The following is a 144,179-nucleotide window of genomic DNA, read 5'->3' on the forward strand; positions in this document are numbered from 1 at the left end:
TAATGACAGTTCTGGGACTGTCCTTCAATGCAGCGGTTGAAACATTGTATGTATTTGTTTCCATAAATGGATCCATTTATGGAAACAAATACATACAATGTTTCAACCGCTGCATGGAAGGACAGTCCCAGAACTGTCATTAATAGTCTATTTCTGACAGTTCCATGACATTCCCTCCATACAGCGGTTAAAACAGCTGTATGGAGTGAATGTCCCAGATCTATCAGAAATAGACTATTTATGACAGTTCTGGGACATTCACTGCATACAGCTGTTTTAACCGCTGTATGGAGGGAATGTCATGGAACTGTCAGAAATAGACTATTAATGACAGTTCTGGGACTGTCCTTCAATGCAGCGGTTGAAACATTGTATGTATTTGTTTCCATAAATGGATCCATTTATGGAAACAAATACATACAATGTTTCAACCGCTGCATGGAAGGACAGTCCCAGAACTGTCATTAATAGTCTATTTCTGACAGTTCCATGACATTCCCTCCATACAGCGGTTAAAACAGCTGTATGGAGTGAATGTCCCAGATCTATCAGAAATAGACTATTTATGACAGTTCTGGGACATTCACTGCATACAGCTGTTTTAACCGCTGTATGGAGGGAATGTCATGGAACTGTCAGAAATAGACTATTAATGACAGTTCTGGGACTGTCCTTCAATGCAGCGGTTGAAACATTGTATGTATTTGTTTCCATAAATGGATCCATTTATGGAAACAAATACATACAATGTTTCAACCGCTGCATGGAAGGACAGTCCCAGAACTGTCATTAATAGTCTATTTCTGACAGTTCCATGACATTCCCTCCATACAGCGGTTAAAACAGCTGTATGGAGTGAATGTCCCAGATCTATCAGAAATAGACTATTTATGACAGTTCTGGGACATTCACTGCATACAGCTGTTTTAACCGCTGTATGGAGGGAATGTCATGGAACTGTCAGAAATAGACTATTAATGACAGTTCTGGGACTGTCCTTCCATGCAGCGGTTGAAACATTGTATGTATTTGTTTCCATAAATGGATCCATTTATGGAAACAAATACATACAATGTTTCAACCGCTGCATGGAAGGACAGTCCCAGAACTGTCATTAATAGTCTATTTCTGACAGTTCTATGACATTCCCTCCATACAGCGGTTGAAACCGCTGTATGGAGTGAATGTCCCAGAACTGTCAGAAATAGACAGAAACTGTCACAGAACTGTCCTTCTTCTCATCCTTCTCCTTCTTCTCATCCTTCTTCTCATCCTTCTTCTCATCCTTCTCCTTCTTCTCATCCTTCTCCTTCTTCTCATCCTTCTCCTTCTGCTCATCCTTCTTCTCATCCTTCTCCTTCTTCTCATCCTTCTCCTTCTCCTTCTTCTCATCCTTCTCCTTCTCCTTCTTCTCATCCTTCTCCTTCTCATCCTTCTCCTTCTCCTTCTCATCCTTCTCCTTCTTCTCATCCTTCTCCTTCTTCTCATCCTTCTCCTTCTCCTTCTTCTCATCCTTCTCCTTCTCCTTCTCATCCTTCTCCTTCTTCTCATCCTTCTCCTTCTCCTCATCCTTTTTCTTCTCATCCTTCTCCTTCTCCTTCTTCTCATCCTTCTCCTTCTTCTCATCCTTCTCCTTCTTCTCATCCTTCTCCTTCTTCTCATCCTTCTCCTTCTTCTCCTTCTTCTCATCATTCTCCTTCTTCTCATCCTTCTCCTTCTTCTCATCCTTCTCATCCTTCTTCTCATCCTTCTTCTTCTCATCCTTCTCCTTCTTCTCATCCTTCTCCTTCTCCTTCTTCTCATCCTTCTCCTTCTTCTCATCCTTCTCCTTCTTCTCATCCTTCTCCTTCTCATCCTTCTCCTTCTCCTTCTTCTCTTCCTTCTCCTTCTTCTCATCCTTCTCCTTCTTCTCATCCTTCTTCTTCTCATCCTTCTCCTCCTTCTTCTCATCCTTCTTCTCATCCTTCTTCTTCTCATCCTTCTCCTTCTTCTCATCCTTCTCCTTCTTCTCATCCTTCTCCTTCTTCTCATCCTTCTCCTTCTTCTCATCCTTCTCCTTCTTCTCATCCTTCTCCTTCTTCTCATCCTTCTCCTTCTCCTTCTTCTCTTCCTTCTCCTTCTTATCATCCTTCTCCTTCTTCTCATCATTCTCCTTCTTCTCATCCTTCTCCTTCTTCTCATCCTTCTTCTTCTCATCCTTTTCCTTCTTCTCATCCTTCTTCTTCTCATCCTTCTTCTTCTCATCCTTCTCCTTCTCATCCTTCTCTTTCTTCTCATCCTTCTCCTTCTCCTTCTTCTCATCCTTCTCCTTCTTCTCATCCTTCTCCTTCTCCTTCTTCTCATCCTTCTCCTTATTCTCAGCCTTCTTCTTCTCATCCTTCTCCTTCTCATCCTTCTCCTTCTCATCCTTCTCCTTCTTCTCATCCTTCTCCTTCTTCTCATCCTTCTCCTTCTCCTTCTTCTCATCCTTCTCCTTCTCCTTCTTCTCATCCTTCTCCTTCTCCTTCTTCTCATCCTTCTCCTTCTTCTCATCCTTCTCCTTCTTCTCATCCTTCTCCTTCTCCTTCTTCTCATCCTTCTCCTTCTCCTTCTTCTCATCCTTCTCCTTCTCCTTCTCCTTCCTCATCTCCAAGGGCATTTAAATTAAAGGTACAGTGTTCTGCACTAATTTAAAGGCTCTCTGAAGCCTAGAAACCCTTTAAATAAGTCATCTTCGTAGCGGAGAAATTCGCATCGAATCGAATTTCACACTGGAATTCGCCGAATCAGCCGAATCGAATTTTTCATTTCTTCGCTCATCTCTAGCCGAGATCAAAGTGAGATGCTGGAAGGGGTGGCGGCTCTCCTTGAGGGAAAGGGTTGATTTGATCAAGACTTTCCTGCTCCCTGTCTTTTTGTATGTCAGCTTTGTTTGCCTCACTCTATACGAGGATCTACAGTTGTTTCTTCCAGATGTTATGGGGGAATCGGCTGAACCTCATTAACAGGGACGTGACCTACTCATCCAGGAGGGAGGGTGGCTTAGGTATGGTCAACCCGGTTGTCTTTTTCTCTCTTATGTTCTTGAAGCATAACTTTGGTAGTATGTTGGCAGAGAGACCGCCTGCATGGGTAGGACTGTTCCGGATCTGGTTTGGACCCTTTCTGCGCAGTTGGGAGAGTGGCGGGCCAGTGAGAAGCCTGCGGGTCAAGCATGGTAAGCTTATGTGGCCCCGTGCCTGAAGTTACTCCGGCGGTGGCATGTGACTGCGGAGGAGGTCCAGTCCCTCCCTAGGAGGCTCCTGGGTGAGAGAATTGTGGTGTCCGCTTTCCATGCACCGCTGGCCTTGAGAGATTGCCCAGGCCATGTTTTGGGGGAGGGATTGCATTTGATAAATCTGAAGTGGATCCCCCTGAAGTTGCGGGACCAGGCCTGGTTCGCCTTCCACGGCAGGCTCTACGTGAGGGGTAACTTGAAGTACCGTCCTCCGGATGACCGTGGTTGTCTGAGGTCGGAGTGTGGGGGTGAAGTAGAGACTATGGACCACTTCTTGCTTCAGTGCCCCTTTAACGTGGAAGTGTACAAAGAGGTGGGTGGGGCTCTAGGTGTTCCTTTCCTCCATCGCATGTCTTATGCGGAGTGGGTGTATGGAGCATTCGAGCGTCGCATGGGCTTCGATTTGGACACCTTATTCTTAGTCAGTTTAGTGACCCGCTATTACACTTGGATGGCACGGTGTCAGGTCTCCATTTGGCAGAAGGTCCTCCCTGTTCAGGTGGTGGTGAGTGACATCCTTGGTGAGGTTGGGAAAATTCGGGGTCTTGAGAAAGACAGGCTGCGGTGCAGGACTTGGATGGAGGCTTGGAGGAACATCAAGCCTGTTGCTGCGGTCTGTTGATCTCGGGTGGTGGGATCTGTCCCTGGTTTCAGTCTCTGTTCACTCCCTAGATTTTGCATTTCAGTTTTATTTTGGTAGCCATTTCTGGTAGGTTGTAGGGGTCAGACGTGGAAGGTTTGCGGGTTCCTTAGTCCTTCTCCTGCAGTGTATATATTCTGCTATGTTAGTCAGTTGATAGTCTGTATGGTTTAGGCCATAAAGGCTGCAAGCAGCAGTTAGTATGGAAAATGTTTATGTGTCTGTGCTGGGCCATAAAGGCTCCTTTGGGAGATTTCTCCTGTGCCTTCCTTTGCAGGGGTCTTGGCCATAAAGGCCCTTGTGTACATATCGTATATAGTGTATATAAGTTTAAGTGTTCCCTTTCAAGATTGGAACTTTTTATTTGCTTTATGAGCCGTAAAGGCTACATTTATCATTTATTGTTTTTTTTTTTCCCCCAGAGACTTGGGACTTTATTGGTTTCTGGCCATAAAGGCCTATGGATATGTATATAAGTGTATAGTTATGTGTTTCCTTTTCAGGAGATGGACTTTAAGTTATAGCTATAAATGCTAAGTTTATTATTGGTTTGTTTTTCTTCCCCCAGGGACTTTTTGGGACTTTTCGGTTCTTTGGTTGAGTTATGTATTTATTTATTTATTTATGTTTTTGTACTTTTATATTTAAAATTGATGATGTTGGTTTATGTATGCCACTAATACATAAATAAAAATCTCCATTCCTGACATCAAGTCTGTGGTGCTGCTCCTCAAATGCCTGGCAGATGTTTGCGGTGTGGTTGCGAGGCATTTTCGGAGCGTCAATACCATTTAACTTCATTACAGGCATTTGTGGTGCAGTTTTAATGCTTGGTAAATGCTTATCACATGCCTCAAAACCGCACATAGGGCGTTTGGGGAGCATTTGAGGAGCGTAAAAAACGCTTCCCAAACACCTGTCAAATGCTATAGGGGCGTTTGGCAAGAGTTAGAAATAAAGTCAAGTGTGAACGAGCCCTTAAACCTGTCTCCTTATACAACGTGACCCCCTCCCCCACCCTCCCTGTCATCACCTGTTCCATCTGCAAATCTATGCATCACACCCCACTCTTTTTATTTAACTATTTATTGATCTTGTTAATGTGTCTCATTTCCTATCACCCACAGCTCAAATCTCACATTATTATACGATTCCTGATTGTATCTCACCACTAGTCTGATTGAATTCACAATTCCTGGTCAGTCCCGTTCCCTGACCTATAATAACCTTTAGGGCCAGTTCACACTACATGTGTTTCAGTTGCTTTTTTTTCATCCAAAACGCACAGAAAGAAGGTTATATGGTTGTCAATGTCATAGTTCACATCAGCGCTTGCAGTTCCAGTGTGTTGCAGGTGCTGCCAAAAAAGTCAAACAGGCTGCATTGTTTATGCATAGAACTGTACTGGAACGCGGTAAAACGCCCTGGAACGCACTAAAACGCACATGTCCCTAATTAAATTTTAGAAAAAGAGAGGGGAAAAAAAATTAACAGGAATGCACAAAAAAATGCACTGGAACACGTCAAAAACGCATCCAAACTGCACTGGAACACACCAAAAATACATCCAAAATGCACTGGAACACACAAAAAACGCATCCAAAATGCAGTGTAACACATCAAAAACGCATCCAAAATGCTCTGGAACACCCTAAACATGCATCAAAAAAGTACATGCAAAAACGCATCTGGAACACATCTAGACTGTTTCTATAGTGTGAACTGGCCCTTAGGACTTGTTCACACCATTTGTGGTGCAGAAACGCATGCAAGAGCACGCATTGTCCAGCACAGCAAAGAAATGCAATGCCCTCTGTAGATGTGCGCAGGTACCATGATGAAAACTTAATTGCACCTTCACATGTCTAGTAAACACAAATGCATTCACAGCCACCAAAACGCATGGCACCACATTACTACTGTGCGGTTAGGTGCAACACACTTTTACAATAACATGCCTGCAGTATTTTTGCATGTTCCCACACGTTAGGCAGCCCATTAAAATTAATGAGCTGAGGAAAAAAAAGTAAAAAATGCCCATTCACACAGGTCCTCTGGCCTGTACAGCATGAATGAGGGGGTTTTTCATGTGACTGGAGCCACCTGTTACACTATGGGGACACAGCAGCTGTATGAACACAGATTGTCATCTGACAGGTGTGAAGGCATGGGGAAGTGGCCCTGAATGCTCACTGTCTGTGTTCAGGGCTGTACACCTGCACCCATATGCTTGTCAAGTTATAACCTGCAGCATTTCCATTGTGTAACATAGGTTGCCTGCAAACGGCAATAGCCACAAAAACAAACCACTGATTCCCACTCTACAGGCCACAGCATGGGTGTGAATGAGCCCCAAGACCTCCATTACACCTCAATTACACACACAGCTTTATTTATGAACCCAGTACAGTTTTATCATTTAGATTTCACAGGAATATGGTTGGGATTATGTCAATTAATAATGTTTTTAGTATATTTTTACCATAAATATAATTTGGATATTTTCTCTGGCGGTGGGGGGCTGTCAGGTATGTTGTACGGGGCCCCGTGATATCTAACAGTGGCCCTGGGTGTATGCTTGTGTCTGTGCCACCTGTATAGTTAGGAAGAACCTTGAACCTCTGCTATGTACCTCAATGGATCTAGGAATTGGACATGTTTTCAACTGAAAATACAATTATGAGTAACGTTTCCCCGGCAAATGAGGATCAGCTCCTTGGTGGAGAACAGCAAACTCGCCATGTCCAGATGTGGTCTGGAATTCCACAAAAGAACAATTCACAAAACTAAAAAATAGACTTGCAAATTACCACTAAACTCTTCTAACTACACTCCCATCCACTAACACTCCCCACTACCACTTCCGGGTGTGTGCAAACGTCCTTCCCCAAACGTCATTATTATTATTATTATTATTATACAGTATTTATAAAGCGCCAATAGTTCACTCAGCGCTGTACATTACAAAGGGGGACAGAACGTGACAGAACAATACCAATACAATGCAAAACATGAGGGGTTTGAGTGCCCTGCTCTTTCGAGCTTACAATCTAGGAGGGAGGGGATAGTGGTACAGGAGGAGATAGCTGTGGGGGATGGAGTGGTAGGAGGAGTGGAGGAGGTTGGCAAGGTAGCAGGGGGTGGGGTAGGCTTCCCTGAAGAGATGGGTTTTCTGGGTGCGCCTAAAGGAGAGGAGAGTAGGTGATAATCTGATGGGTTGGGGCAGGGAGTTCCAGAGGATGGGTGACACCCTGGAGAAGTCCTGGAGGCGGGCATGGGAGGAGGAGACCAGGGAACTAGAGAGAAGGAGGTCTTATGAGGAGCGGAATGTGCGTGCTGGGCGGTACTTGGATATTAGGTCAGTGATGTAGTTTGGGGCAGTATGGTGGACAGCTTTGTACGTCAGTGTTAGGATTTTGAATTTGATCCGTTGCGCAATCAGAAGCCAGTGGAGGGATTGGCAGAGGGGGGTGGCGGAAATGGAGTGGTTGGAAAGGTGAATGAGTCTGGCAGCCATATTCAGGATCGACTGAAGTGGGGATAGCCAGCGGCGAGGCAGGCCAGTGAGGAGGGAGTTGCAGTAGTCGAGTCGTGATATGCTGAGGGAGTGAATGAGCTGTTTAGTGGTTTCTGGGGTTAGGAACGTGCGTATTTTGGCGATGTTGTGGAGGTGGAGTCTGCATGAGTTAGTTAAAGATTGGACTTTCCGGTATGACAGCTGCTCTAGTGCCTCCAACAGCTGTCCTGGCGTTTATTTGTGCACCATAGCAATTTTACATGCGGCTCCATTGTGTTTATAACATTCACAAATATATGTTTGCAGTTCTATTGTGGATTTGGCATTGGTGAATGTATGCTTGCAGCTCTACTGTGTATATGACATTGGCAAATATATATTTGCCAGTAAAGACCCAAAGTCAACATAAATTGGGGGCCCAATTTATTACTGTTAAGAGGATTGTAGAAAAAGAATAGCTAGCTGGACATTGAACACGACCTATTCATTGGTACATAACTTGGTCTTGGTGCAATAGTGGGCTTTTGGTTTGTTAGTTTGGACATACTTCCATATGTGCACTCTAACAAGGCAGATTTGGGCATATTATATAGCTAGCAAAAATAAGTGTTAGGGGTGCTAGTACATTTATTTCAGATACTTATATAGCGCTGTCAATCTACACAGCGCTTTACAAATATATGTGTTAAATTCACATCAGTCCCTAACCCTCAAGGGGCGTACTAAGGGCCCTAACTTACTTTCATACATATACTAGGGCCAATTTGGACAGGATCCAATTAACCTACCAGCATGTCTTTAGAGTGTGGGAGGAAACCAGAATAGCTGGAGGAAACACAGGCACAGGGAGAACACGCAAACTCCAGGCAGGAGGTGCTATGGTTGGGATTTGAACCAACGACCCTAATACTGCCAGGTGGAAGTGCTAACCATTTAGCCACTGTGCTACATTCAACTAGAACATGAAATAATCCCCCCAAAATACATAGTCTAAATGTTTATTGATCAAATACACATTCCACATTTGGACAGCAACAACAAGTAGGTACATTCAATATCTTGGTAAAAAAAAAAAAATAAAGAAACAGGAGTTGCTAAAATAGAACGGTCCTGCTCATAAGAGCTTACAATCTAAAAGACTATACTTCTAATGAACTGTGCTTTCACAGGTTACAGCAGGAAACAAACAGTTAATATGAATCACTTAGGCTTATCCACAAAACAAGCTGCAGATCAAAATATCAATATAAAAATGCATACGTGCCAAAATAACACCTCCCTCCTGCCCAAATCCCCCACACATACATTTCTCATCATGTTTGTCTGAAAACTGCATTTCATTCTAAATAAAGCAAACTTGGAAGAGCAGAGCAACGGACATGTGTTAGGATTACAATGCAAAGATAATAAACACACAATCATTGTACAATAACACACAAACACACCTTAGAAGGAAGAACATGCAAAACATTTACAGCCCACATCAAAACACAGCGTGAGTGTGGCCTGGGGCAATTCACCACAATATCTCTTCCTCCCCAAACCACCACACACAAGGACTTGCAGAAATAATGTGGCCTGTACAAGTCAAAAATCAGCCACTACTGCATCTCTTTATATAAAGGTAGGCCACACCCACCACTGTCATTCATTTGGTCAGAGAAAGTGTTTGCACCTGATTAATTCTCTTCCCACCTGCATTCAATTCACTCCAGATTATCGCATGAGTTAAGGCAGTCACATGACCACATCTCGCATGCAATACTGAAAATGTCAATTCACTTTTGCTAGTATGCGGCATTTCCCATAAGTCGGAAAAACACTCAGGAAATCAAACATAAAAAGGCCTTACACCTCGGTCACATCAAAGCCGATTTAGAAATTGTGCGACGTACAGTGAAGATGCCAATTTCCTTGCGATTTGCAAGACATCTGACACAGATATCTATGCAAATCACCACAAAAGTAGTACATGTACTACTTTAGAAATCAGTGTAGGAAACGTACCCATGTGACTGCTCTAATAGCAGACAATAGGGTGCGACTTGGCATACGATTTGCAAGTCGCATGTCATGCAAATCGCATGCCAAGTCGCATCCAGGGTGCACGATTTCAGGTGCGATTTGGGAATTGAAATTGTACCTGATATCTGATCTAATGAATGTGAATGTGAGTGTCTTAACATAAGCGATTTGCTGAAGCACAATTTCAAACTTCGTTCTGGTCTACCTTTTGCAGCATTATGTAGCGATTTCATATATAGACTACAATAGAAACCGCAGTGCAAAACACAATTGAAAATTCAATAACTCATTGGTAAGTCTACAGAAAATATGGTGAAATTGCCAACAAAAAGCACAATTTTAAATTTCATCTAGTGTGAACCAAGCAGGCAATTCAACAAAGGAAATAAATCTTTGAAGGCATGCGGTATCTGCATGCTCAGATAAGGGTCTGTTATGGATTTGGGGGGGGGGACTCCATGCCATTATGTTATTCATTTTTTTTTAAATCCTTTTCTCTCTCTCGCTCACTCTTCTCATGGTTTGACAAACTTTCCAAAAAGGAGGTGGAGTGCAAACCAGCATTATCAAATCAATCGTTAGTCCAGGCCCTTATCTCATCCCATTCACATAAGGTACAACTTTAAATGTGTTTGAACAGACAAGGCCTCATTCTAATTTACATTCTAGGGATCATTTAGACAGAAAGCAAAGATGCTGCCACCAGCACATGTATGTTAGAGCAGTCACACGGAGATCATCCAAATTCATTGCCGTGGTTGGGATTCAAACCAACAACCCTAGCATTGTGAGGCAGCAGTGCTAACCACTAATCCACAGAGCTGTTAAACACTAATCCTGCCTGTATTTCTGTGGTGTGAATCAATCCTAGGTCCCTGGGCAAGGTCAGTGTAACTAGCCAGATATCTCCAATGTGACACAAATGTTGTGCTATGTTGGCAATTCTGATGTATGTTGGTTTCATGTATCCCAATACAAAGGATTGCAATACTAATACAGATGTACCTCGGTTTACCAATGCCTCGGTTAACAGAATTTTTGGTTTACGAATGAAAATCCATTGAAAATAATGCCTCGGTTTACACAATTGTTAATAATTTTTTTTCGCAATACAAAGTGTATGTCGGTGCTGATTTTCAAATGCAAATGCCAGCCTTTTTTTTTCTTCACTATAGTTCACAAGCTTAGAAGTCACTTTCCCCGAAGTTACAGAAAACTTTGTATCTTTTAATAAACTCAAAGTAAGCATTGTTTCCTTTAGGGATATAAATTCCAAGAAAACTTTCTCTTTTAACTGGGGGAAGTGACAGGTGAATTTCTGAGCTATAGTGAAAAAAAAAAAGGGAGAATTACATTTAAAAACCAGCACCATAATAAATAAAAAACAGCATGGGGTCCCCCCTCCCATCCACACCAAGCCCTTCGGGTTTGGTATGGATATTAAGGGGTAACTCCACACCAAAATGTAAACAAAAAATGGCATGGGGTCCCCCCTCCCATCCACACCAAGCCCTTCGGGTCTGGTATGGATATTAAGGGGTAACTCCACACCAAAATGTAAAGAAAAAACGGCGTGGGGTCTCCCCTCCCATCCACACCAAGCCCTTCAGGTCTGGTATGGATATTAAGGGGTAACTCCACACCAAAATATAAACAAAAAACGGAGTGGGGTCCCCCCTCCCATCCACACCAAGCCCTTCGGGTCTGGTATGGATATTAAGGGGGAATTCCACGCCGAAATTAAAGAAAAAAACAGCGTGGGGTTCCCCCCAAAATCCGTACCAGACCCTTATTCGAGCATGCAGCCCGGCAGGTTAGGAAAGGGGGGGGGACGAGCGAGCGCCCCCCCCCCCTGAACCATACCAGGCCACATGCCCTCAACATGGGGGGGTGCTTTGGGGCAGGGGGGCTCCCCCCCAAACACTTTGTCCCCATGTTGATGGGGACAAGGGCCTCTTCCCCACAACCCTGGCCGGTGGTTGTGGGGGTCTGCAGGCGGGGGGCTTATCAAAATCTGGAAGACCCCTTTAACAAGGGGGCCCCCAGATCCAGGCCCCCCCCCCACGTGAATGAGTCTGCGGTACATGGTCCCGCTACTCATTCACAAAAAAAGCAAAAGTGTAGTGTAAAAAAACACAGTACAGGGTCTTTGACAAGTCCTTTAATAAAACAATGTCTCCCGAAGTAGATCTAACGTCAATCATGGCGACCCGAAAAAAGAAAAAAGAAAAGCTCCGCTCTAGACAGAGGCTAGCTGCCTTATGCAGTTAGTCTCTCTCTGACAGTTCTTAAATAGGTAAGGGGTGGGGCCAGCCTGGGACATCAAGCATGTGATCCCACCCCATGTGACATCAGGATGTCACATGGGGCGGGGTCACTCGGATGATGTCCCTGGCTGGCCCCGCCCCTTACCTATTTAAGAACTGTCACGCTGTATCTCCACTGGGGCTAACCAGCTTTATGCAGGAGACAGGCTGACAGTTCTTAAATAGGTAAGGGGCGGGGCCAGGCGGGGACATCAAGCATGTGACATGGGGTGGGGTCACTCGGATGATGTCCCCGGCTGGCCCAGCCCCTCACCTATTTAAGAACTGTCAGAGAGAGACTCACTGCATAAGGCTGGTAGCCTCTGTCTAGAGCGGAGCTTTTTTTTTTCTTCTTTTTTTGGGTCGCCGTGATTGACGTTGGATCTACTTCCGGGGACATTGTTTTATTAAAGGATTTGTCAAAGACCCTGTACTGTTTTTTTTTATACTACACTTTTGCTTTTTTTGTGAATTAGTAGCAGTACCATGCCCTACCCTGCCCCAAAGCACCCCCCCCATGTTGAAGGCATGTGGCCTGGTATGGCTCAGGAGGGGGGGGCGCTCGCTCGTCCCCCCCCTTTTCAGACATGCTGGGCTGCATGCTCGGATAAGGGTCTGGTATGGATTTTAGGGGGAACCCCACGCTGTTTTTTCTTTAATTTCGGCATGGAGTTCCCCCTTAATATCCATACCAGACCCGAAGGGCTTGGTATGGATGGGAGGGGGGACCCCACGCATTATTTTTTTATTGCAGACCTTTATTTTTACATTCAGCTGTCAAAATAAGTATTATCTAGACCTTCGAAATAAGTAAAATCATTACAGAAATAATTATAAGGATAAGAAACAAAAATAGAATCAATAAAACTAAGGAAATCAAATTAGAATACATAAAGATATGTCTAGTGCTGTTTGTTAAACACGGTAGACGCGACCGAGTGTCGGCTGTCAGAGGAATCCAGCCAGAGATTTACTATTGAGCAGTGTCTAAAAAGCAAGCGCCCACAGAGGACTTCTAAAATGTGTTCTGCACATGAGCATTTATATCAGCCAAAGACGCTGCACAAGCGCCTAGTTTTTCAATGTGTCGACTTTCTTAAAAAAAAATATTTTTAACACATTTAAAAATTTTTTTGAAATGGCAGATATTGTTTAAAGTGAAGTCCTGATATTTTGCAAAGCAAATTTCAATGTGAACATGTCTCTGCAGTGATTTTTCATGGTGTTAGACGTGCCTCTTAGCAAGTCTGCTTTTTGAGTCTGATTCCTGGTCTGTGTCTCATTAGTAAATTCGATTTGGCGTCTACTTGTTGACGCTTCTCTTTAGTAAATCTCTTAGCAGGGTAAAAGTAGACGGTCACCACTAAAAAATAGACGTTCGCCCACGGAAATGCGCCTTGGCACAATAGTAAATCAGGGCCAAAGTGTCAGAAAAGGCTTGGTCTTCAGGTGGTTAGAAGAGTGAATGATGTGTGGCATAAACTTCTAATGCTGGGCATAAAATGCCCCCACCCCCCAAAAGGACCCCTTTTTGGAAAGTAGACACCCTAAACTATTTGCTGAGAGGCATGTTGAATCAATAGAAGATTTTTTTTTTTTATCACAAGCTTTTGAAAAAATAAACAAAATTTTTTTTTTAACACACAATTGTCACTTAAATGATTTTTTGCTTACACATGCCATGGGTATATGTGGAATTACTCCCCAAAATACATTCTGCTACTTCTCCCGAGTATGGGGGTACCATATGTGAGAGACGTTTTGGCAGTCTAGCCAAGTACAGGACCCCAAAATCCAATAGGCACCTTCAGGCTTTTCAAGGGCTTTATTTTCTCATTACACTTCCTGACTACCTATCATAGTTTTGGAGGCCCTGAAATGCCAGGATAGCACCAAACCCCCCCCAAATGACCACTTTTTGGAAAGTAGGCATCCCAAGGAATTTGATAAGAACCATGGTGAGTATTTTGCAGATCTTGTTTGTTGCCACAAGTTTTTGGAAAATCAAGAAAAAAAACAAAAACATATATTTTTTCTTTTCTTTTTTTATATTTCAAAACCTTGTGAGAAAAGATTAGATCTGCAAAATACTCATCATGACTCTTTTTAAATTCCTTGGGGTGTCTATTTTCCAAAAAGGGGTCATTTGGGGGAGTTTGGTGCTATCCTGGCATTTCAGGGCCTTCAAAACTGTGATAGGTAGTGAGGAAGTGAAATGGGGAAGTTACGCACCTTCAGGTTTTCAAAGTGGTCATTGGATTTCAGGCTCCTGTATGTGGCTAGGCTCTCAAAAAGTCTCACACATGTGGTATCCCCATACTCAGTAGAAGTAGAGGAATGTATTTTAGGGTTTAATTCCACATATGCCCATGGCTTGTGTGGGAAATATATAATTTAAATGACAACTTTGTGTAAAAAAAAAAAGTTTGTCATTTTCCAGAAACTTGTAGAAAAGTAAAAGCTGTGTAAATTCCATTATCTATAGCATAGTTTGTAGATGCTATAACTTTCACACAAAGCAATAAATATACACTCATTGGGATTTTGTTAACCAAAAACATGTAGCAGAATACATTTTGGCCTAAATGTATGATGAAATTTTAGTTTTTTTGGATATTTTTTATAACAGAAATGAGAAAATATTAAAAAAAAAAAAATCTCAAAATGTTTTTGTTTATAGCGCGAAAAATAAAAAGCACACAGGTGATCAAATACCACCAAAATAAAGCTCTATTTGTGTAAAAAAAAGAACATACATTTCATTTATGTACCATATTGCATGACTGCGCAATTGTCTATTAAACTAGTGCAATGCTGTATAGCAAAAAAATGGCATAAATTGCAGTATCTATACCATGTAGATGCTATAAATTTCACAAAAAGCAATCAATATACACTTATTGGGATTTGTATTACCAAAAACATGTAGCAAAATACATTCTGGTCTAAATTTATAACTAACTTTGAGTTTACTATATATTTTTTATAGCCGAAAGTAAAAAATAGTTTTTCTTCAAAATCTTCGGTCTTTTTTTCTTTATAGCGCAAAAAATAAAAAGCACACAGGTGATCAAATATCACCAAAAGAAAGCTCTATTTGTGTGAAAAAAAGGACGTAAATTTCGTTTGGGTACAGTATTGCATGACCGCGCAATTATCAGTTGAATTAGTGCAGCGCTGAGTAGCAAAAAGAGGCCTGGTCATTAAGTGGGGTAAATCCTCCAGAGGGCAAGTGGTTAAAGCAGTATTACCAAACGTAAACATTTTAATATACTGCAGTTTACCAATTGGGTAAATTAAATTGGATGGCTAAATTAGTTTTCTTTTTAAGGCTTTTCCCTGTTTCACCTGGTGATCTGGCAAGGAACACTACTCCTGTGTTAGAGTGCCCCTACTCTAGATAGAGGGGCAACATGCTGGGAATGTAACTGTTTGTTTGTTTTTTTAAACCGATTAATCAATGGGTTTAGTTCTACTTTCATTACATACTGAGAGTTACAATAGATTAGCACAGGCATGTCCAAAGTCCGGCCCGCGGGCCAATTGCTGAAAATTACTGAAACGGCCCCACAGGTGAGCTACCCAAATATATAACTTACGGCCCCCGGTAGTGATTCCCTGAAAGCTACTGAGGACTCCAGCGATTTCTTGACATCATCAGCTGGCGCAGGAAGGAGAGCCCAAATCTCGCGACGTCCGAGATCTCGTGAGATTTGGGCTTTCCTTCTCTTCGGCTGATGACGTCAATTCCCGCTCGACAGATCCCTGGAATCCCCAGTGGCGTTCGCAGAATCACTAGTGTCCGCAGTCTCTGACTATCTCCTGTACTGTGTCCGCAGTCTCTGACTATCTCCTGTACTGTGTCCGCAGTCTCTGACTATCTCCTGTACTGTGTCCACAGTCTCTGACCGTCTCCTGTACTGTGTCCGCAGTCTCTGGTCATCTCCTGTACTGTGTCAGTAGTCTCTGATCATCTCCTGTACTGTGTCCGCAGTCTCTGGTCATCTCCTGTACTGTGTCTGCAGTCTCTGGTCATCTCCTGTACTGTGTCCGCAGTCTCTGGTCATCCCCTGAACTGTGTCCGCAGTCTCTGGTCATCTCCTCTACTGTGTCTGCAGTCTCTGATCATCTCCTGTACTGTCCGCAGTCTCTGGTCATCTCCTGTACTGTGTCCACAGTCTCTGGTCATCTCCTGTACTGTGTCCGCAGTCTCTGGTCATCCCCTGTACTGTGTCCGCAGTCTCTGGTCATCTCCTGTACTATGTCTGCAGTCCATTGGTTCAGAATTTTTTTTTCCTGTTTTTCGCCTCTAAAACCTAGGTGCGTCTTATGGTCAGGTGCGTCTTATGGAGCGAAAAATACGGTATCAATTTGGGCTATAATGGATTGGTGCTCAGGATCGCTTGACGTCATCAGACAGTGCAAGGAGAAACAAAGCCCAAATCTCGCGACCTCCGGGCTTTCCTTCTCCCTGTGCTGGCAGAGTGATTTAACACCTGTTTAGATTTGTCATCCAAGTCACAAAATGAAAAGTATGCCGTTTTCAATAAACTTTTGCATAAAATAGTTCATTTGCATTTAATGTTAATGATTCATCAGAATGTCGGGCAAAATGGTCGGCCCTCGCACATGTGCACTTCATCAAATCTGGCACTCTTCCAAAAAAGTTTGGACACCCCTGGATTAGCAGATTAAGTCCAACTGAATTTTCAGTTTAAATTGATTAAATACATTCCAGTTCCGGAATACATTAAAGCAGAACTAAACCCATTGATTTAACGGTTTTCATTCCAGGCATGCACTGTCAAACCATCTGATGGCTGATGTCATAACTGATCACATGTGCAGTATCATGGCAGTTGCAAATCCAGGTTAGGATGGCAGCTTCCTTGCCCGAAAAGGATAGGAGATTTAGTTGTGCTTTGGATAGAGAAGAGAGGAGGAGGCACCAGCCTAGCGCATCAGAGTGTTTTTTGACACAGCACAAAAAAACTCACAAGATGTGTAGATTAAAATGCTTATCAAAGTTTAGGTTGTCCGCTCACTCCTATGATGCAGAGTCTGCCATCACAGTACAGGCTTGAGATGGAACAGATGGGGCTGGGACGCCCTGCGTACATCAGGGAGTGCACTGGAACCAGCATGGAATGCATGGGTGAAGTGACATCACTGAAAGGGGGAGAAGACTGGAACCAGTGACACAAATAAAGCTTTCTTTTGGTGGTATTTGATCGCCTGTGCGTTTTTTTATTTTTTGCACTATAAAAAAAAACCCGACAATTTTGAGAAAAAAAAATATTTTTTACTTTTTGCTATTAAACATATCCAGTAAAAAAAATTTTAAATCAAATTTTGTCATTAATGTAGGCCAAAATGTATTCTGCTACATTTCCTTGTAAATTAATTGGTTTGCAAGAAAGTTATAGCGTTTACAAATGGCGGTATATATATACTGGGATTTTTGTGGGACTGCGGCGGGCATTCTGACACGGGGGGAACTGACTTGGTGTCACTGACATCCCCAGTGATACCAATACAGTGATCAGTGCTAATAAAAAGCACTGACACTGTACTAATGACACTGGACAGGAAGGGGTTAACATGTGGGGCGATCAAAGGGTTAACTTTTTGCTGTGTGCTGTTTTACTGTGTGCTGTGTGTGTGCTTTCCACTGTATGTACTTGCCTGCATGCAGACCCATACAAAGCAGTGTGCTGGAGCAGACGGGAGAGATCTGTATTGTTTACATACAGTTCTCTCCCTCCATTGGTAATGCTCAGTGCTCACTGGATGCTAGCGAGTAATCACCGGCCGGGACCCAGTGACTGACAGCGGAGGCCACTAACAGAATTTGTATACCTCTTTAGTTCTGCTTTCAAGTTCATTTAAAAAGCAGAATTAAACCCAAAGAACAAAACCATGGTCCCTATGTTACCAAACCCGTGGAGCTGAAGAATTCTTACTAAATAAACATCCAAAGAACATTTATGGAAACAATGGAGTATGTCAGTATTGTTCTGACCTACAGTGAAATACATGGTTGCGTAAAAGAGATATGTGTATGTATATATATATATATATATATATATATATATATATACACACACATACAGTACATACACACACAGTATTTCCCAGAAGTAAATACACCCCTAACATTTTTGTAAATATTTTATTATATCTTTTCAGGTGGTAACACTGAACAAATGACACTTTTGTAAAGTGAGTGTACAGCTTGTATAATAGTGTAAAGTTGCTGTCCTCTCAAAATAACTCAACACACAGCCATTAATGTCTAAACCACCAGTAACAGAAGTGAGTACACTCCTAAGTGAAAGTGTCCAAATTGGGCCCAAAGTGTCAATATTTTGTGTGGCCACAATCATTTTCCAACTCTGCCTTAACCCTCTTGGGCATGGAGTTCACCAGAGCTTCACAGGTTGCCTCTTCCACTCCTCCATGATGACATCAAAGAGCCGATGGATGTTAGAGACCTTGTGCTCCTCCAGCTTCTGTTTGAGGATGCCCCACAGATGTTCAATAGGGTTTAGGTCTGGAGACATGCTTAGCCAGACCATCACCTTTACCCTCAGCTTCTTTAGCAAGGCAGCGGTCGTCTTGGAGATGTGTTTGGGATCGTTATCATGTTGGAATACTGCCTTGCAGCCTAGTCTCCGAAGGGAGGGGATCATGCTCTGCTTCAGTATGTCACAGTACATGTTGGCATTCATTGTTTTCTAAATGAAATGTAGCTTCCCAGTGCTGGCAGAACTCATGCAGCTCCAGACCATGACACTCCCACCACCATGCTTGACTGTAGGCAAGACACATTTGTCTTTGTATTCCTCACCTGGTTGCTTCCATACACGCTTGACACCATCTAAACCAAATAAGTTTATCTTGGTCTCATCATACCGCAGGATATGGTTCCAGTAATCCATGTTCTTAGTCTGCTTGTCTTCAGCAAACTGCGGGCTTTCTTGTGCATTATCCTTAGAAGAGGCTTCCTTCTGGGACGACAGCCATGCAGACCAATTTGATGCAGTGTGTGGCATATGGTCTGAGCACTGACAGGCTGACCCGCCACCCCTTCAACCTCTGCAGCAATGCTAGCAGCACTCATACGTCTATTTCCCAAAGACAACCTCTGGATATGACGCTGAGCACGTGCACTCAACTTCTTTGGTCAACCATTGTGAGGCATGTTCTGAGTGGAACCTGCCCTGTTAAACCGCTGTATGGTCTTGGCCACCGTGCTGCAGCTCAGTTTCAGGGTTTTGCCAATCTTCTTATACCCTAGGCCATCTTTATGTAGAGCAACAATTATTTTTTTCAGATCCTCAGAGAGTTCTTTGCCATGAGGTGCCATGTGACCAGTGACTTACAGTGACCAGTATAAGAGAGTGAGAGTGATAACACCATGTTTAACACACCTGCTCCCCATTTACACCTAAGACCTTGTAACTTTAACGAGTTGCATGACACCGGGGAGGGAAAATGGCTAATTGGACCCATTTTGTACATATTCACTTAGAGGTGTACTCACATTTGTTGCCAACGGTTATACAAGCTGTACACTCACTACTTTACATTGTAGGAAAGTGTCATTTCTTCAGTGTTGTCACATGACAAGATATAACAAAATATTTACAAAAATGTGAGGGATGTACTCACTTCTGGGAGATACTGTGTGTGTGTATATATATATATATATATATATATATATATATATATATATTTATTTTGTTTTTTAAATCATACTTACCTAGGTGGATGCAGCATTGATCCGATGCTGTATCTGTTCCCCGCCAGCTCTAAGGGTGAGAACTAAGTGATCAAACATTACTGAACACTGAGTTCTCCTTGCCACTCTGTCAGTCACGCTGTCTGCTCCCCCCCCCCTCCCCAGCGCTCCATCTGTGGAGGGGCGGGAGAGACTGGCTCAGGCTCTTAGCGGCTTGCTGAGAGACTAAACCAGGTACCAGTCCAGACATCTGGGTGGACCCCGACTTTAAAGTCAGGATCTTTCCCCAGCCTGGACCGGCTGAGTGATGTCAGTTGACAGTGGACTTTAGTTTTCTGTTGGCTGAAAACGGGCCACAGAAGTGGAGAACGAACTGCACTCCTGTGATTCACAGAAGACGTACAGCCAAAGAAGCAGCTAACATTTTTTGGACCCTAAACCACCCAGACAAGAGTTTATAATTAATTAGTCTCTTGTGTTTTAATACAGATAGAAGAGGTATGTACCAACCTCAACATCTTATGTTTCAGTGAGTCTGACAAAGAGCTCTACAGCTCTGTCTCCCATTCCCTAAAATATCTGACCTGTAAAAGCATCATGTTGATTAAACAATGTGTAAGAGATAGATAGCAATTAGAGATGAGCGAAGTATTCAAAAATTCGATTCGGCTGATTCGGCGAATTCGAGGAATAAATTCGATTCGAGGCGAATATATTCGCTGCGAATTTAACTTATAAAAAGGGTGTTTCTAGGCTTCAGAGAGCCTTTATATTAGTGCAGAACACTGTACCTTTAATTTAAATGCCCTTGGAGTCTGCTGGGGAAGAGAAATAATACTGTCAGTCAGTATGACATGCAGATGAGTGCCGTCGATCTTAGAATCACCGCACACTTCACTCATTTGGGCAGTCACAGGGCCAAAACCAGAGTGTGGAGCCACAGTGTGGCGGTAGAGGCAGCAGCAATGGGAGGCCATACAGCACCCTATGACAAAATGGAACCCACCAGCAGTGTGAGGAGACCTGAAAGTGGCACATGGCAGAGTGTGGCGATGGAGACAGCAGCAATGGGAGACCGTACAGGGACCCATGAGACACTCTGGACCTGGCAGCAGCATGAGGAGGCGGTACAGGGGCCCATGACAGATTCCGGGCCTGGCAGCAGCATGAGGAGTCGGTACGGGGGCCCATGGCAGATTACGGGCCTGGCAGCAGCAATGGGAGGCCCGTAATCTGCCAGCACCCTATGACAAAATGGAACCCACCAGCAGTGTCAGGAGACCTGAAAGTGGCACATGGCAGAGTGTGGCGATGGAGACAGCAGCAATGGGAGGCCGTACAGGGACCCATGAGACACTCTGGACCTGGCAGCAGCATGAGGAGGCGGTACAGGGGCCCATGACAGATTACGGGCCTGGCAGCAGCATGAGGAGTCGGTACGGGGGCCCATGGCAGATTACGGGCCTGGCAGCAGCAATGGGAGGCCCGTAATCTGCCAGCACCCTATGACAAAATGGAACCCACCAGCAGTGTGAGGAGACCTGAAAGTGGCACATGGCAGAGTGTGGCGATGGAGACAGCAGCAATGGGAGGCCGTACAGGGACCCATGAGACACTCTGGACCTGGCAGCAGCATGAGGAGGTGGTACAGGGGCCCATGACAGATTACGGGCCTGGCAGCAGCATGAGGAATCGGTACGGGGGCCCATGGCAGATTACGGGCCTGGCAGCAGCAATGGGAGGCCCGTAATCTGCCAGCACCCTATGACAAAATGGAACCTACCAGCAGTGTGAGGAGACCTGAAAGTGGCACATGGCAGAGTGTGGCGATGGAGACAGCAGCAATGGGAGGCCGTACAGGGACCCATGAGACGCTCTGGACCTGGCAGCAGCATGAGGAGGCGGTACGGGGGCCCATGGCAGATTACGGGCCTGGCAGCAGCAATGGGAGGCCCGTAATCTGCCAGCACCCTATGACAAAATGGAACCCACCAGCAGTGTGAGGAGACCTGAAAGTGGCACATGGCAGAGTGTGGCGATGGAGACAGCAGCAATGGGAGGCCGTACAGGGACCCATGAGACACTCTGGACCTGGCAGCAGCATGAGGAGGCGGTACGGGGGCCCATGGCAGATTATGGGCCTGGCAGCAGCAATGGGAGGCCCGTAATCTGCCAGCACCCTATGACAAAATGGAACCCACCAGCAGTGTGAGGAGACCTGAAAGTGGCACATGGCAGAGTGTGGCGATGGAGACAGCAGCAATGGGAGGCCGTACAGGGACCCATGAGACACTCTGGACCTGGCAGCAGCATGAGGAGTCGGTACGGGGGCCCATGGCAGATTACGGGCCTGGCAGCAGCAATGGGAGGCCCGTAATCTGCCAGCACCCTATGACAAAATGGAACCCACCAGCAGTGTGAGGAGACCTGAAAGTGGCACATGGCAGAGTGTGGCGATGGAGACAGCAGCAATGGGAGACCGTACAGGGACCCATGAGACACTCTGGACCTGGCAGCAGCATGAGGAGGCGGTACGGGGGCCCATGGCAGATTACGGGCCTGGCAGCAGCAATGGCAGGCCCGTAATCTGCCAGCACCCTATGACAAAATGGAACCCACCAGCAGTGTGAGGAGACCTGAAAGTGGCACATGGCAGAGTGTGGCGATGGAGACAGCAGCAATGGGAGGCCGTACAGGGACCCATGAGACACTCTGGACCTGGCAGCAGCATGAGGAGGCAGTACGGGGGCCCATGGCAGATTACGGGCCTGGCAGCAGCAATGGGAGGCCCGTAATCTGCCAGCACCCTATGACAAAATGGAACCCACCAGCAGTGTGAGGAGACCTGAAAGTGGCACATGGCAGAGTGTGGCGATGGAGACAGCAGCAATGGGAGGCCGTACAGGGACCCATGACACACTCTGGACCTGGCAGCAGCATGAGGAGGCGGTACAGGGGCCCATGGCAGAGTGGCGAAGCGTAAGCAGCTTAAATTGAAGGCCATACAGAGGCCTATGTTAAAAATAATAACATGTTTGGGGCATGATTCATGGCGGATTTAGTCAGTTGTGTCAGGAACTGGTGGTTTGAAATCCAGACTAATCCACGCCTGATTCATTTTCACAAACGTGAGTCTCTCCACACTTTGGGTGGACAGTCGTGTCCTCCGCGGAGTTACAATACCTCCTGCCGCACTAAACACGCGCTCCGATGCCACGCTACTGGCCGGGCATGACAGCCTTTCAAGGGCAAATTCAGCTAGTTGGGGCCAAAGGTCAAGTTTCGTTGCCCAGTAGTCAAGGGAATTGTCTACCATGGTTGGCAGGGTGCTGTCCAAGTATGCCCAAGCCTGTTGTTTGAGGTCCTGCTCCAGGTCCACCTGATGCTGCTGCTGCTGGTTAGTAGTTTCCTCACTGCGCTGGTGAAGAAAGCTACTCATCATCGACTGCAGACTGAGGCAGCCGCTGCTGGTGGAGCTGCCACTGCTCCTACCACCCCACCCCTCCCCTGCTGCCATGGCAGCGGAACGCGAGCGCACAGGGCCCACAGTGTCTGAGGATGGACGTTGGCGCAGAAAGGCAGAGACCAACTGACTACATAGGTGGTTTTTATAGTACGTTATTTTGGCCTCCCTCTCAGCAGGTGTGAAAAAGGCCACCATTTTTGAACGGTAGCAAGGGTCCAACAAGGTGGACAGCCAAAAGTCATCCCTCTGTCTGATGGTTATTATTCGGCTGTCGCTACGCAAGCAACCGAGCATGCTATGGGCCATTTGTGCCAAGGAATGCGAGGGACTCCCTGCCTCCATCTCCACAGCATACTGCCACGGTGCGTCTGGGTCCTCTGTCTCCTCCTCCTCCTCTACCAGATGCTCCTGCTCCTCCACTCCTGTCCGCTGAGTGGAAAAACCACCCATTTCACTCAATAATTCCTGAGCACCAATGTCCTCCTCTACCTCCTCCTCTTCTTCCTGTCCTGCCCCCACAGGGGTCATGTGGCGTTGAGATCTGTGCGCCACGTCTACCGCACCCTGACCAGCCATTGTTAACAGCATTTGTTCCAGGACGTGCAACAGAGGAATGACGTCGTTCATCCCATAGTCCTGCCGACTCACGAATAGCGTGGCCTCCTCAAAGGGCCTGAGCAAGCGGCAGGTGTCACGCATGAGCTGCCAATGGCTGACATCTAAGTTACACAGGGGAGTACCTTTATCCGCTTGTAACATCAGGAAATCGGTGATGGCCTTTCGCTGTTCGTAAAGGCGGTCTAACATACGTAGGGTTGAATTCCACCTTGTTGCAACGTCACAGCATGAGGAGTCAGTACGGGGGCCCATGGCAGATTACGGGCCTGGCAGCAGCAATGGGAGGCCCGTAATCTGCCAGCACCCTATGACAAAATGGAACCCACCAGCAGTGTGAGGAGACCTGAAAGTGGCACATGGCAGAGTGTGGCGATGGAGACAGCAGCAATGGGAGGCCGTACAGGGACCCATGACACACTCTGGACCTGGCAGCAGCATGAGGAGGCGGTACAGGGGCCCATGACAGATTACGGGCCTGGCAGCAGCAATGGGAGGCCCGTAATCTGCCAGCACCCTATGACAAAATGGAACCCACCAGCAGTGTGAGGAGACCTGAAAGTGGCACATGGCAGAGTGTGGCGATGGAGACAGCAGCAATGGGAGGCCGTACAGGGACCCATGACAGATTACGGGCCTGGCAGCAGCATGAGGAGGCGGTACAGGGGCCCATGACAGATTACGGGCCTGGCAGCAGCAATGGGAGGCCCGTAATCAGCCAGCACCCTATGACAAAATGGAACCCACCAGCAGTGTGAGGAGACCTGAAAGTGGCACATGGCAGTGTGGCGATGGAGACAGCAGCAATGGGAGGCCGTACAGGGACCCATGACAGATTACGGGCCTGGCAGCAGCATGAGGAGGCGGTACAGGGGCCCATGACAGATTACGGGCCTGGCAGCAGCAATGGGAGGCCCGTAATCTGCCAGCACCCTATGACAAAATGGAACCCACCAGCTGTGTGAGGAGACCTGAAAGTGGCACATGGCAGAGTGTGGCGATGGAGACAGCAGCAATGGGAGGCCGTACAGGGACCCATGACACACTCTGGACCTGGCAGCAGCATGAGGAGGCGGTACAGGGGCCCATGGCAGATTACGGGCCTGGCAGCAGCAATGGGAGGCCCGTAATCTGCCAGCACCCTATGACAAAATGGAACCCACCAGCAGTGTGAGGAGAACTGAAAGTGGCACATGGCAGAGTGTGGCGATGGAGACAGCAGCAATGGGAGGCCGTACAGGGACCCATGACAGATTACGGTCCTGGCAGCAGCATGAGGAGGCGGTACAGGGGCCCATGACAGATTACGGGCCTGGCAGCAGCAATGGGAGGCCCGTAATCTGCCAGCACCCTATGACAAAATGGAACCCACCAGCAGTGTGAGGAGACCTGAAAGTGGCACATGGCAGAGTGTGGCGATGGAGACAGCAGCAATGGGAGGCCGTACAGGGACCCATGACAGATTACGGGCCTGGCAGCAGCATGAGGAGGCGGTACAGGGACCCATGACAGATTACGGGCCTGGCAGCAGCAATGGGAGGCCCGTAATCTGCCAGCACCCTATGACAAAATGGAACCCACCAGCAGTGTGAGGAGACCTGAAAGTGGCACATGGCAGAGTGTGGCGATGGAGACAGCAGCAATGGGAGGCCGTACAGGGACCCATGACAGATTACAGGCCTGGCAGCAGCATGAGGAGGCAGTACAGGGGCCCATGACAGATTACGGGCCTGGCAGCAGCAATGGGAGGCCCGTAATCTGCCAGCACCCTATGACAAAATGGAACCCACCAGCAGTGTGAGGAGACCTGAAAGTGGCACATGGCAGAGTGTGGCGATGGAGACAGCAGCAATGGGAGGCCGTACAGGGACCCATGACAGATTACGGGCCTGGCAGCAGCATGAGGAGGCGGTACAGGGGCCCATGACAGATTACGGGCCTGGCAGCAGCAATGGGAGGCCCGTAATCTGCCAGCACCCTATGACAAAATGGAACCCACCAGCAGTGTGAGGAGACCTGAAAGTGGCACATGGCAGAGTGTGGCGATGGAGACATGGGCCCCCTGGCCACGCTTGACTTTCTGGCCACATAGTCGACATACGGCTACGTTTACTTCCTCGGGCGGCTTGACGAAAAATTGCCACACCGCCGAGTAGGAAACTTTGCCCCCGCTACTCCTCACTGGCTGACTGCTACTTCCTCCGTGCACACCGTCACCACTACTGGCCATGGTGGTAGGCTGCAGTGGAGCTGGTGCTCTACTCCGTGGCCGTTTGCCTCCACTGACACTGCTGCAACCCTGCTGCCTCCTGGGCAACCCACCGACTGTTTTGCTCGCTGCCAAGCTGGCACCCTCTTCTCCTGATGATGCGGAAGCAATAGCCTGATGACGACGAGGCTGCCAAGTGCGATCAGCCTCATCATCATCAATTAGGGTCTCCGCCTCACTACTAGCCCCCTCGGCTGCGTGTGGGTCAGGAGACAGACCTGTCTCTAGACCGGCTACCGAGCCACTCTCCTCGCCACTACTTCTTCGCCTGGCTGCTGAAGAGGCAGATGTCTCCCCCCGTTCCTGACCGCCCTCTGTTAGCTCTTCCTCACTGTACAGTGGGGCTGAGCCCACAGCATGCGATACTTCGCTTGGTGAGGGAACACCAAAGGACAGGGGCAGGTAGAGGACACGTGATTTCAGTGGGCTTGCTCCCGGGCCATGCCAACTAACGGTTGTGTCTGACGTACCCACCGACCGTTGGCTGTAGGTGTCAGAGGTGACCTGGGAAGAGGAAGACGACCGAGCCAACCAATCGATGACGGAAGGGTTGTCGGTGGAGACACAACCGCTGGATGACACCGGGAGCACTGGCCTCTGGCTGCGACTAGTGCTGCCTCGACCCCTTCCTCTGCTGCCACGTCTGCTCGCTCCTGAAACATTGCCTCCTCTGCCACTCCTCTGCGTGTTGTCTGACATACTCTTTAATTCAACGATTCTGTGTCCCTGAGTAACGATTCTGTGTCCCTGAGTAACAATTCTGTGTCTGTCCCTGAGTAACAATTCTGTGTCCCTCAGTAACAATTCTGTGTCCCTCAGTAACAATTCTGTGTCTGTCCCTGAGTAAAAATTCTGTGTCCCTCAGTAACAATTCTGTGTCCCTCAGTAACAATTCTGTGTCTGTCCCTGAGTAACAATTCTGTGTCCCTGAGTAACAGTTCTGTGTCCCTGAGTAACAGTTCTGTGTCCCTGAGTAACAATTCTGTGTCCCTGAGTAACAGTTCTGTGTCCCTGAGTAACAATTCTGTGTCCCTGAGTAACAATTCTGTGTTCCTCAGTAACAATTCTGTGTCCCTCAGTAACAATTCTGTGTCTGTCCCTGAGTAACAATTCTGTGTCTCTGAGTAACAGTTCTGTGTCCCTGAGTAACAATTCTGTGTCCCTGAGTAACAGTTCTGTGTCCCTGAGTAACAATTCTGTGTCCCTGAGTAACAATTCTGTGTCCCTCAGTAACAATTCTGTGTCCCTGAGTAACAATTCTGTGTCTGTCCCTGAGTAACAATTCTGTGTCCCTGAGTAACAGTTCTGTGTCCCTGAGTAACAATTCTGTGTCCCTGAGTAACAGTTCTGTGTCCCTGAGTAACAATTCTGTGTCCCTGAGTAACAATTCTGTGTCCCTGAGTAACAATTCTGTGTCCCTCAGTAACAATTCTGTGTCCCTCAGTAACAATTCTGTGTCTGTCCCTGAGTAACAATTCTGTGTCCCTGAGTAACAGTTCTGTGTCCCTGAGTAACAATTCTGTTTCCCTGAGTAACAGTTCTGTGTCCCTGAGTAACAATTCTGTGTCCCTCAGTAACAATTCTGTGTCCCTCAGTAACAATTCTGTGTCCCTCAGTAACAATTCTGTGTCTGTCCCTGAGTAACAATTCTGTGTCCCTCAGTAACAATTCTGTGTCCCTCAGTAACAATTCTGTGTCCCTCAGTAACAATTCTGTGTCTGTCCCTGAGTAACAATTCTGTGTCCCTGAGTAACAGTTCTGTGTCCCTGAGTAACAATTCTGTGTCCCTCAGTAACAATTCTGTGTCTGTCCCTGAGTAACAATTCTGTGTCCCTGAGTAACAATTCTGTGTCCCTCAGTAACAATTCTGTGTCCCTCAGTAACAATTCTGTGTCCCTCAGTAACAATTCTGTGTCTGTCCCTGAGTAACAATTCTGTGTCCCTCAGTAACAATTCTGTGTCCCTGAGTAACAGTTCTGTGTCCCTGAGTAACAATTCTGTGTCCCTGAGTAACAGTTCTGTGTCCCTGAGTAACAATTCTGTGTCCCTGAGTAACAATTCTGTGTTCCTCAGTAACAATTCTGTGTCCCTCAGTAACAATTCTGTGTCTGTCCCTGAGTAACAATTCTGTGTCCCTGAGTAACAATTCTGTGTCCCTCAGTAACAATTCTGTGTCCCTGAGTAACAATTCTGTGTCTGTCCCTGAGTAACAATTCTGTGTCCCTGAGTAACAGTTCTGTGTCCCTGAGTAACAATTCTGTGTCCCTGAGTAACAATTCTGTGTCCCTGAGTAACAATTCTGTGTCCCTCAGTAACAATTCTGTGTCTGTCCCTGAGTAACAATTCTGTGTCCCTGAGTAACAGTTCTGTGTCCCTGAGTAACAATTCTGTTTCCCTGAGTAACAGTTCTGTGTCCCTGAGTAACAATTCTGTGTCCCTGAGTAACAGTTCTGTGTCCCTCAGTAACAATTCTGTGTCCCTCAGTAACAATTCTGTGTCCCTCAGTAACAATTCTGTGTCTGTCCCTGAGTAACAATTCTGTGTCCCTCAGTAACAATTCTGTGTCCCTCAGTAACAATTCTGTGTCCCTCAGTAACAATTCTGTGTCTGTCCCTGAGTAACAATTCTGTGTCCCTGAGTAACAGTTCTGTGTCCCTGAGTAACAATTCTGTGTCCCTCAGTAACAATTCTGTGTCTGTCCCTGAGTAACAATTCTGTGTCCCTGAGTAACAATTCTGTGTCCCTCAGTAACAATTCTGTGTCCCTCAGTAACAATTCTGTGTCCCTCAGTAACAATTCTGTGTCTGTCCCTGAGTAACAATTCTGTGTCCCTCAGTAACAATTCTGTGTCCCTCAGTAACAATTCTGTGTCTGTCCCTGAGTAACAACTCTGTGTCCCTGAGTAACAGTTCTGTGTCCCTGAGTAACAATTCTGTGTCCCTGAGTAACAATTCTGTGTCCCTCAGTAACAATTCTGTGTCCCTCAGTAACAATTCTGTGTCCCTCAGTAACAATTCTGTGTCTGTCCCTGAGTAGCAATTCTGTTTCCCTGAGTAACAGTTCTGTGTCCCTGAGTAACAGTTCTGTGTCCCTGAGTAACAATTCTGTGTCCCTGAGTAACATTTCTGTGTCCCTAAGTAACGATTCTGTGGCCCTAAATTCTCTTTGGCCCTAACTCTGTCCCTAATACAGAGAGGTCTGTCTCTCTTGAATGACCGGAGGCTAATAGAGAATTCTAAGATGGCCGCAATTTATAGCTCGACCATTACACAGTGCTGGCTGGCTGCTGATTGGCTAATGCGATCACATGTCATGAATGAATGCATTATGGGTCAGCGCGCCTTGTCTGCGCGCCTTCCCAGAGATCCCCGCTCCGTCGCCACACATGTCGCCGCCATTTTTGGAAAATTTCGATTCGAATTTTTCCTAATCTTCGAAACGAATTCCACTTCGCCAAGTTCGATTCGCTCATCTCTAATAGCAATCCTTTGTCTGTAGACTGCTTAAGCCATAGGAATTCAAAGCCAGTAAGGGAGTCCCCTGCTCTAATACCCCTCAGGTAGGTAGAATTAAAGTGAAGTATTACCGGTATCTTCAGGCATCGAATGGGAACCTACAATATGAGTCTTTCATTGCCAACAGACGCTTTCTCCCATCTCACAAAAACTTAAGGCAGCTGGTATCGCCATCCGTCACCCAAGACCTAAAAAAGGACTGGGATTCACCCGGGGTGTAACCAAAAGAAACCAAATAACAGGAGTAGCGGGGATATTGATGAAAACAGGGCTCCTTGCTTATTGATAGAATCCCAGAGTTTCAGGGAATGGATGGCAAGAAAAGAGTCAGAGAGACCTCTGCAAAAGTATGGAACCCAAGGGGCATAAGCCAAATTACAGCCTGCCAAAGTTCTCCTAACGACACCCAAACTTTTTCAGTGGCCTGATTTCTCCAAATAAGGAATCTGGTTAAGGTTATTGCTCTATAGTATTTCCTCAAATTAGGGAGACCTATCCCCCCCTATCAGATTTTGCGCTAGCCAGGATATGATAGGCCATATGAAATTTGTAAAATTTGACAAATGTTAGTAAAAAATATCTAGTGAGTGGAATGGGTACCATCTGCATTACAAATAAGACCTTTGACAGTAAACGCATTTTAATAATATTGATTCTACCCATCCAGGTAAAGGTGGCTTTGTCCCAGTTTTCTAAATCACCCTTTATTATTTGAAGCAGTGGGCAGTAATTTTTCCCATACAGCTTAGAAAGATCTGATGTCAAAATGGGTATTTAACCCAGGTATTTATTAAATTGTTTATTCCATAAAAAGGAAAATGATTGGTTAAGGGAATCTTCCATGAAGGATTCTCTTAAACCAATCAATATAACGGTTTCCCAAAACAGTTACTATTAAGCCATGCTGTCAGTAGACTTATGCAGAATGAAAAAATGTGTTTTAGTGTTGATTCATTATTTAAATCATTTTGTTTCGTTAAATTCCTTTAATTTGTTTTCTGAATTATTTTAGTTTTGTTTATTCAAATTCTTATTTTTCAAATTTGGCTGAATTTAATTCAGTTCAACTGACTTCAGAAAATTTGAATCAACATTCAAATATATTCTATTCGAAATTCAAATTTCAGAAGACAGTTATATTCAGGGGCGGACTGACCATTTGGAAACTCGGGCACTGCCCGAGGGCCCGGGGTCAGTAGGGGGCCGCATGAGATGCCTCTGGTACCTTTTTCATAGGCTTTTTTGAGTTTGGGCAAGGACACAGGGGCCCCATGATCCCCTATTGCCCAGGGGCCCCGTGAGTTGTCAGTCCGCCCCTGGTTATTTTCATTCTTTTTTATTTTTATTCTGTTGTTTTTTCGATTCTTTTATGTTATTTTCTATTCTATTATTTTCTATTCTATTCTGTTCTTATCTATTCTTTTCTATTCTATTCTATTTTATAATCTATTCAAATGCATTATATTTTATAAAACAGTTATATTATTTTTAGTTTATTCTATTCTATTATATTGTTTTTCTATTCTTTAATTTCCTATTCTATTCGATTAGAATTCAAATTTATTCTATTCGAAATTCAAATTTCTGAAGATAGCTATATTCTTTGTATTTTATTCTATTCTTTTCTATTCTATTCTAATCTATTCTATTTGAAATTCAAACTTCAGAAGACTGTTATATTCTTTCTATTTTATTTTATTATATTGTATTCTATTGTTTTTTGGTATTCTATTTTCATTTTCTATTTTATTCTATTCTGTTTTACTCTATTCTTTTCTATTTTGTTCCTTTATTTTCTATTCTAATTTTATTCTATTCTCCTTTTCGAATTCAACTTCAATTTCGAACATAATTTTGTTTTGTTATTTCAGATTTGCTTAAATTCGTTACTATTGTAAATCGGAAATTTTGGATACATCTGAATCTCTGTGTAACAAAAAATTTGGCTTCACTGTCAATTCACGGAAGGCTTTGTAATTTATGAATAATTTCAGACAACGCTGAGACCAGAAGGTTCAGTGTTGGAACACCAGGAGTTCTTCTGGTACTCAGTAAAAATGAAAACTAAAGATATAAGTCCACAAGGTGACATGTGCCTCATTGTTCTTAATGAGACACTATGGCCAAAATAAAAAAAATGACATATACGATACAGTCTGTCAGTAGAATGAGCACAAGCAGTCCTTGGTTTTTCTAGGTCCCCACTGTATCATAGCTTTATTACCTGGTGATGCAGTCTGTTGTTTTTCAACTCTCTTTAACCGCCCAAGCTGTCCAGGAAAGATGGCAGTTAGACGGTTAAGACAAACCATTTAACACTGACAGTGATGCTTAGCATGGTCAGGTATTATTCATTTATATAAAACTGTTATCACAAAAGGAAAAATAAATAATGTTTTAACTGCTTAAAAAGTGTGTGCTGGAGTTGAGCTACTAACTAACTACATTGTTAGTTACTAATGAAAAGTACATTGAATCTACTAGTCCATCTAACACTATCTATTCCACTGATTGACAATGCTGCTGTCTAAGGTTGGCTGCTTGGTCCTCCACAAGTGGGGAGGTGTGTCACTGACCGATCACCAGGTGAAAAAGAAGGCATAAATGTAGCTGGCCAGCTAAGACCAGTCCTAGGTTGCTAATATGGTTCACATATATGTGTATACCAAACCTGCCAATAACCTCAGTACAGTGTATATGTGCATATGTTAAAGCCAAAAGCAGAATCGTTGCTGTAATTTATGTCTTTGATTGTTATATGACATTTATATATTCATTGTGTTAGCAGAAGCAGAAAAGGAAAATATGCCTTTAAGAGTTAGTTAAAGGTGAGCCAATCACAGACAGCCTCACACTGTACAGAGCCTTAACCAATCCCAGCCAGTTTCACATTTATGCCTGTGTAAAACTCCCTGCTAGGATTTTCTAGAGACACATGCTCACCAGACAGAAGAGGAAACAGACAAAGTTCCAATCAGAAAAGCTTTATGGAAGCAGAGAAGGCCAAATAGGTATTTAATGCACTTGTGTGTTCCTCTGTTTAGTAATGCAGGTAGATCTGTATGTAAAAACTGTTGTATGTGTTTACTTGTAGTTCCACCGAACTTACGAATCAAGTCACTGTAGAGTAATCTAACGAACTTACGAATCAAGTCACTGTAGAGTAATCATAATCGAATAATCTAACGAGATAAGCTATCGAATCAACCCAATGTAATACAAATTAAACCACTGTAGTATGAAAGAAACAAGCTATTGTAAGCAGTTATATGAAGAAGATTGAAGTTATTAAAAAAGTTAACTAAAGTATTCGGTGTGCTCTTTAAACCTACTGCATCCATAGAGCGGCATTGGAGGAATTACAGAGTAAAGTCAGTCTAATCAAACAAAGAAACAGCAATTGCATAATTTTTCTAATGCCACAGCGCACTAGGCACCAAAGGGTGCTGCGCCTGCCACAGTGGAACTATTACCCTCAGAGGTCAAGCAACAGCGCTCCTCAACTTGCACAGTAAAGAGTACACTAGAGAAACAGAGCGCCAGCATATACCACCACGCGAAGACACCTCAGTGGAACAACAGTACAGGCCATAGCACGTGCGTATTAGTCAAGACTGCAGACGACTCTTAAAGTGGCATAACGGCAAAGGCAAGACAGTCAGAGAAAGAGCGCCAAACCTCTTGCACCTCTAGAGAGAGAAAGAGATGCATGGGGGGAGGGCCAGAGTCCAGAGCTAGAGTGCCCGCACCGCTATCCATCAAGAGACCACGTGTTGCATTCAGAGAGTTCACGCAGAGCATTGCAAGTCACCGCAGAGCATCGCAAGTCACCGCAGAGCATCGTATAGTCACCGCAGAGCATCGTATAGTCACCGCAGAGCATCGCAAGTCACCGCAGAGCATCACAAGTCACCGCAGAGCTTTGCAAGTCACCGCAGAGCATCGCAAAGTCACCGCAGAGCATCGCAAGTCACCGCATCAAGAAAAGTCTCCTTTAAGACTGACATTTGTTTCTGCAACCTTCAGATCACGGTATCCTGCTTTCCAATTAAGGTCAGAGCTTTCCTTTATTACTCACTTATGCACATAGGTTTCTGCAAGAGACATTTTTGTGCTCAAGAGAATACAGACTTTTAATAAAAGGGAGACAGTTATAGTATATGATTCTGAAGTATTTAAAGTGAAAGTAATTTATTGCCTGTGTTTTTGGTGCTATTACATGTAAAGTGAAAGTCATTTATTCTTGCATTTGGTAGTATTGCATTTAAAGTGACAGGTCCTTATTCATATTAATTGTTATAGCATTCAGAAATGGCTGAGCCTAGCATTGCCACCCCACTGTTAGCGGATGCAATGATAGATATGGTAGAAGGTGAAGAGCAAGAGAACCCATCTGAATTTGAAAGGTGCAATGAAACGGTAGTCTCGCCCCAAACAAATATAGCTGAAACAGGTGAACTAAGACGTTCATCACGGGACAGAAAACCGACCCAAAAGGTGCTAGAAAATTTGGAGCAAGAGGCAGCACTGAAAGGAAAAAAGTTTGTCCGAATATATGAGAGGTGGAAAGCATACATCAAAAACATTCGCAGAAAGCTAAAACAAGAAAGCATAAAGGAGAATTTGAGTGAAATAATAGAGACGGTAGAAGATTCTGAGTCAGAGCTTATGATAGCATATGTCAACTTGCGGTCGTCCTTGACACCCTCCCAGGATATTGTAAGGAACATGGATACATGTACCGCAGTCACTAGGGATTTAGTGAAGCTTATGAGAGAACTATCATCTGCAGAAAATTATGATGAAGTCAAGGCACGAAAGGGAATGAATGAGCTCTTCATGAAAGACTATGCTAGGTCCTTAGGAGGAACCACAATCTCAAGTGTGACTTCCATCACTAGCAGAAGCGCCAGCCACATAACAGAGTTCTCAAGTACGTTAGCCAAAAGAAAGGAATTAGCTGAACAACTCGCTGCCAAAAGAGCAGAAGTTGAGATGGAATCTGCCATTGAGGCTCAACGCCAGGAAATGGAAGCTCAGCAGCATAAAATGGAGGCTCAGCGCCATAAAATGGAAGTCGAACTGGAAGCTCAGCGCCATAAAATGGAAAGTCTGGAAAGGCAGAAGGAAGTTAAGATTATAGAGGCCAGACTCAGAGTGCACGAAGAGGATACGAATCAGGGTAGTCATAGATCCAAATCAGTGCTAAGTGGAGAAGCTGACTCCTACGTTCTTCCTTACGCCTAGGAAAATGTAAGGAAATCTCCAGCATGTAGTAAAGAAATAAGTCATAGTCCTTCCATCCCTGCTCAGAGAGAAAAGAAGAGAGACTCACCTGATTCAGAACAAAGTGGAAAAAGAGAACCAGATAATTCAACTCCCATATGTCATGGCAGTGGTCACGAGGATGTTACAACTGTTGACCTGACGAAACCTCAGAGAATATTTCTCACTAGACTTCCTGTTCCGGAACCTACTGTATTCTCCGGAGACGTACTGAAGTTTATAGAGTGGAAGGCAAGTTTTCAAATGATCATTGAACATCATTGCTCCCATCCAGTGGACAAGTTATTCTACCTCCAGCGGTATACTGGCGGAGAAGCAAAAAAGGTTCTTGAAGGTAACTTCTATAGGAAAGATGAAGAAGCCTACAAGCAAGCTTGGGAAAAATTAAATGCAAGCTATGGTCATCCCTTCTTAGTGCAAAGAGCTTTCAGAGAGAAGTTGATAAACTGGCCCAAAATAGGTCCTAAAGAACACTTCAAGCTCCAAGAGTATGGCGACTTCCTGCAAGCATGCAGCAATGCTATCCCACATGTTCAAGGACTAGAAGTATTGAACGACTATCTAGAAAACCACAGGATGCTAGCCAAGCTACCAGAACAAGTGGCTTCTGGATGGAATCGCTATGTGACTAAACAGTTAGATCAAGGCAAAAACTTCCCAAGTTTCAAAGAGTTCTCTGAATTTGTCAATAAGGAAGCACGAATAGCGTGTAATCCAGTAACAGCATCTTATGTCTTAAAACCCTTAGAAGAAAGGCCTACAAGAGAGATAAGATGCGCAAGAGCAACTAGCTTTGCAACCAACACAGCTACTAAAGGTCCAGATGTCCATGAGCGCAAGTTGAACGTCACTACTGGGATCAGTAAAGAGTCAGAACCGACAAGTCTTCAGACTACCTTCAAGTGTATGTTCTGTGAAGAGAATCACTCCATACATAAGTGCCAACGATTGAAGGAAAGGTCTCCAGACAAAAAGAAGAAGTTTGTGTTTGATAACACTGTTCAACAGGTAAAAAGTTTTGGGCATAAAATTAGCAAATCTTACATAATTTTGGGGTGCTGAAAACGAAAATGACCCTAAAAAATGTTGATTGGCTCTAGTTTCCATTATATATTCACCCATCTAATGACGTAAGCCATTCAAAATTATGATGCAACTTCAGCTGCATATTGCGCAATTGATACTGGTGACCAATAGAAAATTGCATGTATACTGAGATGATGCAATATTAGCCTTTAATTGCATCACTTCACTGCATAAAAGCTGCAGTATCTGTAGCTGATTGTAGTTCGACAGCGTCTTTACATTTCGTTTTATGCTTATATAGGCTACTCAGTAATGCCTCGAACTTGTGTGAATAAAGCAGATAATTTCTGCTATATCTGCGGTGAAATAACTTTTATCTCACAAAAAAGGAGGATAACAGGAATGATTAAGAAAGCCTACAACTTGTATTTTGGCTGCAAGATAGGAGACCAGGACAAGAGCTGGGCACCACATATATGCTGCAATTCTTGTGGGACGGCACTGGAGCAATGGTTGAATGGAAAAAAGGCATCTATGCCTTTCGCTGTGCCAATGATTTGGAGAGAGCCAACAGATCATGTTAGTAATTGTTACTTTTGTATGGTGCCTCCAATTGTAAAAGGGCTAAATAAGAAGAAAAAGTTATCTGTGCACTATCCAAATATTCCATCGGCAATACGTCCAGTTCCTCATGGAGAGGGGCTACCAATTCCTAAAGCACCAGAATCCTTCGTGGTTGAGTCAAGTGAGGAAGAACCTGAAGCGTGTAGTCATGTGCAGTTGTAAGAGATAGCCCTTTCCTCGAATACAAGAGAAAAGCCAAGAGAAGCAAAACCGACACAAACTGAAGACAAAACTAGTGAGAATCCTAAGTATTAAAATGATTCAACTTAGCTTATGGCTATAATTTTTCTTGGTAATCCTATGCAATATATTATGCCATTTAGGCTTTGTTATGTAGTCAATATCACTTGCTTTATATTTGTGGAAAGACATCTATCTATATAATTATTGTGCATTATGTAGTCATTATGCCTATAGTAGAAAACTTTCCGTTTACAGAAAAACTAGAGCCAATTGACAAATTTCATTGTTATATTTGAACTCAGAATGTGAAATTCATTAAGAAATTGATCCTTTTGTTTCCAAAACTGGCAAAAAATAAAAATTTGTTGAACAGTGTAATCAGCTGTGTTTTGGATGTTTAAGAAAAGGCCATATTACTAAAGAATGCAAGAAAAAGGCCACTTGCAGCATTTGTAAAGGACGTCATCCTACCCCACTACATGAAGAACGTCCAAAGAAAGAGAAACCCTTAATGCCCAAGGACACTGAGGAAGAAAATAAAGCAACAGTATTCTCTTGCAGAGTGAGAGAAAGAGAAATCAATGGCACGTCAATGGTTGTACCAGTGTGTATTTCAAATCCTAAAAGGAAGAACAAGAAGGTATACGCCTATGCGCTACTGGATGCCCAGAGTGACGTCACCTTCATTGATCAAGAAATCTGCAAGAAATTACAAGTGGCCACAGAACCAGTGAAACTCAAACTCACCACAATGACAGGAAGAGACACATTGGTGAACAGTCAAAGAGTCAAAGGACTGAGAGTTAGAGGACTCCACTCAAACTGCATATTAGATCTACCTCCAGCTTATACAAAAGACGACATACCTCTGGATCGAGATCGCATACCTACCTGTGAAACAACCAACAAATGGGAACACCTATCTGTCATATCTCATGAAATGTCCCCGCTGAAGGAATTTGGTGTTGGACTGTTGATAGGCTACGACTGTCCCGAGGCGTTGGTGCCACGAAAGATAATCGCAGGAGGAAAGGGTGAACCCTACGCAGTCCAAACTGATCTAGGATGGGGTGTTGTTGGAGGAAAACGACAGATTGCAGTTTCAGGACAGGTGACAGGATTGTGTCATAGAATATCTGTCCAAGAGTTACTAACTGTAAGTCCAGCGAAAGTACTCAAAATCCTAGAATCCGACTTTGCAGACGTAAGTTCTAATGAAAAGAGTGTATCCCAAGAGGACATAAAGTTTGTACAAGTTCTAGAAGATAATATTCAGCAAAATCAACAAGGTTATCTTGAAATGCCCCTACCTTTAAGAGAACGACCTCATCTGCCAAATAACAGAGATCTTGCCCTGGCAAGATTGAAAAGCTTAAAGAAAAGGATGGGAAGAGATCCCAAACTGAAAGACGATTATTTGAAATTCATGAAAGAAATCCTCAAAGAAGGGCACGCAGAGAAAGTTGATGGTCAGCCTAAAAATGGAGAAGTGTGGTACATCCCACATCAAGGTGTCTATCACCCAAAGAAACCAGATAAGATCAGAGTAGTTTTTGATTGCTCAGCAAGGTACAATGATGTTGCATTGAACGATCATCTACTTAAGGGACCAGATCTTACAAACACTGTACCTGGAGTACTCTGTAGATTCAGAAAGTATCCCATAGCAGTCATGTGCGACATTGAAAAGATGTTCCACCAATTTCATGTGAAGGAAGAAAATAGAGACTTCCTGAGGTTCCTATGGTGGGAAGACGGAGATACAGAGCCAGCGGAATACAGGATGAAAGTGCACTTGTTTGGAGCAGCATCATCCCCAGGTTGTGCCAATTATGGTATGAAGTATCTGGCCAATCAGAATGAAAAGGATTGTCCATCAGCAGCAAATTTTTTGAAGAAAAACTTTTATGTAGATGATGGTCTTATAAGCCTAGAATCCTCAAAATCGGCAATTCAATTGGTGAGAGAGAGCCAAGAGTTGTGCGCAAAAGGAAACCTGCGTCTTCACAAATTCATCTCAAACGACAGAGAGGTACTAGAATCCATCAGTGACTCCGAACGTGCATCAACAATAAAGAATGTGAATCTTAACTATGATCCTCTTCCAGTTCAGAATGTACTCGGATTGGGATGGAATGTAGAAAACGACAATTTTTTCTTTGAAATATCCATGGAAGAGAAAGTTCCAACTAGACGTATCATTCTTTCCGCAGTAGCCTCAATATATGATCCGTTGGGATTCTTGGCACCAGTAATCCTCAGAGCAAAAGAAATATTGCAAGAATTATGTAGACAGAAGTTGGGATGGGACGAACCCATACCTGCAGGCTTGAGGCCAAGGTGGGAGAGTTGGATAAGAGACTTGCAAAATTTGAAAGAAATTCGGATACCCAGATGTTTTGTACCTCCTGATTTCGGAAAGTACAAGAAAATAGAACTTCATCACTTTTCAGATGCCAGTAGTCATGGTTATGGTCAGTGCTCCTACATCAGAGTAATAGAAAAAGAAAAGATACACTGTGCCCTAGTTATGGGAAAGGCCAGAGTCGCACCTAACAATATTCAGACAATACCAAGACTCGAACTAACGGCAGCCGTCGTTTCAGCCTCAGTAAGTCAGTTTCTGAGAGAAGAATTGGAATTGAAAATAGATGAAGAGTATTTTTGGACAGACTCACAAGTTGTCCTAGGTTACATAAACAATGAAGCTCGAAGATTCCACACCTTTGTCGCTAACAGAGTTCAAAAAATTCGAAAAGCAACGAATCCAGAACATTGGCACTATGTTGACACAAAGCAAAACCCGGCAGATCATGCTTCAAGAGGCCTAAATGTAACAGAATTGAAGAATTCAAACTGGTTCACCGGTCCAGAGTTCCTTTGGGAAAGGGAAATCATACCCAGTGAAGGTTATACAGAACTGTCTATGGGTGATCCAGAAGTAAAGGTAGTTCAAACATTGAGCACTGCTGCCAAGTGTCAAGATGACATACTTGAACGACTAGCCAGATGTTCAAAGTGGAATACAGTCATAAACATTGTAGTTCGAATTCAACGCTTAGCAAAAGGAATGAGAAAGAAAGAATCGGTGAATGTAGAGGAAAGAGTGAAAGCTGAAGAAACGGTTGTAAGACTCATTCATCAAAGATTCTACAGTGAAGAATTGAAGAGACTTAGTCAAGAACCTAAGAGACTTCCAAACAACCACCCATTGTACAAGCTTAATCTTATTCTGCAGGATGGTATACTGAAGGTGGGAGGGAGGCTGGAAAATGCATCGCTACCTAACAGAGTTAAGCATCCAGCAATTCTACCCAAAAATTCTACCTTCACAAGATTGATTATCAATCACTACCACAACAAATCCTTGCATCAAGGAAGAAGTTTTACTCAAAGCTGTTTGAGAGAAGGTGGTTACTGGATAGTGAAAGGAAGCAAAGTTATAGCGAAGTACATAAGTAAATGTGTAATCTGTAGAAAGACACGTAGACCTACAGAAGAACAAAGAATGGCTGATCTACCAGCTGATCGTGTAAACCCATCACCACCATTTCTTTATAGCGGAATGGATTGCTTCGGCCCATTTATCACCAAACAAAACCGCAAGGAGTACAAGAGATATGGACTGATATTTACGTGTCTAAGCTCCAGACCAATTCACCTGGAAATGTTGGAAGATATGTCAACCGACACCTTTATCAACGCCTTAAGATGTTTCATAGCCATTAGAGGTACTGTCAGAGAACTTAGATCTGACCAAGGATCTAATTTTGTTGGAGCAAAGAACGAATTGAACAAGGTTCTAAAAGAGATTGATAAAGAAAAAGTAACTGAGTACTTGTTAGAGAAACAGTGTGATTTTCACATGAATGCTCCACATGCAAGCCATACAGGCGGAGTCTAGGAGAGGCAAATCAGAACTGTAAGAAATGTACTAAGTTCAGTGTTGAAAAAGAACGCCGGAAGATTAGATGATGCTTCACTTAGGACACTATTCTATGAAGTAATGTCTATTGTTAACAGTCGTCCACTTACAGTCAACAACATCAACGACCCAACAAGCTTGGAACCTCTAACGCCCAACCATCTACTTCACATTAAAGCTGATTACATACAGCCACCACCTGGCAACTTCACCAAAGAGGATTTATACGCAAGGAAAAGATGGCGAAGAGTTCAATATCTATCAGAGCAGTTTTGGAATAGATGGAGCAAGGAGTACTTAGCTCATCTCATACTAAGAAGTAAATGGCAAACGCCTAGAAGAAATGTTCATGTTGATGACATAGTGTTAGTAAAGGAAGACGACTTACCTAGAAGTCAATGGAAATTGGCCAAAGTCCTAGAAGCTCGAAAGGATGAAGAAGGACTAGTAAGAAGAGTTTTGTTACAAATGGGAGACTCAAAACTGGACAAAAAGGGAAAACATCTCACAACTCCACTCAAGTTGGAACGTCCAATACAAAAGTTAGTTGTTCTGCTTGAGAGTAACAAAGACACTTGAGAGTTGAGAAACTGATGGAAAATTACTCAAATTCATGTTCGAATCCTATTACTGAGAACATAGAATTATAGGTAATTTTGGTGGGAGTGTAGCTGGCCAGCTAAGACCAGTCCTAGGTTGCTAATATGGTTCACATATATGTGTATACCAAACCTGCCAATAACCTCAGTACAGTGTATATGTGCATATGTTAAAGCCAAAAGCAGAATCGTTGCTGTAATTTATGTCTTTGATTGTTATATGACATTTATATATTCATTGTGTTAGCAGAAGCAGAAAAGGAAAATATGCCTTTAAGAGTTAGTTAAAGGTGAGCCAATCACAGACAGCCTCACACTGTACAGAGCCTTAACCAATCCCAGCCAGTTTCACATTTATGCCTGTGTAAAACTCCCTGCTAGGATTTTCTAGAGACACATGCTCACCAGACAGAAGAGGAAACAGACAAAGTTCCAATCAGAAAAGCTTTATGGAAGCAGAGAAGGCCAAATAGGTATTTAATGCACTTGTGTGTTCCTCTGTTTAGTAATGCAGGTAGATCTGTATGTAAAAACTGTTGTATGTGTTTACTTGTAGTTCCACCGAACTTACGAATCAAGTCACTGTAGAGTAATCTAACGAACTTACGAATCAAGTCACTGTAGAGTAATCATAATCGAATAATCTAACGAGATAAGCTATCGAATCAACCCAATGTAATACAAATTAAACCACTGTAGTATGAAAGAAACAAGCCATTGTAAGCAGTTATATGAAGAAGATTGAAGTTATTAAAAAAGTTAACTAAAGTATTCGGTGTGCTCTTTAAACCTACTGCATCCATAGAGTGGCATTGGAGGAATTACAGAGTAAAGTCAGTCTAATCAAACAAAGAAACAGCAATTGCATAATTTTTCTAATGCCACAGCGCACTAGGCACCAAAGGGTGCTGCGCCTGCCACAATAAACACCTGAAAATATGAAAACTAATGCAGCAACAACATCCAATGGCTGATAAGCTACAATATACACACATTTTGCTTTTGGGTTTACACTTGGGGTTACACTTTAAGCCATAGTAATCTGGCATATTTCAGAAAGTGGCTGAATTTCTGGAGTCCAGCCTTAACTTCATTTCTGTCACATAGAGGAGGCAATAGCCCTATGTGATAGCATTTTTCTGTGACAGGTCCTCTTTCATGAGACCCCTGATGTCCCCTTTGCCTTCCACTGAAGCTTATGGATGACAAATTATGTTGCATTATCATTGTTGCACCTGTGGTCATTAGCAAAGGAACAGTCGCTGGTCTCCCACCATTCAGTCTGCCACATCAGCCATGTCATTCCCAGGTCTGTAGGTGGAACAATGCAGCCTGGGATACATCACGGGGGTGGTACCTTTGGTGGGCACTGGAAGTGGTCAAGCGGCTGCACACATGAAATCCCATTGCCCACTTTACAAATTTAACTACTTCCCTACTAGGTCAATTCTGACACTTCTCACATACTGTACATGCAAGTATTTACATTTTTTTCTAGAAAATTACATATACTGTATATATATATATATATATATATATATTTTTTTTTTTTTTCTCAGCAGAGATCCTATATAATAAAATGATGGCTGTCACACGGTATTTGCACAGGGGTTTTTCAAACATATTTAAAAAAAAAAAAAATACACTTAAATGACACTCAAACACAATATAATACCCAAACTTTTGGTAAAATATAAAAGAGGACGTTATAAAAAGTAAAGAGTTACCTAACATGTCATGCTTTAAAATTCTCTGTAGGTGACATTTTAAATGCCTTTACAGATTACCAGTTTAGAGTTACACAGGAGCTACAATTTTCAAATATACTGTATATACCATAGTTTATAGACACTAGAACTGTCACACAAACCGATTAATATACACTTATTGGGATTTGTTTTGTAGCCGAATACAATTTGGCCTAAATTTATAAAGAAATAAGATTTGATTTTTTTGAATGAATACGTGTTATAACAGAAAGTAGAAAATATTTTTAAAAAATGAAATAATAAAATGTTATTTTTTTTTCGATTATATACTAAAAAATAAAAACTCAGTTGTGATCAAATAGCACCAAATGAAAGCTCTATTGGTGTGAAAAAATGATCTAAACTTAATTTGTGTTGCATAACCGTGCAATTGCCAGATTAAGCAACACAGTGCTGAATAGCAAAAAAGGGTCTGGTCATGAAGGTGGGTAAAACGTTCCAGAGGTCAAGTAGGTAAAATCTTTGTCTACCAGCTGTCATTTATAAACGTTAAAGAGAAGTAATAAATCAGCAAGCTTTTATACAACAATAGCAAAGTATCTTCAACTGACATTTTTCACCAATTTTCCACTGAAAGCTGAGGAAAATAGGAGGCAGCCTAAAACAACAGGAAATAAATATGGATTTAACCACTAGCCTACAGGGCACTTATACCCCCTTCCTGCCCAGGCCAATTTCCAGCTTTCAGCGCTGTTGCACTTAGAATGACAATTGCGCAGTCATGCAACACTGTACCATATGAAATTTTTGTCATGTTTTTGTGACAGGGCTTTATTTTGGTGGTATTTAATCACCTACTGGGTTTATTTTTTTTAAACAAACTAAAAACCACTGAAAATTTTGAAAAAAAAAGTTTTTTCTTAGTTTTTGTTATAAAATGTTGTAAATAAGTGATTTTTCTCCTTTACTGATGTGCGCTAATGGGCTGCAGTGATGGGCACTGATAGGCTGCACTGATGGACACTGATAGGTGGCACTGATGGGCACTGATGAGGAGGCACTGGTAGGTGGCACTGATGGGCATTGACAAGCATCACTGATGGGCACTGAAAGGCAGCACTCATATGGCGCTGTTAGGCGGCACTGTTAGGTGGCACTGATGCACACTGATAGGCGGCACTGAGTGGCACTGATAGGCGGCACTGACAGGTGGCACTGACTGGCATTGATAGGTGGCACTGACTGGCACTGATAGGCGGCACTGACTGGCATTGATAGGCGGCACTGACTGGCACTGATAGGCAGCACTGATAGGTGGCACTGACTGGCATTGATAGGTGGCACTGACTGGCACTGAAAGGACGCTCAGATGGGCACTGATATGTGGCATTGATGTGCACTGGTAGGCACTGAAATGTGACATTGATGTGGCACTGATGGGCACTGGCAGGTGGCATGGATGAGCACTGATAGCTGGCACTGGACACTGACAGGTGCACTGCTGGGGCTACACAGATCATCAGGGAACACTGATCATCAGTGCCCTGATGATCAGTGTACATGTCTCCTCTGAGGGATGCTGATTACCGGCTCTCCTCTCCTCTTGAGCTGTCAGCGTGACAGTTCATTAGGAGAGAAATGCCAATAACCGGCATTTCCCTATTTACATGCAATCAGCTGTGATTGGACACAGCTGATCACATGACCGAGCCGACATCTTCGGCTCTTTCCGTTGATTGGTGATCCGCTGTGTCCGAGGGACACAGCGCACCGCCGATCGCCATGATGTGCGCTCCTGGAGCCGCACATGCATGGTTAGAATGGGAGGACGTCATATGACGTCCTCCCAGAATGAGAAAACCACCTTGCGCCCGTCATTGTACTATATGGCAGGCAGGAGGAGGTTAAAGATATGGGCTCTAAGGCTGCATTCACACTTGAGCAAAGCGAATTTGAGCGTTTTTTCGTATGTTTTTTTTTTTTTCAATTTTTGAACGTTTTTGCATGTTTATTCACGTTTTCATATAGCGTTTTTCAGGCATTTTTGAGCTTTGTTGTTTTTTATTAGCCAATTGAGAAAACTATCATCTGTTGCATCATTTGTTGCTAAGTTTTTTTAGCTTATCCATTAGCTTTTTTTTTCTTTTTATTATTATTGATTTATTATTATTGTTTTTTGCTAGGGTGAGGGGTTACGTTAAGGTTAGTGTTAGGGGTTGAGGTTAGGGGTTAAGTGTTAGGGTAATTATTATGCCGTAATTATTATTTATTTATTTTGGTTAGGGTTAGAGTGTTAATAATAACAAATAAAATAATAGTGCAGCGCTAAAAGAAATATATCATAAATAAATCAGTACAAGGAATCAATATAAATATAAATAACTCCAGGGGGTGTCCAGTAACTAAATGAGCGTTGAAGGGAATTCTCTGGTAATGTGAAAGAGTTCAAATAGATATGATCATAGTTCAATTAAACATCAAGGATTGTGACCTAGGTGACTCCGTTATTCCCAGTTATATATGATTCAATACTCAGGTGAAGTGCAGGATATAGGTAAAATGTGCACTCACCAGATGCGCATATATAAAGTGCATTGTATACAGTAAATTATGGTCTGTCAGGGATCTCTTCTAGGGTGGTACCGGATACTGCCTGGGGTTAAGTGGCCTTCATTTGAATTACAGGATGGTGCTAAGCCGGAGGTTTCCTTTAAGAGATGTATGGATCAACTTCTTCCAGGCACTGGGATGGTCACCAAGGAGACTTTGTGGGATTTAAATGCTCAGTGCAGAGCAAAGAAGGGGGATATGCCCATAGTGTAGTAATTAAAATGTAGTTTAATGGTATTCAATAGGTAAAAAGGCCATGCAATTACATACACAGGTTAAAATAGGCAAATGCATGCAGCATAAAGCTGCTGAGTAAACTGATCAGCTGAATATCAAAGATGGCTGATGGACCTCTGTGATCCGGCGGCGTGAAGTCACGGCGTGCAGGCTCCTCCGTGACGTGTTTTGTACGTTCTCATAAGGGGTGTGCCGTTGCAGCCTGACGTCTGTATTGCTCTTTATATAGTCAAAAATGCATGTGCAAATTAGCGGGCGCCATCTTGCCAGAGATCAATGCGAAATGTGCATGTGCGTGATCGCGGGCGCCATTTTGCATTGGTCCAGAGAAAATAGCATAATGCTGAAGACCAGCGGGAAGTGCGCATGCGTAAAAGCCATTTTCCATAGGTCTAGGTGTAGATAGCTCAGACAGCTCATATATCTTTACAATTTGAAGCCAAAAAAGTAGATGTAGTGGCCTCAAACATCTACAATATTAAGATAGACAATAATCTGATATAATAACATAACCACAGTAAAAATCAGTATAAACATAACAAAAACAAAAACAATGAAGTGTAAATGCCTGTATAGTAATAAAAACATTAAAAACAAATGGTGTAATGAGCACCATAAAATAATATTAGTAGTAATAATAAAAATATTAATATTATAATTATAAAAATATGATATAAAAATCTAATAGAATGCCAAAGAAACTAGAATAGAATACCCTAAAGATGTAAACACCAAATAGATGTAAAACATACGAGGATGTATATATTAGTAGTAGTATTAATAATAGTAACTAAAAGCATAATCATAGATAAGAATGCTACAAAATAGAACAGGATACCCTACAATTGCATAAAAACTAACGTAAACAGATGTATATAGACACTGATAAAACTGGAATAGAAGTTGATAAAAGGCAAGGCTCTACTATAGACCAGAGTAAAAATAAGGATTAAAAATCAGCTGTTATCTATAAAACAATTAATATCTATGTCTATATTGTGGCCTGCAGGTGTTAATGTCCTCATATCGTAGATCTACTTAGTTTCCATTTGTGAAACTAGTCTACTTTTGTTAGACCCTCTTCAATGATTTTGGATTATATCTATGCCAATAAATTTCACTGTAGATGGGTCTCTGCTATGGTGGTATCTATAATGTTTTGATAGTGAATGCTCCTTGAAGCCTCTTTTGATATTGTAAATATGCTCCCGGAATCTATCCCTTAATCTTCTAGTGGTGAGAGCGATATACTGTTTACGACACGGGCACTCAAGAAGATAAACAGCAGAGCGACTATTGCACATAATGAATGAAAATATATTATAGGTTCTTCCTGTGGATGTTCTATTTTCCTTAAGGGAGTTTTGTTTTGTTAGCAAATGACACACCTTTTGCATGGGTAGAAACCCTTCATAGTAGTAAAAAATGTGGATCTTAATGGAGGATCAATTACATTAGGAGAAATCCTATTTCTGAGAGTGGGTGCGTTGCGGAAGACAATTTCAGGTTTTTCTGGTAAGACCTTAGACAAGACGGGGTCTGCTCTCAAGATATTCCAATTCTTATTGATGATTTTACTGAACGTTTTGAATTGTATAGAAAAAAACGTTATAAATGGACAGAATTTGCCGCTTCTTTGGGAGGTAGAATTGGATAACATGGAATCTCTATCCAGACAAGCTATATGGTCCATTTCCATGCCCAATTTTGGCTTCATTATAGCCTTTTTCAATAAACATCTGTTTCAATATTGTCGCTTTAGTATGAGAAGCTTTTATATTAGTACAATTCTCCTCACTCTCATAAATTGGCCTTTGGGAATATTTGCTAGCCAAGAAGGATGGTGGCAACTATCTGTCGGAATGTAACTATTTCGGTCAGTGTTTTTGAAAAATGCTTCCGAAATTATATGTCCTCCATTATTGAATAATGTTACATTCAAAAAGTTGATTTCCTTAGTATTATATAGTATTATATGTAAAGGTGAGTTGAATATTTAAGTCATTGTTGTTAAGGGCCCCGAAAAAATTTATCAAGGCATCTTCCTCTCCTTGCCAAAGTAGGAGGATATCGTCTATATAGCATTTATAGATAATGAATTCAGGCCATTCTCTAGCATATATTACATCTTCCTCCCACCTGGCCATAAATAGATTAGCCAGGCTGGGAGCGAACTTGGCTCCCATTGTCACCCTTCTGGTTTGTAAATAATATGTTTTATTAAACCAGAAGTAGTTCTTATTCATGGTAAAATCGAATAGTTCTAAAATAAAAGTCTTTTGTGCTCCAGGGATGTGATGTGCCTCATTAAGGTAGTACTCGACCGCTGTCATCCCATCTCTGTGGTTTCTGTTGCTGTACAGGGATGCGACATCCCCGTTACAAGAAATGTCATTTGTTCTGGGTTCCACCGAAGGGTCTTAGTCTCATTTAGTACTTGCTTGGTGTCTTTTAAATAAGATGGTGTTGTACACACTAGGGGTTGTAAATAATAGTCAATGTATTCCCCAATTCTCGAGCATAGCGACCCTATGCCGCTAACGATGGGTCTTCCTGGTGGGTGAATGGGGTCCTTGTGGACTTTGGGTAAGCAATATAGTATTGGTAGCCTAGGTGCCTTAGGACATAAAAAGTATCTTTTTTACTGATAATATGATTATCATAGCTCTTAATCAGGCTTTTTAGGGACCGTTTGTAGGTAACTAAAGGATTTTTTGGTAATATTGAATAGGTTTCTTTGTCATCTAAAATTTTCAAGACCTGTCATGTAGTCGGATTTGTTGAGGACGACCACTCCTCCTCCTTTGGCGGTCGGCCTTATAATTAAATCCTTATTATCAAGCAAGGACTTAAGGCCTGCCTCAATGTTCCCATGATTATATGGGTGTTTGGGTCTAACAGCCTCCATGCTTTTAATTTGCTGAGAGGCATGTTGAATCAATAGAAGAATTTATTTATTTACCACAAGTTTTTGGAAAATGACAAAAAAGTTTTTTTTTTTTTTTTTACACAAAATTGTCACTTAAATGATGTATTGCTCACACATGTCATGGGTATATGAGGAATTACTCCCCAAAATACATTCTGCTACTTCTCACGAGTATGGGGGTACCACATGTGAGAGACGTTTTGTCAGTCTAGCCAAATACAGGACCCCAAAATCCATTAAGCACCTTCAGTGTTTTATAGGGCTTTATTTCCTCATTACACTTCCTGACTACCTATCACAGTTTCAGAGGCCCTGAAACGCCAATATAGCACCAAACCCCCCCAAATGACCACTTTTTGGAAAGTAGACACCCCAAGGAATTTGATAAGAAGCATGGTGAGTATTTTGCAGATCTCGTTTGTTGCCACAGGTTTTTGGAAAATGAAGAAAAAATACAAAAACATATTTTTTCTTTTCTTTTTTTATATTTCAAAACCTTGTGAGAAAAAATGAGATCTGCAAAATACTCATCATGCCTCTTTTTAAATTCCTTAGGGCAGTGGTGGGCAACCTTTTTTTTCAACTGAGCCAAATCTCGCCAAAACCACGATTGAAATTTATTTTGAGAGCCACATTTTTAAAACTGAAAATACATAGGATGGTACACTGTTTTTAGTTTCAATAAGTTTTTATAGTAATTCATCCCCCATAGTAATTCATCCCCCATATAGTAATTCTTCCCCCATAGTAATTCCTCCCCCATATAGTAATTCATCCCCCATATAGTAATTCATCCCCCTATAGTAATTCATCCCCCATATAGTAATTCATCCCCCATAGTAATTCCTCCCCCATATAGTAATTCATCCCCCATATAGTAATTCATCCCCCATAGTAATTCATCCCCCATATAGTAATTCATACCCCATAGTAATTCATCCCCCATATAGTAATTCATACCCCATAGTAATTCATCCCCCATATAGTAATTCATCCCCCATAGTAATTCATCCCCATAGTAATTCATCCCTCATATAGTAATTCATCCCCCATAGTAATTCATCCCCCATAATAATTCATCCCCCATATAGTAATTCATCCCCCCTATAGTAATTCATCCCCCATATAGTAATTCATCCCCAATAGTAATTCATCCCCCATATAGTAATTCATCCCCCATAGTAATTCCTCCCCCATATAGTAATTCATCCCCCATATAGTAATTCATCCCCCATAGTAATTCCTCCCCCATATAGTAATTCATCCCCCATATAGTAATTCATCCCCCATATAGTAATTCATCCCCCATAGTAATTCATCCCCCATATAGTAATTCATCCCCCATATATTAATTCATCCCCCATAGTAATTCATACCCCATATAGTAATTCATCCCCCATATAGTAATTCATCCCCCATAGTAATTCATCCCCCATATAGTAATTCATCCCCCATATAGTAATTCATCCCCCATATTAATTCATCCCTCATATAGTAGTAGTAAGTAGCAAGTAGTAAGCCTAGTCCCTCCTGTGTCAATTCACTTACCTTTGCTCCGCGCGTTCCTCTCGCCGTGTTCCCTGCGTCGTTCCGGTCTTCAGGGCGGACTGTGAGAGGAGCCTAGCTCCCCTCACGTTCGTCACGCTGCCCCGCCTACACACATCCTGACAGCCAATCACTAGCTATCAGGATGTGAGTGGCAGCGAGACTGGCCAATCATTGCTGGGCTAGCTGCAGAGTCCTCGGCCGCCTGAGAGGAGGGAGGGGAGCGGGCGCCCGGCACACAGAAGAGCCGCATTAAAATGTGTAAAGAGCCGCATGTGGCTCGCGAGCCGCGGCTTGCCGACCACTGCCTTAGGGTGTCTACTTTCCAAAAAGGGGTCAGTTGGGGGGGTTTGGTGCTGTTCTGGCCTTTCAGGGCCATCGAAACTGTGATAGGTAGTGAGGAAGTTACGCACCTTCAGGCTTTCAAAGTGGTCATTGGATTTCAGGCTTCTGTATGTGGCTAGGCTCCCAAACAATCTCACACATGTGGTATCCCCATACTCAGTAGAAGTAGCAGAATGTATTTTAGGGTGTAACTCCTCATATGCCCATGTCCTGTGCGAGAAATATATCATTTAAATGACAACTTTGTGTAAAAAATAAAACATTTTTGTAATTTTCCAGAAACTTGTGGGAAAAAAATAAATCTTCCATGGACTCAATATGCATCTCAGCAGATAGCTTAGGGTGTCTACTTTCTGAAAAGAGGTCATTTAGGGGTGTTTGTACTATCCTGGTATTTTAGCACCTCAAGAAATGTGATGAGCAGTCAGAAAGGAAAAGCTGTGTAAACTCCATTATCTATACCATAGTTTGTAGATGCTATAACTTTCACACAAAGCAATAAATATACACTTATTGGGATTTTTTACCAAAAACATGTAGCAGAATACATTTTGGTCTAAATTTATAACTAACTTTGAGTTTACTATATATTTTTTATAGCCGAAAGTAAAAAATATAGTTTTTCTTTAAAATTTTCAATTTTTTTTGTTTATAGCGCGAAAAATAAAAAGCGCTCAGGTGATCAAATACCACCAAAAGAAAGCTGTATTTGTGTGAAAAAAAGGACGTAAATTTTGTTTGGGTATAGCACTGCATGACCGCACAATTATCAGTTGACTTAGTGCAGCGCCGAGTAGCAAAAAGAGGCCTGGTCATTAAGGGAGGTAAATCCTCTAGAGGGCAAGTAGTTAAAAGACACCAAGCAAGTACTAAATGAGACTAAGACCCTGCGGTGGAACCCAGAACAAATGACATTTCTTGCAACAGGGGATGTCGCATCCCTGTACAGCAACAGAAACCACAGAGATGGGATAACGGCGGTCGAGTACTACCTTAATGAGGCACATTACATCCCTGGAGCACAAAAGACTTTTATTTTAGAACTATTAGATTTTGCCATGAACAAGAACTACATCTGGTTTAATAAAACATTAATTACAAACCAGAGGGGTGACAATGGGAGCCAAGTTCGCTCCCAGCCTGGCTAATCTATTTATGGCCAGGTGGGAGGAGGACGTAATATATGCTAGAGAATGGCCTGAATTAAATTTTCTATAAACGCTATATAGACGATATCCTCCTACTTTGGCAAGGAGAAGAAGATGCCTTGATAAATTTTTTCGGGGCCCTTAACAACAATGACTTAAATATTCAACTCACCTTTACATATAATACTATATAATACTAAGAAAATCAACTTTTTGAATGTAACATTAATCAATAATGGAGGACATATAATTTTGGAAGCATTTTTCAAAAACACTGACCGAAATAGTTACATTCCGACAGATAGTTGCCACCATCCTTCTTGGCTAGCAAATATTCCCAAAGGCCAATTTATGAGAGTGAGGAGAATTGTACTAATATAAAAGCTTCTCATACTAAAGCGACAATATTGAAACAGACGTTTATTGAAAAAGACTATAATGAAGCCAAAATTGGACATGGAAATGGACCATATACAGTGAGGAACAGAAGTATTTGAACACCCTGCGATTTTGCAATTTCCCCCACTTAGAAATCATGGAGGGGTCTGAAATTCGCATTGTAGGTGCATTCCCACTCTGAGAGACAGAATTGTTTTTAAAAATTCAGGAAATCACATTGTATGATTTTTAAAGAATTTATTTGTCTTGCACTGCTGAACATAAGTATTTGAACACCTAAGAAACAGCAAGAATTCTGGCTCTCAAAGACCTGTTACTGTGCCTTTAAAAAGACCACCTCTACTCCACTCATTAATCTAACTTAGTAGCACCTGGCTGAGCTCTTTAAAGATACCCCTCCACCCCACAGTCAGTCAGACACCAACTACTACCATGGGCAAGACGAAAGAGCTGTCAAAGGACACCAGAGACAAAATTGTGGACCTCCACAAGGCTAGAAAGGGCTACGGCGCAATTGCCAAGCAGCTTGGTGAAAATAGATCAACTGTTGGAGCAAATGTTAGAAAATGGAAGAGGCTAAAGACGACTGTCAGTCTCCCTCGGACTGGGGCTCCATGCAAGATCTCACCTCATGGGGTATCACTGATGATAAGAAAGGTGAGGAATCAGCCCAGAACTACAAGGGAGGAGCTGGTCAAGGACATGAAGAGAGCTGGGACCACAGTTTCAAAGGTCACTGTCGGTAGAACACTATGCCATCATGGTTTCAAATCATGCATTGCACGTAAGGTTCCCCTGCTCAAGTCATCACATGTCCAGGCCCGTCTGAAGTTTGCCAATGACCATCTGGATGATCCAGAGGAGGCATGGGAGAAAGTCATGTGGTCAGATGAGACCAAAGTAGAACTTTTTGGTCTAAACTTCACTCGTCGTGTTTGGAGGAAAAAGAAGGATGAGTTGCATCCCAAGAACACCATCCCTACTGTGAACCATGGGGGTGGTAATATCATGCTTTGGGGGTGCTTTTCTGTGAAGGGGACAGGACGACTGTACTGTATTAAGGAGAGGATGAATGGGGCCATTTATTGTGAGATTTTGAGCAACAACCTCCTTCTCTCAGTCAGAGCATTGAAGATGGGTCGTGGCTGGGTCTTCCAACATGACAACGACTCGAAGCACACAGCCAGGATAACCAAGGAGTGGCTCCGTAAGAAGCATATCAAGGTTCTGGAGTGGCCTAGCCTGTCTCTAGACCTAAATCCAATAGAACATCTTTGGAGGGAGCTGAAACTCCGTGTTGCTCAGCGACAGCCCCGAAACCTGACAGATCTAGAGGAGATCTGTGTGGAGGAGTGGGCCAAAATCCCTGTTGCAGTGTGTGCAAACCTGGTCAAGAACTACAGGAAACGTTTGACCTCTGTAATTGCAAACAAAGGCTTCTGTACCAAATATTAACACTGATTTTCTCAGGTGTTCAAATACTTATGTTCAGCAGTGCAAGACAAATACATTCTTTAAAAATCATACAATGTGATTTCCTGAATTTTTAAAAAAAAATTCTGTCTCTCAGAGTGGGAATGCACCTACAATGTGAATGTCAGATCCCTCCATGATTTCTAAGTGGGAGAACTTGCAAAATCGCAGGGTGTTCAAATACTTCTGTTCCTCACTGTAGCTTGTCTGGATAGAGATTCCATGTTATCCAATTCTACCTCCCAAAGAAGCGGCAAATTCTGTCCATTTATAACGTTTTTTTCTATACAATTCAAAATGTTCAGTAAAATCATCAATAAGAATTGGAATATCTTGAGAGCAGACCCCGTCTTGTCTAAGGTCTTACCAGAAAAACCTGAAATTGTCTTCCGCAATGCACCCACTCTCAGAAATAGGATTTCTCCTAATGTAATTGATCCTCCATTAAGATCCACATTTTTTACTACTATGAAGGGTTTCTACCCATGCAAAAGGTGTGTCATTTGCTAACAAAACAAAACTCCCTTAAGGAAAATAGAACATCCACATCCACAGGAAGAACCTATAATATATTTTCATTCATTATGTGCAATAGTCGCTCTGCTGTTTATCTTCTTGAGTGCCCGTGTCGTAAACAGTATATCGCTCTCACCACTAGAAGATTAAGGGATAGATTCCGGGAGCATATTTACAATATCAAAAGAGGCTTCAAGGAGCATTCACTATCAAAACATTATAGATACCACCATAGCAGAGACCCATCTACAGTGAAATTTATTGGCATAGATATAATCCAAAATCATTGAAGAGGGTCTAACAAAAGTAGACTAGTTTCACAAATGGAAACTAAGTAGATCTACGATATGAGGACATTAACACCTGCAGGCCACAATATAGACATAGATATTAATTGTTTTATAGATAACAGCTGATTTTTAATCCTTATTTTTACTCTGGTCTATAGTAGAGCCTTGCCTTTTATCAACTTCTATTCCAGTTTTATCAGTGTCTATATACATCTGTTTACGTTAGTTTTTATGCAATTGTAGGGTATCCTGTTCTATTTTGTAGCATTCTTATCTATGATTATGCTTTTAGTTACTATTATTAATACTACTACTAATATATACATCCTCGTATGTTTTACATCTATTTGGTGTTTACATCTTTAGGGTATTCTATTCTAGTTTCTTTGGCATTCTATTAGATTTTTATATCATATTTTTATAATTATAATATTAATATTTTTTATTAATACTACTAATATTATTTTATGGTGCTCATTACACCATTTGATTTCAATGCTTTTATTACTAGAGAAGCATTTACACTTCGTTGTTTTTGTTTATACTGATTTTTACTGTGGTTATCATATTAGATTATTGTCTATCTTAATATTGTATATGTTTGAGGCTAGATAGAGCAGATGGCTCCTCAAATAATTTTTATCCCACCCTTGTTTTCATTTACTGGCTCATTTTGTTTTGCACGACTTTATGATCATGATGACAGTTAATACATGAGCTGTCCTCAGTTACCTATTATACTTACCTATGTCATATTCATAAATATAATTATGGATTACAATATTGATTAGTCCTATCATCTACTTTTTTGGCTTCAAATTGTAAAGATATATGAGGTGTCTGAGCTATCTACACCTAGACCTATGGAAAATGGCGCTTACGCATGCACACTTCCCGTTGGTCTTCGGAATTATGCTATTTTTCTCTGGACCAATGCAAAATGGCGCCCGCGATCACGCGCATGCACATTTCGCATTGATCTCTGGCAAGATGGCGCCCTTTAATTTGCGCTTGCATTTTTGACTATATAAACAACAATACAGACATCAGGCTGCAACGGCACACCCCTTTTTGAGAACGTACCATAGTAAGAAACACATAAAGGAGGAGCCTGAATGCTGTGAGGTCACGCTGCCGGATCACAGAGCTCCGGCGGCCATCTTTGATATCCAGCTGGTCAGTTTACTCAGCAGCTTAATGCTGCATGCATTTGCCTATTTTAACCTGTGTATGTAATTACATGGCCTTTTTACTTATTGAATACCATTAAACTACATTTTAAATACTACACTATGGGCATACCCCATTTCTTTGCTCTGCACTGAGCATTTAAATCCCTCAGAGTTTCCTTGGTGACCATCCTAGTGCGTGGAAGAGGTTGATCCATACGTCTCTTAAAGGGAACCTCCGGCTTCGCACCATCCTGTAATTCAGATGAAGGCCACCTAACCCCAGGCTGTATCCGGTACCACCCTAGAAGGGATCCCTGACAGACCATTTACTGTATACAATGCACTTTATATGCACATCTGGTGAGTGCACATTTTACCTATATCCTGCACTTCACCTGAGTATTGAATCATATATAACTGGGAATAATGGAGTCACCTGGGTCACAATCCTTGATGTTTAATTGAACTATGATCATATCTATTTGAACTCTTTCACATTACGAGAGTATTCCCTTCAACGCTCATTTAGTTACTGGACACTCTCTGGAGTTATTTATATTTATATTGATTCCTTGTACTGATTTATTTATGATATATTTCTTTTAGAGCTGCACTATTATTTTATTTTGTTTCTTGAAGGCATATGGTTTTCCTTTTAGTGCAATAGCTGCTTTTTCATCTAGCGCTCGCTGAGTTTTTATATTTTTATGTTAATAATAACAGCTGAATAAATAAATAATATAAAATATATAAATATGTAATAATTATTTCCTAACTTTAACCCCCTAGGCTTAAAAAAAAAAATAATAATAAAAAAATATAAAACACTATAAAGCTTAAAAAAAGTATTAATAATAGTAGTTTATTGATTTTTTTGTTCGGGTTAAGGTGTCAATAATAATAATAACATTATACAGTATATATATATATATATATATATATATATATATACACACACACACACTTTTTTTTTTTAGGGCCTAAGGGTTAATTATTATTACATATTATTCATGTATTTTATTTATTTATGATTATATTTATTGATTGATTGATTTTACATTTATTTATATATTATTTCTATTTTTGAAAAAATTTTTCATTTGCACAGAAAAACATGCCAAAGACGTATGACAATATCTGCAAAATCACAAGTTTGCAATAATTTCTGAAGAATTAAAAATGAGCAAATAAGCCTATTTTGAGCAACAAAAAGAAGCTCCAGAACTTGTTTGAGCTTCAGTCGTTTGGTTTCAGGCAATTTGGAGTGGAGATGTAAACAATTGATTTTTTTTCTCCTCAAGCGTTATGCAGGTTCGAGCTACAAATTGCTCAGGTGTAAATGGGGCCTTAGACAATCATTACGTTCTTAGTTTGATTTACTGACTTGTAGCAAGGAGTATAGAGCAGGAATTCAGTCAAAGAGAGAGAGATCTTAGGGTAGATATTGATTTTAAAAAATATGTAAACCCACCATTTCATATTCCTGATATGTGCCTTGTCAGGAAAGGATTCACCACTGGTGGTGGGACTCACCTGCCATGTGGGCTTCAGTACCAGGGCTGGCCAGCAGGTGCTCTCAGCAACCAGAAGCTCACTCCTGCAGTCAGCCATCACCTGAGGCTGATTGCAGGAGGTGTATTTAACCTCCCTGGCGGTATGATCATGTCAAGAATTTTGTGCTGAAAGCGGTACCATTTTTTTGCATGGAAATATGTAGTTTTTAATTGTAGGCTGTAATTTTTAGGAATAACTCACTGAAATCTGTCCGAACAAGAGTCTATTAAACATCCCGGGTATGATAAAACTTGAAACACAAAATCATAAATTATAATTTAATTAATAATCATAAAAAATAATAATATAATAATAATCAATTTAATTCAATAATATAATCAAACCAAAAACACTGAAATTTGAAATACAGAGGCAAATTCGCACATCGCTGAGCAAAGTCGCAAAATCGTTTTCAGTGTCTGATGACGAATTTCCCCACAAATCATTATCACTCAATTCTGCAAGTGGTTCTGATTTACTATCGCTGTTCTAAAACCGCTTTTGATGTAAAGGGACGCTTTTTGGCCGCCATGGACTTTTCTAAGTTTCCAGGCAGAAAGAACAGTCAAAATGCAGGCAGGGCACAGGACAAAGCAGTGGGGACAAAATGTATGTGAAATGCAGTGAAAAAGCAATGACAGCAAAAATGTCATTTTTTAAAAATTTCAAATTTCCCGCCGGTTCCGCCGCCCGAACGTTCCGACGTCACGGGGACCGGAACACGGAAGTCAGATGCCGGCATCCGCCGGAGGAGGTGGATGGGGACGCTGCAGGGGACACATCGTGGGAGCGAAGGACAAGGTAAGTGCTGCAGGGACCCCCAGAGAACGCTGCATGGTAAGCCCGAGTGTAGCTCGGGGTTACCGTTCTTGGTATAGAAATTCTACCCCGAGCTACACTCGGGAAAACCGCTAAGGAGGTTAAGGAATGGCCAGACCTGCAGTCAGTGCCTTGGTGTATTGTTTCCCATGAGCCCCTGTTCTTAGTATCCTGTGTTCCTGCCTATCTGCCTAGTTGCTGACCCTGCTTTGATCCTGACCTCTGCTGACCGTCTCCTGTTTAACCCCTGGCTTCACAACAATAAAGCAAAAACAGACCACCAAAAATGACACAAATTACTGATGTCATTAGCATATCTCCGACTCACTTGTATAAGTGTGGATACATAAACCCAGAGAACAGCATACTAAGCAATATGATAGTGTGACAAGGACACACCTATCTGAAAAAGAAGGTTTCTAAATAATCCACGCGGAGTAATATGAATTCAAAGGAATTTTAACAATACTTTATTTGATCACATAGATCATAGGGAGGTTTAAACATGAGCACGGTGTACATATGAAAAAAATAAAATCATGTTAAAAAACACTTAGCGTCTTCAATTTAGGGTCATCTTAGCCAACAGAGCACCATATAAGGCAGAGTTGTATAATGATGAAATAGTTATCCTGGGTTTCCGTAGGTTTCCCGCTTTATATTTGAGTGAACCATGTATTCAATAGGTGTGTTCCCAGTATATGTCAGGGACCTCCTGGAATGTACAAGCTGGAACACAAAAATACATAGTATATGTATAGAAATGTGGAACCCAAATCACATCCAAAATTTACCAGGCCTCCCACCACAATAGTCAATGGATACTGCTGTTACCTTCTCAATAGTGAGACTATCATACCCGCTTCTCACGTGTAGGGACTTCCTGGATAGCCACCCCAAATGAAACAAGGTCCACAGTACCAAATGATTCTGAGGATATATATAGAAAAAGATAATAAATGTATAGATCATGGGCATCAGGTGACCCCGAAAACAAAACACACATAAAATGTGGATATATTACCATCAATAAGGATCAAGAAGACTCCTGTCAACTTGAAATAAGATCAGGTCCTTGATGCTTTTTCAAAAATGCATATGGGGGTGAGGAACCAGGTATACACGATGCGTGGATTTCAAACACATATAATGTGTATGTAGCATATAGCAGGCCGTAGATACCTGAGTTTAATATACCCAATAAAGGGTTTCCAAAAATTGCTCAATTTGAGAAGGTTATTTGCGGTTTTATAAGGATGTGTCTATGTCACAGCAAAAAATACCTGAATAGGATAGCGTATATATATATATATATGTAGATTCTCCTCCAAGGAGGATTTCCAAAAAATTCCCCGAGTATACAGGGTAAATTAGGTCCATAAAACATGCCCTATTAACACCATGTAGGCTCTGTAAATCTCAACAGCCGTAAGCTTTAAATAACTTGCCACCGGTGGAAGGTATGTTTCCCTGAGGGATTGCCGTTTGCGAACCGCTGTGATAATAGCCCACTGGTAGTTCTCAGAGGGTCTTGGGCCTACCTAGCAGGGAGCTGTGACACCGCCGTTCCTTCCCGCCTCGTGGGCGCCGCACCCAGTGAAGACGGCGAGCGTAGTGACGTCAATACGTTGACGCGTTTCGTCCGCCAATCACAGCAGACTTCGTCAGAACTGGGAGGGGACTTCAATCCTTTGCCTTATATGGTGCACTAATTGCATACCAAAAAGTCTCCACCTCGCCATCTTGTGTTGAAAGAATATCACTACATTGGGAATATCCAAAGTGGATTAAAACATATATCTTGAATTTTAAAATGATTGCTGGATGTAGAAGAGGAGCCTAATTACTGTGGATCAAGTCATCTTCAAAGAGGATAATAAAGAGGAGATTATTATTAGCATATTTCATGTTCACATAGGGAAACATCAAAACCAGGTCCAGCTACCAGAATTTCAAAATCAATCCTATTATTCTATATGCTCACCACCCAATAGGAGTAGAGAAGATTGCATAGTTAGATTCATATTTTGTCCCCAGAGGCCCATATTTAATTCCTATATATGATATCGCAATGTAGGTTATAACTCAGGGTATATAAAGAGTTCAAGGGAATTCATTTCAAAAATACCCCAAAATTGAGTTCTGTATTTAGTCCAGATGGGACAAGTGCCCCTAGGGTATAAATCCAGAATTTTTCTTTTTGTAGGAGGACTTTGTCAAAGTCACCCCGACGAGCCGAAATATTCAGCAGAAAGATCCCTTTTACTTTTAGACCATCTGTTTTGCCCCCGTGTACTTCTTTAAAGTGTTGCGCCAGTGGGTTCTCTTTTTCTCCCTTTCTTACATTTCTATTTTCATTTCTAATGTCTCTCAGATGTTCACCGATCCTAGTCCTAAGGCTTCTTTTTGTTTTACCTATATATATCTTTTTACATGGACATTCTATCATGTATATCATTTTACTACTAGAACAATTAATGAAGCTTCGTATTTGAAATATCCTAGAGTTATCATTGTTGAAGAACTGATTGGACTTATGTACAAATGGACAAATCTGACAGTGACCACATGGAAACATACCATATACGCCAGTCTTCCTAGTTAGCCAGTTTCTTTGTGGTGCCCTCTGAAATTCTGATTGTACTAATATATCATTTAGATTCCGAGTTCGTTTTGCCACCATATGGGGGCTCTCTCCTACCACTCTCGCTATCTGCGGATTTTGAGTTAGTAAATGCCAATGGGAGTCCAGGGCCTTCTTGACTTCATCCCATTGTTGTCCAAATTTAGTTATGAATCTTACCGGTTGGTTTTCAGTATTTGCAGCTGCCTTTGGTTTTGATTTATTAATGAGTTCCTCTCTTGTTTTACCGAGGGCTCTTCTTTTTGCTCTTCTTAGGGTTCTATGTGAATAGCCCCTCTCTCTGAACCTTTTATAGAGCTGGATAGATTCATGTCTATATTCTAATTCTTCTGTACAATTTCTTTTTATTCTCTGGAACTGACCAATAGGAATTCCCTGTTTTAAACTCCTTGGGTGATAGCTATTGGCATGTAGAAGTGTATTGGCCGCTGTTTCCTTTCTAAATGTTTTAGTGACCAGTTCATTTTCGTGGACAGAGATTGACAAATCCAAAAAAGTTATCACCTCTCTATCCACTGTGTAAGTGAGTTTGATATTTCTATCATTCTTGTTCAAAAATTCCATAAAGCTTTTAAGCTCATCCATACCTCCATCCCATACCATTAGGACATCATCAATGTATCGCAACCAGGTTATTGCATATTGTTTATAGGGAGTGGAGGGATATACTAGCTCCTCTTCCCACAAACCTAGATGTAAACATGCGAATGCCGGGGCCCAGGGTGCTCCCATGGAGGTACCACATATTTGCTGATAGAAGAAGCCCAGAAACTGAAAACAGTTATGGGTCAGCATAAACTCAAGCAAATCCAATATAAATTCATTTTGAGCCTCCATTTCAGGAAAGTATATCTCCAAAAAATGGGCCACCGCTTTCTGTCCCCAAGCGTGTGGGATGGAGGTATACAATGATTCCACATCGATGCCCACCAGGAGTGCACCTTCTGGTACTTTTACATTTAGAATCTTTTTAAGTACATCCCCCGTATCCCTTACGTAAGATCTGAGTTCCAAGACCAGATCCTTGATTAAGTCGTCTACAAATTTACCTATTGGTTCCAGGGGGCCACCAATAGCGGATACTATAGGGCGTCCCGGTGGTTGAGAGGGATTTTTATGTATTTTTGGGATTACATAGAAGGTGGGAATATTATATGTATCAACTGTCAGCATATCACATTCCCGTTTGGTTAATAAGTTTGCTTCACGTGCCAATCCCACTTTTTTATTTAGATCAACCACAAGTTTTGGGAACGGGTTGTTATGTAGTTTGCGATATGTATCCAGACTCTTCAGCTGTCTAAGCACCTCCTTCTCATATTCCACACTCTCTAGTAGTACTACATTCCCCCCTTTATCACTCTTTTTAATCACAATGTTTTTAGCATTTTTAAGTTCCCTAAGGGCTATTCTTTCACCCCTAGTGAGGTTATCAACATTCCTCATTGTCCAGTCTATTTTTCCAAGATCATAATGTACTAGATCTAAAAAAGTACTTAGCCATTTATTTTCCCTGATATTGGGCATTCTTCTAGAAGGAGTTTTAAGTCTAGTGTGTCTTTTCCATTTGTTAGAAACATCCCCCTCCCCAAATTCACTGTCTGTGGGAGTCAAGGAGACTAATAAGATCTCTTAATGCCTGTTGTTCCCTCTCTGAATTCAGATCACAGGGATTTTGTTCTTCTCTAGATACATATGGAATTCTTAAAAGGATCTTTCTCAGAAACAGGTTTAAGTCTTTATAGACCTCAAACAAGTCCATTTTATCCGTAGGAGAAAAAGTTAGACCTTTCCGCAGTAAATCATAGTGTCTTTTTTTCAATACAAAGTTGGAAAGATTTATTACCTTGAGGTCATTCGTTCCCCCCTCTTGGTTAGTCTTTATCTCTTGTGACTTCTGGTTCGATTTTGATTGGATGGTTTGAGAGCAATTGGGGTGTTTCTTTCTTCCTTTGTCCCATTCATTTGTTTGTTTGTTTGTTTTAATATTCCATGGTTCTCGCCATCTGTTTTTTCCTCTAAAAAACTGACAGATCTCTTATTACTTTCATCATCTTCCTCACTCATTGATGAATATCCTCTATTGTTCCTAGAAAAATGTTTTTTACGTTTTGATCGACTCCTTCCTCTACTATTAGTTAAGTCAAATATCTCACCTTTCTCCCAGTCCTCTAAATCTCTTCTAAATTTTTGTTGTTTCGTAAATTTCAGATTTTTTTGTATTTTTTCTATCTCTTTTCTAAGGAAATCATTATGTTTATCAAACTCAGGATCATTCTTCAGAGGATCAAGTGATTTTGCGCTCTCATTGATTTCATTAGAGAGTTCATTCAGTTGAACCTTCTCTTCTTCCACAATTAATCGCATAATCTCTATGCCATGTTTTATACAGACCTCTTTCCACCTTTCCAGGAATCTGGGGGTGTGAAGATGTTCTGCTGGAATTACCCTTTCTCTTAATCCCCTGGGAACAATCCCTCTCTCTATATATGATTCAAGGGATGTAATATCCCACTTTCTATTCAAATATTTAGTAGTTAGTTTCTTATGTAGCTTGAACTTGGTCTTGATGTCTCCCTCATTTCCCTCTCCTAGGGGGTCTAAGTTCTTAGTAAATGCAGATCTAATTTCCGCATCCATCTCCTCATTGATCTGATAGGCCATTACCTCCTTAAGTATTTTCCCTTCCACAAAAGGGGGGGGGGATTACAAAATATCGTATAGATATAATCAAAAAATATCAATAATCCAGCAATCACTGTACACCATGCAAATGTTTAAGACTGAGTCCAAACCTCCAAGGTGGCAGAACAGGTTATAAGAACCTTTAAGAAAGTATATCACAACAATAAAGCAAAAACAGACCACCAAAAATGACACGAATTACTGATGTCATTAGCATATCTCCGACTCACTTGTATAAGTGTGGATACATAAACCCAGAGAACAGCATACTAAGCAATATGATAGTGTGACAAGGACACACCTATCTGAAAAAGAAGGTTTCTAAATAATCCACGCGGAGTAATATGAATTCAAAGGAATTTTAACAATACTTTATTTGATCACATAGATCATAGGGAGGTTTAAACATGAGCACGGTGTACATATGAAAAAAATAAAATCATGTTAAAAAACACTTAGCGTCTTCAATTTAGGGTCATCTTAGCCAACAGAGCACCATATAAGGCAGAGTTAACCCCTGGCTTGCCTGACCATCCTTCTGCCTGATCCTCTGTACCGCGCTGCCCATGAGTTACTGAACCCGGCTTGTGACCCTGACTATTCTCTGCCTGCTCCTCCGGTACCTCGCTGCCCGCACGTTGCTGACCTGGCCTGCCTGACTACGCCTGACGCTACCCAGACGATCCATCCATCCATCCCACACGGATCTGTCCGTTACCAGGTCTGCCAGCCTCTTCACGTCAGGCTCCTTTCCCCGCACACCTCTGACGACGCTCTTTACCATTGCCGGACGTACTCAGGGGTCGCGACCTGGTCTCAATCTGCTCCAAGTCCATCTCCACCATCAGGGGCCCTGGTGAATAAGCAGATTGGGACTTAGACCCCACGCCCTGTACAGTACCTAACGGCCTGCCTGAGCATTCCACCTCTCCAGCCCTGACTACGCCTGTGTTCCCACACATTTCTGGTCATACCCGGATCCCTAACATGCCTGCTGTACAATGTACTTGTATGAGAAAGTATCCTGTTCTATTTGTATTACTTCCCTTGTGTGACATCCCTGGAGTTCTTGCCAGTCCCTCTGCGTTCCTATTAAAAATTGATCACCTTAGACAGGGGAACACAGCATGATCAGTTTGGGCATTCACTGCAATTGCTTCTGAAATAGGAAACAGAAAGTTTCTCTCTCACATCAGTCCAATTCCAGCTTAGCTTCCAGAAGAACACCAGTGAAGATCTCCTTCCTCCCTTTGATACACATATGCCTGTAAGTAGGGCTTTTATTCTCAGAGAATAGCTGCAGGTACTACCTCCTGCACTCCCTACCCACCTCCGAGCACAATCCCTTGGTTCCACCCCCTACCCACCTCCCATTACTGTCCCTTTTAGAGAATAGAAAATCAATTTGTAAGGAATTTATTAATGGTAACAAGAAAAGCAATGACATATATCCCCTGCAGCCAGCAACAACAGACCCTTCCAACAATAGACCCTCCCAGGAAAAATATATCCATTCCAGCAACAATAGATCTCCAAGGAACAATAGATCCATCCCAGCAACTCTAGATCCCCTAGCAACACTAGATTCCCCCAAAACATTAGATTCCCCCAACCACATTAGATACACCCCATCAACAATAGACCACCATCAGCAACAATAGATTTCCCAGCAGGCAGCATCAATAACACTCCAGCACATCCCAGCAGCCCTTGCCATTATATATTTTCAGTGCTGGAGGTTGCAGAACTGCGTTCCCCCATGTTCCCGCTGAAAAATAGACCTGCCTGTAAGTTCATCCATTGTGTTTGTTAAAGACACATACATAGCTAGATCACATTTCAATATATTTAATGTGATTTGTGCTGCCACACAGCTTTACTGTTTAGCAGTTGTTATTACATGTTATATTATAATGCTATTTGGTATCATCCACACACCCTTGCTGTTTCTGACTAGTTGGTTGCTTCCACCCTCCATTTCCTGCTGTAACAACATTTGTTTAGTGGTTATCAAGAGACTGTAGAGTGAGGAAGCTGTGTAACATGACTGAAAATTTACCTATGAAAACACCTCTATGTTCATACCTTTGCTACCTTGAAGCATAAAGAAGCATTGGAAAACACCTCTGAAGTTGTTATTCATTGAGTAAACTATCTATTAAGGCGATCATTCAACTTGCTGCACACATTCTTACAGACTGGGTCTAAACGAATCTCGCCACAAGTACAACCGATGCCAAGACAGAACAGTAAATTTCCATGAGAATCCATCACACAGCCATCTCTGCAGCTTCAGAACGGTGAGTAACCATTTTCCTGTATGAAGAACAGACAAGAATTCATCTTCTTACTGTGCACTGAGTGGAGCATCCAGTGCGAGCCAGGCTGCTGCTCTAGCTGCCTCATTGCAACAAATATTCAGCTCCCCAGCTCAGCCTGCTTGCAAATAAAAGTAACTACCTACAGAGCTGAGCTTCTGCAGATTTCCAACAAGACACTAAAACTACAGCACTTGTCATTATGTCTGACAGAGATCCCACTTATGAGTCACCTGCATGTAATCAAGATAAAACAGACACCATGCTGCATTCTGCTCCTCCTGTTAGAGCCCCTCATCCATCTTTGAAGGCAAGGGAGGCTTATGAAGCAAGTAAGGAAGAGACATACAGTAACCTGACTGCATTATGGGAGAAAACTTTAAGTTGTATAACAGCCAGTAATGAAACTAGCAACAATTCTGAGCAATTGAACACTGCCCTCTCAAGGGTTAAGAAGGCATTTGAGAATTATAAAAGACTTTCTGAAAAGTACTCTTCCCTTTTGTCACATTCCAATGTAGAGGAAGCTTCCCTAGAATTAAAGAACTTTATTTCTATTGACCAGCAGAGACATATCACTTATCTTGAAGCAAAGACATAGATAGAGGGTAGATTAGCACAACTACATGAAACTACATCCTGTATATCTGCTTCTTCCAGACACTCAGGAAAATCAAATAGATCTGCCCGCTCATATCATAAATCATCTTCTAAGTCATTGCGGTCCTGCTCTGTAAGGTCAACACTGAGCGACCAAATACTCAAAGCTTGCCAAAAGGTTGCAGTAGCCCAGGTTCAAGCCACCTGTTCTGAAAGAGAAGCAGCCTTCAAGGCAGAAGCTAAATGCAAGGAAGCAGAAGCTAAACGCATTCAAGCAAGAATACAAGCAGAATCAGAGGCTCAGCTAGAAATCCTTCAGAAGAATAGAGAAAAGGAAGAAGCCTTAGCGGAATTATCCATCTTGGCACAAGCCCTTTTAGAAGAAGAAGGAGCATATTGTCCCAGCTTGGCTGCTTGTCAAGACCCTGTTGAAAGGATCCTACAGTTTGTCTTAACCCAGAACCACGACGATACAGTTCCACCTATAGTTGGAGATTCTTCCCATAATCATCCAGCAAGTCAATCAGAAGGCAACATGTCGTCAAAGCAAGCTGACCAACCAGACGCACCCTTCCAACAGAGACACTCCACAACTACCGCGTGCCACAAAATTAAGTGTACCAACCTATCCAGCTCATGTGCCACCACAACCATATGTGAATAGAGATTACAAGGGCACAACAGAAGACTATAGAGTGAACTCTATACCTCCTGTAATACAGTTAACTTCAACTTCAAAAGCACAGAGATCTTCAGACACCAGACCCTTACCTGGATTGAACCCATCTGCAATACCTTTCTCTCCACCTATCAGCCAGTGTCAGATACCAACCATGATTCAAGATGGTGCACCATCAGTATCACCTGTGGATGTAAAAACTGAAAGGGTTGATATTGCAGAGTTGAGCAAGTACACGATTCGGCGAGAATTGATTACTACTGGACTGTCTAGATTCGATGACCACCCAGAGAACTATAGGAGTTGGAGATCTACATTTAAGGCGGTAACCAAGAACTTGGACATTGAACCTCAAGCAGAACTTTACTTACTAATAAGGTGGTTGGGGCGTCAATCTTCAGAACAAGTAAAGAGACTTAATTCCGTCTACATTTATAACTTTGAAGCAGGCCTCAATGCTGCCTGGGAACGTCTGGAACAAGACTATGGGAGCCCCGAAGTCATTGAATCTGCCTTATTCCAGAGACTAAAAGACTTTCCTAAGATCTCTGTTAAGGACAATCATAGGCTTAGAGAGTTAGGTGACCTCCTTCATGAACTTGAAATTGCTAAGTCAGATCCTAGTTTGCCAGGTCATAGCTATTTAGACACTGCTCAGGGCATAAATCCTATTGTAGCAAAGTTGCCTAGTCATCTCCAGGGAAAGTGGACTAGCGTAGGATCAAAGTATAAATATGACACCATGTTTCCTTTCCCCCCTTTACCTATTTTGCAGAGTTCGTGAGGAAGATCGCAAGAACCAAGAATGACCCAAGCTTCTTGTATCCAGATACAACCACCTTTCCTTCAACTACTTCAAAGCACATTGCCACCAACAGTAAATTCAGGGACTTAAGGCATCCTATTGCCGTGGGGAAGACCGCTATCACATCCAACGTCTTGGCTACAGACACTAAATTACAAGATACCAAGGCAAGCAATCTTGATCAACAGTGTCCCATTCATGTAAAGAAAACAAAACCTCAGCGCTCAGGACTTCCTATTTACCACACAAATCCCCGTGAGATGCTGCTGTGCACAGGTACAAAAGACCAAAAAACTTTTAACAATGGAAACCAGCGCAAACCCACATGGTCAATAACATTACTCAGCTTAAAAAAACATTAATGTGCTGATAAAGATATATATAATGAATTATATATAAATAAATTGATATTAAAAAATATATATAAACATTAGAATCATAAGTCCAGTGACAAAAAAACAAAGTGACGAAAAAAATCCAAAAAAATCCCAGAAAATATATATATATAATTACAGTCCCGTGACAAAATTAAATCAAATTAAATTATAATTTGGTTCTTCCGTGTTACTGATCCCTTCACCATCCACCAGTGCAGAAATCAACATTAGCCGCACTCACCAGATATTGGTGAGTCACACGCCTTTCAGGATTGTTAAGGGCTCCTGGACCCCCTTTACTTTGTGTGAGACCTCCAAGTGCTGTTTCCTCTTATGTCTAGGTACCTCTTCTGCTTACTCCTCTCACCGAATCCCCCAAGGAAAATCAGGAAGAAGAAAAGACCATAGCGTGATACCGTAGTAATTTCTCCTCAAATTAATCTCTCCAGACCACTCACATTCTTTTGCGGGATATAGCCCGCCTTTTATTCAAAACAACAATGATTTTCTTCTAAAATGATCCACTTTTCATGTACACCGATTTTTGTAAGAGACCCCACAGTTTAGTGTACAGCAGGATGGCAGACCTCAGCTAAGACTCATCTACTAGGCTAAGATGGCCCCTTGGAACGCACCGCCGGCGTGCGCTCCACTCACCGGAAATGACGTCAGACGACGGACCAGGCAACCGGAAGTGCGTCAACGCGTTTCGCCCCACCCACAGGGCGTTATCAAAGATTTGATAACGCCCTGTGGGTGGGGCGAAACGCGTTGACGCATTTCCGGTGAGTGGAGCGCACGCCGGCGGTCCCATTCATAATGCACCACATTCTCTCTCCAAATGTCGTGCATTTAAGGACAAGCCTATCGAAAAACGCAAGACATTTCTCAAAGAACATAATATCTGTTTCAAGTGTTGTGCATCCTCCGATCATTTCGCTAGAGACTGTAAGATCGCCATCAGATGTTCTCTGTGTAACAGTGCCAAGCATGTGGATGCTCTTTATTCAGACCTGTTCAAAAAGAAACCTTCACCCGGTAGCAACCCCAAGACCAGCTCAGATGATGGCGGGGAGAGAACTTAGCAACATGCCAACCCCGTAACCACAAGATGTACAGAGGTGTGTGGAGAAGGGCTTCATAGCAAGTCTTGCAGCAAGATACGTCTTGTAAGGGTTTTTCCTGAAGGATATCCACAAAATGCTAAAAAAAATGTATGCCATACTCAACGATCAGAGCAATCGCTCGTTGGCAAGTACAGAATTCTTTGACTTATTCAACATTCATGGAGAGGCCTGGTCCTATACCTTGCAGACATGCGCAGGAAAGGTCAATACTTCTGGAAGAAGAGCCCATGGCTTCATAGTGGCATCAGAATATGAGAACATAGAGTTTCCTCTAATCGAATGTGATCAACTACCGAACAACAGAGAAGAGATCCCCACACCTGAGGTTGCACGTCATCAACCTCATTTGAGCCACATTGCTAAATGATTCCTACACTTAACAAGGATGCGAAGATCTTGATTCTTCTAGGGAGAGACATTCCTAGAGTTCATAAAATAAGAGAGTTATGTAACGGTCCAAATGATGCTGCTCATGTCCAGAAACTTGATCTTGGATGGGTGATAATAGGAGAAGTTTGTTTAGATCAATCTCACAAGCTCTTGGATGTAGCTTCCTACAAAACTAATGTGGAGGGATCATACACCTATCGATCGATGAAATGTCCATTGCACTATTATGTGAAGGAAAGACTTGATTTCAATCCTGAAGTTCCATATCAAGCACTCCAAGGCATTACCTGCAAGCTCACTTCTCACAAGGATCTTGGTGATGCAGTGTACCAGACTACTTGTGATGACAACAAGATTGCTCCTTCGGTCGAAGACAAGGAGTTCATCAAGATTATGAATGAAAAGTTCTTCAAGGGCAACTCCAACAGTTGGGTAGCTCCATTACCCTTTCGTGTACCAAGGCTCACTCTCCCTACCAATCGAGAACAAGCTTTAGCCAGATTTGCTGCACTTAAGAGAACTCTACGCAACAAACCTGAGATGCAAGAGCACTTTCTAGCATTCATCCAGAAGATTCTAGATAACCATCATGCCGAGCCAGCACCAGACCTTGAAGAAGGTAAAGAATGCTGGTACCTTCCATCCTTTGGAGTCTACAATCCTTGAAAACCAGGGCAAATCAGAATCGTCTTTGACTCAAGCGCTCAGTTCAAGGGAACTTCTTTAAACAACGTTCTTCTAACGGGTCCAAATCTAACGAACAACCTTGTAGGAGTGTTGATACAGTTCAGGAAGGAACCCATTGCCGTGACAGCTGACATCCAACAGATGTTCCACTGTTTCATAGTCAAAGAAGACCACAGAAATTATCTCAGATTCTTGTGGCACCGCAACCATGACATTAATGATCGGTGATGGATTATCGCATGAGAGTCCATGTCTTTGGCAATAGTCCATCTCCTGCCATGGCAACTTATGGACTGAGAAGGAAGGAAGGTGAAAAGGAATTTGGATTTGCCACCAGGCAATTCATTGAGAGAGATTTCTATGTAGATGATGGTCTGAAATCCTTCCCAACACCTGAAGAAGCCATCAATCTGATAAAAGGAACTCAACAGCTCCTGTTGACTGCTAACTTAAGGCTTCATAAGATCGCATCTAATAGCAGTGAAGTAATGAAGGCTTTTAATCCAGAAGATCATGCTAAAGATTTGAAGGATTTGGATTTGGGAGTAAATGCCCTACCCACGCAAAGGAGTCTCGGTCTTCTCTGGAATGTAACTTCAGATGCATTCACCTTTCAGGTCTCTGACACCAAGAAGCCATTCACCAGACGAGGAATCCTGTCAACTGTCAATAGCCTTTATGATCCCCTAGGCTTCATGACTCCAGTTACCGTCCAAGGGAGATCCATACTCCGTCAGCTTACTGAGAGAGTGACAGATTGGGATGCCCCTCTGCCAGTAGACCTACTACCTAAATGGGAGAAACGGAGAGACTCCTTGAAAGTACTGGAAGAACTTAATATCCCACGCTGCTATTCACCTACTTCAACTTCAAGAAGTCAGAGGAAAGAGATTCATATCTTTTGTGATGCGTCCACCGAGGCTATAGCAGCTGTGGCTTATCTCAAGATCATAGATCCCTCCGGGAGATCCCATGTCGGGTTTCTTTTAGGAAGAGCCAAGTTAGCTCCAAAACCAGCTCACACTATTCCAAGATTAGAATTGTGTGGAGCAACCCTAGCTGTCGAAGTTGCAGAATTCCTGCAAAACAAAATGGACACTGAAATTGATCAGGTTAAGTACTACACTGACAGCAAGGTCGTACTTGGCTACATATGCAAAAGTGTAAGAAGGTTCTATGTGTACGTGGCTAACAGGGTAGAACGAATAAGAAAAATCAGTAGACCTGAACAATGGAACTATGTCCCGACTGGTTTGAATCCCGCCGACATTGCCACGAGGTCAGTGCCAGCAGTTGTCCTCACGCAAACTATTTGGTTTTCAGGACCCAAGTTTTTAACAGACCAGTCTTCTACAAACTCAGAAGAAGATATCGATTTCTACCTGGTGGATCCAGACACTGATCAGGAAATCCGCCCTGAAGTTATAACATTGAGTTCTAACATCTGCTCAAGAAGAAACTTGGAAGTAAGACGTTTTGAACGTTTCTCTTCTTGGAAAAGATTGGTGAAGACTACAGCAAGATTGAGTCATATTGCAAAGATTTTCCGCAAGTCCAACCAGACATCGTCTTGTCATGGATGGCACACCTGCAAGGAGTCACCCAATGCGTTAGAGTATGAGAAGGCAGAGTTATTCATCATACGTCGTGTGCAAGAAGAAGTCTTTGCAGAAGAGATTAAGTGTTCGAGAGGCAATAGACCAGTCTCAAAGGGTAGCCCACTATTCAAACTGAACCCAATAATCGACAATGAAGGCATGCTTAGAGTTGGGGGACGACTGAATAAGTCAAACCTGCTAAGAAGGGAACAGAACCCTTTGATAGTAAAAGAGACCACCATTTGGCAACCTTGATTATCCGGCATTACCATGAGAGAGTCAGACATCAAGGAAGACACTATACCGAAGGTGCCATCAGAGTTGCAGGGTTCTGGATAATTGGAGTGAAAAGACAAATAGCCACGATTATTCATAACTGTGTCAAATGTCAGAAGTTAAGAGGTAGACAGCAGTATCAACAGATGGCTGACCTACCTGCAGACAGACTGAGTGAAGATGCACCCTTTGCATATGTTGGGATCGATGTGTTTGGACCATGGATAGTAACGGCTAGAAGAACTTGTGGTGGTGAAGTCAACAGCAAAAGATGGGCTGTAATGTTCACTTGCTTAAGTGTAAGAGCTGTACATATCGAAGTGATTGAGTCAATGGACACTTCAAGTTTTATTAATGCTCTAAGGAGATTTCTTGCTCTAAGAGGTCCTGTGAAGTTGTTGAGATCAGATTGTGGAACTAATTTCATTGGTGCTTGCAGAGAGTTACAGATAGACCAATAACAAGTTGGACATTATTTGAATGATCAAGGCTGCGTATGGAAATTCAACCCACCACACTCTTCGCACATGGGTGGAGCATGGGAACGCATGATTGGGATGTTGCTTGATGTGAGTTCTTCACGCCTTACCCATGAGGTGCTCACCACATTCCTTGCTGAAGTCGCAGCAGTAATCAACTCAAGACCATTGACTGCCGTATCTACAGACCCAGAATTTCTGACAATCTTAACTCCAGCTACATTATTGAGCCGGAAGATTGGACATATTCCAGCGCCAAAGGGTATCTTCGATGAAAAGGACATATATAAACGCCAGTGGAGATACGCTCAATAGCTTGCAGATCATTTCTGGGACAGATGGAGGAAGGAATACCTCACACTTCTCCAAGGATGTAAAAAGTGGCAAACCCAGAAGCCCAACTTAAAGGAAGGGGACCTGGTCCTGCTAAAAGACCAGCAAACTCACCGGATCCAGTGGCCAGCTGAAAAAAGCCATTGCCAGTGATGATGGAAGAGTCCGAAGTGTGAAAGTCAGGATCGTTAAGGACGGAGACTCAAAAACCTTCCTCAGACCAGTCACTGAGATTGTCCTAATTATGCCTAATTATGCCTGCTTCTAGTAATTCTGATTCAGTGTTATGTGAGGGAGTCACTCAAGGCCTCTAATATAGCTAACTTGCAGAATTGAGAAGGTTAGATAGTATTTTACTGTATGCAATGTTAATAGTATTAAAAAAAAAAAAATAACTGTGTAGTGGTATCTCCCGCTCCCAGACGGGGAGTGTGCTGCCACGCATCTTTACTGTTTAGCAGTTGTTATTACATGTTATGTTATAATGCTATTTGGTATCATCCACACTCCCCTGCTGTTTCTGACTAGTTGGTTGCTTCCACCCTCCATTTCCTGCTGTAACACCATTTGTTTAGTGGTTATCAAGAGACTGTAGAGTGAGGAAGCTGTGTAACATGACTGAAAATTTACCTATGAAAACACATACATACACTCTATGTTCATACTCTATGTTCATACCTTTGCTACCTTGAAGCATAAAGAAGCATTGGAAAACACCTCTGAAGTTGTTATTCATTGAGTAAACTATCTGTTAAGGTGATCATTCAACTTGCTGCACACATTCTTACAGACTGGGTCTAAACGAATCTCGCCACAAGTACAACCGATGCCAAGACAGAACATGATTTGCGGGTGCTGTTTGTAAGAAATGTGCTCATTGTAAGCATTTGTGAGAGACATGTATAAAAACATATTGTAATTTCAGTTTTCAGAGATTGTATTGTAGTTTTACAGAATTATTCACAGAAGTAAATTTAGTTTAGAATGAAAAACAACACTGCTGCTGTCAGTTTTGTTAGCTAGCTGTCAGGAATTGGTGTTTCTGCCACGATGCGCCAGCGGCGCATGCGCAGAACACCGATGCACCCTAGCCAGCGAGCAGTGGGACCTGGGAGATCGCGACAGCCTCGCATGCGCACTCGCAATTGTGGACACGCGCCAGGCACCAATGACAGCGCAGGGCGGGCTATTTAAACAGGACAGGATGTATGTCAAATTGCCGTTTGGTCTTATTTGCTCTGTTCCTGATATCTGATCCTGTGTATATTCCGTTGCCGACCTCTGCTTTGTACCTGACCCTGCTGATTGTCTCCTGCTTAACCCCTGGCTTGCCTGACCATCCTTCTGCCTGATCCTCTGTACCGCGCTGCCCGCTAGTTACTGAACCCGGCTTGTGACCCTGACCATTCTCTGCCTACTCCTCCGGTACCTCGCTGTCTGCATGTTGCTGACCTGGCCTTCCTGACTACGCCTCACGTTACCCAGACCATCCATCCATCCCGCATGGATCGTTCCCTGTTACCAGGTCTGCCAGCCTCTTCACGTCAGACTCCTTTTCTTGCACACCTCTGACGGTGCTCTCTACCATTGCCGGACGTACTCAGGGGTCGCGACCTGGTCTCAGTCTGCTCCAAGTCCATCCCCACCATCAGGGGCCCTGGTGAATAGGCAGATTGGGACTTAGACCCTGCACCCTGAGGAACCCCATGCTGTGGGCTGCTAGAGACGCTGCCAGGGGGTTCATGACACTAGCTATCAGCTAACCCCTTGTAGGACAACATAATCAAGACTGTAATTTCAAAAATGTTTTTGAAAATACGTGAATATATAATTCTGACCTACATACCCTTGGCTGAACCATGACACACACTGCCAAGTTCATATACTGTAAATGTGACTTCAGAGGCTGAAAAACACAAACAAGTGATGCTTTTCTTCATCCAGTGACAGTGTGAACAAAACCTTAAATTTTTAGGTTCTGTCTAATGTTGTTTGAAGCTTTATCTAATAAACTGGCTGCACTGCTACCTCCTTCCACCCTCCAGGTCATGACATTAGCATGTTTGGCTGCTGTATGACAATTGGGATTGTGATGTGTTCTTTTCTGTCTGTGCTGAGCATCAGAACTCACCTTTCCCACAGAACATTTTCAGGTACTTTCCAGAACGCTGCCTTGGACTTTGGGTGCTGCAAAGACATCAACCAGAGACCTTGGTGACATAATGGGAGGGGGAGACATCGGAGAAAAAAAAAGTAGTGCTGGATGTCTTCTAAATAAACATCTGAAACAAAAATTAAAGGAAATGTAAATTGCAGTTGCTTGCTAAAGACCTAGGTGTCATTCACACTGGCAAGGGCATACATGTTTATATGCATTTATAGGCATTTTTAAACAATTTTAAATTGTATACATCACATTGTGGGGCCAATGGCAACCAACCAACCTTTATCTTCAAATTACTCAGTTAGACCTTGAAACTGGAAGACAGAAGATGATTGGTTGCCATGCACATCTGCTCCAGGTTCTGGCTGCTCCAGTTTTGATAAATCTCCCTGTGTACATTTACCTGCATATGGGTGCATTCAGTTCAGCTGAAGTTAGAGAAAACAGAATTCTGTGAATCATGGGGTAGGTGATATATTGCCTCTAAATGCACATAAACGTAAGTACATTTAAACACAGGAGAACTTGATCTGGGAGGCATAAAGTTTGTTCACGCTTTCCAGATAATTGCTCCTCCGGGAGGCAAGTTTGAACTGCCTTAATAATTTGACATGCATCTATGAATACTAATTTTATATGAAGCGCTACCCCCTTAGGGGTTACTAAGAGATTTGGGTCCACCTATAGTCCCTCACAACCATGTAATTTGACAGTTTCCACACAAGCTCTCATCCGTAGACAGAAATCAGTCCTTGAGCATTTGTTTTGTTATTTTATTGAGGGGATTAGAACTTGGATAGGGTAAGGAGTGTATAGGATGCCCAAGGGAACCGAAATCTGAGGACAACTTCCTGAACTATTCACTGAACACCCAGCAATCTGGAGACTTTCTTGCTGAGCAGGGGCTCTGGCTCCTGTGCCTTTAAGGTGAACAGTCACTAGCAGAGGGCTAATATGGTTTCCAACCAGATTGCTCCTTCCCCTAGGGGAGGCAGGTGTACTCACTCAGATCCTCTCCTGTACTGCTTGCTGGATGGCTGCTGCTACAAGGCCAGGTTTTTTCTTCTCTGCTCAGGGGGTCAATGAGTCCTGAGCTTTACTCCTCTCTGACTCCAGGTTTGCAGGCAGGCCCCATCTCACTAGGCCTCCTGGCAGATTTCCTCCTCCAGCCTCACATCTTCCTGCTCCATGCTCCTCTCCCACCACCATTCTCTACTGCGAATGAGCAGGCTCCTACACTTTTAAGGGTGTCCCAGCCCCTTGCCAAACCTCATGTTGGGGATTGGCTGAGGTCCCTCAAGAGTGCAACCAACCACTTCTCAGATCCACCTACTGCCTCTAAGGCCCTCCTCCAAAAGCCTAAAGAGCAGGGAGAAATTCCAGAGGGGCTGGCCTGCAGAGTCTCTCAGTTCTGACCAGAATTTGACCCCTCTGGCTATCTCACCTGAACTGCTAACCAGCTCCACATTAACCATCAGGGTCTAGCTCGCCTAGTTACACTAGGATGGTGCTACATATGCATTATTGTGTGTTAGCAAACTGAAATCATGTTGACAGTGTCACTTTGAAATAAAAAAAAAAAAATGAAGAAAAGATATTTTAAACATCAATAAAACGAGCATTTCTCAATTAAAATGCAAAAGCATAAAATGAAACTTTACATAAAATCTAAATTCTAATGTATTTCCCATCTACAATGCAACAGATTTTATTTTTATCTCCTGATAGACTAAGTAAGACTTATTATGGTAAGTATCTATTTTTCACATATTTAATCTAAAAAAAAATTTTTTGTATTGAAAAGATTTGTGCAATTCATTTCTTTTTTTAATTCAAAGTGCTTCTTTTCTTTGCTGTCATCAGATGTATTATTGAAAATTCTGTATAAGTATATAAATGAAAATGGAATTAATATAAAAGTAACATAAGAAATATGCAAATGATAGTATATAATTTTGTGAACAACATATACATATGATATGTTACACATATTTTTTCTATTTACTGATTTAGTATGCATTAATGTTTTAGCATAATATGGTTAAAAAAATACCATTTTACGTAGAGACAGATTCAATCCTTTTACTCATTAAAAAAACACTTTTATATAAGCTAAATACCCCATAAAATGACAATACGTTACATATTTACTCTAATATCGTTCATAGAAACAACAGAACGTTTCTATGGTGATGCAGACAACAAGGAGCGTGCATGTCCTAAAATGATCACAACAAAAGAAAATGAAAAAAACATTTTACAATGGATAACCGCAAAGCACCCCTCCATGTTGAGGGCATGTAGTTTGGTATGGATCAGGTTTCCTGGCCTGCCAGGTTACATGCTCAGATGAGGGTCTGGTATTTTAGGGGGACCCCCACGCCATTTTTTTCTACTTTTGGCATGGGGTTTCCCTTAGAATCCATACCAGACCTGAAGGGCTTGGCATGGAATGGGGGCCCCCCATGCTGTTTTTTTATCAAATTTTAATTGCCGCCAATTCTTTTGTTTACATTCGAGTCATCAGTTGTTAACCGCTTTACCGCCGCCCTATAGCAGGAATACTGGCAGCGGTGCGAGCAATCATGTATACATACACGTGATTTTGCATTTCCGGGTAGGGGGTGCGCGCGAGCCACGCCGCTATCCGCGGCCTCGTCTGTCAATCACCAGGTTCCGGCCAGTGATTACTCGCCATCACCCGGTGATTGCTGAGTATTACCGACGGGGGGAGAGAACTGTATGTAAACAAGACAGTTCTCTCCCCTGTCAGCTCCAGCACACTGCTTTGTATGGCTCTGCATAGCACCGCCATACATAGCAGTGTGCTTACAGTTGAAAGCACAGACACAGCTTACTGTGAAACAGCACACAGTTAACCCTATGATAGCCCCACATGCTAACCCCTTCCTGCCCAGTGCTATTAGTACAGTCACTGCGGATGTCAGTGACACCAAGTCAGTTCCCCCCAGTGTCAGAATGCCGTCCCACTGATCGCCATCATTACTAGTAAAAAATAAATATCCCATTACCTATACCGCCATTGGTAGACGCTATAACTTTCACATAAACCAATTAATTTACACATAACGGGATTTTTTTTTAGCAAACACATATAGCAGAATACATTCTGGCCTAAATTTATGATGAAATTTAATTTTTTTCTTATTTTTTTACTGGACATTTTTAATAGCAAAAAGTCAAATACTGTATATTGTTCTTTTTCTCAAAATTGTCGGTCTTTTTTTTTTTTATAGCGCAAAAAATACAAAACGCACAGGCGATCAAATACCACTGAAAGAAAGCTCTATTTGTGGGAAAAAAAAGGACGTAAATATCATTTGGGTGCAGTGTTGCATGACCACACAATTGTCAAAGTAATGCAGCGCAGTATCTCAAAAAATGGCCTGGTCAGGAAGAGGGGTAAATCCTCAGGAGGGCAAGTGGTTAAAGACGTGGTGGCTGGCTTGCCAACCTACTCCTTAACAACCAGCTACACTGCTTAATGCCATCAAAAAACAGAAAAAACTAATTTTGAGCGTTGTTTTTCCAGTGTTTTTTCAGCTCCTAGTGTGCATGGAGCCTGAGGCAGAAAAGAAACACTTTCTAAAAGTAAAAAAAAAATTAAATTGCAGTTAAAATGAAGTGACTTGATCAGGACGTATCAGCAATATCAATCATCTACAAGAAGGCCAAGTCACAGCAACAGTCGCTGAAACTCATTAGTAGCCAATAATAGGAGAGGAAGTTAGCCAAGTTGGATTCTCTGAATCTGGAAATGGGAGAGCCAAAAAGGAGAAAGATACAAAGACATCCCAAGTTGATACAAAGGGGGGAAACAAAGTTGTATCCTCATCGAAATGGTATATTTCAGTGCCATGCCCCTTCTTCAGAGCTGAAGGGAGCATACACGTAGCTTTAAATAGGCAGCAGTAGAATTGCAGTAATATCATCCAAAAAATCTTCATGTGTCAGAATAAGGCAGGTACCAGGGCCAGTGCATTTACAAACATTTATTCTGCCAAAATGTCCAGTGTGCGTGAGTCCTTAATGTGCCTTTACTGTCCTCTAGAATAAATGAGCATTTAAACACTGCAGTACAGGTACAGCTGCACTGCAAGGGACTTTTCCCAAATTGTTATTATTTAGGTTAGGATAACAGAGACATTAGTGACATTATTTTAATTTTGTTAACATTGAATTGCTGCTTTGTGTTTCTTCTTAATGCATTCTTGTTGTATCCTTGCCCAGTATTGGGTAATGTAGTGGCATCTAGTGGTCAGTGGAATGATTTCATACAAATCCTGACACTTCGAAGAACTCTCTTTTCTGGTGTTGGAAACAGAAAAGAGTTCAGGTAGCAGTCATAGCCGCAGAGATGGTTCCTTGTTTAGATTTGGCTCTGCAACAGTGCTGATTCAGCTTGTTCTGTGTAACTGTTTTGTTTTGAGGCATACCTTGCTCTGGTCCTCTGATAAACAGCTTTTTGTGTGTCATTTTTTACAGTTTTTTGCTGGCTATTTAAAGGGATAATAAAGGGTTTTTTTTTGTTAAAATAACAAAAGATGTTATACTTACCTCTCTGTGCAACAGTATTGCACAGAAAGGCCCTTGCCTCCTCTTTGGCAGTCCCCCTCCAGTGCTGTCCGCTCCTCTGGGTGCTTCTACAGCAACCTAAGTGCTAAGGAGGCACCTATGCATGCATGCTCCTGAGCTCAGCTGTGTGTGTTCATAGACACACAAATTACTGGTAAGCAACACCCTCCTCACAGGAGTGTGACTGACAACAGCATGAGCCTATGTCTTCAGCTGCTCTTAGTGTTTCCTGTAAGACCAGAAAGTCAGAAGAATAGTGCTGCAGCCGAGGCAGTGCTGGAGTGTTTTCAGAAGTCGGGGGAATTGATGGGGGTGGGTAGGACAAGTAGTCGGGCATTTTTCAGCTTAATGCAGTGAATGCATTAACCTAAAAAAAAATAGACTTTCGAACCACTTTAACCAGTTGCCGACTGGCCTATAGGCACATGGCAGCCGGGCGAGCAGCTCGTCCCTCCAGGTGGACGCCATATGGCGTCCTTTCAGGCATGCGTAGTGCGCCTGCCTGCAGGGCCGCTCTGCGGCGCGATCTGTCACTGGCCGTGACAGATCTGTGTACCGCCCCGTTTCCAGTACCATGTGACCTGCTGTGACCAATCACAGCAGGTCACATGACAGCTGTGAACAATGGATGGCTTCCTTTCATGCCATCCATTGTATACTAGTGTGTCTAGCTGTGAAAGGTCACAGCGATCACATGCCCAAGCTGGACCAATCACAGCCCAGCTGTGTCATGTGATTAGCCATGGCCAAATCACAACTATGCCGTCCGATGGACATGTCTGGGTTTGACGGTTGCCAGGAGAACGGTACTTGCCTGACTACATTGTGCCAAGTGTAAAGTTTGGTGGAGGGGGGGTTATGCTGTGGGGTTGTTTTTCAGGGGTTGGACTTCGCCCCTTAGTTCCAGTGAAGGAAACTCTTAAGGTGTCTGTCAAAATCAGTGGTCAGGTTCAGAGACCAGTTGCAGTAGCAGTGTAAGGCTTACCTGAAACCAGCAGGATAGGTACACCAGCAGGTCACCCTGGGAAAGGAAGCAGGCTCACCTGAGGTACAGGGTCTAAGCACTAACCAGTTTTCACCAGAGCTCCTAATGGTGGAGATGGATTTGGCTGTGTGTTAGTACCAGGTCGCAGATTTCAGGCTCACCCCACCAGGGAATGAGCAAGCTAGAATCCAATAGCAGATAGAGCAGGTAGGGATCTAGCAGAAGTGGAGTCAGTCAACAAGCCAAAGGTCGGTAACAAGCGGTAGTAGATGGGATGAGGCAGAATCATAGTTCAGGAACAAGCCAAAGGTCGGTAGCGAAGGTATAGATGGCAGCAGGAGAGACAAGCGAGATACTGGCTGGAGAAGGCACAATAATCTGGCAAACAAGAAATGCAGAGACATGGCTTTTATCAGGAAGTTCATGGGAGGAGCAAGGGGTTCAAGGTTCAAGATAAATAAGGTCAAGGTAGGATCATCCAAATAATTGTCAAGGACGCTGTCCAGCATTTCAGGTGGCTCAGCAAGAAGAAACATTGCCTCTCACTGCAGAAGGCCCAGGTTTGGACCCAGGCTCTGACAATGTCAGCATACCAAGACATTTTGGACAATTTCATGCTCCCAACTTTGCCAGAACAGTTTGGGAGTGGCCCCTTGTTCCAGTATCACTGTGCACCAGTACACAAAGCAAGGTTCATAAAGACATGGATGAGCGAGTTTGGGGTGGAGGAACTTGATTGGCCTGCACAGAGTCCTGACCTCAACCTGATAGAACACCTTTGGGGTGAATTAGAGCAGAGACTGCAAGCCAGGCATTCTGGTCCGACATCAGCGCCTGACCTCACAAATGCGCTTCTGGAAGAATGGTCAAACATTCCCATAGACACACTCCTAAACCTTGTGGACAGCCTTCCCAGAAGAGTTGGAGCTGTTATAGCTGCAAAGGGTGGGCCAACTCAATATTGAACCCTATGGACTAAGACTGGGATGCCATTAATGTTCATGTGCGTGTAAAGGCAGGCGTCCCAATACTTTTGGCAATATAGTGTATATAAATAAATATGTATATGCTGCTCAAAACAATTAAGGGAACACTTTTAAAGGAACACACAACGCCTATGAAATGTTTTGGCCTTGGACCCTTTGTTTCTTGGGGAATTTTTACAATAAAGCATTGTTGCCCATATGTCAGAAGCACAAGAAATTACTTTGATGTCATTTCTCTAGGCTAAAGCAACATGAGTCATGAGACATTAGACTGCTTAAAGCAGATAAGAAGTGTTTGGAAGATTGAACATGTTTGTGACATCTAGAAATCTTACATAAACTGCTTAAATTAGATAAAAACTTGTTTGTGCATTTAAAAATGTTTAAGTTAGAAATCCTAAAGTTAAGGGTAGATAGGAAGCTGATTTGTGGCAAAAGTGTGATATTACGAGATAAGACGTTGATTGCCAGTAATGTGGCTGGGTGTGACTGTTATCCTCAAGGGACTTTTCTGCTGGCCCCTCCTGGAGCGGGTGTGGTGCCTGCCCATTTCAGGAAAGATTCCAGAAACAGGGTATATAACGGGAAGCCTGAACGTGGTCAAGTTGGGAGCCTTCCTATGAGAAAGGGGATGCTCTGACGCTGGGATTTTTGCCAAGGCTATATGGGCTCATCGAATTGGTTGTGTTTAAGGCTCCTCCGTGACCCCCTGTGCATTATGGTTCCGTTGGGGTCTGTTCCTTCCCGTCTTCCCATAGCTTTGGTAATGTAATATTCTATGCTGTGACACTGTCAAAAGATGTGTTTATTTCATGCTGTAATGCTCACATTATTATTGGTGTGTGTTATTATGCAGATTGTGATGACTATAAGATATGTCCTCCTGTGTGTCATGTGATGATAAATGTGGAGGTTTTGACAGTGCAAGAATACTGCAGTTGGATTCTGTTATTTCTTGGAGTGCTGAGTGAATGCTATGACCTGCCATGGCAGGTGTTCATTTGGTAGTGAGTCTCTCATATGCTTAGAAAATTAATGGTCTAAGTGCTGGCTAATCGTACCTGTGTATTGTGTGTGTGATTTGTTTTTGGTTTTTGTGCCCAGCATTGTATTACACTGATCCACCACCAAAACAGCCGTGCTGAATGATGTTACAGGCAGCATAATATTCTCCACAGCATCTCAAGACCCTTTCACGTCTGTCACATGTGCTCAGGGTGAACCTGCTCTCATATGTGAAAAGCACAGGGAACCAGTGGTGGACCTGCCAATTCTGTGTTCAGTAGCAAATGCCAATTGTGCTCTATGGTGCCGGGTAGTAAGCACAGGGCCCACTAGAGGACGTCGGGTCCTCAGGCCACCCTCATGAAGTCTTTTTCTGATTGTTTGGTCAGAGACATTCACACCAGTGGCCTGCTGGAGGTCATTTTGTAGGGCTCTGGCAGTGCTCATCCTCTCCCTCCTTGCACAAAGGAGCAGATACCTGTACTGCTGATGGGTTAAAGACCTTCTAAAGGCCCTGTCCAGCTCTTCTAGAGTAACTGCCTGTCTCCTGGAATCTCTTCCATGCTCTTGAGACTGTGGTGGGAGACACAGCAAACCTTCTGGCAATGGCACATATTGATGTGCCATCCTGAAGGAGTTGGACTACCTGTGCAACCTCTGTAGGGTCCAGGTATCGCCGCATGCTACCAGTAGTGACATTGACCCTAGGCAAATACAAAACTAGTGAAAAACTGCCTAGCCTTCCACCTTTCACCCGTGCACACCAAAATCAAATGAACTCACCAGATTTTGGTGAATGAAAAGCCTTTAGGATTTTATGGGGAATCCTATACCCTCTTTTCATCAGCTCAATGATAGCCTCTCCAAGATAAGATCCTCTTTCAGGTCCTCACCGTGGCTCCCTAGTTTGCTTCACCGTATCATCAAAGAAAAAAACTTACATAGTGTAATATTGCCAGATTAATTTTATACCATAACGAACAGAATCCAGGCCACTCACATTTCAAAAGCTTGTAAAAGGCACATTTATTAAGCCCATGACATCCTGATAATCAAAACCAGCCAACATACTCCAGGGTTCCCACACCAATGTAGCCAGATGGAGCAGAGGAACAGCAAAGAGCCAGCCTAAATCCCGCAAAATGGCCGCTGGAACGCACCGCTCGGCGTGCGTTCCACTCACCGGAAGTGACGTCAGACGTAAGGCGAATGAACCGGAAATGCGTCAACGCGTTTCGCCCCTCCCATCGGGGTTCTCAAGACGTCCATTTCCTGTCTTACATGTCTTAAATAGCTCGTATATGGCCCACCCCTCACTTCTAATTGCTCAGCACTCCTCTCCAGGAATACTAAACACCGCCCCCACTGCCCATTGACGTGGGAATCCTTTACAAACAGAGGAAACATTGTCAAAACAATTAGATTACTCCATACATCCTTGTAATCAACATATTTAAATACCTCTCAAAGGCTCAATATTACACCATCCTAAAACAATCTTTATTCAACTAAATTAATACAAATAAATAAGTAAATTAATATTAAATAAAAATTATAACAAAGGAATTTTATATAAAAAATATATATCCAGATAAAAAAAATATAAAAATATAAAAAATATATCTCATATATATACCGTATTTGCCGGTGTATAAGACGACTGTTTAACCCATGAAAATCTTCTGAAAGGTCGGGGGTCGTCTTTAACGCCGGTATACGGCGAGCCGGTGTCAGGGCGGCACTTTTTCGAGGGGCGGCGCGGTGGCGGAAGGGACACTAAGTACAGGGGCGGGCAGGGGGCTGCTGTACCTTACCTGGCTCCGGTCCCGGTCCCACCATTATCCGGTCCAGGAAGCGCGGCTGCTCCTTCTTTCAGTTCGGCCGCTCGATGGTCGTGCGACCGCTCGGCTCCGCCTCCTCACCGGTGATTGGGCGCCAGCACTGGAAAGGCACACAGGCGAAGCCGAGCGGCCCCGTGAAAATCGAGTGAGGGAGCGGCCAGTAAGTGTGCAGCAGCACCATGCTGTGACACTCTTGGCACTATTCCTCTCCCCCACTGACACTAACGATGGGGCACTGTTCCTCCCCCACTGACACCAACGATGAGGCACTGTTCCTCCCCCACTGACACCAACGATGGGGCACTATTCCTCCCCCACTGACACCAACGATGGGGCACTATTCCTCCTCCCCAATGACACCAATGATGGGGCACTATTACTCCCCCACTCACACCAACGATGAGGCACTATTCCTCCCCCCACTGACACCAACGATGAGGCACTATTCCTCCTCCACACTGACACTAACGATGAGGCACTGTTCCTCCCCCACTGACACCAACAATGGGGCACTATTCCTCCTCCCCACTGACACCAACGATGGGGCACTATTCCCACCACACACTGACACCAATGATGGGGCACTATTCCTCCCCCCACTGACACCAATGATGGGGCACTATTCTCCCCACTGATACCAATGATGGGGCACTTTTCCCGCCACTGATACCAACGATGGGGCACTATTCCTTCCACTGATACCAATGATGGGGCGCTATTCCTCCCACTGACACCAATGATGGGGCGCAATTCCTGCCACTGATACCAATGATGGGGCGCTATTCCTCCCACTGACACCAATGATGGAGCACTATTCCTCCCACTGACACTAATGATGGGACGCTATTCCTCCCACTGACACCAATGATGGGGCACGATTCTACCCACTGACACCAATGATGGGGCACTATTCCTCCCACTGATTAATGATGGGGCACTATTCCTCCCACTGACACTAATGATGGGACACTATTCCTCACTCACTGACACTAATGATGGGGCACCATCATTGGTGTCAGTGGGAGGAATAGTGTCCCATCATTGGTATCAGTGGGAGGAATAGTGCCCCATCATTGGTGTCAGTGGATGAAATAGTGCTCCATCATTGGTGTCAGTGGGAGGAGTAGTGCCTCATCATTGGTATCAGTGGGAGGAATAGTGCCCCATCATTGGTGTCAGAGCGAGGAATCGTGCCCCATCATTGGTGTCAGTGGGAGGAATAGCACCCCATCATTGGAATACCATACTGAAATAGCATACCATATTGAAATCAAATCTGATGTTTTTTCATTTTTATTTGGTGTGTTGGAAGAGGGGTAGTCTTATACGGCGAGTATAGCTCAAACCCTATATTTTAACAGGAAAAGTAGGGGGTCGTCTTATACGCCCAGTCGTCTTGTACGCCGGCAAATACGGTACACCTGTCAAGGTCCTACCTTTTCCCAGAGGTTATGTTACTCCATGTGCTGGCATCCATCTTGGATTTCTGCTGAGCATGGTGGGAATCTTTTATGCCTTCAGGTCTCTGAGGTCCATCCCCCAGAGGGGTGTGGCTAAGTACATATAAGCCTGTGATCCGCACATGCTCTTTGCACTTGTGTCTTGGTCTTGCTACAGCTCTGTGTATACTCTCATGACTCTTCTGGTATCTGACTCGGCTTGTGACTAAGACCATTCTCTGTGGTTTCCTTCGATCTGACCTTCCGTTGCTGAACCCGGCCCGTGACCTGTGATTCTCTGTCTACTGTTCTGTACCGTTTTGTCCCGTTGTTGTCGACCCGGCCAGCCTGACTATGCTATTGTCATTCTTACCAGCTACACGCTATTGGTGGCGGCCATTACTGCAACCGGGGTGTCTCGGGGGCCGCGACCTGGTTTCTGGCTGCGTCAAGTTCATCCCCACCATCAGGGGCCCTGGTGAAGGGCAGCCTGGGACTTAGACTCCGCGCCCTGAGGGACTTCGGTCTGTTGGTGGTGGTTGTCGTCAGCCAGTGCGTTACCCTGCCACTAGGCCTACCTGTCCGTTCCACAGCCCTGCCCTGACAACACCAAAACATATTCATCACATTTAATATATCAATAAAATATAAATTTAAATCCGTACTTTTAATTGAACAAAAGCCAATCTATACCCATGTCCAAATTTGACCCTTGCAGGTACAGAAAGACTTAAACCTATACATGATAAATATATAGTAACCAATATTGCCAGTATATATATATATATATATATATGTATACCCCTATGTAGACGAAATAATCTATTACCAATTGGACAAAAAACTGTTTATATCTATATCTGAATTTAACCCTTTAGGATACAAAGAACCCATTTGGTATATCCATTTTGTCTCATTTTGCGAGATACTCTTCACCATATCTCCTCCCCTCCAATGGGCGCAAGTTTGATCTATACCACAAAATTTTAAACATGATGGTTCCCTATTGTGATGGATCCTAAAATGGTGAGAAAGACTGTGGTACTTATAACCTTTTTTAATATTTCTGATATGTTCACCTAGCCTCACTGATAGTTTTCTCGTAGTTCTACCTACGTACTGGAGATTGCATGAGCATTCCAACAAATATGTCACAAAGGAACTATCACAAGATATAAATTTATTTACCTTATAAGAGGACCCATTAGACCAAGATTGGAGCCCATCTTGATGTCTCCTATTATCCCCTTTCATGGTTCTACATGCTATACACCTTTTACACTTATAGAACCCCACGCTATCAAGAAAAGTGGGCTTCTTTTTAGGTATATCTGGAACATTTTTCACTAATTTCATTCTTAGTGAGATAGGCTATCATTGAGCTGATGAAAAGAGGGTATAGGATTCCCCATAAAATCCTAAAGGCTTTTCATTCACCAAAATCTGGTGAGTGCATTTGATTTTGGTGTGCACGGGTGAAAGGTGGAAGGCTTGAAAAATTATTTGGAGTTCATATTTCTCACTACAAGGGACTTTTTATGGTGTCCTTTTCTTGAAAATTTTTTTCTGATACAGATATGCACTTATTGATATGGGACATTTATATTTTGTGATTTATTAATACTTGATTTTATGTCTATTTTGCGCTGTTTATTTATATATTTCAAACACTTTCTCTGACCAAATGAATGACAGTGGTGGGTGTGGCCTACTTTATATAAAGAGATGCAGTAGTGGCTGATTTTTTTCCTTGTACAGGCCACATTATTTTCTGCAAGTCCTTGTCTGTGGTGGTTTGGGGGAGGAAGAGATAATGTGGTGAATTGCCCCAGGCCACACTCACGCTGTGTTTTGATGTGGGCTGTAAATGTTTTGCATGTTCTTCCTTCTAAGGTGTGTTTGTGTGTTATTGTACAATGATTGTGTGTTTATTATCTTTGCATTGTAATCCTAACACATGTCCGTTGCTCTGCTCTTCCAAGTTTGCTTTATTTAGAATGAAATGCAGTTTTCAGACAAACATGATGAGAAATGTATGTGTGGGGGATTTGGGGAGGTGGGAGGTGTTTTATTTTGGCATGTATGTATTTTTATATTGATATTTTGATCTGCAGCTTGTTTTGTGGATAAGCCTAAGTGATTCATATTAACTGTTTGTTTCCTGCTGTAACCTGTGAAAGCACAGTTTATTAGAAGTATAATCTTTTAGATTGTAAGCTCTTATGAGCAGGACCGTTCTATTTTAGCAACATCAATCCTGCTTTTTTTATTTTCACCAAGATATTGAATGTACCTACTTGTTGTTGCTGTCCAAATAAATGTGGAATGTATTTGATCAATAAACATTAGGACTATGTACTTTTTTGGGGGCATTATGTCGTGTTCTATTTGAATGTAGCACAGTGGCTAAATGGTTAGCACTTCCACCTGGCAATACTAGGGTTGTTGGTTCGAATCCCAACCATGGCACCTCCTGCCTGGAGTTTGCATTTTCTGTGTGTGTGTGTTTTCTCTGGGTACTCTGGTATCCTCCCACTCTAAAGACATGCTGGTAGGTTAATTGGATCCTGTCAATATTGGCCGTAGTATATGTATGAATGTCAGTTAGGGGCCTTAGATAGTACGCACCTTGAGGGTTAGGGACTGATGTGAATTTACCACATATATGTAAAGCGCTGCGTAAATTGACAGCGCTATATGCAAGTATGTCCAAACTAACAAACAAAAAGCCCCCTATTGCACCACAAGACCATGTTATGTACCAATGAATAGGTCATGTTCAATGTGCAGCTAGCTATACTTTTTCTACAATCCTCTTAACAGTAATAAATTGGGCCTTTACTGGCAAATAAATATTTGCCAATCTCATACACAGTATAGCTGCAAGCATACATTCACCAATGCCAAATCCACAATAGAACTGCAAACATATATTTGCGAATGTCATATACACGATGGAGTCGCATGTAAAATTGCGTTTGCACACACCCGGAAGTGGTAGTGGGGAGTGTTAGTGGATGGGAGTGTAGTTAGGAGAGTTTAGTGGTAATTTGCAAGTCTATTTTTGAGCTTTGTGAATTGTTCTTTTGTGGAATTCCAGACTACATCTGGACATGGCGAGATCGCTGTTCTCCACCGAGGAGCTGATCCTCATTTGCCGGGGAAACATTACTAATAATTGTATTTTCAGTTGAAAACATGTCCAATTCCTAGATCCATTGAGGTACATAGCAGAGGATCAAGATTCTTCCTACCTATACAGGTGGCACAGACACAAGCATACACCCAGGGCCACTGTTAGATATCACGGGGCCCCGTACAGCATACCTGAAAGCCCCCCATCACCAGAGAAAATATCAAAATTATATTTATGGTAAAAATACACTAAAACATTATTAATGGACATAATCCCAACCATATTCCTGTGAAATCTAAATGATAAAACTGTACTGAGTTCATAAATAAAGCTGTGTGTGTAATTGAGGTCTTGGGGCTCATTCACATGGGTGCTGTGGCCTGTAGAGTGGGAATCAGTGGTTTGTTTTTGTGACTATCACCGTTTGCAGGCAACCTATGTTACACTATGGAAATGCTGCAGGTCATAATTTGACAAGCATATTGATGCAGGTGTACAGCCCTGAACACAGACAGTGAGCATTCAGGGCCAATTCCCCACACCTTCACACCTGTCAGATTAAAACCTGTGTTCATACAGCTGTTGTGTCCCCATAGTGTAACAGGTGGCTCTAGCCACATGAACAACCCACTCATTTATGCTGTACAGGCCAGAGGACCTGTGTGAATGGGGCATTTTTTACTTTTTTTTTTTCCTCAGCTCATTAATTTCAATGGGCCGCCTGATGTGTGGGAACATGCAAAAATACTGCAGGCATATTATTTTAAAAGTGTGTTGCACCTAACCGCACAGTAGTCTGGTGCATTGCGTTTTGGTGGCTGTGACTGGGTCTGTTTTTAATAGACGTGTGTAGGTGAAATGATGTTTTCATCATGGTACCTGCGCACATCTGCAAAGGGCATTGCATTTCTTTGCTGTGCTGGAAAATGTGTGTTCTTGCATGTGTTTCTGCACCACCAATGGTGTGAACAAGTCCTAAGGGCCAGTTTACACTATAGAAACAGTCTAGATGTGTTCCTGATGCGTTTTTGCATGCCCTTTTGGCATGCATGTTTAGTGTGTTCCAATACATTTTGGAAGCGTTTTGGACACGTTGCATTGCATTTTTGTATCCCTTCCAGTTAATTTTTTCTACTTTCTTTTTATTCAATTTAATTAGGGACGTGTGCGTTTTAGTACATTCAAGGGTGCTTCAACGTGTTCCAGTACAGTTCTGTGCATAAACAATGCAACGTGGTCAACTTTGTTTACAGCACCTGCAATGCACTGAAAATGCAAGTGCTGATGTGAATTATGACATTGACAACCATATAACCTTCTTTGTGATGCCGAAAAATCAACTAAAACACATGTAGTGTGAACTGGCCCTAAAGATTATTAGAAGTAAGGGAATGGGACTGACCAAGAATTGTGAATTCAATCAGACTAGTGGTGAGATACAATCAGCAATCGCATAATAATGTGAGCTCTGAGCTGTAGATGATAGAAAATGAGACACATTCACTTGATCAGTAAATAAATAGTTAAAAAGAGTGGGGCGGTGATTCATAGATTTGCATATGGGACAGGTGATGATGGGGTGGGGAAGGGGGTCAAGTTGTATAAGAAGACAGGTTGAAAAGAAGATAAAAAAAAGTTACAATGAAATATACACAGCATTAAACTTGCACATTTCCAACTTGTCAGAAGAACAGGACGCAGGTAAGATTCAGCCCCTTTCCACTTTCTAGTCATTAGGCAAAATCTTAATTGATTGATCAATATTTCTGTCACTGACACAACCCAGAAAATGTATCACCATTTTTTTAACATTCATAAATGTCAAGGAGCTTATAATCTAAGGGCAGAAACTCAGCCATGTACTAGGCCCAATTAACCTAACAGCATGTCTTTAGAATGTTGGCAGAAACACATCCATACAGGGAAAGCATGCAAACTGGGATGCAGCCATGACTGGGATTAGAACCCATAACCCAAGTGCTGTAAAGTTCTGAGTTCTAACCACTAAGCCACTGTGGGAGAGAGAGCTTGAGCTCCAATGTAGAATAGTTACATTGTTTAAAAATGATAAAGCGAGCGCTGGTCAAATTATATAGACTACTAAAATGGTATTACACAAGATAAATATAGGTATAGATATGAAGGTAGCAGCTAGCATTCAGGGTATTGGCAACAGTCCCAGAATAGAAATATGTTAAAGTAATAGTGCAGCGCTATAAATGCATGTTATCAATCATAAACGCATGTAAAATCCAAAAAGTGCAATAATTTATTTGAGGTACTTATATAGCACTGTCAATTTATGCAGTGCTTTACACATATATTGTACATTCACATCAGTCCCTAACCCTCAAGGGGTGTATAATCTAAGGTTTCTAACTCACATTCATACTTACACATACTAGGGACAATTTGGAGAGAAATCAATTCACCTACCAGCATGTCTTTGGAGTGTGGGAGGAAACCCAAGCAAGCACAGGGAGGTAGCAAACTCCATGGAGGATTTGAGGTGCCATAGTCAGGAATCGAACCCATGACCCATTTACTGCAAGGCAGATGTGCTACCCATTAAGCCACTGTCCCGCCAATTAATAATGATGTAAACTGGTAAATGGTGCTAAAAAAAAGTTCATATAATGGAATGTCCTTCGTGTTTACCTTTCACGAGTTCATACACTACTGTCCGTCACGGATAAACAGAACGTGCCATTCATAGGCACTCTCTGAGTTGGTACTCTCACACGAAGGACATTCCATTATTCAGGAATGATTATCTGAACTTATTTTAGCAACATTTACCATTTTACATCATTATTGCAATTATTTGCGCTTTTTGGATTTTAGATGCGTTCATTATTGATCACATGTATTTATAGCACTGCACTATGACTTTAACATAGAATAGTTACATGATTAAAGAGAAGGAAGCTATATCATAATATTGGGAACTTAGAACTAGACAGTCCAAATTATTTGAGATATAAGTGTGAAAATGTTTAACATTTGAAAATAGAATGTATGACATTCATTAGGAAATGCATTTGTTGTCTGATCATTTTGGAGAAACAGCAAAAAAAAATAAAATTATAATATAGGTGTACTTTTTATTTTACATTCTAAGTATTCTCATATGCAAACAGAAAAACGCCAAAGCCCGTGGTTCTACGTTATCTAGTGAACATATCCGGTATTGCACCTAAAAATGTGCCAGACCTGATTCCACATTTACTAAGAGGAAAGAGGCTACAAGTAGACGCTTTTCAATGAGTTTGCTAGACGCCTTTCAGAAGACTGACAGGTCGAGACTGTTTGAATTGAGTCTGCCTGAATGTTCAGCGTCTGCTGGTAGACTCTATTCTTAGTAAATCAGGGCCTCTATGTGCAAGGCACTTCTTATATATGTTTTAAAAGAGCCAACTCACTAAACAGTTATTTCCTAATTCAGTGTGAGCCATATAAGTAAAAGCCTTTTTTGTAAATCTTCTATACTTGTAACTCTTAGTGTGATGTTATCTTCAAACCTCTTAGTCGACAGAAATACATGGTACTGTTACAATGGGCTGTTATGTGAGCTACACATAACTTACTCTTTTACAACTTTCAACATAAAGACAATAATCACCAACTATACTTATCACACAATATTGTTAACTAATTAATTAACTATATGAAATAATTATCTAACTATCTATATTATGGATTAGACATGATTTTCTTTATAAAAAACATATTCTTTCTTTGCTCTTACTGCATACCAATATCTTATTGCATTCCGGTAGCTATTCTTAAGAGAAGCTTATGACCTACTGACCTCTTAGACATGAATATACCATGGTTCATCTTAAACACCTGTTTTTCAAAGCCATTTACACACGCACAGTTAAAATTACTCTAGCTCAGTGACTTTCCTTGTCATAAAGGGGAGACAGAGATATGAAAGAATACAGATGTCTGTTTTATGCTGAATTAATTATTCTACAATATTCCCCCTAAATATAATTTATCATATAATATTATATATACATTCATACTTCATTCATGGCCCAACTATACACGCTCTGAATCAGTTGTTCCAGATGCACCATTTTCCATAACCAGGTCAGTTAAGTCAGAGATAACCTTCCTTCTAATAATACCTGACATGATTTTTTCACCTTCTTTCATTTGTTTCTTAATCAATTTGTAAAATTGTATCATTCTAATCATAATACAGATTTGAAATAAAATACATAAAATCATAATAATAAATATAATAATTAATGGGTGTAATAGTATATTTCCAACAGCTGCTGTTACTGAGGGTTTTCCCCACATTGATACAATATTTTTAAACTTTGACCACCATGAACGACCTGAAAATTCAGATCAATCATGTTCTAGTAGATTTCCTTGTTCATGCTTACATATTATTTCTGCTTTCTGAAGTTCTTCAGACAAAGCAATTAATAATCCCTTATCCTTTTGTATGATTTCTGCCCATTCCTTCCATGGAAACTCATCTACAGTTGCAAGAAAAAGTATGTGAACCCCTTGGGATTACGTGGAGTTTTGCATGAATTGGGCATAAAATGTGCTTTGAACGTCATCTAAGTCACAACAATAGAAGAACACAGTCTGCTGAACATAATACTACACAAACATTAGATGTTGCCATGGTTTAATTGCACATAACATGTAAACATTCACAGTGCAGGGAGGAAAAAGTATGTGAGGCCCTAGCTTAATGACTTCTCCCAGAGCTAATTGGAGCCAGGAGTGAGCCAACCTTGACTCCAATGAGTGTGATGATATTGGATGTGTTGCTGACAGCTGTCCTGCCCTTAAAAAACACAAACCTGTTTTGGGTTTACTGGTTTCAAGAAGCACTGTCTGATGTGAACCATGCCTCGCAGAAAAGAGCTCTCAGAAGACCTACAATCAAGAATTGTTGACTTGCATGAAGCTGGAAAGAGTTACAAAAGTATCTCCAAAAGCCTTGATGTTCATGAGTCCACGGTAAGACAGACTGTCTACAAATGGAGAAAGTTTAGCACTGTTGCTACTCTCCCTAGGCGGGGTCGTCCTGTAAAAATGACTGCAAGAGCACAACGCAGAATGCTGCATGAGGTAAAGAAGAATCCCAGAGTGTCAGCTAAAGACCTACAGAAATCTCTGGCACATGCTAACATTTTTGTTGACACATCTACAATAAGGAAAACATTAAACAAGAATGGAGTACATGGGAGGACACCACGGAGGAAGCCATTGCTGCCCAAAAAGAATATTGCAGCACGTTTGAAGTTTGCGAAAGAGCACCTGGATGTTCCACAGCACTACTGGCAAAATATACTGTGGACAGATGAAACCAAGATTGAGTTGTTTGGGAAGAACACACAACACTATGTGTGGAGAAAAAAAGGCACAGCACACCAACATCAAAACCTCATCCCCACTGTAAAACATGGCGGAGGGAGCATCATTGTTTGGGGCTGCTTTGCTGCCTCAGGGCCTGGACGGATTGTTGTCATTGATGGGAAAATGAATTCCAGAGTTTATCAAGACATTTTGCAGGAAAACGTACGACCATCTGTCCGCCAACTGAAGCTCCGCAGAGTATGGGTGATGCAACAGGACAATGACCCAAAGCATACAAGTAATTCAACAAAACAATGGCTGCAACAGCACAGAATATGCCTTCTGGAGTGGCCCAGTCAGAGTCCTGACCTCCACCCGATTGAAATGCTGTGGCATGACCTTAAGAGAGCGATTCACACCAGACATCCCAAGAATATTGCTACACTGAAACAGTTTTGTGAAGAGGAGTGGTCCAAAATTACTCCAGATCGTTGTGCAGGTCTGATCTGCAACTACAGGAAATGTTTGGTTGAGGTTATTGCTGCCAAAGGAGGGTCAACCAGTTATTAAGTCCAAAGGTTCACATACTTTTTCCTCCCTGCACTGTGAATGTTTACATGTTATGTGCAATTAAACCATGGCAACATCTAATGTTTGTGTAGTATTATGTTCAGCAGACTGTGTTCTTCTATTGTTGTGACTTAGATGATGTTCAGAGCACATTTTATGCCCAATTCATGCAAAACTCCACGTAATCCCAAGGGGTTCACATACTTTTTCTTGCAACTGTACTTGAGATATATTATATTGTATAGGTAGAACACTCACATTTTTCATAAGCATATTAGTTAAATTTACTCTAATTCCATTTAAACTAATTCCTGTAAGATCTCCTTCTATACAATACAAGCCTCGACTCACGATATCTGTATGTGTGCAAGATAGGAAGAAAGCTTTAACTGTTTCAGTGTCTGTCATGACTTGAAAACAGACTTTCCTTTTTCCTACAAGAGTGACTAGGTCAAATGAAGTTTTTATTTTTTCTATTCTTGCTGTACATAATGAATGATTATGAAAACAAGAGTGAAAAATACCTTTGTCCTGATTAGGCAAACATATTATTTTTGATTGAAAATGTAAACAAGAAGATAAATCTAGTTGTTCTGGTTCAGAGGTATTAGTATCCAAAGCAAAATCTGCAAACTGTAATTGATAATATAACAACTGCGTATTACTTACTGGCAATCCTAAGACTGTAATTGGAACTAACATTTGTTCTTTCCCAGCTATGGGAATCATTGAGGTACCATAACATTCACGTTGATTACATCCTACCCACTTATTTACCCATAAATCTATATGATTTGTTGCAAATACATATTCATTAGGTAAACTTTGCAAAAGACTAAGAGGAGTTATTCCACTTTGGAATGCTTGTGCAATTATTTTAAAATTGGTAGAATACTCTGTCTGTATCTCTAGACAAATTTAATGTTGCTCTCTGTCCATTAAATTCAAAGTAACATCTTGTAAGTGGACTACAGCTGGGCCTATAACCGTAGCTGTCTTCATTAACATATTTTCTAATATTTGATTTAAATTTGTTTGAACTTTAATATTTTTACTTCCCACTTAGCCTGCTGTTTCCAGATCAGACTTTAATGTATTAATATCCATACTATTGGTAATACTTCCAATGGTACCAACTCCTCCTAGAATTCCTTCTACGATACTTCGTTTAATCCTGTTGTTATTTTGTTTATTAGTTCCAAACCATTTATCCATACCCAATTCCATATTAATTAAATATTCTTGACATTGAGGATACTTTGATTAAATTTTCCATTCAGAAACATTACATTTCCAAAGTATAATCACAAAATGTCCTTCTCTTAAGAGATGTCTGGGTTGGAAATTATTAATTTGAAATGGACTGGAAGGAATACATTTTTCATCAGTACACTTAATTTTCTCAGGAGATGAAATTATAACATTTGCAGTATCACATTTCATTGGATTATTTTCTAATGATATGCAACATTCATATATACCTGTGTCATTAAGATTTGGACTACTGTGTTGAGAAATAAAGTTATTATTAGTCCAATCTATATTTCCAAGATTACTCTTATGAATTATATTAGTAGAGCTATGGAAAAGACTACCCAAAAATTCACCATTTCTTTTCCAGGTTAATAGGGAATTTTGAGGTAAGTATATTTGTGTAGTACATATCAAATTTAAATCATCTTTTCCTTCAATAATTTTAATGGCTTGAGGAGATACTTTTATATCTGGAATAATCAAGTCCACAATCAAAATAGTCACTCTCACTTTAACGTGAGCTGAACCTCTTGTTATTTGAAAATCCCATACTCTAATTACATCTCCTTCTTCATCTCCTGTAATCTTTAAGTGTTCAGGATCCATAAACTGTAAATAATATTGGGTCAAAAACCAAATATCTGTTTTGGATCCTCCTACAGAGGAAGAACCTACTCTATCTCTAGTTACAGTACATCACTAGTCCAAATTGTAGACTCATTTCCTTTTAAAACTATGGACCAGAATCCCATCTCAGTTAAATTACATTCATATGTACCAGTTTTATTATTATGTACATATGATCCTTGCATTTTTGTAAACTTTGTTTTAGATTCTATTCTAGCTTGTATTTCATTAGAAGAAGGATAAGACCTCCTGCGCCCAAATGGGGAAAACTACAAAGGAGCTGCTATCACCTAACCTGACTTCATAAGGTAAAAAACAATCATAAACACACTGGTGAAGCGCTAATACTAAAAGAATAAATGACATATAAAATACAAATACACAGCAAGCAGTAAAAAGTGCAGTGGACCTATAGAGTGCAAATCCACTTAAATCAAATAAAATGCTGCAAAAGGTGGAGTAAGTAAACCTCTAATTATACACATAGTCCCATTTCATAAGGAAAAATAAATAAATAAATAAAAATCAACCCCCCATCCACATAGGGGACTAATAGTGAGTGAATGGGTGACCCCTCAGGGGGTAGAAACACACAACAATTGTGAAAAATAAAGTAAAGTGTCCAAATGATGGAATCTCAGCCACATAACAAATGGATGTACATGCAAGAAAAACATGCAAACAAAAATAAACGTCTAGACAAAACTATGTATAACACACAGGTGTCAAGATGTAATAAACATCCTAAAGGGTTGCAGACAAAGGATGTAGGTGCTCGTGATGGGTGATCTTCACACAGGGTAACAGGAATCCTGAATGGCAGAAATGCCCCCTCACCTCCAAGCAGTGACCACAAGGGCCAGATCGCCTTATGACTCCCACCACGATACCACGTCCAAATCAAGATGTTGCTCAGGATACTTGTCCACTAAAATGCGCCACCTGCCTTGTGGGTTGCAGTACCAGGACTGGCCAGCGGGTGCTCTCAGCAACCAGAGGCTCACTTCTGCAGTCAGCCAAAACAACTGAGGCTGATTGCAGGAGGTGCATATAAGGAATGGCCAGACTTGCAATCAGGGCCTTGGTGTATGTTTCCCAAGAGCCCCTGTGTTTATGATTGTATTTCATTAGAGTTACTATGAAGAAAATACAATTGCATATAACAAGTAGCTCCATGACCTATACAAGCAAGTCCATACAAGTCTACGGCTGTGTCAATGTCACTGTATCTTGGAAAATGTCTCTTGTTTCTGGATAAAGGCAATTCTCTTTTATGCAGGGTCTCAGTCTTGTTCTTCTCTGCTGGGCTGGAAAAAGTCATATAAGTTTTTAGGAATAAAAATGTCATTAATGAGAAAAGGAGTCCTGTGATGACGAATTTTCTCCTTTTAATGTTCTTTCTTTCTTTCTTTCTTTCTTTCTTTCTTTCTTATGTTGTCAGTATTTCTTTTTGGAGTTTGATGTTCCTCCATATTTGATTATCAGATGTAATTTCTGCAAAAGAAATGCAGTATCATTATTTTGGCATAAACAACTTGCATTGATCAGTGTGAACCAATATTTTTTGTTGTCTCCGTGCAGTTTTAACATAATTGAGAGGTCTTTGGACTTGTATCATTACACCTAGTGTGTCCAAAATTTCAAAAGGACCTTCCCAATTACTTTGCCACGGCCCGCTTTTCCTAAAGGTTTTAATCATGACTCGTCCACCTTTCTCAAATTTTGAGGAGTATGGAGGGATCATTTTCTGCATGCGAGTAGCTGCATGTGGCAAAATGGTGTTCAGATTGTCTTGCAACATCTGTAACCATTTGGTTTTCTCAATTGCTTCTTTCTGCGGAGTAGACAAAAAAGGTTCATGTGGAAACACAAGCGGCATTTTTCTACCTGACATCAGTTCAAATGGACTGTATTGTGTAGATGAGGATGTTGTACTTCTGATACTCATCAGAACAAAAGGTACGGCATCTACCCATGTTTTTCCTTTGTCTAACAACATTTTAGCAATTCTGGATTTGATAGTCCTGTTCATTCTTTCCACAATACCTGCAGATTGCGGATGGTATGGAACATGAAATCTTTGCTGGATTCCCAAAATTTTACACATTGCCTGCATTACTTTACCTGTAAAATGAGTTCCACGATCTGAACTGATGTCTATTGGGATCCCCCAAGTTGGAAAAACATGATTTATTAACATTCTTGCAGTTGTTAGCGCATCGTCTGTGCGTACAGGTAAAATCTCTACCCATTTTGAGAAAACGTCAACAATTATGAGAGCGTATTTGAATCCGTTTTTTTTCTGTTGGTAGCGGTCCTATATAGTCAAGTTGTAATGTGGACCATGGACCATTAGCTGGAGGAGTTCTTTGTAAAGGAGGTTTCTGTCCTTTTGGCCTGGGGTTCACTTGAGCACAAATAAGACAAGATTGAATTACATTGTCTGCAGTTTCATCCATTTCTTCCCAGAAAAATTTCTCTTTGAGAATATCTAGCAATCTCTGCTTACCTACATGGCCTAAACTTTCATGATTGTATTTTGTGAAGTCCACTTGTAAATGTTTAGATATAACAGGACGCAGAACCCTGTTAGAGTCATGAAACAAAATCCCGTTTTCATAAACAAAGGAAGATTTTGGATCAACCTGAGAAGCAGAAAGGGACAGGTCCTTTTTCTGTTCTTCTGCAAATGAGGGGATCTGTGTATCTGTCTTTCTGACTGTGTTTACTGAAACTAATTCAGATGGAGTCTCTGACTATTCATTAACAGCTGCTTCTTTTGCTAATGTGTCAGCTATCATATTACCTATGCTCAGTTCATCATTGTCTTTCCTATGCGCTGGTACTTTAACAATTGCATAGGCACAAGCGTTTTTTCCTGCTAGTGCAAAAATTGATTCTAGTATTTCTCTGTGTGCTAAAGCTTTATTTGAAGCATCTACAAAACCTCGCCTTTTCCAAATTGGAAGATAATCAGTAAGAGAACGCACAACATATGAACTGTCACTATAAATCACTAGTGGACCTTGGTTCTCTTCTTTGTCTACAGGTAACAATATCTCAATGGCTATCAGTTCTGCTTTTTGTGCTGAAAAGTGTCCTGGAAGTCTGTGTTGTATGGCATATCCTCTTTTTGGAAACCAGATTGCATAACCTGAAAAATACTCCCCTGAGACACAGTATTGTGAACCATCCACAAGCACAGATTCATCAGTCTTCTCTGCTTCTCTGCGAAACAGAGGAGAGTAAGTGTCTTGGACTTCACATGAACACTCATGTTCTGATCCATTATATTCCATCAATTGAGGGAGTACATATTTGGCATTATGTTCAACCTGCATCTGTTTGGGTGATAAAGCCAACAACCATTGTGAAAATCTTTGATTGGAAACACCTGGGATGTTTTTTTCAAGGAGAAATTTCAGGGTGGAATGAGGTGTTTGTAAGATTATTTTGTTGAATCCTACATGCTCCGTTGCTTTCACTGCATAGTGAACTCCTACCAATTGTTTAACACGTGTCAAAACCTTTCTCAACAGGTGTTAAAAGCCTAGAGAAATATGCTAGGATCCTCCAATTTCCTCCTTGTAGTTGAAGGAGGAAAGAAGGAGGAAGAAATAGCAGTTTCAGATGTATGCACGTGCAAAGCAAACGGTGCTTGCTTTTCTACTGTAGTTAGGGCACGTGCTGTCTGCAAATCTTTTTTCAAAGATTCAAAGGCCTTTTGCTGAACTTCTGTCCAAGGACCAAAACCATTTTCCTCATTATTCTTTAGAAGTTCATACAGAGGTTTTGCTTTATCAGCAAATGACTCAATGAACTCTCTAGAAAAATTCACTAATCCTAGGAATTGTCTTAGTGCTTTGAATGTTGTTGGTACAGGAAGTGCAGCAATAGCATTAACCCTTTCTTGCAGAGGTTGGCGTTTACCCAGACTGATCTGAATACCGAAAAACTTGACCTCGCGTTTCATGAGTTGAACCTTACGAGTATTTAGCTTGAGACCTGCATCTTGCAGCAGATCAAACAATTCTGCCAAAAGTGTTAAATGTTCTTGCTCATTTTCTGTTGACAACAAGATATCATCCACATATTGTAGGATACAATCTGGCCTAGAAAATTTGGATAGGACTTCCGCTAAAGCTTGATGAAATACGCTAGGACTCAAATGTAGGCCTTGAGGAAGACGGGTGAAGGTATACTGCACATTTTTAAAGCAGAAGGCAAATTTATATTGACAGCTTTTAGATAAAGAGATTGAGAAAAATCCATTTGCAATGTCAATCACAGAGAACACTTTTGCATCAATTCGGGACATTATATCAGGTATATCTGCCACTATTGGAGTGCAACTTGGGGTATATTTATTCAGCATTCTGAGATCTACCAGAAGCCTGAATGATTTAGGGTCATCACGTTTAGGTACTACCCATAATGGATTGTTTGTTACAGAATTTGTTTTCCTGATAATACCTTGTTGCAGAAGCTCCTGTATGACTATTGATACTGGTTCAATAGATTCTGGTGGCAATTTGTATTGCTTCTGTGGGGGCGGATCCTTGCCTTGCACGTCTACTTCTATGTCTTTAAATAGACCTGCTTCATTTTTGCCTTGGCTCCAAAGAGTTTTGTATGATTTAACCAATTGTTCTGATTGTTGATTGTCACCACTATCTGGCCATTTATGGTCTGCAGCAATCACTTCTGATAAACAGATGCTGCCGACCTCACAGTAATCTGCTGGGTCAATTACCACAGACTTACGATTAATGGAACCTTTCCATACAATGCCATTACTAAGGTCAATTATCCAACCTCTTCGTTGAAGAATATCTGTCCCAATGATATTCTCTGCACCTTGACAATACCAGATATCAATCTCAGTATCCAAATAATTAGAGATGAGCGAATTATTCAAAAATTCGATTCGGCTGATTCGCCGAATTCGCGGAATAAATTCGATTCGAGGCGAATATATTCGCTGCGAATTTAACGTGTAAAAAGGGTGTTTCTAGGCTTCAGAGAGCCTTTATATTAGTGCAGAACACTGTACCTTTAATTTAAATGCCCTTGGAGTCTGCTGGGGAAGAGAAATAATACTGTCAGTCAGTATGACATGCAGATGAGTGCCGTCGATCTTAGAATCACCGCACACTTCACTCATTTGGGCAGTCACAGGGCCAAAACCAGAGTGTGGAGCCACAGTGTGGCGGTAGAGGCAGCAGCAATGGGAGGCCATACAGCACCCTATGACAAAATGGAACCCACCAGCAGTGTGAGGAGACCTGAAAGTGGCACATGGCAGAGTGTGGCGATGGAGACAGCAGCAATGGGAGGCCGTACAGAGACCCATGACACACTCTGGACCTGGCAGCAGCATGAGGAGGCGGTACAGGGGCCCATGACAGATTACGGGCCTGGCAGCAGCATGAGGAGTCGGTACGGGGGCCCATGGCAGATTACAGGCCTGGCAGCAGCAATGGGAGGCCATACAGCACCCTATGACAAAATGGAACCCACCAGCAGTGTGAGGAGACCTGAAAGTGGCACATGGCAGAGTGTGGCGATGGAGACAGCAGCAATGGGAGGCCGTACAGGGACCCATGACACACTCTGGACCTGGCAGCAGCATGAGGAGGCGGTACAGGGGCCCATGACAGATTACGGGCCTGGCAGCAGCATGAGGAGTCGGTACGGGGGCCCATGGCAGATTACGGGCCTGGCAGCAGCAATGGGAGGCCATACAGCACCCTATCACAAAATGGAACCCACCAACAGTGTAAGGAGACCTGAAAGTGGCAAATGGCAGAGTCTGGCGATGAAGTCAGCAGCAATGGGAGGCCGTACAGGGACCCATGAAACACTCTGGACCTGGCAGCAGCAAGAGGAGGTGGTACAGGGGCCCATGGCAGAGTGGCGAAGCGTAAGCAGCTTAAATTGAAGGCCATACAGAGGCCTATGTTAAAAATAATAACATGTTTGGGGCATGAATTATGGCGGATTTAGTCAGTTGTGTCAGGAACTGGTGGTTTGAAATCCAGACTAATCCACGCCTGATTCATTTTCACAAACGTGAGTCTCTCCACACTTTGGGTGGACAGTCGTGTCCTCCGCGGAGTTACAATACCTCCTGCCGCACTAAACACGCGCTCCGATGCCACGCTACTGGCCGGGCATGACAGCCTTTCAAGGGCAAATTCAGCTAGTTGGGGCCAAAGGTCAAGTTTCGTTGCCCAGTAGTCAAGGGGATTGTCTACCTCGGTTGGCAGGGTGCTGTCCAAGTAGGCCCGAGCCTGTTGTTTGAGGTCCTGCTCCAGGTCCACCTGATGCTGCTGCTGCTGCGGCTGGTTAGTAGTTTCCTCACTGCGCTGGTGAAGAAAGCTACTCATCATCGACTGCAGACTGAGGCAGCCGCTGCTGGTGGAGCTGCCACTGCTCCTACCACCCCACCCCTCCCCTGCTGCCATGGCAGTGGAACGCGAGCTCACAGGGCCCACAGTGTCTGAGGATGGACGTTGGCGCAGAAAGGCAGAGACCAACTGACTACATAGGTGGTTTTTATAGTACTTTATTTTGGCCTCCCTCTCAGCAGGTGTGAAAAAGGCCACCATTTTTGAACGGTAGCGAGGGTCCAACAAGGTGGACAGCCAAAAGTCATCCCTCTGTCTGATGGTTATTATTCGGCTGTCGCTACGCAAGCAACCGAGCATGCTATGGGCCATTTGTGCCAAGGAATGCGAGGGACTCCCTGCCTCCATCTCCACAGCATACTGCCATGGTGCGTCTGGGTCCTCTGTCTCCTCCTCCTCCTCCTCTACCAGATGCTCCTGCTCCTCCACTCCTGTCCGCTGAGTGGAAAAACCACCCATTTCACTCAATAATTCCTGAGCACCAATGTCCTCCTCTACCTCCTCCTCTTCTTCCTGTCCTGCCCCCACAGGGGTCATGTGGCGTTGAGATCTGTGCGCCACGTCTACCGCACCCTGACCAGCCATTGTTAACAGCATTTGTTCCAGGACGTGCAACAGAGGAATGACGTCGTTCATCCCATAGTCCTGCCGACTCACGAATAGCGTGGCCTCCTCAAAGGGCCTGAGCAAGCGGCAGGTGTCACGCATGAGCTGCCAATGGCTGACATCTAAGTTACACAGGGGAGTACCTTTATCCGCTTGTAACATCAGGAAATCGGTGATGGCCTTTCGCTGTTCGTAAAGGCGGTCTAACATATGTAGGGTTGAATTCCACCTTGTTGCAACGTCGCAGATCAGGCGATGCTGTGGAATTCCGTTCTGCCGCTGCAGCTCAAGGAGGGTGTGCTTTGCGGTGTAGGAATGGCTGAAATGCATGCAAAGTTTGACATTTTAAGGTTGTCTTGCAGTGGGATGGTGGATTTTAGGAACCGCTTGACAACCAGATTGAACACGTGAGCCATGCATGGCGCATGGCACAACCTTCCTTGACGCAGAGCAGACACCATGTTCTTTCCGTTGTCGGTCAACATGGTTCCGATTTTCAGTTTGCGCGGAGACAGCCATCTGTCGATTTCTCTGTTCATTACACTCAGAAGTTCCTCCCCTGTGTGACTACGTTCGCCAAGGCATACCAGGTGCAGCACAGCGTGACACCGTTGCGCCCTGAACATGTGATATGCCGGTCGGGTAATGGGACTTGGCACGGGGGTGGCGGCTGAGGACACGGCGGAAGAAGAGGTGGTAGAGGCGGACATCTTTGCTGGACCAAGGACGTGCAAACGTGGAGGCAAAAGCGGCGTGACCTGTCCAAGTTGCTGGTGCGGCTGTGCCGGCACCACGTTCACCCAGTGGGCCGTAAATGACATGTACTGTCCCTGACCGTAGTTACAGCTCCACACATCGGCGCTGCCGTGCACTTTGGCAGAGACCGACATGCTCAAAGACTGGCCCACCATCTCTTCTACATGTGAATGCAGGGCTGGCACTGCCTTTTTGGCGAAGAAATGCAGGCTTGGCACTCTCCACCGCGGCGCGGCACAAGCCATCATTTCTCGGAAAGGTGCTGAGTCCACCACTTGGAAAGGGAGGGACTGCAGCACCAGCAACTTGGACAGGAGGACGTTCAGCTTTTGCACCGTCGGGTGCGTGCTCGCAAACTGTTGTCTCTTGGAAACGGATTCCAAGAAAGACTGCTGACGGAATCCGTGAAGAGGAGTAGCAGGAGAAGGAGCATCTAAACGAGCGGAAGATGCCAACGAGCGACAACTCCCCTCAGCAGAGGTGTTGGAGCCTTGACTGGCTGATAGAGGGCAATTGACGTCGGGTGACGGAGCAAGTAACGGAGCGGGTGATGGAGCGGGGGCTGGGGCAGGCAGAACCGCCGTATCTTTATCACGGTTTTCCCAGGCCACCGAATGGCGACGCTGCATATGCTGACGCAACGCTGTAGTTCCAACATGGGCCCCCTGGCCACGCTTGACTTTCTGGCCACATAGTCGACATACGGCTACGTTTACTTCCTCGGGCGGCTTGACGAAAAATTGCCACACCGCCGAGTAGGAAACTTTGCCCCCGCTACTCCTCACTGGCTGACTGCTACTTCCTCTGTGCACACCGGCACCACTACTGGCCGTGGTGGTAGGCTGCAGTGGAGCTGGTGCTCTACTCCGTGGCCGTTTGCCTCCACTGACACTGCTGCGACCCTGCTGCCTCCTGGGCAACCCACCGACTGTTTTGCTCACTGGAAAGCTGGCACCCTCTTCTCCTGATGATGCGGAAGCAATAGCCTGATGACGACGAGGCTGCCAAGTGCGATCAGCCTCATCATCATCAATTAGGGTCTCCGCCTCACTACTAGCCCCCTCGGCTGCGTGTGGGTCAGGAGACAGACCTGTCTCTAGACTGGCTACCGAGCCACTCTCCTCGCCAATACTTCTTCGCCTGGCTGCTGAAGAGGCGGATGTTTCCCCCCGTTCCTGACCGCCCTCTGTTAGCTCTTCCTCACTGTACAGTGGGGCTGAGCCCACAGCATGCGATACTTCGCTTGGTGAGGGAACACCAAAGGACAGGGGCAGGTAGAGGACACGTGATTTCAGTGGGCTTGCTCCCGGGCCATGCCAACTAACGGTTGTGTCTGACGTACCCACCGACCGTTGGCTGTAGGTGTCAGAGGTGACCTGGGAAGAGGAAGACGACCGAGTCAACCAATCGATGACGGCAGGGTTGTCGGTGGAGACACGACCGCTGGATGACACCGGGAGCACTGGCCTCTGGCTGCGACTAGTGCTGCCTCGACCCCTTCCTCTGCTGCCACGTCTGCTCGCTCCTGAAACATTGCCTCCTCTGCCACTCCTCTGCGTGTTGTCTGACATACTCTTTAATTCAATAGTGGTTGTGAAGCAGAAAGTAACGATTCTGTGTCCCTGAGTAACAATTCTGTGTCCCCGAGTAACGATTCTGTGTCCCTGAGTAACAATTCTGTGTCCCTGAGTAACGATTCTGTGTCCCTGAGTAACGATTCTGTGTCCCTGAGTAACGATTCTGTGTCCCTCAGTAACGATTCTGTGTCCCTGAGTAACGATTCTGTGTCCCTGAGTAACGATTCTGTGTCCCTCAGTAACAATTCTGTGTCCCTGAGTAACAATTCTGTGTCCCTGAGTAACAATTCTGTTTCCCTCAGTAACGATTCTGTGTCCCTGAGTAACGATTCTGTGTCCCTGAGTAATGATTCTGTGTCCCTGAGTAACAATTCTGTGTCCCAGAGTAACAATTCTGTGTCCCTGAGTAACGATTCTGTGTCCCTGAGTAACGATTCTGTGTCCCTGAGTAACGATTCTGTGTCTGTCCCTGAGTAACGATTCTGTGTCCCTGAGTAACGATTCTGTGTCCCTGAGTAACGATTCTGTGTCCATCAGTAACGATTCTGTGTCCCTCAGTAACAATTCTGTGTCCCTGAGTAACAATTCTGTGTCCCTGAGTAACGATTCTGTGTCCCTGAGTAACGATTCTGTGTCCCTCAGTAACGATTCTGTGTCCCTGAGTAACGATACTGTGTCCCTGAGTAACGATTCTGTGTCCCTGAGTAACGATTCTGTGTCTGTCCCTGAGTAACGATTCTTTGTCCCTGAGTAACGTTTATGTGTCCCTGAGTAACGATTCTGTGTCCCTGAGTAACGATTCTGTGTCCCTGAGTAACGATTCTGTGTCCCTCAGTAACGATTCTGTGTTCCTCAGTAACGATTCTGTGTCCCTGAGTAACGATTCTGTGTCCCTGAGTAACTGAGTAACGATTCTGTGTCCCTGAGTAACGATTCTGTTTCCCTCAGTAACGATTCTGTGTCCCTGAGTAACGATTCTGTGTCCCTGAGTAACGATTCTGTGTCCCTCAGTAACGATTCTGTGTCCCTCAGTAACGATTCTGTGTCCCTCAGTAACGATTCTGTGTCCCTCAGTAACGATTCTGTGTCCCTGAGTAACGATTCTGTGTCCCTGAGTAACAATTCTGTGTCTGTCCCTGAGTAACGATTCTGTGTCCCTGAGTAACAATTCTGTGTCCCTGAGTAACGATTCTGTGTCCCTGAGTAACGATTCTGTGTCCCTGAGTAACAATTCTGTGTCCCTGAGTAACAATTCTGTGTCTGTCCCTGAGTAACGATTCTGTGTCCCTGAGTAACGATTCTGTGTCCCTGAGTAACGATTCTGTGTCCCTCAGTAACGATTCTGTGTCCCTGAGTAACGATTCTGTGTCCCTGAGTAACGATTCTGTGTCCCTCAGTAACGATTCTGTGTCCCTCAGTAACGATTCTGTGTCCCTGATTAACGATTCTGTGTCCCTGAGTAACAATTCTGTGTCCCTGAGTAACGATTCTGTGTCCCTGAGTAACAATTCTGTGTCCCTGAGTAACGATTCTGTGTCCCTGAGTAACGATTCTGTGTCCCTGAGTAACGATTCTGTGTCCCTGAGTAACGATTCTGTGTCCCTCAGTAACAATTCTGTGTCCCTGAGTAACAATTCTGTGTCCCTGAGTAACAATTCTGTGTCCCTGAGTAACAATTCTGTTTCCCTCAGTAACGATTCTGTGTCCCTGAGTAACGATTCTGTGTCCCTGAGTAACAATTCTGTGTCCCTGAGTAACGATTCTGTGTCCCTGAGTAACAATTCTGTGTCCCTGAGTAACAATTCTGTGTCCCTGAGTAACGATTCTGTGTCCCTGAGTAACGATTCTGTGTCCCTGAGTAACGATTCTGTGTCTGTCCCTGAGTAACGATTCTGTGTCCCTGAGTAACGATTCTGTGTCCCTGAGTAACGATTCTGTGTCCCTCAGTAACGATTCTGTGTCCCTCAGTAACAATTCTGTGTCCCTGAGTAACAATTCTGTGTCCCTGAGTAACGATTCTGTGTCCCTGAGTAACGATTCTGTGTCCCTCAGTAACGATTCTGTGTCCCTGAGTAACGATACTGTGTCCCTGAGTAACGATTCTGTGTCCCTGAGTAACGATTCTGTGTCTGTCCCTGAGTAACGATTCTTTGTCCCTGAGTAACGTTTATGTGTCCCTGAGTAACGATTCTGTGTCCCTGAGTAACGATTCTGTGTCCCTGAGTAACGATTCTGTGTCCCTCAGTAACGATTCTGTGTTCCTCAGTAACGATTCTGTGTCCCTGAGTAACGATTCTGTGTCCCTGAGTAACTGAGTAACGATTCTGTGTCCCTGAGTAACGATTCTGTGTCCCTCAGTAACGATTCTGTGTCCCTGAGTAACGATTCTGTGTCCCTGAGTAACGATTCTGTGTCCCTCAGTAACGATTCTGTGTCCCTCAGTAACGATTCTGTGTCCCTCAGTAACAATTCTGTGTCCCTCAGTAATGATTCTGTGTCCCTGAGTAACGATTCTGTGTCCCTGAGTAACAATTCTGTGTCTGTCCCTGAGTAACGATTCTGTGTCCCTGAGTAACAATTCTGTGTCCCTGAGTAACGATTCTGTGTCCCTGAGTAACGATTCTGTGTCCCTGAGTAACGATTCTGTGTCCCTGAGTAACAATTCTGTGTCCCTGAGTAACAATTCTGTGTCTGTCCCTGAGTAACGATTCTGTGTCCCTGAGTAACGATTCTGTGTCCCTGAGTAACGATTCTGTGTCCCTCAGTAACGATTCTGTGTCCCTGAGTAACGATTCTGTGTCCCTGAGTAACGATTCTGTGTCCCTGAGTAACGATTCTGTGTCCCTGAGTAACGATTCTGTGTCCCTCAGTAACGATTCTGTGTCCCTCAGTAACGATTCTGTGTCCCTGAGTAACAATTCTGTGTCCCTGAGTAACGATTCTGTGTCCCTGATTAACAATTCTGTGTCCCTGAGTAACGATTCTGTGTCCCTGAGTAACGATTCCGTGTCCCTGAGTAACAATTCTGTGTCCCTGAGTAACAATTCTGTGTCTGTCCCTGAGTAATGATTCTGTGTCCCTGAGTAACAATTCTGTGTCCCTGAGTAACGATTCTGTGTCCCTGAGTAACGATTCTGTGTCCCTGAGTAACAATTCTGTGTCCCTGAGTAACAATTCTGTGTCCCTCAGTAACGATTCTGTGTCCCTGAGTAACAATTCTGTGTCCCTGAGTAACAATTCTCTGTCCCTGAGTAACGATTCTGTGTCCCTGAATAATGTTTCTGTGTCCCTGAGTAACAATTCTGTGTCTGTCCCTGAGTAACGATTCTGTGTCCCTGAGTAACAATTCTGTGTCCCTGAGTAACAATTCTGTGTCCCTGAGTAACGATTCTGTGTCCCTGAGTAACGATTCTGTGGCCCTAAAGTCTCTGTGGCCCTAACTCTGTCCCTAATACAGACAGGTCTATCTCTCTTGAATGACCGGAGGCTAATGGAGAATTCTAAGATGGCCGCGATTTATAGCTCCACCATTACACAGTGCTGGCTGGCTGGCTGCTGATTGACTAATGCGATCACATATCATGAATGAATGCATTATGGGTCAGCGCGCCTTGTCTGCGCACCTTCCCAGAGATCCCCGCTCCGTCGCCACACATGTCGCCGCCATTTTTGGGAAAATTCGATTCGTGCATCCGAAGTTTGCTAATTTTCGGATTCGGCGCGAATCGAATTTTTCCTAATATTCTAAACGAATTCCACTTCGCCATGTTCGATTCCCTCATCTCTACAAATAATCAGGGATTTCAAATAAAACATTTTTACACATTGAAGCTTTTGAGTTACCTGATCTGTTAAATCCAACAACTGTACATACTGCTGCATCTGTCAAAAGAGGTAATCTTACACCGGTAAAAATAAAAACGCTATTCTACAATTAATACAACCCAATATGGTAATTTAGCAACCAATCTCCATACACACCATCCAATCTTGAGGGTTCAATCAGATCAATACAATTTCAAAGTAATTAGCAGTATACTGTATGTGTCCTAGACTGTGCTGTGCTGTACCCTATACTAATAGTCCACTAGCGTATGGTAGCAATGGAAGCAGTCTTTGAGGCAGAGACAAGGTTGGGCAGAACAGGAGGGACAAAAAAAGTGAGTGTCAGGCCTAATTATGTGTCTGGTACAGACACATCTTTTTTGATGGGCCTTTTGGGTTGGGGTACTAGGAATGGCATCAGGAAAATGCCTCTCATGCAACCGGATCCCTGCATCTGGGTTAGGGGTTTGGGCCACAGCACCTTCTGGATACAAAAGGGTCGTGATGATATCTTCCTGGAATTTTAGGAAGGATCCACTTCATCCAGTTGCTTTGTAAAGCACAAAAGTGTAATACAGAGCCAGTTGAAATAAATATAGACACTTTTTTGTACTAGCGTCTGGCTTTTTGGGAAACTAAGTACGGCTTCATCATCTGGTTGTTGAAGTCCACCCCTCTCATGTTCAGGTTATAGTCATGGACACAGAGGGGCTTCTCAACAACACCAGCTGCTGTGGAAATTTGGATGGTCGTGTCTGCATGAATGGAAGATAGGATGAAAACATCCCGTTCGTCCTTCCACTTCACTGTGATTTTTCATAATTTTTCAAGCAGGGTTTTTCCCCCTTTCTAAGACGGGTATTTACAAGCTGTTGTTGGAAGCCCCGGCAATTAGGTCGCACGGTGCCACATGCACCAATTCCAAGATTGTACAAGTGTCTAAATAGTGGCACGCTTGTATAAAAACTGTTCACGTATAAGTGCTAACTCATATGTAAAAAGAATGACACCCAGACCCAAACTATCTTGCCAACGCTCCCCATGTAGTCTGGGCATCTGGGGGGCTATATGTAACTATCTTTTCCCTCGTAAATCCGAAACCCATATGTATAGCCTGTTGCCCTCTCACAGGTCTTAGACATTTTGACCCCATAGCGTGTTTGCTTTGGAGAAATAGTTTGAATGCAAGGCAGCCAGAAAAATTAATTAGGAACTCATCAATGGGTAGGGGTACTTTGCACAGGGAGTCTGTCCTGTAGCAGTAATCGTGCTATAGGGCGGAGTTAAAGTGCTTAATAAAGGACTTGTCAAAAACTGTTGAGTTTTTATTCACATTTTATGCTTTTTTGTTGAATGAGTAGGTTTACTATGTACCCCATACTCATTCACAAGGAGGGGGTGGGATTTGGGGGCCCCTCTTGTTAAAGGGGGCTTCCAGTTTCTGATAAGGCATCCCCCGCAGACCTCCCACAACCACAGCCCAGGGTGGTAAACATGGGGACAAGGTGCTATGGGGGATGCCCCCCCTTCCCCAAAGTACCCCCCATGTTGAGGGCATGTGACCTGGTATGGTTCAGGAGGGGGGGCGCTTGTTCATCTTCCTCCCTCTCCTGGGCTGCTAGGCCTGTGCTCGGATCAAGGGTCTGGTAGGAATTTAGGGGGGACCCCAGGCTGGACAACGGGCAGCGGGTCGTTAGGCAGGATAGCGGGCAAGGGGTCGTCAGGCAGGATAGCGGGCAAGGGGTCGTCAGGCAGGATAGCAGGCACCTGGTCATCAGGCTGGATAACGGGGCAGCGGGTCATCAGGCTGGATAGCGGGCATCAAGGCATCAGGCTGGATAGCGGGCATCAAGGCATCAGGTTGGATAGCGGGCATCAAGGCATCAGGCTGGATAGCGGGCATCAAGGCATCAGGCTTGATAGCGGGCATCAAGCTGGATAGCGGGCACCGGGACTTCAGGCTAGATAACGGAGAGCGGGTCGTCTGGTTGGGTGACAGGTATTGGGTCGTCCGGCTGGGCGACAGGCATTAGGTCATCCAGCTGGGCGACAGGCATCGGGCCATCCGGCTGGATAGCGGGCATCGGGTCGTCAGGCTGGATAACGGGCAGCGGGTAATCAGGCTGGATAACGGGCAGGGGTTCATCAGGCTGGATAACGGGCAGCGGGTCATCAGGCTGGATAACGGGCATCAAGGCATCAGGCTGGATAGCGGGCATCAAGGCATCAGGCTGGATAGCGGGCATCAAGGCATCAGGCTGGATAGCGGGCACCGGGACCTCAGGCTGGATAGCGGACACCAGGGCGTCAGGCTGGATAATGGAGACCGGGTCGTCTGGCTGGGTGACAGGCATCGGGTCGTCCGGCTGGGCGACAGGCATCGGGCCGTCCGGCTGGGTGACAGGCATCGGGCCGTCTGGCTGGATAGCGGGCATGGGGTAATCAGGCAGAATAGCGGACAAGGGGTCGTCAGGCAGGATAGCGGGCACCTGGTCATCAGGCTGGATAACAGGCAGCGGGTAATTAGGCTGGATAACAGGCAGCGGGTCATCAGGCTGGATAATGGGCATCAAGGCATCAGGCTGGATAGTGGGCATCAAGGCATCAGGCTGGATAGTGGGCATCAAGGCATCAGGCTGGATAGCGGGCACCGGGACATCAGGCTGGATAGCGGACACCGGGGCGTCAGGCTGGATAATGGAGACCTGGTCGTCCGGCTGGGCGACAGGCATCGGGTCGTCCGGCTGGGCGACAGGCATCGGGCCGTCCAGCTGGGCGACAGGCATCGGGCCGTCCGGCTGGATAGAGGGCATTGGGTCGTCAGGCAGAATAGCGGGCAAGGGGTCATCAGGCAGGATAGCGGGCAAGGGGTCGTCAGGCAGGAGAGCGGGCACCTGGTCATCAGGCTAGATAACAGGCAGCGGGTCATCAGGCTGGATAACGGACAGCGGGTCATCAGGCTGGATAACAGGCAGCGAGTCATCAGGCTGGATAAAGGGCGGCGGATCATCAGGATGGATAGCGGGCATCAATGCATCAGGCTGGATAGCGGGCACCAGGACGTTAGATTGGATAGCGGACACCGGGGCGTCAGGCTGGATAACGGAGACCAGATCGTCCGGCTGGGCGACAGGCAACGGGTCATCCAGCTGGGCGACAGGCATTGGGTCGTCCGGCTGGATAGCGGGCATCGGGTCGTCAGGCTGGATAGCGGACATCAGGTTGTCAGGCTAGTTAGTGGGCATCAGGTTGTCAGGCTGGATAGCGGGCATCAAAGCATCAGGCTGGATAGCGGGCATCAAGGCATCAGGTTGGATAGCGGGCATCAAGGCATCAGGCTGGATAGCAGGCATCAAGCTGGATAACAGGCATCGGGTCATCAGGCTGGACAACAGGCATTGGGTCATCAGGCGGGATAACAGAAGGTGGGTTCTCAGACAGCAGGTTGGCGGATTTGGATACTGGCAGGATGGTACAGGTTGAAAAGAATTTTTGCTTCTTGGGTTTAGTTACTGAAGCACTGCAAGTAAATGCAGGGCTGTAAACCGAGGAAGCAGCTGAAGACAGAGAAGATCTGAAGGATGGAACAGAGAAGGGAGCAGTTGCTACAGCGGACTTCTTGACGGGGTGAAAGGCAGGGTAGGTTCAGCGAGTGGGAACAGGATACTGACATGTGGTTGATAGCAGGGTATACTTGAAAGGATTAAATGGAATATAACTGAATCCATTTTGTATACACTAATACAAGATGCTAGTTTAACATACATATATGAGATATGTGCACACTAACAAAACTGTCTATGTCAGCTTCATGTAGAAATGAGTGTTTTTGCAGACTTTACAAAAAAGCAGATAAGGTTTACTCTCACTTCTGAAAAGTTTTAACCACAACTTGGGTGTTGGGTGAGATTACAGCCATGGTCTTGGGTGTTGGGTCAGATTACAGCCATGGTCTGGGCTTTAGAGGAGATATGGTATGATAGATAAAGCAGAAGAGTGAAAATGCAAACCTCATACAAATAATTGTTGAGTTAAGGTAAAACAATGTACATGTATTTAATTGGATGGTCTGAAGGTGTGTTTGCCTAAAGACTACAGTATAATAACCCTGATGTTATGCCAATAAAACTGAAGTGTTTGTAATCGCAACTGAGGTGATTTGAGTGCATTCACTTTCCGAGATCTCGTAGCTGTGTCCAGGTGTGACCGTTGGTATCTTGAGGGGGCCCCCAAGGAACAGGAAAAAGACCACATACCCACTTTCAGTGGTGTCAGAAAGTGGGATAATTGCCAAGGTAAGTGAGAGTTTTATTTTTTAATGCTTTCTTTACCGAGGTAATTATTCTGAACTTAAGGGAAATTTGGTGGTTGGAGTTTTAGGAGCGAGACTAAGGGATTCTCGACTCGGGGAATAATACCAGGACACACCTGGCACAGCACTTTGTATAATTTGTAAAAAGTGTGTTATTGTTGTTTTTTTTTGTCTTGTTTGTTAGTTTACTAATTTACTGCTATGGGTAATTCCTCAGGTAAGGAGGAAGGTCCCCGTCATGTGCCGCCACAAAAGTTGATTAAGTTGTTAAGAAAAACTAGAAAGCTGAGGGGAAAGAACACATCTACCTTAAATGAAACTTGTAAAGAATATGTAGCAATGGTATCCCCTTATGATATTTATTATGTTAATCCCTGGGTGGATAATTTAGTGGGATGGTCAAAAAGACTGGGTGGAGCTAGTTTTCCTTGTGAAGGGGGAAATGACACCATGTGTATGGATATGATTAGAGGAATGTGTTTGCATGAACAGCCTCAGGTAGGTATCTGGGGGACTGGAAATCCAGATTGGGACAAGAATTATATGTATGAAGGGGGTAAGAATTGGTTGAAGTATGCTCCAGGCTATAAGACTCTAATTGTAGCAAATGAATTCACACCACCACCGCCATACAAACACAGCGAGGCACGTCCTGCCCCTACAGCTCTACATGCAGCCACATTATACCCAGCACTCCCACAGGTAAAACAAGTAGATGAAGATGAAGAGGTTCTTATTGCTGCTTCCCAGATATATACAGGGGAGTCAGAAGAATCTAGCTCAATGGGGAAACTGGGAGTGTTAGTCAAAGGGATACTGAGAGGGGTAAAGGGAAAGTAAAGAGGAAGATAAAGAAGGTAGAAAAGAGTGATAGAATTCTTAGGTCAGCAGAAAGTAACAAGGGGGAAGTTAAAGATGAGACAGCTGAGCTAGATATGATGAATTCAGCCTTTCCATTCATGATGATTGGGGAGCAGCTGATTTTAAAGGCAATAGATCCCAAGGAGCTGGATGCTATAGTACAGGGATGCCCTAATCCAAGGAAATCCCCGGGTGGGGCGGTATCCTGGCTAAAGAGGACATGTGTAGGAAGGAACTATACAATGGAAGATTGCAGGTTGATAATTGAGAAAGTATTGGGAGATATTACAGGAGAGTTTGAATGGGAAAATTGTAAAATTTTTAATAATGAAGATGGAGCTGGTTACAAAAAGTGGGACCCATCACAGGGAGTAGATCAGTATGCTTTACGTACTAGAGCACAATGGGATGCTGCATGGGAGGAGGTGACATGTGAATTGTTTAGGCTGTACAAACAAAGGAAATCATTTGCTCCAATAGTAGCATGTCGACAAAATGTCACAGAGACTGCTACTGACTTTATTAAAAGGTTTAAGAAAGTCTGGTTGGAGGAAGGGGGAATGGATCTGATTGGTAGAGAGTGTGGATCACTTTTTATCCAATCTTGGATGAATGGGGCACTACCATATGTTAGTTTAGCAATTAGATAATTGTATGATGGTTGGGAAGATAAATCTGCACTAGATTTTGAAAAATGGATTCTTAGTAAAGATGCAGCAGGAATTTTTGAGAAGGGAACAAAGAAGCCCCAAGTACAGGCACTGGCACATAGGGATGACTGGGAAGACAGACCCAGGGAGCGGCGTCAGTACCAGCGCCGGCCCTTTAAACGGGTCCTACGATGTTACAATTGTGGGGAGGAGAGGCATTTCCGTCGGGAGTGTACTGCTCCAGGAGTACAGTTTCAGAGAAGGGAGCCCACGGATGAGGAGAGACAGTTTGATGAGGTGAGAAGGGAACAGGCAGCCGCCAATAGGCGAGGTCAACAACAGTATCCTCAGGGACAACGCCCCAGGTACAATGTGGACTGGACTAATAAAAATAAATAGGGAGGCCAGGGTCCGCTCGAGCATGCTTCTTCAACAGTGCCTTTGTTTCCATCTTTTAGTTGTTCCGATTCATTTTCGGAAAATCCCATGATTACACTTACAGTGGGTGAAGTCCCCTGCACTTTTTTAGTAGATACAGGGGCCACTGCCTCAACATTAAATAAGGAATTTTTAAAACAATGGCATTGTAAGTATGGGACCCCCCTGGATATTTACTCGAGTAACACTCGATCAATAGGGATCGAGGGAAAGGAAACCCCCACTTGCATTACACCTCCCCTCCCGGTACAAGCAAAAGATGGACAGGTCTGGTATCATAAATTTCATGTGCTCCCGCATTGTCCTGTGTCCCTATTGGGCCGAGATTTGTTAGCTGACCTTAAAGTCGTGATGTCTATCACAGAGGAAGGTATGCAATTGGACACACCTTTCCTAATCTGTCCAGCTATGGATCATGATTTAAATAAGCTCCCTGAAAACCTATGGACTAAGAACACAACGGATGCAGGCCTCATTGACTGCACACCGTATAAAGCCACCCTTAAAACCAGGAACCCTGTTTATCATAAACAATACCCACTGTCCAAAGATAAAATAGACGGACTTAAACCTATTGTGGAGGATTTTAAAAAGCGGGGAATACTGAAGCTGGTAGTATCCCCCTACAATACTCCCATTAATCCGGTAAAAAAGCCCAATGGTGAGTGGAGATTAGTACAAGATCTCAGGGCGATTAACGATCTGGTCATTCCTATTGCCCCTGTAGTCCCAGATATAACAACTTTGGTAAATGCTATACCTGCCAACGCCACACATTTTACAGTAATTGATCTGTTAAATGCATTTTTTAGTGTCCCAGTTGACCCGGAGACACAGGTATTGTTTACTTTTTGTTTTCAAGGGGAGAGGCTAACCTGGACCCGTCTCCCTCAGGGCTATGTAGACTCGCCGGCAGCATATACCATGGCCAGTAGATCCATGCTCAATGACTGGGTACCCATCCATGGTTCAGTACTTATCCAATACGTGGATGATTTACTGATTAGTTCTGTGAGCGAGAAGGCGTGTCAGGCTGATTCATTATCATTGTTACGGTTTCTGGCTGATCAGGGACAAAAAGTCTCTCGCAAAAAGATGCAGTTTGTGGCACCACAAGTTGAGTACCTAGGATTTGTATTGTCTGAGGGCCAGAGGGGGCTGAACCCAAGGAGAGTGGCAGCAATATGTCAACAACCAAAACCAGAAACTAAGGTTCAGATGCAATCCTTCCTAGGTATGGTAAACTATTGTAGACAGTGGATTCCTGACTGTTCTTATTATGACAATGTATTACGTCAAGTGACACTGAAAGATCAGCCAGATCGTATTGAATGGACGCTGCCATTGGTGCAGGCATTTGAATATTTGATGACAGCACTAGTCTCGTCTCCCGCATTAGGGTTACCGGATTATACTAAATCTTTTCATTTGTATTGTCAATCTGCATGTAAAACCATGGCTGCAGTACTAGCTCAAGAGCACGGAGGTGCCATGAGGCCGGTAGCATATTTATCAAAAACAATGCCCATCCCGGTCCAGGGCATGCCGGGGTGTCTCCAAGCTTTGTCTGTGTGTGCCTTGGCTGTGGAAATGGCATCTATCATAGTTTTGGGGAACCCATTAATATTACACACATCTCATCATGTCCTACATGTACTGAAAAACATTAACACTCAACACATGTCAGCACAACGCCTGGCGGGATGTGAAGTAATTTTGACATCCACCAATAATCTCACAGTTAAATACAGCCCATCTACATCAGGACCATCTCTTTTATTGTCCTCCCTGCTTAATCTTCACAACACAAGGTCACCAGAATTGCAGGAGGAGCACAATTTCCTGGATGTTATCCAAGCTGACACTTCTCCACGACTAGATATGTTGGAGACTCCGATTCCTGGAGCCCCTGATGTGTTTGTCGATGGATCTTGTACACGCCCTAGTGATGCTACATACATCACAGGCTATGCAGTAGTAGAACCACCTCTTATTATTGAAACAGGTTCCATCCCCTACCCCAGTGCACAAGCAGCTGAATTAGTGGCCCTAACACGAGCTTGCACTCTTTATCAAGATCGAGATGTTAACATATACACAGATTCTAAATATGTCTTTGGGGTTGTACATGATTTTGGCCGTATTTGGCAATGCCGTGGTTTCACTACGGCCGATGGCAAATCAATATCCCATCATTCTTTGATCCAGGATTTGCTTGCTGCACTCCAACTTCCAAGAAGGATAGCGGTCATTAAAGTGCGGGCACATACTAATGCCAAAGACCCAGTCACAAAAGGCAATGCTATGGCAGATGCAGCTGCAAAAACTGCAGGGCAACTGCATAATCGAGCAGATCTATCTATGGTAATGTTGTCCACTCCATCCCTACTGTCAAATGAGCTTTTAGGTACACTGCAGGCACAAGCCTCTGAGAGTGAAGTTGATTTTTGGGCTAGCAGAGGTTTGACACAAGACAAACATGGTCTTATGTCAAAAGAGGGGATTGTAGGACTTCCACAGGCAGCTGCTGTATTATTCATTCAAAATTTTCATGGTGTAGGTCATAAGGGAAAACAGTTAGTGGAGAAAGAAATGCGCAAACAATTTTGTGTATGGTTTCTCCATGGTGGAGGAAACATTGGGAAGGTGCCTTACTTGTTTACAAAACAACCCTGGGCATGGCCAGCATGGGAAACATGAACATTTAACACCCCCTGAGGCACCATTCACACATCTACAGATAGATTTTACACATCTCCCTAAATCAAAAGAAGGAGATAAGTAGAGATGAGCGAATCGAACTCGGCGAAGTGGAATTCGTTTCGAATATTAGGAAAATTTCGATTCGCAATGAATCCGAAAATTAGCAGACTTCGGATGCGCGAATCGAAATTTTTCCTAAAATGGCGGCGACATGTGCGGCGACGGAGCGGGGATGTCTGGGAAGGCGCGCAGACAAGGCGCGCTGACCCATAATGCATTCATTCATGACATGTGATCGCATTAGCCAATCAGCAGCCAGCCAACCAGCACTGTGTAATGGTCGAGCTATAAATGGCGGCCATTTTAGAATTCTCCATTTGCCTCCAGTCATTCAAGAGAGGCAGACCTGGCTGTATTGAGGGAGAGAGTTAGGGACACAGAAATGTTACTTAGGGCCACAGAAACGTTACTTAGGGCCACAGAAACGTTACTTAGGGCCACAGAAACGTTACTTAGGGCCACAGAATCGTTACTTAGGGCCACAGAAACGTTACTTAGGGCCACAGAAACGTTACTTAGGGCCACAGAATCGTTACTTAGGGCCACAGAAACGTTACTTAGGGCCACAGAATCGTTACTTAGGGCCACAGAAACGTTACTTAGGGCCACAGAAACGTTACTTAGGGACACAGAATCGTTACTTAGGGACACAGAACCGTTACTTAGGGCCACAGAAACGTTACTTAGGGACACAGAATTGTTACTCAGGGACAGACACAGAATTGTTACTGAGGGACACAGAATTGTTACTGAGGGACACAGAATTGTTACTCAGGGACACAGAATTGTTACTCAGGGACACAGAATTGTTACTCAGGGACAGACACAGAATTGTTACTCAGGGACAGACACAGAATTGTTACTCAGGGACAGACACAGAATTGTTACTCAGGGACACAGAATTGTTACTGAGGGACACAGAATTGTTACTGAGGGACACAGAATTGTTACTCAGGGACAGACACAGAATTGTTACTCAGGGACAGACACCGAATTGTTACTCAGGGACAGACACTGAATTGTTACTCAGGGACAGACACTGAATTGTTACTCAGGGACAGACACAGAATTGTTACTCAGGGACAGACACAGAATTGTTACTCAGGGACAGACACAGAATTGTTACTCAGGGACAGACACAGAATTGTTACTGAGGGACACAGAATTGTTACTGGGGGACACAGAATTGTTACTGAGGGACACAGAATTGTTACTCAGGGACACAGAATTGTTACTCAGGGACACAGAATTGTTACTCAGGGACACAGAATTGTTACAGAGGGACACAGAATTGTTACAGAGGGACACAGAATTGTTACTGAGGGACACAGAATTGTTACTCAGGGACAGACACAGAATTGTTACTCAGGGACAGACACAGAATTGTTACTGAGGGACACAGAATTGTTACTGAGGGACACAGAATTGTTACTCAGGGACAGACACAGAATTGTTACTGAGGGACACAGAACTGTTACTGAGGGACACAGAATTGTTACTGAGGGTCACAGAATTGTTACTCAGGGACAGACACAGAATTGTTACTCAGGGACAGACACAGAATTGTTACTCAGGGACAGACACAGAATTGTTACTGAGGGACACAGAATTGTTACTGAGGGACACAGAATTGTTACTGAGGGACACAGAATTGTTACTCAGGGACAGACACAGAATTGTTACTCAGGGACACAGAATTGTTACTGAGGGACACAGAATTGTTACTCAGGGACACAGAATTGTTACTGAGGGACACAGAATTGTTACTCAGGGACAGACACAGAATTGTTACTCAGGGACAGACACAGAATTGTTACTCAGGGACAGACACAGAATTGTTACTGAGGGACACAGAATTGTTACTGAGGGACACAGATTTGTTACTCAGGGACACAGAATTGTTACTCAGGGACACAGAATTGTTACTCAGGGACAGACACAGAATTGTTACTGAGGGACACAGAATTGTTACTCAGGGACACAGAATTCTTACTGAGGGACACAGAATTGTTACTCAGGGACACAGAATTGTTACTCAGGGACAGACACAGAATTGTTACTCAGGGACACAGAATTGTTACTGAGGGACACAGAATTGTTACTGAGGGACATAGAATCGTTACTTAGGGACACAGAACCATTACTTAGGGCCACAGAAACGTTACTTAGGGACACAGAATTGTTACTCAGGGACAGACACAGAATTGTTACTGAGGGACACAGAATTGTTACTCAGGGACACAGAATTGTTACTCAGGGACACAGAATTGTTACTCAGGGACACAGAATTGTTACTCAGGGACAGACACAGAATTGTTACTCAGGGACAGACACAGAATTGTTACTCAGGGACACAGAATTGTTACTGAGGGACACAGAATTGTTACTGAGGGACACAGAATTGTTACTCAGGGACAGACACAGAATTGTTACTCAGGGACAGACACAGAATTGTTACTGAGGGACACAGAATTGTTACTGAGGGACACAGAATTGTTACTGAGGGACACAGAAGTGTTACTTAGGGACACAGAATTGTTACTCAGGGACAGACACAGAATTGTTACTGAGAGACACAGAATTGTTACTGAGGGACACAGAATTGTTACTCAGGGACACAGAATTGTTACTCAGGGACACAGAATTGTTACTCAGGGACAGACACAGAATTGTTACTCAGGGACAGACACAGAATTGTTACTCAGGGACACAGAATTGTTACTGAGGGACACAGAATTGTTACTGAGGGACACAGAATTGTTACTCAGGGACAGACACAGAATTGTTACTCAGGGACAGACACAGAATTGTTACTGAGGGACACAGAATTGTTACTGAGGGACACAGAATTGTTACTCAGGGACAGACACAGAAATGTTACTGAGGGACACAGAATTGTTACTGAGGGACACAGAATTGTTACTCAGGGACAGACACAGAATTGTTACTCAGGGACAGACACAGAATTGTTACTGCGGGACACAGAATTGTTACTGAGGGACACAGAAGTGTTACTGAGGGACACAGAATTGTTACTCAGGGACAGACACAGAATTGTTACTCAGGGACACAGAATTGTTACTCAGGGACACATAATCGTTGAATTAAAGAGTATGTCAGACAACACGCAGAGGAGTGGCAGAGGAGGCAATGTTTCAGGAGTGAGCAGACGTGGCAGCAGAGGAAGGGGTCGAGGCAGCACTAGTTGCAGCCAGAGGCCAGTGCTCCCGGTGTCATCCAGCGGTCGTGTCTCCACCGACAACCCTGCCGTCATCGATTGGTTGGCTCGGTCGTCTTCCTCTTCCCAGGTCACCTCTGACACCTACAGCCAACGGTCGGTGGGTACGTCAGACACAACCATTAGTTGGCATGGCCCGGGAGCAAGCCCACTGAAATCACGTGTCCTCTACCTGCCCCTGTCCTTTGGTGTTCCCTCACCAAGCGAAGTATCGCATGCTGTGGGCTCAGCCCCACTGTACAGTGAGGAAGAGCTAACAGAGGGCGGTCAGGAACGGGGGGAGACATCCGCCTCTTCAGCAGCCAGGCGAAGAAGTAGTGGCGAGGAGAGTGGCTCGGTAGCCGGTCTAGAGACAGGTCTGTCTCCTGACCCACACGCAGCCGAGGGGGCTAGTAGTGAGGCGGAGACCCTAATTGATGATGATGAGGCTGATCGCACTTGGCAGCCTCGTCGTCATCAGGCTATTGCTTCCGCATCATCAGGAGAAGAGGGTGGCAGCTTGGCAGCGAGCAAAGCAGTCGGTGGGTTGCCCAGGAGGCAGCAGGGTCGCAGCAGTGTCAGTGGAGGCAAACGGCCACGGAGTAGAGCACCAGTTCCACTGCAGCCTACCACCATGGCCAGTAGTGGTGCCGGTGTGCACGGAGGAAGTAGCAGTCAGCCAGTGAGGAGTATCGGGGGCAAAGTTTCCTACTCGGCGGTGTGGCAATTTTTCGTCAAGCCGCCCAAGGAAGTAAACGTAGCCGTATGTCGACTATGTGGCCAGAAAGTCAAGCGTGGCCAGGGGGCCCATGTTGGGACTACAGCGTTGCGTCAGCATTAAAGATGAGCGAATCGAACCAGGCGAACCGGAATTCGATACGAATTTCAGGAAAAATTCGATTCGCGTCGAAACCGAATATTTGCCTACTTCGGGTGCGCGAATCGGATTTTTCCCGATCAGCCGGCAAAAGTGTCCCTGCAGAGAGGTCCGCTATTTCTGACATTTCTCTGACAGTTCCTTCACATGTACAGCGGTTGAAACATTGTATCTATTAGTTTCCATTTAGGATACAGATGTTTCAACCGCTGTACATGTGAAGAAGCTGTCAGAGAACTGTCAGAAATAGAGGAACTCTGCACATACACTTTTTGCCGGTTTGGAATTCTTATTTTCATCCTACTTCTTCTTCTTCTTCTTCATCCTCATCCTCAGAAGAAGAAGAAGAGGATGAGGATGAGGATGAAGAAGAAGAAGAAGAAGAAGAAGAAGAAGTAGGATGAAAATAAGAAGAATTCCAAGCCGGCAAAAAGTGTATCTGCAGAGCTCCTCTATTCTGCAGATACACTTAGAGGAGCTCTGCAGATACACTTAGAGGAGCTCTGCAGATACACTTTTTGCCGGCTTGGAATTAATCTTATTTTCATCCTACTTCTTCATCCTCATCCTCATCCTCAGAAGAAGAAGAAGAGGATGAGGATGAGGATGAAGAAGAAGAAGAAGTATGATGAAAATAAGAATAATTCCAAGCCGGCAAAAAGTGTATCTGCAGAGCTCCTCTAAGTGTATCTGCAGAATAGAGGAGCTCTGCAGATACACTTTTTGCCGGCTTGGAATTAATCTTATTTTCATCCTACTTCTTCTTCTTCTTCATCCACATCCTCAGAAGAAGAAGAAGAAGATGAGGATGAGGATGAAGAAGAAGTATGATGAAAATAAGAATAATTCCAAGCCGGCAAAAAGTGTATCTGCAGAGCTCCTCTAAGTGTATCTGCAGAATAGAGGAGCTCTGCAGATACACTTTTTGCCGGCTTGGAATTATTCTTATTTTCAACCTACTTCTTCTTCTTCTTCCTCTTCATCCTCATCCTCTTCTTCTTCTTCTGAGGATGAGGATGAAGAAGAAGAAGAAGTAGGATGAAAATAAGAATAATTCCAAGCCGGCAAAAAGTGTATCTGCAGAGCTCCTCTATTCTGCAGATACACTTAGAGGAGCTCTGCAGATACACTTAGAGGAGCTCTGCAGATACACTTTTTGCCGGCTTGGAATTAATCTTATTTTCATCCTACTTCTTCTTCTTCTTCTTCATCCTCATCCTCATCCTCAGAAGAAGAAGAAGAGGATGAGGATAAAGAAGAAGAAGAAGTAGGATGAAAATAAGAATAATTCCAAGCCGGCAAAAAGTGTATCTGCAGAGCTCCTCTAAGTGTATCTGCAGAGCTCCTCTAAGTGTATCTGCAGAATAGAGGAGCTCTGCAGATACACTGCAGAGGAGCTCTGCAGATACACTTCTTCTTCTTCCTCTTCATCCTCATCCTCATCCTCTTCTTCTTCTTCTGAGGATGAGGATGAAGAAGAAGAAGAAGTAGGATGAAAATAAGAATAATTCCAAGCTGGCAAAAAGTGTATCTGCAGAGCTCCTCTATTCTGCAGATACACTTAGAGGAGCTCTGCAGATACACTTAGAGGAGCTCTGCAGATACACTTTTTGCCGGCTTGGAATTATTCTTATTTTCATCCTACTTCTTCTTCTTCTTCTTCTTCTTCTTCATCCTCATCCCTATCCTCAGAAGAAGAAGAGGATGAGGATGAAGAAGAAGAAGAAGTAGGATGAAAATAAGAATAATTCCAAGCCGGCAAAAAGTGTATCTGCAGAGCTCCTCTATTCTGCAGATACACTTAGAGGAGCTCTGCAGATACACTTAGAGGAGCTCTGCAGATACACTTTTTGCCGGCTTGGAATTAATCTTATTTTCATCCTACTTCTTCTTCTTCTTCTTCATCCTCATCCTCATCCTCTTCTTCTTCTGAGGATGAGGATGAGGATGAAGAAGAAGAAGAAGAAGAAGTAGGATGAAAATAAGAATAATTCCAAGCCGGCAAAAAGTGTATCTGCAGAGCTCCTCTATTCTGCAGATACACTTAGAGGAGCTCTGCAGATACACTTAGAGGAGCTCTGCAGATACACTTTTTGCCGGCTTGGAATTAATCTTATTTTCATCCTACTTCTTCTTCTTCTTCTTCATCCTCATCCTCATCCTCAGAAGAAGAAGAAGAGGATGAGGATGAGGATGAAGAAGAAGAAGAAGAAGAAGAAGAAGAAGAAGTAGGATGAAAATAAGAATAATTCCAAGCCGGCAAAAAGTGTATCTGCAGAGCTCCTCTATTCTGCAGATACACTTAGAGGAGCTCTGTAGATACACTTAGAGGAGCTCTGCAGATACACTTTTTGCCGGCTTGGAATTAATCTTATTTTCATCCTACTTCTTCTTCTTCTTCTTCTTCATCCTCATCCTCATCCTCAGAAGAAGAAGAGGATGAGGATGAAGAAGAAGAAGAAGAAGAAGTAGGATGAAAATAAGAATAATTCCAAGCCGGCAAAAAGTGTATCTGCAGAGCTCCTCTAAGTGTATCTGCAGAGCTCCGCTATTTCTGACAGTTCTGTGACATTCACTCCATACAGCGGTTGAAACATTGTATCTATTTGTTTCCATAAATGGATCCATTTATGGAAACAAATAGATACAATGTTTCAACCGCTGTATGGAGTGAATGTCCCAGAACTGTCAGAAATAGGCTATTTCTTACAGTTCGGTGACATTCACTCCATACAGCGGTTGAAACCGCTGTATGGAGTGAATGTCCCAGAACTGTCAGAAATAGGCTATTTCTGACAGTCCTGGGACATTCACTCCATACAGCGGTTGAAACATTGTATCTATTTGTTTCCATAAATGGATCCATTTATGGAAACAAATAGATACAATGTTTCAACCGCTGTATGGAGTGAATGTCCCAGAACTGTCAGAAATAGGCTATTTCTGACAGTTCTGTGACATTCACTCCATACAGCGGTTGAAACCGCTGTATGGAGTGAATGTCACAGAACTGTCAGAAATAGCCTATTTCTGACAGTTCTGGGACATTCATTTCACTCCATACAGCGGTTGAAACCACTGTATGGAGTGAATGTCACAGAACTGTCAGAAATAGCCTATTTCTGACAGTTCTGTGACATTCACTCCATACAGCGATTGAAACATTGTATCTATTTGTTTCCATAAATGGATCCATTTATGGAAACAAATAGATACAATGTTTCAACCGCTGTATGGAGTGAATGTCCCAGAACTGTCAGAAATAGCCTATTTCTGACAGTTCTGTGACATTCACTCCATACAGCGGTTGAAACCGCTGTATGGAGTGAATGTCACAGAACTGTCAGAAATAGACAGAAACTGTCACAGAACTGTCCTTCTTCTCATCCTTCTCCTTCTTCTCATCCTTCTTCTCATCCTTCTCCTTCTTCTCATCCTTCTCCTTCTTCTCATCCTTCTCCTTCTCCTTCTTCTCATCCTTCTCCTTCTTCTCATCCTTCTTCTTCTCATCCTTCTCCTTCTTCTCATCCTTCTTCTCATCCTTCTCCTTCTCCTCCTTCTCATCCTTCTCCTTCTTCTCATCCTTCTCCTTCTTCTCATCCTTCTCCTTCTCCTTCTTCTCATCCTTCTCCTTCTTCTCATCCTTCTCCTTCTCCTTCTTCTCATCCTTCTCCTTCTCCTTCTTCTCATCCTTCTCCTTCTCCTTCTTCTCATCCTTCTCCTTCTTCTCATCCTTCTTCTCATCCTTCTCCTTCTTCTCATCCTTCTCCTTCTCCTTCTTCTCATCCTTCTCCTTCTTCTCATCCTTCTCCTTCTTCTCATCCTTCTCCTTCTTCTCATCCTTCTTCTCATCCTTCTCCTTCTTCTCATCCTTCTCCTTCTTCTCATCCTTCTCCTTCTTCTCATCCTTCTCCTTCTCCTTCTTCTCATCCTTCTCCTTCTCCTTCTTCTCATCCTTCTCCTTCTCCATCTTCTCATCCTTCTCCTTCTCCTTCTTCTCATCCTTCTCCTTCTCCTTCTTCTCATCCTTCTCCTTCTTCTCATCCTTCTCCTTCTCCTTCTTCTCATCCTTCTCCTTCTTCTCTTCCTTCTCCTTCTCCTTCTTCTCATCCTTCTCCTTCTCCATCTCCTTCCTCATCTCCAAGGGCATTTAAATTAAAGGTACAGTGTTCTGCACTAATTTAAAGGCTCTCTGAAGCCTAGAAACCCTTTTTATAAGTTAACTTCGTAGCGAATTAATTCGTATCGAATCGAATTTCTTCCTGAAATTCGGCGAATCAGCCGAATCGAATTTTTGAATAATTCGCTCATCTCTAGTCAGCATATGCAGCGTCGCTATTTGGTGGCCTGGGAAAACCGTGATCAAGATACGGCGGTTCTGCCTGCCCCAGCCCCCGCTCCATCACCCGCTCCGTTACTTGCTCCGTCACCCGACGTCAATCGCCCTCTATCAGCCAGTCAAGGCTCCAACACCTCTGCTGAGGGGAGTTGTCGCTCGTTGGCATCTTTCACTCGTTCAGATGCTCCTTCTCCTGCTACTCCTCTTCACGGATTCCGTCAGCAGTCTTTCTTGGAATCCGTTTCCAAGAGACAACAGTTTGCGAGCACGCACCCGACGGTGCAAAAGCTGAACGTCCTCCTGTCCAAGTTGCTGGTGCTGCAGTCCCTCCCTTTCCAAGTGGTGGACTCAGCACCTTTCCGAGAAATGATGGCTTGTGCCGCGCCGCGGTGGAGAGTGCCAAGCCGTCATTTCTTCGCCAAAAAGGCAGTGCCAGCCCTGCATTCACATGTAGAAGAGATGGTGAGCCAGTCTTTGAGCATGTCGGTCTCTGCCAAAGTGCATGGCAGTGCCGACGTGTGGAGCTGTAACTACGGTCAGGGACAGTACATGTCATTTACGGCCCACTGGGTGAACGTGGTGCCGGCACAGCCGCACCAGCAACTTGGACAGGTCACACCGCTTTTGCCTCCACGTTTGCACGTCCTTGGTCCACAAAAGATGTCCGCCTCTACCACCTCTTCTTCCGCCGTGTCCTCAGCCGCCACCCCCGTGCCAAGTCCCATTACCCGACCGGCATATCACATGTGCAGGGCGCAACGGTGTCACGCTGTGCTGCACCTGGTATGCCTTGGCGAACGTAGTCACACAGGGGAGGAACTTCTGAGTGTAATGAACAGAGAAATCGACAGATGGCTGTCTCCGCGCAAACTGAAAATTGGAACCATGTTGACCGACAACGGAAAGAACATGGTGTCTGCTTTGCGTCAAGGAAGGTTGTGCCATGCGCCATGCACGGCTCACGTGTTCAATCTGGTTGTCAAGCGGTTCCTAAAATCCACCATCCCACTGCAAGACATCCTTAAAATGTCACGTAAACTTTGCATGCATTTCAGCCATTCCTACACCGCAAAGCACACCCTCCTTGAGCTGCAGCGGCAGAACGGAATTCCACAGCATCGCCTGATCTGCGACGTTGCAACAAGGTGGAATTCAACCCTACACATGTTAGACCGCCTTTACGAACAGCGAAAGGCCATCACCGATTTCTTGACGTTACAAGCGGATAAAGGTACTCCCCTGTGTAACTTCGATGTCAGCCATTGGCAGCTCATGCGTGACACCTGCCACTTGCTCAGGCCCTTTGAGGAGGCCACGCTATTCGTGAGTCGGCAGGACTATGGGATGAATGACGTCATTCCTCTGTTGCATGTCCTGGAACAAATGCTGTTAACAATGGCTGGTCAGGGTGCGGTAGACGTGGCGCACAGATCTCAACGCCACATGACCCCTGTGGGGGCAGGACAGGAAGAAGAGGAGGAGGTAGAGGAGGACATTGGTGCTCAGGAATTATTGAGTGAAATGGGTGGTTTTTCCACTCAGCGGACAGGAGTGGAGGAGCAGGAGCATCTGGTAGAGGAGGAGGAGGAGGAGACAGAGGACCCAGACGCACCGTGGCAGTATGCTGTGGAGATGGAGGCAGGGAGTCCCTCGCATTCCTTGGCACAAATGGCCCATAGCATGCTCGGTTGCTTGCGTAGCGACAGCCGAATAATAACCATAAGACAGAGGGATGACTTTTGGCTGTCCACCTTGTTGGACCCTCACTACCGTTCAAAAATGGTGGCCTTTTTCACACCTGCTGAGAGGGAGGCCAAAATAACGTACTATAAAAACCACCTATGTAGTCAGTTGGTCTCTGCCTTTCTGCGCCAACGTCCATCCTCAGACACTGTGGGCCCTGTGCGCTCGCGTTCCGCTGCCATGGCAGCAGGGGAGGGGTGGGGTGGTAGGAGTAGTGGCAGCTCCACCAGCAGCGGCTGCCTCAGTCTGCAGTCGATGATGAGTAGCTTTCTTCACCAGCGCAGTGAGGAAACTACTAACCAGCCGCAGCAGCAGCAGCAGCATCAGGTGGACCTGGAGCAGGACCTCAAACAACAGGCTTGGGCCTACTTGGACAGCACCCTGCCAACCGAGGTAGACAATCCCCTTGACTACTGGGCAACGAAACTTGACCTTTGGCCCCAACTAGCTGAATTTGCCCTTGAAAGGTTGTCATGCCCGGCCAGTAGCGTGGCATCGGAGCGCGTGTTTAGTGCGGCAGGAGGTATTGTAACTCCGCGGAGGACACGACTGTCCACCCAAAGTGTGGAGAGACTCACGTTTGTGAAAATGAATCAGGCGTGGATTAGTCTGGATTTCAAACCACCAGTTCCTGACACAACTGATTAAATCCGCCATGAATCATGCCCCAAAGATGTGCCACTTTCAGGTCTCCTCACACTGCTGGTGTGTTCCATTTTTTGTCATAGGGTGCTGGCAGATTACGGGCCTCCCATTGCTGCTGCCAGGCCCGTAATCTGCCATGGGCCCCCGTACCGCCTCCTCATGCTGCTGCCAGGTCCAGAGTCTCTCATGGGTCCCTGTACGGCCTCCCATTGCTGCTGTCTCCATCGCCACACTCTGCCATGTGCCACTTTCAGGTCTCCTCACACTGCTGGTGTGTTACATTTTTTGTCATAGGGTGCTGGCAGATTACGGGCCTCCCATTGCTGCTGCCAGGCCCGTAATCTGCCATGGGCCCCTGTACCGCCTCCTTATGCTGCTGCCAGGTCCAGAGTCTCTCATGGGTCCCTGTACGGCCTCCCATTGCTGCTGTCTCCATCGCCACACTCTGCCATGTGCCACTATCAGGTCTCCTCACACTGCTGGTGTGTTACATTTTTTGTCATAGGGTTCTGGCAGATTACGGGCCTCCCATTGCTGCTGCCAGGCCCGTAATCTGCCATGGGCCCCTGTACCGCCTCCTCATGCTGCTGCCAGGTCCACAGTCTCTCATGGGTCCCTGTACAGCCTCCCATTGCTGCTGTCTCCATCGCCACACTCTGCCATGTGCCACTTTCAGGTCTCCTCACACTGCTGGTGTGTTACATTTTTTGTCATAGGGTGCTGGCAGATTACGGGCCTCCCATTGCTGCTGCCAGGCCTGTAATCTGCCATGGGCCCCTGTACCGCCTCCTCATGCTGCTGCCAGGTCCAGAGTGTCTCATGGGTCCCTGTACGGCCTCCCATTGCTGCTGTCTCCATCGCCACATTCTGCCATGTGCCACTTTCAGGTCTCCTCACACTGCTGGTGTGTTACATTTTTTGTCATAGGGTGCTGGCAGATTACGGGCCTCCCATTGCTGCTGACAGGCCCGTAATCTGCCATGGGCCCCAGTACCGCCTCCTCATGCTGCTGCCAGGTCCACAGTGTCTCATGGGTCCCTGTACGGCCTCCCATTGCTGCTGTCTCCATCGCCACACTCTGCCATGTGCCACTTTCAGGTCTCCTCACACTGCTGGTGTGTTACATTTTTTGTCATAGGGTGCTGGCAGATTACGGGCCTCCCATTGCTGCTGCCAGGCCCGTAATCTGCCATGGGCCCCTGTACCGCCTCCTTATGCTGCTGCCAGGTCCAGAGTCTCTCATGGGTCCCTGTACGGCCTCCCATTGCTGCTGTCTCCATCGCCACACTCTGCCATGTGCCACTTTCAGGTCTCCTCACACTGCTGGTGTGTTACATTTTTTGTCATAGGGTGCTGGCAGATTACGGGCCTCCCATTGCTGCTGACAGGCCCGTAATCTGCCATGGGCCCCTGTACCGCCTCCTCATGCTGCTGCCAGGTCCAGAGTCTCTCATGGGTCCCTGTACGGCCTCCCATTGCTGCTGTCTCCATCGCCACACTCTGCCATGTGCCACTTTCAGGTCTCCTCACACTGCTGGTGTGTTACATTTTTTGTCATAGGGTGCTGGCAGATTACGGGCCTCCCATTGCTGCTGCCAGGCCCGTAATCTGCCATGGGCCCCAGTACCGCCTCCTCATGCTGCTGCCAGGTCCACAGTGTCTCATGGGTCCCTGTACGGCCTCCCATTGCTGCTGTCTCCATCACCACACTCTGCCATGTGCCACTTTCAGGTCTCCTCACACTGCTGGTGTGTTACATTTTTGTCATAGGGTGCTGGCAGATTACGGGCCTCCCATTGCTGCTGCCAGGCCCGTAATCTGCCATGGGCCCCTGTACCGCCTCCTCATGCTGCTGCCAGGTCCACAGTGTCTCATGGGTCCCTGTACGGCCTCCCATTGCTGCTGTCTCCATCGCCACACTCTGCCATGTTCCACTTTCAGGTCTCCTCACACTGCTGGTGTGTTACATTTTTTGTCATAGGGTGCTGGCAGATTACGGGCCTCCCATTGCTGCTGCCAGGCCCGTAATCTGCCATGGGCCCCTGTACCGCCTCCTCATGCTGCTGCCAGGTCCAGAGTCTCTCATGGGTCCCTGTACGGCCTCCCATTGCTGCTGTCTCCATCGCCACACTCTGCCATGTGCCACTTTCAGGTCTCCTCACACTGCTGGTGTGTTACATTTTTTGTCATAGGGTGCTGGCAGATTACGGGCCTCCCATTGCTGCTGCCAGGCCCGTAATCTGCCATGGGCCCCAGTACCGCCTCCTCATGCTGCTGCTTCCAGGTCCACAGTGTCTCATGGGTCCCTGTTCGGCCTCCCATTGCTGCTGTCTCCATCGCCACACTCTGCCATGTGCCACTTTCAGGTCTCCTCACACTGCTGGTGTGTTACATTTTTTGTCATAGGGTGCTGGCAGATTACGGGCCTCCCATTGCTGCTGCCAGGCCTGTAATCTGCCATGGGCCCCTGTACCGCCTCCTCATGCTGCTGCCAGGTCCAGAGTCTCTCATGGGTCCCTGTACGGCCTCCCATTGCTGCTGTCTCCATCGCCACACTCTGCCATGTGCCACTTTCAGGTCTCCTCACACTGCTGGTGTGTTACATTTTTTGTCATAGGGTGCTGGCAGATTACGGGCCTCCCATTGCTGCTGCCAGGCCCGTAATCTGCCATGGGCCCCAGTACCACCTCCTCATGCTGCTGCCAGGTCCACAGTCTCTCATGGGTCCCTGTACGGCCTCCCATTGCTGCTGTCTCCATCGCCACACTCTGCCATGTGCCACTTTCAGGTCTCCTCACACTGCTGGTGTGTTACATTTTTTGTCATAGGGTGCTGGCAGATTACGGGCCTCCCATTGCTGCTGCCAGGCCCGTAATCTGCCATGGGCCCCAGTACCGCCTCCTCATGCTGCTGCCAGGTCCACAGTGTCTCATGGGTCCCTGTACGGCCTCCCATTGCTGCTGTCTCCATCGCCACACTCTGCCATGTGCCACTTTCAGGTCTCCTCACACTGCTGGTGTGTTACATTTTTTGTCATAGGGTGCTGGCAGATTACGGGCCTCCCATTGCTGCTGCCAGGCCCGTAATCTGCCATGGGCCCCAGTACCGCCTCCTCATGCTGCTGCCAGGTCCACAGTGTCTCATGGGTCCCTGTACGGCCTCCCATTGCTGCTGTCTCCATCGCCACACTCTGCCATGTGCCACTTTCAGGTCTCCTCACACTGCTGGTGTGTTACATTTTTTGTCATAGGGTGCTGGCAGATTACGGGCCTCACATTGCTGCTGCCAGGCCTGTAATCTGCCATGGGCCCCAGTACCGCCTCCTCATGCTGCTGCCAGGTCCACAGTCTCTCATGGGTCCCTGTACGGCCTCCCATTGCTGCTGTCTCCATCGCCACACTCTGCCTTGTGCCACTTTCAGGTCTCCTCACACTGCTGGTGTGTTACATTTTTTGTCATAGGGTGCTGGCAGATTACGGGCCTCCCATTGCTGCTGCCAGGCCCGTAATCTGCCATGGGCTCCTGTACCGCCTCCTCATGCTGCTGCCAGGTCCAGAGTCTCTCATGGGTCCCTGTACGGCCTCCCATTGCTGCTGTCTCCATCGCCACACTCTGCCATGTGCCACTTTCAGGTCTCCTCACACTGCTGGTGTGTTACATTTTTTGTCATAGGGTGCTGGCAGATTACGGGCCTCCCATTGCTGCTGCCAGGCCCGTAATCTGCCATCTGCCCCTGTACCTCCTCCTCATGCTGCTGCCAGGTCCAGAGTCTCTCATGGGTCCCTGTACGGCCTCCCATTGCTGCTGTCTCCATCGCCACACTCTGCCATGTGCCACTTTCAGGTCTCCTCACACTGCTGGTGTGTTACATTTTTTGTCATAGGGTGCTGGCAGATTACGGGCCTCCCATTGCTGCTGCCAGGCCCATAATCTGCCATGGGCCCCCGTACCGACTCCTCATGCTGCTGCCAGGTCCACAGTGTCTCATGGGTCCCTGTACGGCCTCCCATTGCTGCTGTCTCCATCGCCACACTCTGCCATGTGCCACTTTCAGGTCTCCTCACACTGCTGGTGTGTTACATTTTTTGTCATAGGGTGCTGGCAGATTACGGGCCTCCCATTGCTGCTGCCAGGCCCGTAATCTGCCATGGGCCCCTGTACCTCCTCCTCATGCTGCTGCCAGGTCCAGAGTCTCTCATGGGTCCCTGTACGGCCTCCCATTGCTGCTGTCTCCATCGCCACACTCTGCCATGTGCCACTTTCAGGTCTCCTCACACTGCTGGTGTGTTACATTTTTTGTCATAGGGTGCTGGCAGATTACGGGCCTCCCATTGCTGCTGACAGGCCCGTAATCTGCCATGGGCCCCAGTACCGCCTCCTCATGCTGCTGCCAGGTCCACAGTGTCTCATGGGTCCCTGTACGGCCTCCCATTGCTGCTGTCTCCATCGCCACACTCTGCCATGTGCCACTTTCAGGTCTCCTCACACTGCTGGTGTGTTACATTTTTTGTCATAGGGTGCTGGCAGATTACGGGCCTCCCATTGCTGCTGCCAGGCCTGTAATCTGCCATGGGCCCCTGTACCGCCTCCTTATGCTGCTGCCAGGTCCAGAGTCTCTCATGGGTCCCTGTACGGCCTCCCATTGCTGCTGTCTCCATCGCCACACTCTGCCATGTGCCACTTTCAGGTCTCCTCACACTGCTGGTGTGTTACATTTTTTGTCATAGGGTGCTGGCAGATTACGGGCCTCCCATTGCTGCTGCCAGGCCCGTAATCTGCCATGGGCCCCAGTACCACCTCCTCATGCTGCTGCCAGGTCCACAGTCTCTCATGGGTCCCTGTACGGCCTCCCATTGCTGCTGTCTCCATCGCCACACTCTTCCATGTGCCACTTTCAGGTCTCCTCACACTGCTGGTGTGTTACATTTTTTGTCATAGGGTGCTGGCAGATTACGGGCCTCCCATTGCTGCTGCCAGGCCTGTAATCTGCCATGGGCCCCAGTACCGCCTCCTCATGCTGCTGCCAGGTCCACAGTCTCTCATGGGTCCCTGTACGGCCTCCCATTGCTGCTGTCTCCATCGCCACACTCTGCCTTGTGCCACTTTCAGGTCTCCTCACACTGCTGGTGTGTTACATTTTTTGTCATAGGGTGCTGGCAGATTACGGGCCTCCCATTGCTGCTGCCAGGCCCGTAATCTGCCATGGGCTCCTGTACCGCCTCCTCATGCTGCTGCCAGGTCCAGAGTCTCTCATGGGTCCCTGTACGGCCTCCCATTGCTGCTGTCTCCATCGCCACACTCTGCCATGTGCCACTTTCAGGTCTCCTCACACTGCTGGTGTGTTACATTTTTTGTCATAGGGTGCTGGCAGATTACGGGCCTCCCATTGCTGCTGCCAGGCCCGTAATCTGCCATCTGCCCCTGTACCTCCTCCTCATGCTGCTGCCAGGTCCAGAGTCTCTCATGGGTCCCTGTACGGCCTCCCATTGCTGCTGTCTCCATCGCCACACTCTGCCATGTACCACTTTCAGGTCTCCTCACACTGCTGGTGTGTTACATTTTTTGTCATAGGGTGCTGGCAGATTACGGGCCTCCCATTGCTGCTGCCAGGCCCATAATCTGCCATGGGCCCCCGTACCGACTCCTCATGCTGCTGCCAGGTCCACAGTGTCTCATGGGTCCCTGTACGGCCTCCCATTGCTGCTGTCTCCATCGCCACACTCTGCCATGTGCCACTTTCAGGTCTCCTCACACTGCTGGTGTGTTACATTTTTTGTCATAGGGTGCTGGCAGATTACGGGCCTCCCATTGCTGCTGCCAGGCCTGTAATCTGCCATGGGCCCCTGTACCGCCTCCTTATGCTGCTGCCAGGTCCAGAGTCTCTCATGGGTCCCTGTACGGCCTCCCATTGCTGCTGTCTCCATCGCCACACTCTGCCATGTGCCACTTTCAGGTCTCCTCACACTGCTGGTGTGTTACATTTTTTGTCATAGGGTGCTGGCAGATTACGGGCCTCCCATTGCTGCTGCCAGGCCCGTAATCTGCCATGGGCCCCAGTACCACCTCCTCATGCTGCTGCCAGGTCCACAGTCTCTCATGGGTCCCTGTACGGCCTCCCATTGCTGCTGTCTCCATCGCCACACTCTTCCATGTGCCACTTTCAGGTCTCCTCACACTGCTGGTGTGTTACATTTTTTGTCATAGGGTGCTGGCAGATTACGGGCCTCCCATTGCTGCTGCCAGGCCTGTAATCTGCCATGGGCCCCAGTACCGCCTCCTCATGCTGCTGCCAGGTCCACAGTCTCTCATGGGTCCCTGTACGGCCTCCCATTGCTGCTGTCTCCATCGCCACACTCTGCCTTGTGCCACTTTCAGGTCTCCTCACACTGCTGGTGTGTTACATTTTTTGTCATAGGGTGCTGGCAGATTACGGGCCTCCCATTGCTGCTGCCAGGCCCGTAATCTGCCATGGGCTCCTGTACCGCCTCCTCATGCTGCTGCCAGGTCCAGAGTCTCTCATGGGTCCCTGTACGGCCTCCCATTGCTGCTGTCTCCATCGCCACACTCTGCCATGTGCCACTTTCAGGTCTCCTCACACTGCTGGTGTGTTACATTTTTTGTCATAGGGTGCTGGCAGATTACGGGCCTCCCATTGCTGCTGCCAGGCCCGTAATCTGCCATGGGCCCCAGTACCATCTCCTCATGCTGCTGCCAGCTCCACAGTCTCTCATGGGTCCCTGTACGGCCTCCCATTGCTGCTGTCTCCATCGCCACACTCTTCCATGTGCCACTTTCAGGTCTCCTCACACTGCTGGTGTGTTACATTTTTTGTCATAGGGTGCTGGCAGATTACGGGCCTCCCATTGCTGCTGCCAGGCCCGTAATCTGCCATGGGCCCCAGTACCGCCTCCTCATGCTGCTGCCAGGTCCACAGTGTCTCATGGGTCCCTGTACGGCCTCCCATTGCTGCTGTCTCCATCGCCACACTCTGCCATGTGCCACTTTCAGGTCTCCTCACACTGCTGGTGTGTTACATTTTTTGTCATAGGGTGCTGGCAGATTACGGGCCTCCCATTGCTGCTGCCAGGCCTGTAATCTGCCATGGACCCCAGTACCGCCTCCTCATGCTGCTGCCAGGTCCACAGTCTCTCATGGGTCCCTGTACGGCCTCCCATTGCTGCTGTCTCCATCGCCACACTCTGCCTTGTGCCACTTTCAGGTCTCCTCACACTGCTGGTGTGTTACATTTTTTTTCATAGGGTGCTGGCAGATTACGGGCCTTCCATTGCTGCTGCCAGGCCCGTAATCTGCCATGGGCTCCTGTACCGCCTCCTCATGCTGCTGCCAGGTCCAGAGTCTCTCATGGGTCCCTGTACGGCCTCCCATTGCTGCTGTCTCCATCGCCACACTCTGCCATGTGCCACTTTCAGGTCTCCTCACACTGCTGGTGTGTTACATTTTTTGTCATAGGGTGCTGGCAGATTACGGGCCTCCCATTGCTGCTGCCAGGCCCGTAATCTGCCATGGGCCCCTGTACCTCCTCCTCATGCTGCTGCCAGGTCCAGAGTCTCTCATGGGTCCCTGTACGGCCTCCCATTGCTGCTGTCTCCATCGCCACACTCTGCCATGTGCCACTTTCAGGTCTCCTCACACTGCTGGTGTGTTACATTTTTTGTCATAGGGTGCTGGCAGATTACGGGCCTCCCATTGCTGCTGCCAGGCCCGTAATCTGCCATGGGCCCCCTTACCGACTCCTCATGCTGTGACGTTGCAACAAGGTGGAATTCAACCCTACATATGTTAGACCGCCTTTACGAACATCGAAAGGCCTTCACCGATTTCCTGATGTTACAAGCGGATAAAGGTACTCCCTGTGTAACTTAGATGTCAGCCATTGGCAGCTCATGCGTGACACCTGCCGCTTGCTCAGACCCTTTGAGGAGGCCACGCTATTCGTGAGTCGGCAGGACTATGGGATGAACGACGTCATTCCTCTGTTGCACGTCCTGGAACAAATGCTGTTAACAATGGCTGGTCAGGGTGCGGTAGACGTGGCGCACAGATCTCAACGCCACATGACCCCTGTGGGGGCAGGACAGGAAGAAGAGGAGGAGGTAGAGGAGGACATTGGTGCTCAGGAATTATTGAGTGAAATGGGTGGTTTTTCCACTCAGCGGACAGGAGTGGAGGAGCAGGAGCATCTGGTAGAGGAGGAGGAGGAGGAGACAGAGGACCCAGACGCACCGTGGCAGTATGCTGTGGAGATGGAGGCAGGGAGTCCCTCGCATTCCTTGGCACAAATGGCCCATAGCATGCTCGGTTGCTTGCGTAGCGACAGCCGAATAATAACCATCATACAGAGGGATGACTTTTGGCTTTCCACCTTGTTGGACCCTCGCTACCGTTCAAAAATGGTGGCCTTTTTCACACCTGCTGAGAGGGAGGCCAAAATAACGTACTATAAAAACCACCTATGTAGTCAGTTGGTCTCTGCCTTTCTGCGCCAACGTCCATCCTCAGACACTGTGGGCCCTGTGCGCTCGCGTTCCGCTGCCATGGCAGCAGGGGAGGGGTGGGGTGGTAGGAGCAGTGGCAGCTCCACCAGCAGCGGCTGCCTCAGTCTGCAGTCGATGATGAGTAGCTTTCTTCACCAGCGCAGTTAGGAAACTACTAACCAGCCGCAGCAGCAGCAGCATCAGGTGGAGCAGGACCTCAAACAACAGGCTTGGGCCTACTTGGACAGCACCCTGCCAACCGAGGTAGACAATCCCCTTGACTACTGGGCAACGAAACTTGACCTTTGGCCCCAACTAGCTGAATTTGCCCTTGAAAGGCTGTCATGCCCGGCCAGTAGCGTGGCATCGGAGCGCGTGTTTAGTGCGGCAGGAGGTATTGTAACTCCGCGGAGGACACGACTGTCCACCCAAAGTGTGGAGAGACTCACGTTTGTGAAAATGAATCAGGCGTGGATTAGTCTGGATTTCAAACCACCAGTTCCTGACACAACTGACTAAATCCGCCATGAATCATGCCCCAAACATGTGCCACTTTCAGGTCTCCTCACACTGCTGGTGGGTTCCATTTTGTCATAGGGTGCTGGCAGATTACGGGCCTCCCATTGCTGCTGCCAGGCCCGTAATCTGCCATGGGCCCCTGTACCGCCTCCTCATGCTGCTGCCAGGTCCAGAGTCTCTCATGGGTCCCTGTACGGCCTCCCATTGCTGCTGTCTCCATCGCCACACTCTGCCATGTGCCACTTTCAGGTCTCCTCACACTGCTGGTGTGTTCCATTTTGTCATAGGGTGCTGGCAGATTACGGGCCTCCCATTGCTGCTGCCAGGCCCGTAATCTGCCATGGGCCCCTGTACCGCCTCCTAATGCTGCTGCCAGGTCCAGAGTGTGTCATGGGTCCCTGTACGGCCTCCCATTGCTGCTGTATCCATCGCCACACTCTGCCATGTGCCACTTTCAGGTCTCCTCACACTGCTGGTGGGTTCCATTTTTGTCATAGGGTGCTGTATGGCCTCCCATTGCTGCTGCCTCCACCGCCGCACTGTGGCTCCACACTCTGGTTTTGGCCCCGTGACTGCCCAAATGAGTAAAGTGTGCGGTGATTCTAAGATCGACGGCACTCATCTGCATGTCATACTTACTGACAGTATTATTTCTCTTCCCCAGCAGACTCCAAGGGCATTTAAATTAAAGGTACAGTGTTCTGCACTAATATAAAGGCTCTCTGAAGCCTAGAAACACCCTTTTATAAGTTAAAATCGCAGCGAATATATTCGCATCGAATCGAATTTATTCCTCGAATTCGCCGAATCAGCCGAATCGAATTTTTGAATACTTCGCTCATCTCTAGAGATAAGCTGTTGGTGGTAGTAGACAGATTTTCAGGTTGGCCGGAAGCTTTCCCATGTAAGAATGAAACAGCAGAGACAGTGGTCAAGGTTTTGTGTAAGGAAATCATCCCTAGATGGGGTTGTCCTTTGTTCATAGAAAGCGATCAGGGACCAGCTTTTACTGCAGCAGTGACTCAGGGAGTCTCAAAGGCTTTGAGTATTCAATGGAAGCTCCATATTCCTTACCACCCTCAGAGTTCTGGAGTAGTGGAAAGAATGAATAGAACAATTAAGGATAAATTAGTGAAAGCCACGGGAGGGACTCTGAAGAATTGGCCAGCTGTATTACCTGCTATACTAGCTGAAATAAGGATGACACCTCATAAACGGAGTAAGTTGTCTCCCTTTGAGATACTAATGGGCAGACCATTCCCTACCCCTTGGACTAGACAGCAACCCCCTCTGTGGCAGAAAGGAGATTTAGAGGTGATACAGGCAGAATATGTAAAAGCATTGTGTGAAAAGCTGAATAGGGAATATTGTGATGTTGCCGCCTCTTTTCCTTTACCTGCAGATCAACCAACCCACCCCTTCGAGGTAGGTGATCAAGTGGTGATCCGAAGACTGGATCCAAGGGTGAGACCCCGGTTTGGAGAACCTACAGTGATCATGGCCATTACACGTACAGCTGTTCTTACTGAAGGATCAGGCACCTGGATCCATGCATCAAGAGTAAAAAGGATTTCCCAAGATGAGAGACACAATCAAGCTGATCAACCAACAGAAGAAGGAGCCAAGAACTTTGCTACCCAACCTATTGGATCCCCGTGAGGACTGGATGAACTTGATTATTATCTTATCAATAGTGACTATTATCATTGTCCCACTCTGGTTTCTATTGGAGAATTCATATGATAGAAAGGAGCCAGTGGTTCAAAAACCCTCTGGGAGTTCAGGATGGGTGGGGGATTGTACCTCATCACAACCGGATGAGAATAAGTCATGTACTACATTAATATGGAATAGCCCATCTGAATCACATCTGGTAAAAGGAGCTAACCAAACATATACCCATCTGATACCTTTTAAAGGTCAATGTAAAATAGACATTAGTACTACACATAACTTTACATGTTGCATTATGGATGAGTGTAGTCAGGCACTAACTTGTAAATGGAATGAAGGTTTTCTATTACATGTGCAGAAGGGAAGCAAAGTGGTTGCTAATTTTGTGTGTACCATACCTGTAAAAAGACAGAAGAGGTCTACAACTGAAAATATGTCATTACTGAAGTTTAAATATAAGTATGCTAAATTCTCAGGGTTTAAAAGTTGTTGGGTTTGTAGCATGCTCCACCCTGAAACTATGAGCATACCCATATATGCAGTAACCCTAAATGTCACAACTATGTTGGAGGGTAACCTGAGTATTATATTAACTAATGTTACCACCCAACCTAAATTTGAGGTATTGGGGGTTGTTATGAAACCCAAATGGTGTTTTCATCTGGGTAAGGGGTCGAGAGAAGGGGAAGAGTTTTGCAGTAAATCTGAATTAAATATTACTGGGAAGGAACCTACAGGTGGTCATTTTATACAAATAAATACAACTGAGGGAGAATGGGAGAATTATATAAAAAAAATAATTGACTAAAAAGATCACCCGAAACATTATGGATTAGGACGAGTTTTTATTAATTTAGCCCTAGTGGGTTACCCTGACTCCAATGTAAGCAAAGGATGGAAAAGCCAATCAGTAGCTTTTACTCAGGGAGTCCAGGTGTGCTGTGGGAAAGTTTGTTACCCATGGATTCCCCGGGATCAGGAGGGTTGGTGCTATTTGGCCACTTTGGTACCAGTGATGGATGTTATAGGAGGAGAACATAGTGATGCCCTATTGGCCAGTAATCATCCCTGGTATCCTCTGAAACATAGATATAAGAGAGATTTGTTCAAGGTAGAAGACCAGGCTTGGTCATGGTTTCCTACATGGACTGGATGGGGAATAGAATTAATGAGGAGACTTAATAACTACTCACTTATTATGGATCAAATAATAAATGAAACACAAGCTGAAATAAGTCTTATTAACATAGAATTACGGGCCTTAAGAAAACAAGTGCTTATTAATGAGATGAAGGTAGAACAAATTGGTGCAGCACTGACTGGGCTTTGTGAATCCACCACTGATTATAAGTGCTGTACCTGGGTACACAATACAACCGCTGAAATACCAGATTACTATGAAATGATTAATAAGCATAGGGAAAAAGTGGAGGATCTCCAGGCTGAAGCTAGAGCTATAGCTGAGGATGGGTGGAATCCCTTTAAGGGCATAGGAGATGGTTCCTGGTTTAGGAACATATTCAGCAGCTTTAGAAAATTGATCTCCCTCATGATTATGTTTTTCTTATTGATTTTTATGGGATATCTGTTATACCGAATGATCATGTGTATCAAAATGAGAATTGAGAAGGAAAGGGAGGAAATGTTTTTGCTTCAACAATATGAGGAAATGCATGGGATTGAGACGATTGGGAGAGTAAGTCAATGAAAAGTGTTATCACTATGTGATAAAAGAGGGGACTGAAAGGATTAAATGGAATATAACTGAATCCATTTTGTATACACTAATACAAGATGCTAGTTTAACATACATATATGAGATATGTGCACACTAACAAAACTGTCTATGTCAGCTTCATGTAGAAATGAGTGTTTTTGCAGACTTTACAAAAAAGCAGATAAGGTTTACTCTCACTTCTGAAAAGTTTTAACCACAACTTGGGTGTTGGGTCAGATTACAGCCATGGTCTGGGCTTTAGAGGAGATATGGTATGATAGATAAAGCAGAAGAGTGAAAATGCAAACCTCATACAAATAATTGTTGAGTTAAGGTAAAACAATGTACATGTATTTAATTGGATGGTCTGAGGGTGTGTTTGCCTAAAGACTACAGTATAATAACCCTGATGTTATGCCAATAAAACTGAAGTGTTTGCAATCGCAACTGAGGTGATTTGAGTGCATTCACTTTCCGAGATCTCGTAGCTGTGTCCAGGTGTGACCGTTGGTATCTTGAGGGGGCCCCCAAGGAACAGGAAAAAGACCACCTACCTACTTTCAATACTGGGCTGTAACTGGGGGTGCTGTGGGGAATGGAGGAAGAGAGCTTTGAGAAAATGGATTAGAAGCGTGACTGGGTTCTTTGCAAGCTGACTGAGGCTGGGTGTAACAAATCTGACCATGTCTGTAGTACTGGTTTAACAAAGCTCAGCTTACACATAGCCTGTCTGACCAAAGACTGCACTGCGTTTATACAATCAACAAGCACATGTTGTGAACATGCTGAATAATGCTCAAAGAAGCAATCCGGATCATCCTCCAACAACCATACCAGTGATTCTACTTGTTCTGTACTGAATGGCTGTCAGGGACCATCGCGACGCATGGGTCTACACATGCGTAGGCGTCTGTCAAGACATGCAGGTAGCAGGGCACTAGGACCCAGGCGCACCCATCGTCTTGACAGTACTAGTCATGCACTGGGACCTAGGCGGCGCCTGTCAGGTGCAGGGCGGGCTACTTAAACCAGCCCTGCACAGACGCTTGTTGCCGAATGGTCTTTTGTATCCTGTTGCCTGTGTTGTGAGTACTCTGATCTGGATTGTCTGACCTTGTTGCCTTCTCCTGTCCTGACCCCTTGGCTTGCCTGACTCTGCTCCTGGATGTTCCCTTATAGATCTGATCTTTTGATATTGACCCTGCGTGTGACCCGACTATCCTTTGCCTATCGTCTTGTACCTCACCGACCCACTAGTTACCGACCCGGCTTGTTTGACTCTGACTTTGCTCATCCGTCCATCCATCCCTCAGGGATCCCTGGGCTCCCTGACATCAGACTTTTAACCCACTGGAGCCCTTGGCAGACTCCTCTACCTCTGGTAGAGATACCTAGCAGCTGCGACCTGGTCCCAGAGCGCTCCAAGTCCATCCCCACCATCAGGGGCCCTGGTGAACAAGTGCTCCGGTACTTAGACTCCACACTCTGGGGAAGCTCTATCAGGGGACTGATAGAGGTACTGTCAGGCGGTCCATTACAATGGCAGAGAAAAGTCATCCCTGCCTTCAGGGGTACTGGATAGAGACAATTCAGCACAAGCCTGAATCAATGACTGCACCTCAACACCCTGCCCTGATCAACTAGAGAATGAGCAACCCACATGCACTCTAGCAGCTGATCCCTGGCCCACTCCTTTAGAATCTTATAGCAGTATTATCTGTCTTCTATTGCTAGCAGAGACAAGTACACAACCTCCTCAGGATTCATCCTTCACAAACAACAAGCCAAGATGGCTTCCCTGTGCAGCCACTTCTGGTCAGGACTGGCCTTGGTGTTATGTCAGTAACCCGGATTTGACTAGAAATGTGTGGACTGACACAAGGAATAGCAGGCTTCAGGAGTGATGTAATAAATATAATTATTGTAAGCTACACCAGTGTATAACAACATACAGTGCAAACAAAACCCAAATAACAAAAACCTTCACCCACACTATATATATATATTTTATATATATATATATATATATATGTGTGTGTGTATATATATATGTACAGCAATCCAGCGTAGCGGAAGAC

The sequence above is a fragment of the Staurois parvus genome, unplaced genomic scaffold (genome assembly GCF_062004578.1).
Source record: "Staurois parvus isolate SC_StPar_1 unplaced genomic scaffold, SC_StPar_1.0 ptg000511l, whole genome shotgun sequence".
In the NCBI taxonomy this organism is placed as follows: Eukaryota; Metazoa; Chordata; class Amphibia; order Anura; family Ranidae; genus Staurois; species Staurois parvus.